Source organism: Phacochoerus africanus, chromosome 8, assembly GCF_016906955.1.
Source record: "Phacochoerus africanus isolate WHEZ1 chromosome 8, ROS_Pafr_v1, whole genome shotgun sequence".
In the NCBI taxonomy this organism is placed as follows: Eukaryota; Metazoa; Chordata; class Mammalia; order Artiodactyla; family Suidae; genus Phacochoerus; species Phacochoerus africanus.
This window is the reverse complement of record NC_062551.1, coordinates 115237418-115381596: the sequence shown is the minus strand read 5'-3', so window position 1 is coordinate 115381596 and position 144179 is coordinate 115237418. Positions and strand designations below refer to the sequence as shown.

General features: G+C 37.2%; 1 protein-coding gene across 3 annotated transcripts; it reads left to right on the top strand.

Moving 5' to 3' along the window:
• Nucleotides 1-43374: 43374 nt before the first annotated feature.
• TRAPPC8 (trafficking protein particle complex subunit 8) lies at nt 43375-133347 on the top strand. Of its 3 annotated transcripts, none has more exons than XM_047794059.1 (29): nt 43375-43888; nt 50877-51071; nt 61501-61590; nt 62409-62583; nt 64713-64866; nt 67270-67363; nt 68248-68504; nt 68856-68971; nt 69670-69820; nt 74733-74833; nt 77310-77415; nt 82880-83011; nt 85023-85247; nt 86143-86251; nt 87672-87866; nt 88559-88689; nt 92194-92268; nt 92763-92889; nt 95739-95893; nt 103494-103936; nt 109434-109581; nt 112561-112657; nt 113883-113951; nt 114044-114102; nt 116948-117121; nt 121109-121210; nt 124827-124972; nt 131429-131518; nt 132303-133347. In XM_047794059.1, the coding sequence occupies exons 1-29, from the start codon at nt 43732-43734 to the stop codon at nt 132535-132537; spliced, it is 4308 nt and encodes a 1435-aa protein (XP_047650015.1). In that variant the 5' UTR covers nt 43375-43731; the 3' UTR covers nt 132538-133347. The 3 variants fall into 3 exon arrangements, with proteins under 3 accessions (XP_047650015.1, XP_047650016.1, XP_047650017.1); XM_047794060.1 differs by having other exon boundaries at nt 43376-43888; nt 68251-68504; XM_047794061.1 differs by lacking the exon at nt 43375-43888 and adding an exon at nt 47806-47877.
• Nucleotides 133348-144179: the final 10832 nt, after the last annotated feature.

Below are 144179 nucleotides of genomic sequence, written 5' to 3'. Positions count from 1 at the left end.
CCAGACACAGATTGCCTTGACCTGAGAACACTGTCCTTTGCCCTCCTGGCTGGACTTCTGTTGTCAGCTGAGTCAGACCCTCCCACCCTTCCTAGGGGAGTGAGTTTGGCCAAGTCTCAAGACTAGCGCCTGTTTTACTCTGAGAAAAGAGTCATGCTTCCTTTGATAGGGAAGGTGCTGCTGTTAATCCAATTAACTGGTTAAAGTACAAACAGTCCTCAAATAGGGGCAAATAGACACAATGAGCTTTGCACTGACTGGTCTCTGCCAATTCTGCTTGTGCTGTAATCTACAGCACTCCCAGCTCTGCACAAAGTAGGTCATTGGGTCAGAGTGCTTTGGGGAGTTCCAGCAACCACAGTGTCACCTTGGCTGTGACTCCCAAGCACCTACCCTCCTCTCCAGCTTTCCTCCGGTGGTCTCTCCATCTCCCTGCTAAGTCAAGGACTTGAGTTTCTCTTTCTTAAGGTTTTAGGCACCACTTGACACTAAAATACTTTCCAAGACACTGTTGTCTATCATTATAATTTCTCCTTTAATTAAAAGCACTTTCCTTGAGGCAGAGCTTCCGTGCCTGCCCACTTGCACCTCTCACAAGCGTCCTATCTTAATAAATCTATTTATTGCCTATCACTTTGTCTCTTGCTGAATTCCTTCTGCAAGGAGACATGAAGACCTGAACCTCAGTGAGTCAAGACACAGGGTGCTATGCTTTATTCCCAGCTTGCAGCCAGACCAACTCTCACCCATCGTGGATGCTGCTGGGGGCACCTTCTGTTGGCAATTTCTCAGGCACTAATACCTAGTTGGAAGACTACCTTGGAAGGGATAACATCTAAAATAGTAAGTGCAAATTTTGACAAAATTGCGTTGTAGATTTTGACCTAAGAGTGGAATTTGGATAATATAGGAGTTAGAGAAATCACCTTGGGGTTGGGTCTGAAATGGATTTGGCTGCACCAACACCAACCACCCTTGAGGTGGGAGCCCCTCCTCCAGCCGAGGCTATTGACAGAGATGGGGATGAAAAGAGGTTCCTCACACATTTGGAAACCTTTTCTTTATATCAGGAATTGCCCAAGAGGCCCATACTTAGCCCAGCTAGCACTCGCAGTGGTTTAAATTACCAATCTACTGCCCCTATGGTTTTGCCTGAGAGAAGTTCCTTCAGGAAATCAGGGAACTATTAGAATCCATGTACCTTTCTCAATGTCTAATGTAAGTATGGCAGAGGAACAGGTTAGAAAGTTTTTCTGCGGATACTGAATGCTTTACAAAGGGGTTTACCTGACTAGTGAGATCTTTTGCTCTCAGATGGGGGAATTTTCAGATCTTACTCTCCCACTGCTGCACCCCTGAGAAAAAAACAGTGTATAATACTGGTGGCCAGAGCCCATGCAGACCAACTGGTACCCTGGGCCCGACAGGGCCATGCAGTACACTGCGTGGGGAATGATGCTGTTCCTGAGGCAGATCCATAATTGAACTACCACGCGAGTTCTATTGATAGAGAGAGATGGGATCATATGATTAACTGTTTAATAGAGGCTATGAAGAAACTTACATTAAAACCTGTAAATTATGAGAAGTTGAGAGAGGTCCAACAGAGACAGGATGAAAATCCTGCAGTCTTCCAAGGGAGACTAGTAGAGGCTTTTAGGAAGTATACAAATGTGGATCCCTCCTCCCCCGAGGGACAGGCCCTTTTGGCTATGCATTGCATAGCCTGGTCTGCCTCAGACATGAGGTGCAGACTTTAGAAAGCAACTGCTGGTCCTCAGACTCCAATGAACAATTTGTTCCAATTGGCTTCTTTGGTTTTCAATAATAGGAATGTGGCCAAAAAGTCTGAAAGCACCCAGAGAAATATGCAAAAGGTTCAAATGATTGCAGTAGCTTTGTCTGCTCAGAGACCACCAATGGCGAGACTGGCTTTTCCAGGCCTATCTGGGCCTGGCAGATATTAGGTCCACAGGTACCCAGACAGGACCAGTGTACCCTGTGTGGACAAAAGGGGCACTGGAGAAAAGATTGCGATGGATGTGCCTTCTGCAAGCACCCAGGGCATTGGAAGAGGGAATGCCCCAGATGCCAGAGTGACAGGGGCCCCTCAGCCATCAATGGTTTTGCAATCAGAAGATCCAGGGGGCCTGAAGCCAAAAATGGCTCTGCCTAGACATACCATCTACATAACAAATGCCGAGACTGGAGACTTGGGTGGTCATTGATTTGGCAGGCCACTTAATAGAATTTCTTATAGATACTGGTGCAAACTTCTTGGTCTTAACCCAAAGGACTGGAAATCTTAGTAATCATAAGGAGTAAGTAATGGGGCTGTGAGGGAAGAGGCAAGGGCAACATCAATGACCAGCTGGCTTTACATTCCTTTCTGTTTGTACCTGATTGTCCCATCCCTTTAATAAGAAGAGATTTATTAACTAAGTTAGAGGTCACTCTGTTTCTTGCCGAACAAGGGAACCACCCTCATCACCAAATGGTTCTAACAGAAAACAGAGAGGATCCAATTGAATCTGAAGCTGAGGTAGAAGCCTTAGTGGACCCTGGCGTGTAGAATATTGAAGTTCCACACTTGGCCAAAAATATCCAGTTGAGACCTGGGCAGGAATATCCCTGCGAAAAGCAGTATCCCTTAAAATCAGAGGCAGAGGAGAATACTATTAAGACCCTAACTCATTTACGGAGAGAGGGTTCCCCGAAGGCAAGGTGCAACCCACAGACCAGGAAACCATGGGAGTCGAGGGAGCCAAAGAAGACAATGGTGCACCTGGTCTCCAAGGTTTCCAAGGCCCCCCTGGAAAGGCTCAGGTTCCACAGGTCCCCATGGTCTCCCTGATCCCCTTGGCAAGAACGGTAAAGTTGGAAAGCCTGGTAGCCCTGGTGAAAATGGAGCTCCTGGTCAGATGGGCCCCCATTGTCTGCCTAGTGAGAGAGGTCACACGGGACCCCCTGGTCCTTCTGGTGCTTGTGGAAATGATGATGCTACTAGTGCTGCTAGACCCCCTAGTCCCATGGGCCCTGGTGGTCCTTCTAGCCTCCCTGGTGCTGTTAGTGCTAAAGGTGAAGCTGGTTCCCGAGGAGCCTCTCTGGACCTCGGGCACCAGTGGCAACTCCTGGTCCCAGGGGCAACAGCAGTGAACTTGGTGCTCCTGGCAGCAAAGGAGAGCCTGGCTCCACTGGTATTCGAGGTCCCCCTGGCCCTGCTGGAGAAGAAGACAAGTGAGGAGTCCAAGGTGAACCCAGATCTGTTGGCCTGCCTGGACCCCTTGGCAATTGTTGTGGACCAGGTGCTGCTGGAGAGCCTGGCAAAGCTGGAAATTGAGGTGTTCCCAGACCCCCTGGCACTGTTGGTCCTGCTGGCAAAGATGGAAAAGCTGGAGGCCAAGGACCTCCTGGACTTATTAGCCCTACTGTAGGCAAATCCAGTGAACAGGGTATTCCTGGAGACCTTGGTGCTCCCGGCCCCTCTGGAGCAAGAGGTGAGAGAGGTTTCCCCAGTGAGCGTGATCCCCTAGCACTGCTGGCTTCGCTGCCCCCCCTGGTGCTGACGGCCAAGCTGGTGCTAAAGGTGATGCTGGTCCCTCAGCCCCACTGGTCATATTGGTGCTCCTGGATCCAAAGGTGCTCAGAGAAGTACTGGTCCTCCTCCTGGTGCCGCTGGTTTCACCATACGCTCTTTAATCTCTAAGGTGGCTGGGAAAATAATGTTAACCAGAGTGACGTTGGCTTATAGTCCTCCCAACAGAAAAGGGACAGTTAGCCAGGTGTTTTACTCCTTCCCTAGGCAGGCCTACGCTCTATCTCAGCAGAAAGTAGTTACTGAATGGTCTTTGCCCAATATACCCTTTAAGCATAAAGGGGTAAAACACTTGGAGGGGAGAATGATAGGGATGGAGTAGGCACAGGTAGTTGTAGAAGTCCTGATAAAGGACCATATTTAAAGACGGAAATTTAGGGGATATGGGGACATCACTGTAAAGTTAATAAATAGCTCAAAAAAGTCATCAGAATGAGGCAGGCTTGCTTGCCTAGTGAAGGTGTGAGACATTGGGTGGGGCATGGGATGGGGCCTGCATTCAGATTCAGACCAAGGGCAGGAGTTCAAGGACCACCCTTCTGCTGATGTGAAAACATACCTTATTGGATACTAAGGAGGTGATACTGTTCCAAGAAAGAGGAAAAGGTGGTCTTTTCAAACCTCCCCACTCTCTTCAGATAATAAAACCGTAGCGCCCCCAGATCCTTGGGGCAGAGCTTCCCTGCCTGCCCACTTGCACCTCTTACAACAAGCATTCAATCTTAATAAATCTATTTCTTGCCTATCACTTTGTCTCTCACTTAATTCCTTCTGCACAGAGACATGAAGAACCTGAACCTCAGTGAGTCCAGACACAGGAGAAAAGGTTAAGGAACTATAACCTCGAAGACAACCAGAAACCATCACTGGACTGACTGATGCCAGATTTGATGACTCTGGAATGATCTATGGATGAAGAATAATATAGGCACCTTAATCAATAACCCTGTCTTCAACAACCTAAGTCCATTGACAGATGAATGGATTAAGAAAATGTGGTACATATACACAATGGAATACTACTCAGCCATTAAACAGAACAAAATAATGCCATTTGCAGCAACATGGGTGGAACTAGAGACTCTCATACGAAGTGAAGGAAGTCGGAAAGAGAAAGACAAATGCCATGTGATATCACTTATATCTGGAATCTAATATATGGTACACATGAAGCTTTCCATAGAAAAGAAACTCATGGACTTGGAGAACAGACTCGTGCTTGCCAAGGGGGAGGGGGAAGAAGTGGGATGTACTGGGAATTTGGGGTTAATAGATGCAAACTATTGCCTTTGGAATGGATGAGCAATGAGATCCTACTGGGAACTATATCTAGTCACTTATGATGGATCATGATGAAGGATAATGTGAGAAAAAGAATGTATACGTGTATGTGTGACTGGATCACCTTGCTGTACAGTAGAAAATTGACAGAACACTGTAAACCAGCTACTATGGAAAAAATAAAAATCTTTTTTTAAAAAAAGCACTTTCTTTGGAAAGGCACATTGGGAGTTCCCTTTTGGCGCAGTGGATTAAGGATCTTGAGTTGTCACTGCAGTGGATGGGGTTCAATCCCCGGCCCAGGAACTTTCATATGTTGTGAGTGAGGCCAAAAAAAAAATGCACACTGACTTGAAGGGAAGGAATGCTGATTAGACACATAGGATGGCATTGCTTTTGGGTTATTGGATACTTCAAAAGGCAAAGCTTTTAAGGTGGGGGGGTGTCTCTGGACATAATTCACCAAAGAGTTATCAGTATAATTTTAATTCCTTGAAGGTATTTTGGGGAAGTAAAAGGATAGGAGTAGAAAAGTCCAGTTAAAAACATCTTCCATGGGAGCTTCTGTTGTGGCTCAGTGGGTTATAAACCCAACTAGTATCCATGAGGATGTGGGTTTGATCCCTGGCCTCACTCAGTGGGTTAAGGACCTGGCATTGGCATAATTGTGGTGCAGGTCGACAACATGGCTTGGATCTGGCATTGCTGTGGCTGTGGCATAGGCCAGCAGCTGCAGCTCCTATTTGACTCCTAGCCTGGGAACTTCCATGTGCCTCAGGTGTGGCCCTAAAAATCGAAAAACAAAAACAAAAACAAAACTTCCATAAAGTAATTTTAGTCTCCTTTTACTGTCTGTATCTTTCTTTGGTGATCTCTCTACTTCTGGAAATTCAAGTAAATTCAGTTCAACAAGTATTTATTTAGACCAAGTTTAGGTATGATATGATGCCAAGAAGAATAAAATAGTTCTGGCCTTTAAGAAACTCAAAACCTGATGGGCCACTCAAGAAAAAATTATGTATCCCATAGAACTTCTATCTGGCCCACGCAGTCAAAATTTCAGCTCCCACGTGTTGTTTTGATTACATTTCAAAATTATTTGCACACATATTGTTAGAAAAGCAAAAGAATTGCACTGAAAATGATCCACCACCCAAATATACCTTCTGAAAAAGAATAAATCATACATGCCTCTTTCAAGGAAAAATTTCCAGTAGGTTGCAAGGGCGTTCTAATTCCCTCTGATTTCTAGAGATTTTCTTGGATATTGAGTCTATGTATAAAGTAAGCTTAAATACAACTAGGTGCACATTTATAGTAAATCCCAATGCATAATTCCTCCCACTTCTTTCAGGAGCCAGAGCAAAGACAAAGAGAGCTGGGGAGAGTATCACAGCCGTGTAAATAAAACAGAAAAACTGCCACCTGCATGAGAGATGAAGTCACTCCATTTTTCTTCAAAGGGCACATGAGTCTAGGTAACATCAATGGGCCCATTTAGAAGGAACATAAAGAAAAGCCTTCTAATTATCAAGTTTCTTAAAAATAGAATGAGCTGCCTTGACAGGTAAGTGAGTTCTTCACTAGCTTTATATAAAGCCAAAGCTAGACAACCTCTGGAAAGGGGTGATGTAAAGATGAAGATACCTGCATGTTTTCAAAATCACCTGCGGCCCGTGCTCAGAAGGGGAGGGACCCCTGAAAGGCACTGGGCCAATTGAACGGCATGGAAAGTTTTAAAGGCCTTCTTTTTGCTGGTCACTAAAATACCCAATATGGAATTTTTTATTTTTTTATTTTTTAGGGCCACTCCTGTGGCATGTGAAAGTTCCCAGGCTAGGGGGTTGAATCAGAGCCGCAGCTGCTGGCCTATGCCACAGCCACAGAATTGCAGCATCTGAGCTGTGTCTGCAACCTACACCATAGCTCAAGACAACGCCAGATCCTTAACCCACAGAGCAAGGCCAGGGTTTGAACCTGTGCCCTCATGGATGCTAGTCAGATGTGTTAACCACTGAGCCACGATGGAAACTCCCTGAATATGGAATATTTACTTAATGAATCTCTTTGAGTGCAAGGCATTCAATAACACATGATGTTATCTACATGATTACCCAGGTTTGGAAACTCTCAAGGAGGTGTTAACACTGGGATTGCAGATCGGGTTCATGGGCCTTGCCAACAGGAAGCTCACATTTGTCTGAGTAACTCACATTTGGCTAAAAAGGCTGTTGCTTTAAAAAAGGAGACAGAATCTGGGACATTATTCAAGCATTTAGAACAAAGTTTAAAGCCACACTGGGACCAGTGCCTGGGTATTCATCAACTTCATAAATGAAAACAAAATAAAATTGAAAACAATCTGGTGAGATGAAGTAAGGAAAAGAGTCAAAGGTAGATTTACATGTTTGTGAAGTTGTACTTTTAATAACGTTGTTGCTTATAGTGTGCCATTGATGACAATTTGGATATACGTTATAAACCAACTAGACATTTTCTTCACAGCTGTTTTATCTTTTTAATTTTTAATTTTTTTTTTTTTGGCTGCGTCTGAAGCGTACAAAAGTTTGGGGGCCAGGGATGGTACACAAGTCACAGAAGTGACAACACTGGGTCCTTAACTGCTAGGCCACCAGGGAACTTCTTTTACAACTATTTTAGACAGGACTGGATCATTACTTTCAAACACTGTCTGGATACTGAAAAGACTATCAAGCATTTACTTGACTCACTGGCTGGAAAACTAACATTCTCAGACCTAGAACTCTAAGTTATGAAGAAATATCATAATATGAGATCTTGCAACCCATCCCTGCATCATCTATGGAGTTGGTTCACCTACACGACAACTTTTCTTTGACATATCCTTAAAAACTTATAACAAATAGCTTACACTTTAAACTTATATTCTGTGCCAGGCATTGTTTTTACATGTACCTATAACTAGTTTAAGAACATCTGCTTTAGAGTTTAAAAATAGACCTTTTTCTTATATAATCAGGCCTTGTGTCAGCAATATGCATAGCAGAAATGATCTTTGGTTTTTTATTTTTGTTTTGTCTTGGTTTTATGTGTTTGTTTCCCACAGGATTTTCACATTTCACTTTAAATGAGCCTTCTCCCAGAAGCTTCAGAAAAGAGAATTTATCTATTCCAAGACTCCCTTGTAATAGAATCTCTAAGAGTTCTTGCTGTGGCACAGTGAGTTAAGAAACTGATTGCAGCCTCTAGGCGCAGGTTTAATCCCCAGCCTGGCACAGGTCACAGCTGTGGCTCTGATTCAATCCCTGGCCTGAACTTCCATATGCCATGGGTGTGGCTGTTAAAAACAAACAAACAAACAAAAAAACTCTGGAAGTAAGATACAGGAAGCTAAACTTTTTTTTTTCCTTTTTTTTTCTAGGGCCGCTCCCAAAGCATATGGAGGTTCCCAGGCTAGGGGTCTAATTGGAGCTACAGCTGCCGTCCTGTGCCACAGCAACGCCAGATCCAAGCTGCCTCTGCAACATATACCACAGCTCACAGCAACACTCTGTCCTTAACCCACTGAGTGAGGCCAGGGATTGAACCTGCAACCTCATGCTTCCTAGTTGGATTCGTTTCTGCTGCGCCATGACAGGAACTCCAGGAGGCTAAACTTTTAATGAGCACCCCTGGTGATTCTGATGGATATTAAAGTTTGAAAGTCGCTGCTGCTATCCCTCTTGAATCACCCAAAGTAGCCATAGCCCCCTTTTGCCTTCTCTTCTCAGAGCCCTGCCCCTCTCAGGACATTGCTCTTGTTCAGTTTCTCTTTTATCCTCTGCCATTGGTGGCTTCTCCTCAACCACAGGTAAAGCAGAAAAACCTGCACCATCCCAAGAAAACATATTTGGAGCCCTCTTCCTGTATTTAAAAAAAAAAATCCAAAAAAAAAAGGATATTGGGGAGAGGGGGAATAAAGAATGCACATCCTAGGCAGAGACAGTTCTTGTTAATAAGGTCAAGAGTACAATGAGGAGTTCCCGTTGCAGCTCAGTGGGTTAAGAACCCAACTAGTATCCACAAGGATGCAGGTTAGATCCTTGGCCTTGCTCAGCGGGTTAAAGGGTCCTGTGTTCCTTCAAGCTGTCTGTAGGGTGCAGATGCTGCTTGGATCTGGCATGGCTGGTGTAGGCTGGTGGCTGCAGCTCTGATTCAACCCCTAGCCTGAGAACTTCCATATGCCACACGTGTGGCCCTAAAAAGACAGAAAAAAAAAAAAAGTACAATGAATGAAGTGGAATATCTACCAATCACTATGGCACATACATACATCTTCAAGATTTGGACCTACACCTTTCCTTTTAATTATTGGAGATTATCAACACTAGCAGTGACTTACAAAAGTGAACCCTGGAAGTTTCCTTGTTTTTCAGATTTTCCCACCTCTCATAAAATATGCTCCTTTATCCATCAAATAACATATTATTTTTGAAAAATATGTATATGTTAAAACATGTATTTATGTGGTTTTAATATGTACATATTAAACAATATATAATGAAATCCAGTGGGGAAAAAAGTCCCTTCCACAATAACCTCAACTGATGACACACCACTGTGACCAGTTTATACTCCAGAGATACTCTATGCATACCAAACATATATAAAGGTATGTATAATCCCCCCTTTGGTACACAAATCAAAGCATACTGTATACAACATTATACATCTTGCTTTATTCAATGAAAAAATGATCTTAAGAATTGTTGTAAATCAGTACCTCATTCTTAGCAACAGTATATCCACTATGTTAGAATATAATGTTGTGATTCCCCTTCTTTCATTTCATGGGTCAAAAGATGTCTTGCAGGAAGTTCCATTGTAGCTCAGCGGTATGGAGCTCAACTAGTACCCATGAGGACCAGAGTTCGATCCCTGGCCTTGCTCAGTGGGTTAAGGATCTGGCGTTGCCGTGAGCTGTGGTGTAGGCTGGCAGCTACAGCTACAGTTCAATCCCTAGCCTGGGAACCTTGAGCTCAGAGGGAGCAGCGCTAAAAAGACAAAAGATGGAAAAAAAAAAAAGAAGCAAAGAGAGGAAATTATTTGATTGGCTATAGCTTAAAGCCTAGGTTACTGTTTGTAAATGCTTGTCCCTAGGTTTCAATTTCCTAACTTTGAGGCATTTACAGGTTTAGACTGCAGTTTGCTTAGTAGACGGACGCGGCATTAGAACCACCAATTCAAGGGCCTCCATGTTTAATTAACTTAACAATGGTCAAATAAGTTTGGCAAAGTCTGAGAACTAATTTGAGATTCAGAGCTCATATTAGTGCACTTAAAATTCCATAAAAGTCTTTCAATGAGGAAATCTGTTTAAACATTTTTCGAAGTTTGGTTGCAGATTTTTTTTTTTTTTTTTGTATTCAGGGATAACACCAATTAACTTCCACCAGCACTGGTGTTGGGAGAAGCAAGCTTTCATTTATGCTGTCGTGGTCTCTGATTTCTACTGGCAAGTGGTTGTCTGTGAGAGCTATAATTCCTGTCCCCGAGTTTGATCTATTTCAGTCTAACTCAGATTATCACAAAGAGGGGACTACGGTGTGTGTGTGGAGAGGAGGGTGGCCATGGCCGTAAGGAAATTACAGCACACGTTGATTTGCTCAGTCTCAGTGTGGTATTCAGGATCATCACGATACTCTACCATGTCTTGCTTTTGATTACTCACTTAAATTCCATGGTTTCTTCCAAGTCTGTAGCTAAGACCTCCTCTCAAGCTTCCTCCAAACTGGGCATGCTTAGGGAACTAATCTGGGGCCAGAGTGGGAGATCTCAGGGTCTTCCCTTGATTATTTCTTGTGCAGCTTTACCACTACTACAGAAGGAGCTCTGAATTAAGTTAGGAGTCCTATCTAGGAATGAGTAACCAACTAGACTGAGATATTGTAAGCTTGGACAAGGACAAGTTAATTTTTTTTTTTTTTTTTTTTTTTTTTACTTTTCAGGGCTGAACCTGCAGCATATGGAAGTTCCCAGGCTAGGGGTGGAATTGGAGCTACAGCTGCCGGCCTATGTCACAGCCACGCAGGGTCCAAGCCACATCTACAACCTACAGCACAGCTCGTGGCAATGCTGGATCCTTAATCCACTGAGTGAGGCCAGGGATAGAACCCACATCCTCTTGGATACTAGTCAGATTTGTTTCCATTGCACCACAGTGGGAACTCCCTAGTCAAGTTACTTAACTCTTCTGTGTCTCCGGTTGACATTGCTAAAATAAGGAGACAATGGACATTGATTTCGGAGATTCCATCCTGCACCAATATTTGCCTTTTAATCTGATATTTTCTTCCTCCCCTCCTCCTTTTTTGTCTTATTTTCCAAGTGTTCTGGGGGGCTTGCTTTTCACCAAGCATTGTATCAACAGCTGGAGATAAGATAGTAAATAAATAATTTTTACATCCTGTTCCCAGAAACCACCTGGTTGGACAAAACGGTGATTCCTAACTTTGACCTCGGCCCAAGTGCATTTTGATAAGAGCATTGATTACTACCATTGCTACAGAAAACAGTTTCTTCATTTCACAGAAACATCTACTCTGCTCAAAAAAAGAAATACATGACTCACATTTACGTTAGAAAATAGATCATGCCAGTTTCCTGTTTGGGAGCTTCCCCAAATAACACCCCTCTTTGTTCCTCTGGAGAAGAACCATATAAATAAATGCTGCCACCTTACAGCAACAGCTGGCCAAGAACTCTATTCATGCTCTAAGTCACGGCCAAAGGAAATCTATTCAGGCAAAACACTCCTGAGCAGCTGATGACGGATTCAAAATGGTTACTGAAGCTAATGCAATTGTTCCTTACCTTAAAAAATGTAGAATATCCTTATTAGCCTGACTATGCAGTATATTGAGAAAGTAGATACAAAATTAAATGTCCAATAAAACTTCAACTCTGTATTGTACAAGTTTCCTTAACACACACAAATGGGGCTATGGTGAAGTGGGTTAAGGATCGGACATTGTCTCTGCAGTGGCTTGGATTGTTACTGTGGCGAGGGTTCAATCCCCAGCCCCACACAGTACGTTAAGGTTCTAGCATTGCAGCAGCTGTGGTGTAGGTTGCAGCTCTGGCTCAAATTTGATCCCTGGCCCTGGAACTTCCATTTGCCTAGGATGTGGCCAAAACACAAACAAACAAAAAAACCCAAACCAAAACCAAAAACACACACAAACAAAAAACAAAGAAAAAACCCCAACAAGCAAAACATGCTGGCTTTTCATTAAGAACATTTAGATGTACTTTTGGAGTGCCTGCTACATACAAGGCAGTCACTGTAAAACTTTTTTTTTTTTAATTCTTATTTGTTAGATGACTTTAAAAAAAGTATACTCTCTCCATGATGGAAGATAATAGCTGCATTGTACTTTGTACTGGTCAGATCACATCTGGGACACTGTGTTCAATTCTAAGCACTGCATTTTTAGAGAAACATAGACAAGTGGAAGTATTCTCAGAGAAGTGAGGGAAAAATGGAGAAGGAACTTAAAACCATAGATGAATGGAATTGCTAAAGAGGGTGTGCATTTTTGGACCAGAGAAGAACAGATGATAATGGTGCACAATAGCCAGAGAGTTCTCTTCAAACCTGTAAAACGAGGTAGCATTTGTATTATATATTTCTCTGGAAAGCAAAACGCAGACAAAGTGTAGGCATCAGAGGAAGCATGTTTCAACTCAATCTAACGTGTAGACTAGATTTTTGCTTTCGTATTTGATCAGCAGAGGCAACCAAACAGAGGCTACACTATCCGGCTAGATTATTGTAGTTTTTCATTCTTTTTTGAATATGAGAATTTATGTCCCTTCTTGCCCTTTGGTTAATGTGAAAACTCAGAATCTGATGAAGGAATTAGGCCACATCGTACAATTCTGTAATACATTTGAAAAGCTTTTCCTGGTACAATTTGATACAGAACCTAGGTCTTCCAGAATCAAGGTCTTTTTTGGAACCATGTTTCTCACAGCTCTAAACTAACTGCAAAGTTGTGCCTGATCTCATTCATATTCTTGATATATATTTCCCAGCATAAGTAGTATAAAATATCTCCTATTATGACCTCAAGGACATAATTTGAAGATATGTATAACTTGCAGAGCCAGAAATGTAATGTTGCAGCTTTTTAAAAAATTGAAACTTCAAGGGCATTTTCTTGAAATAGATTGAGCTCGACTTGCCCTGCAATTTTCTAGAGAAAACCTGTTATCAATTTTCAGAGAATCATTCCAGGATGACTTTCAGAAGTAGGAAGAAAATCACCTCCCGTGGGCATCACATCCTGTGTGGGGGCAGATTCCTCTATAAAGCAGCAGTCATGGATGCACTGCTCTGAGTGGGGGGTTGGGGGTGTGAGTGACAGAAGAGTCAATGAATGCAGGCGGGTGGGGGGGGGTGATGGGAGGGTGGAGCTCTGCAGAAGGGGAGAAGGAGGGCTTACAATGCCACTACAAGCAGTGGTTACAGCTTTCTGTGGAGTGGTTGAGATTATGCATAGATGCGAGTAAGGCGGTTGTGAAAAGATTGAGTGGCCTTTCCTTTCCGGAAGGGCATTTAGATGGATTAAAGAACATGTAGAAGGAGAACTGTATACTCTCAGATTTTAATCCACTGGTGTTGAAGACTAGAGAAGCCTGCAGATTCTGATCATGGTAAAAATACTACTTTATATTTGAGTACTGTTTTATATTTTTCAAAGTTCTTTCACATTTTATGGGACCAAATATAACACTGTAGAAACTTTAAAATATTCTTGAAATTTTTGGATTCCTACATCTGCATAATGGCTGCCAAATTGAACGTATCAAATGTTTTTAAAAGGTCAATAAATTTAGTGGGTATCACTGATGACCTTGGTATTTTATTTTTTCAGTAACTGATACAAAGACCATGTCTGCAACTCCACATTCTGGCCCACTGTGTAGTTTGGAAGTTAGAGTTAGTTTTGTGGTGCAGGATGTTGTCCAGAAAGAAATTTGGCCAGGACATTGACTTCATTGCTTAAAAGCATGAACAGGAGGTCCAGGATGCATTTTATAAGTTTGTTCTGGTTTATTACTTTTTTTTTTTTAAATGGCCACACCTGAAGCATATGAAAGAACGCCAGGTCCTTCAACCCACTGTGTGGGGCTGGGGATCTAACCTGTACCTCCACAGCAACCTGAGCTGCTGCAGTCAGATTCTTAACCTTACGGCTCTACAGTGGGAACTCCTAATGAACCCTATGGTCATATGGTTTTAAGATTTGTGCCAGTGATTCCAAAAATGAAAGCAGAAATGTTAAGTATTATTTTTCAAATCAATATTCTTCATAACTTGCAGCTTTTCTCAAAAAAATCAACTCTATTATTTCTCAAACACAATATCAAGTATTCTATTCAGACTCGTTTATCAAGTATTTATCAAGGACAAATTCAAAATACAAGTTATGCCATTATAAAGAGTCATGGCAACAGAAAGGGTGTAGCATATGATAGGGATAATAGAGTATGGAGTCACAGCCTGCCAAGTGTTTATATTCTAACTCTACCACTTACTACATGGGGTTTCTTGGACGAGTCAGTTAATTTCTCTTGTGCCTTGTTTTTCTCAGTTGTGTAGTGGAAATAATAACAGGACTTACTTCTTGGAAAAGTTGTGAATTTTCAGTGAATTAATACACATAGAACACTCTGAACAGTGCCTAGCCTTTGGTAAAGGCTCTGTGAGTGGTAGCTATCATTATACAAGGATTTCCACTTGGATTTTAAGAAGTCAAGCAAAAGTTTTCTTAATTTTACCATATATTTTGAAGGATAGTGAAATAATTCTAGATCTTTGATCTTTTTAGAAATTATACTTACTATTTCAGAATCTCTCTTCAGTGGACAAATGTAAATATAATAATGTTTAGATATGCAAAGTGAAATCTCTCTCTTTAAAAAGTGAGAGAATTTAAGTATGTGTAAAAATGAGAGAATTTAGGTATATGTAGATTAAGGGGTTTGCCTGAGATATGAAAGAGGAAGATTATATCAGGAATTCTGTCTTCTGATAATCTCAAGAAGCATTGCTTAAGCATGTAAAGCATAATCTGCAAACAAAAGTAAATAAATACCCAGAGCCAACTTTGGGTCGACATTTTTGTACACATTAGTGTTTTTATAAACTTGGCTTTAAATGCAAGGTGAGTTAAAGTCCAAAGTGAGTTTGTTTAAATAAGTTAGCTGAGTCACCTTACCTTTTGGAAAATGTATTCAATTGCTTTTCCATGACAGCAACCTTGAGACAGTATGTATTCACAGGCAAGGTAGAATGATTAACTGGGGAAACAAACCATATAATTCAAACTAAATGATACCCTTTGGTTTGAACTGTCCAAATAACTATGACTAAATTGGTTGGTTTATTGTTTGTTTGTTTGTTTTTTATTTTAGGGCCTTTCCTGTGGCATATGGAAGTTCCTGCACCGGGGATTGAATCTGAGCCACCGCTGCAGCAATGCCAGATCTGAGCCATATCTGCGACCTACACCTCAGCTCACAGCAATGCCAGATCCTTAACCCAGTGATCAAACCTGCATTCTCATGGATTCTAGTTGATTTCTTAACCAGCTTAGCCACAACAGGAACTCCTTTGTTTTATTATTTTGTTTGCTTCATTTTGGAAATTGGGGGATCAGCAGGAAAGGTGAATGAAGAAAGATCTAAATTATGCAAATAATTGTTTCAACTTTCCAGGTTGACCCTTAAAATTAAAGTGCTGTGAAAGTGTTTTGCCCCAAAATAGGAAACATAGCTCCTGTCACTTCTCTGTTGTAGCATAACTTCTATTTAAGTCTTATGTTTTAAAAACATTGTCATTATTAGGTTTAATTTAAGCTGATATTATCCAAAACCTATATTTGCAGTGTCACTACTGCCTGTCAGCAAAAAGCAAGGCTAGTGTATTTATTTCTAAATGCTTGTCCAGGAGGAGAAAAAGGGCTCAAACCTGAGATGTGAGAGAGGACCCAATATTCCAATATGCATGACTTGGATTCAGTCTAAAATGTCAACTCAAGAATCATCAATCAGTATGAAACTAAGTGAGTTCTTACACATACATGGGAAAATAACTAGAACAAAATCAATTGTTTTTTGTTACTACCTAAGAATACTAGAAACCTCTTAAAAATATTTGTCACCATGGTTAATGTGAACTAAACCATCAGCTATGTTAAATGATACTGGCAGAACTTGACACCTAATAACTATGTATTTGTTCTCTTCAATTGCACCTTTCAAATTTTCAAATTCCTTTTCGAATTCATGTTGATTAATGAATAGTGACCAAAAGATATTGACTAATTTCTAAAAATCTAATGAAAAAATCATAATCAGGTAGAATATGTTATCTGTCTACAAGAGGATTAAATTAAGGAATCGTAAAAAAGGCATCTTGAAGTATTAGGCTACTGAAGCTGCTGTAACAAAACATCACAGCCGAGGTGGCTCAAACAACATAAATTTATTTTCTGATAGTTTTGGAGGCTGGAAGTCTAAGATCAAGTGCTTTCTTCCTGCCTTGTAGACAGCCACCTTTTTGCTGCATTTTCATGTGGTGTTTCCTTGGTGGGTACATAGAGGGGGAGGAGGAGTGACGGAAAGACAGTGTACTCTGATGTTTTCTTTTATAAGGACACCAATTCCCATAAGACTCTTATGCTATTATTTAACCTTAATTTCTTTCTTAGAGGTTCCATCTTCAAATACAGCTACACTGGTATGTTAGGACTTCGATATATGAATTTTAGGGAACACAAATATTCAGTCCATAACAACTGGAAAATCTCAAATTTTAGAAGTTAAAAACTAAGTAATCCATAGATTAAATAAGAAATAACAGGAGAAATTGGAAAAGATTTCAAAATGAAATGACAATGAAAATACAAGATACCCATATTGGGAGTTTTCGTTGTGGCTCAGTGCGTTAAGAAACCGGCATAGCGTCCATGAGGATTCTAGTTCCATCCCTAGCCTTGCTCAGTGGGTTAAGGATCTAATGTTGCTACAAGCTGAGGCATAGGGTGCAGATGTGGCTTGGATCTGGTACTGCTGTGGCTGTGGTGTAGGCCTGCAGCTGCAGCTCTGATTTGACCCCAAGCCCAGGAACTTCCACATGCTGCAAGTGTGACTATTAAGAAAACAAAAAAAAAAGGAGGAAAAAAAAAGATATCTATTTGGGGGGGCGGAATTCAACTAAGGCAATGCTCAGATAAAATTTGTAGCTTTAAATTCTTTTTTTTCCATTGTTGTTTATTTTTTATTTTTTCATTTAGTGTTTGTTTTGTTTGTCTTTTTAGGGCCACACCCTCAACTTATGGAAGTTCCCAGGCTAGGGGTCGAATCAGAGCTGTAGCTGCCGGCCTATGGCACAGCTGTGGCAACATGGGATCCGAGCTGCATGTACGACCTACACTGCAGCTTGCAGCAATGACGGATCCTTAACCCACTGAGTGAGGCCAGAGATCAAACCCACATCCTCACAGATACCAGTCAGGTTCTTAACCCACTGAGCCACAATGGGAACTCTGCCGCTTTTTTCTTTGGTTGTGCTCGTGGCATGTGCAAGTTCCTGGGCCAGGGACAGAACCAACACCACAGGAGCAAGCCAAAGTACTACAGCAACAAAGTTGGATATTTAACCTGCTGCTCCACGAGAGAATTCTAAGGATACTCTTTTTATTACTTCTTGTAATGGAGGTCTTAGTCCTAGCAATAAAAAATAAATAAATAAATAAATAGAAAGCATTGAAATCAGAAAGGAGTAATGCTATCTCTATTTGCAGATGATGTTGCCGCTTACTTATAAAATGCTAGAAAACAACTGCTAGAAATAATGAATTTAAAAGCAAGATCAAAATGTATAAGGTCAGAGTTCCCATCGGGGCACAGTGGAAATGAATCTGACCAGGGACCATGAAGTTGCAGGTTCAAACCCTGACCTCGCTCAGTGGGTTAACGATCTGATGTTGCCATAAGCTGTGGTGTAGGTCGGCAGCTGTAGCTCTGATTGGACCCCTAACCTGGGAACCTCCATATGCCATGGGTATGGCCCTAAAAACCAAAAAAAAAAAAAGTATAAATCAATATACAAAAGTTGATTATATTTTTATGTGTGGTAGCAAACAATGTGAAATTGAAAAAAAAAGGATTCCATTTACAATATTACTATGAAGTGTTAAATACCTAGGAACAAATTTAATAAAATATATGCAGACCTCTTCTCTAAAAAGTGCAGAACATATCTGAGAGAAAAGAAAGACCAAAATAAACGGTGAAATACACTGTGTCATGGATTAGAATATTCAATATTGGTAATATCTCAGTTATCCCCAAATAGACAATCGCAATCATCATTCTAGTGGGGGTGATTTTTGTAGAAATTGTTAAGCCGATTCTAAAGTTTATTTTAAAATGTGACCTAGAGTAGCTAAGTAATTTTCAAAACAGTGTTCATTCAAGAAATATTTATTGATAGACGATATAAGACAAAGCAATTTTAAAACAAGAACAAAGTTGGAGGACTTGACCTGATTTCAAGACCTACTATAACACTATAGTAATCAAGATGGTGCAGTGCTGGCACAAGGATAGACACAGATTAATGGAACAGAATAAAGAATCCTGAAATTGACCTTCAGGTATATAGTAAATTGATTTTCTACAAAGGTGCCAAGGCAATTCAATGGGAATGAAAGTCCTTTTAATAAATGATGCTATAATAACTTGATATCTGTATGAAAAAAATTAATACCGACTCTGCCTCAAACCACTTACAAAATTAATTTGAAATGGATTAGAAATCTAAATACAAAAGCTAAAACCCATAAAACTTCTAGGGAAAAATAGGGGAAAAAATCTATGTCACCTTGAGGTTTTGTAGGAAGTAATTTAAAAAATTAAAGTATAAAATATCAAGGAAAGTGAACAAATTTAAATTTACAGATCAATGAACTTTTACAAATGAATGCATCCATGCAACCACTCCCGAGATCAAGATCTGGAGTGTTACCAACACCATAGAACCTATCTCATGACCCTTTCCATTTAATATTCCTCCACCAAAGTTAACCACTATTCTGACATCTGTCCTTATAGCTGCGACCTATGCCATAGATGCAACAATGCCAGATACTTAACCCATTGCACCAAAGCAGGAACTCCTTGACTTTGCTTATTCTATTTCTTTACATGGAATCGTATAGTGTATCTTTGCACGTGTAGCATTAGTTTATTCTTTTTGCATAGTATTCTATTATATGAAAACATCCTAATTTATTTCTTGTCAATAGACATTCTAAGTTTTTCTGGTTTAGAGACAGCATCAATAAGTTGCTATGAACTCTCTAGTATAAATCTTTTGGGGCATATATATGCAAATGTGTTAAATATGTATTTGAGTGGATTACTGGATACATAAAAGTACGTTTGGCTTTATTTGATAACTGAGATGTGCTTTGTTGGTGTTCCTGAAAGGATCTTAGTCTAGGTAAGCAGGCTAGCAATGGACTTATTCCCAGAATGCTAAGTGTAAAGACAGCTGAAGCCAATGTTACTGAATTAACTTGGGGAGTATGAGAGTTCCAGTTGCTATATATTTTTGCCAACACTGAGTATCAGCAGTGGCATAAATTAAGGCATTACTGTGGGTGATAAATGATGTGGCACACCCTTTCATGTGTTTATTGGCCATTTGGATGTCCTCTTTTACTACTACACATCCTTTGCCTATTTAAAAATTGCAGGAATTCCTGTTGTGGCTCAGCAGCTTAAGAACCTGACTAGCACTCATGAGGTTGCAGGTTCTACCCCTGACTTCCCTCAGTCAGTCAAGGATCTGGTGTTGCTGGTGAGCTGCGGTGTAGGTCACAGACTTGACTCGGATCTGGCGTTGATGTGGCTGTGGCTATAGCTCTGATTTGTCCCCTAGCCTGGGAACTGCCATATGCCTCAGGCATGGCCCTCAAAAGATGAAAAAAAATGCATAGTCTGTCTTTTTCTTATTGATTTGTAGAAGTTACAAATATATTCTGGATGTAAATTTTTTGGTCATATATGTATATTGCAAATATCATCTCCTACTCCATGACTAGCTTTTTCATTGTCTTAATAGCATATTTGTTGAATAAAAATTTATTTTTAAAAAGTTATTTATTTAGGAGTTCCCATCGTGGCGCAGTGGTTAATGAATCCGACTAGGAACCATGAGGTTGTGGGTTCGATCCCTGGCCTTGCTCAGTGGGTTAAGGATCTGGCATTGCCATGAGCTGTGGTAGGTTGCAGACATGGCTCGGATCCCGCGTTGCTGTGGCTCTGGCGTAGGCCATTGGCTACAGCTCCGATTTGACCCCTAGCCTGGGAACCTCCATATGCCTCGGGAGCGGCCCCAGAAAAGGCAAAAAGACAAAAAAAAATTATTTATTTAGTCTTTTTAGGGCCTCACCCACAGCATATGGAGGTTCCCAGGCTAGGGGTCGAATCAGAGGTGTTGCTGCTGGCCTACACTACAACCATACCAACATAGGATCTGAGCCACGTCTGAGACCTATGCCACAGCTCACAGCAATGCTGGATCTTTAACCCACTGAGCAAGTCCAGGAATCAAACCTGAATTCTCATGGATACTAGTCAGGTTCGTTAACCACTGAGCCATGACAGGAACTCTGAGTTGAATAAAAATTTAAATTTTAGTCAAGTCCAATTTAGCAATCTCTTTCATTATGTGTCTTGAAATTCAAATCTTTGAATATCCTAAAGTCTTGGACATGTTCTATATTTTAAAAGTCTTTTTTTTTTCACACTAAAGTCTATGAGCATCTGGCATAAATTTTAGTGTCTGTTTTTGAAATTTGTATCCTGTTCCACTGATCCATTTATCTGCACTTGAATTAATAACACACTTTTTATACCTTATTTAGAAATATTTTGATATCTGATAGTATAAATTCTCAACTTTGGTCTTTTTTAATGTTAATTTTTTTATTCTTGGTCCTTTACATTTTGACATAAATTTTAGAATTGTTTTCACTAAATTCTTAATTTCCACAAAAAAGATTCTTCAATATGGGAATAATCATCATCTTTAAAACACTGAGTCCTCAAATCCATGAAGATGGCACACACCTTGATTTTCTTGGGTCTCCTCTAATCCTTCTCAGTGCTTTATTTTTGCTTTCTGAGTATAGGTCTTGTATATCTTTCATTAATATTTTTCCTTAAGTATCTGATGTCTTTTTTTTTTTTTCCTAAGGGCCATACCTGGAGCATATGGAAGTTAGGGGTAGAATCAGAGCTGCAGCTGCAGGCATATGACCCATTGAGCAGGGCCAGGGATTGAACCCTTGTCCTCATGGATACTAGTCAGGTTTGCTACCACCGAGCCACAATGGGAACTCCTCCGATGTCTTTTAATGCTATTATAAGTTATATTGTTTTAACATTTTATCTATTTTTTCTAGTATATGGACATACAAGTGATTTTTTTAAGATCCTGATTTGCTTACATTTTATTTATAATTTTTGCATCTATGCTTATGAGTAAAGTATAATGTTCCTGTCTTTGTAATGTATTTGTCAGGTTTTTTTTTTTTTTTCTTCTTCTCTTTTTAGGGCTGCAGGTGCAGCATATGGAAGTTCCTGGGCTATGGGTGGAATTGGAGCTGCAGCTCTGGCCTTTGCTGCAATCACAGCAATGCAGAGCCTGAGCCACATCTGTGACCTAAGCCAAAGCTCACGGCAATGCCAGATCCTTATCCTGCTGAGCCACAATGGGAACTCCCTATTTATCAGGTTTTAATATCAGTGTTATGGCGGCTAGGTAAAATAAGTTGTGAAGTGTTTCCTCTTTCCCATTTATCTGGAAGAATTCAGATACATTTCTTTTTTACATATTTGACAGAATTTACTGAAGATGCCACTTGGAACTGGAATTTACCTGGCGAGAAATTTTTGTTTCTTAAATTACAGACGCAGTCTTTCATAATATAGTCTTATTCACATGTTCTATTATTTTATTTTATTTTTTTCAATTTTCTGCTTTTTTAGGGCCGCACTCGTGGCATATGGAGAGTCCCAGGCTGGGGGTTGAATTGGAGCTACAGCTACCAGCCTACACCACAGCCATAGCAATGCCAGAGCTGAGCCGTGTCTTCGAACTACACCACACTCACCACAACGCCAGATCCTTAACCCACTGAGCAAGGCCAGGGATTGAACCCACAACCTCATGGTTCCTAGTCAGATTTGTTTCCGCTGTGCCGCAATGGGAACTCCATATTCTATTAGTTTCCATTTTGCAAGGGGTTTGGTAGTTTCATCTAAATATTCAAATATATTGACGTAAAGTAGTTCATTCTCTTATTATCCTTTTAATGTCTCTAGCACCGTTTCTCTTTTTTTGTGTGCCCGTATTTATACATTCTGCTTTTTTTCTTGTTAAATCTTGCTAAGGATTATTGTCTGAAATTTCCAAGAATAAATATTTTGCTTTGTTAAATTATCTCTATTGTATATTTATTTTCTATTTCTTTGATTTCTTATTCTATCTGTATTACTTTCTTCCAGTTTTCTTTAGATTTGCTAATTTTCTTTTAATTTCTTTAAGTGAATGCATAAGTAGTTGATTTTCAGTATTTCTTTTTATTCATAAATATTTATTTCCGTCTATAAACTTCCCTCTAAGCACTAATTTAGCTGAGTCCCACAATTTCAAAGTGATATATTTTCATTAGCATTCAGTTCAGAATTTTTCAAACTTCATTCCGATTCTTTATTTGGCCAAGAGTTATTCAGAAGTATGATGCTTAATTTCCATGCATTTGTAAATTCTCTAGTTACTTTTCTGTTATTTATTTCTAGCTCAATTCCTTCCTTTGCAGTCAGAGGGCATATACTCTATAGTCTTTGATGAATGGTTAGTCTTGATTTATGGGCTACCATATGATTGATTTGAATAATTGTTCCATGTGCATTTGAAAATAAGGTGTATTTTTTAGTTGTTGGATGTACACTTTGTGTAACAATTAGATCAATTTTGTTAATTGTAATATTCAAATATGAAATATCCTTATTGACTCTATCATTTCTGCTAGTTTTATCAATTATTAAAAAGATTTCCTTGTTTTTAAAAATTCTTCTAGTTATAGCTTTGAGGTTATAATGTTAGGCAACTTTATTTTTATTTAATTTTAAAATTAAATTAAATCTTAAAGGACACTTAAGATGTTCACATGAGATATACCCTCTTAGTAAATTTTTAAATGTACAATATATTATTGATGACTATATGTACAACATTGTACAGCAGATCTCCAGAGCATAGTCATCTTGTATGACTGAAACTTTGTGCCCATTGATTAGTAACTCCCCATTTTCTCCTCCCTTAGCATCTGTTAACCACTATTCCACTCTTCAATTATATGAATTTTTAGATACCTCATGTTGGTGGAATCAGGCAGGGTCTGTCTTTCTTTCTATGATTGGCTTATTTCACTTAGCATAATGTCCTCAAGATTCAGCCATGTTTTTGCATATTGTAGAATTTCCTTTTTCTTAAGGCTGAATTACAGTCCACTGTATGTATGCACCACATTTTCTTTATCCATTCACCTGTCAATGGACATTTAGGTTGTTTGCATATCTTGGCCATTGTGAATAGTGCTGTAGTAAACACTGAAATGCTAATACTTCTTTGAGGTCTTGATTTTAATTCTTTTGGATGAATTTCCAGAAGTGGGATTGTTGGAGCATATGGTGGTTCTATTTTTAATTTTTTTTGAGGAACTTCCATACTGTTTTCCATAGTAGCTGCACCATTTTGCATAGCCATGAACAGTGTACAAGGGTTTCAGTTTCTGCATACCCTTTCCAACATTTGTCTTTTGTTTTTCCGATAATAACCATCCTAATAGGTGTGAGGTGTATCTCATTGCAATTCTGATTTGCATTTCCCTGATGATTTGTGACATTGAGTATTTTTCTTATATTTGTTGATCATTTGTATTTGGGGAAGAGAAATGTCCATTCAAGTCTTTAGCCTGTTTTATTATCATTAGTTTATTTGAGATTGAGTTGTAGAAATTCCTCACTTATTTTGAAAGATTAATCCTTTATCAAACATGTGGTTTGCAAATACATATATATATATGCAATACAATATATACACACACACACACACAGAATATATATATATATATATATTCTGTGTGTGTGTTTTTAGGGCTGCACCCATGGCATATGGAGGTTCCCAGGCTAGGGGTCTAATCGGAGCTGTAGCTGCCGGCCTACACCACAGCCACAGCAATGCCAGATCCAAGCCGTGTCTGTGACCTACACCACAGCTCATGGCAATGCCAGATCCTTAACCCACTGAGCGAGGCCAGGGATCAAACCCACAACCTCATGGTTCCTAGTCAGCTTCGTTTCTGCTGCGCCACGATGGGAACTCCTGGTTTGTAAATATTTTACCCCATGACTTATGTTCCCTTTTCATTCTGTGGATTGTTTCTTTTGCTGTGGAACTTTGCAGCTGAAACTATTTGAAAATCATCTTAAATCTTTTTCTGCCTGACTCTTTAAGTGACTATGCTTTTGTAATGATATTTCTTCCTCTCTCTTCCACATTTTTCTCTTATTATCCTCCCTTCTCTACTCTGCTTCACAATTCTGGTATAAGATTACATAGGAGATATTACTGAACTAGACTTGTGTCTTGATGGGCAAGTATGGTTCAGAACCATGGAGAGCAACCCACACAGGTGAAACTTGTAGCAGTCATGATATGATTATGGCAGGTCTTTGTTGGCCTTGCTCTAAACTCTAGAGTTTAGATCAGTGCCTAATCTATAAAAAGTCATCAACAAACATTTGTTAAATGAAGTGAAATGAATTCTCCATAGAGCAGGAGTAAAAACATTTTTACAGCTTTTGATACTTGCCACCAAATTGCTTTTCATAAATTGGACATTAATTTACAAAACCACCAAGTAAAAGTTTTATGATTTGTTTCTTTATATCCATCACCCATTTATCTTACATGGTGATGAAATGAGTGCCTACTGTGTATGTGCTCTCTAAAATTCAAAATTTAGATGAGAACAGAAGAGAAAACAAATGATTATAATGAAATAGATTCTATATTAAGGTATGCTATGAGACACATATAGGGACAACTTATGGTTAAACTTGAAGGTCAGAAAATTCTATGTCATAAAAGGTGAAATTTGAGCTTAATGTTCAAAGAATAAGAATTAATAAAGTGAAAAGAGGATGATGCAGAAGTGGTGGTGGGATTAAAGAGAAGTTTTATATGTTTCTTGCCTGCTATCCTAGCAATACTTCTTTTTAAATTTTATGGCAACACCTGCAGCATATGGAGGTTCCTGAGCCAGGGATTGAATCCAAGTCACAGCTGCGACCTGTGCCATAGCTGTGGCAATGCCTGATCCTTTTAACCCACTGCACCAGGCCAGAGATAGAACCCACGCATCCACAGTAACAAAAGCTGCTGCAGTTGGATTATTAATCCATTATGCCACAGTGGGAACTCCCCTAATACTTTTTATAGACATGACTCTTGTCACTGATCATGGCTAAGTTGAAGCAAGGATGGATACCTAAAAGCAACCAAACTTTTTATCTGTTTTTTTTTTTTCCTTTTCTTTTTAGGGCCCCACTAGTGGCAGGTGGAGGTTCCCAGGCTAGGAGTCTAATTGGAGCTACAGCTGCCAGCCTACACCACAGTCACAATGCCAGATCCCAGCCACATCTGCAACCCACACCACAGCTCACAGCAATGCCAGATCCTTAACCCACTGAGCGAGGCCAGTCATCAAACCCACAACCTCATGGTTCCTAGTCAGGTTCATTTCCCCCCACTGAGCAACGACGGGAACTCTCCTTCTATCTGTTTTAATAAATTGAACAGGGAAACAGAGGGAATACTTTATTATATCATGTAGAATTGGGGTTTGGATAACCATATTAAGTATGGTGCAAAATGAATAAAGAAAAAGAGGTAGAGGTGTGTCTCTGTGTGTGTGTAAGAGACAGAGGAAGAAAGAGGAGGGAGAGGAGGAAGAGAATGAGGAGGAGGGGGAGGAAGAGAAGAAGAGGAAAGAGAGAGGAGCTAAGGAAAAAGCACAAATTCCATAAGAGAAAGAGGCTGAGATAAAAAAGGACATTAAGAACTCTGACTGGGGAAGGAGCTCTGGCTCTAACGTTCCTATTTCTATTTGTATCAAGCCCAGTTGTATTTTAGTTCCTGCCCTTGCAAAAGTCTACACTGTAATAATTCACTTTCCTTCACATTGTACTTGAGTTACTTTGAGTGGGTCTCAGTTTTTCTATAACTAAAGGCTTAAGGAAATTCTATTAAAATTCTACTGTAATTAAAGAAAGTTGATAGATTTAAGAAAATTCAAGTGTTTCAAATATCGTTAACTTTTTGCATTTGAGGAGCAAAGACTTGGGGGGAGGACAAGGGCCAGGTCAAGATATATCCTAATATGTGCTAGGATTTAGGCTATGGAGGGTCATTGAAATTTTTTATGGAAGTGAGTAACACTTTCTTTTACATATATATTTTAGGGAGTTTACTCTGAAGAGCGAACTGGAACTGGGCAAGATTTGAAGTTGGAAGAGCAATTAATATTTATGTATATATCATAGTATATATAATTATTGAAAAATTGAGGTGGCCATTGAAAAATTGAGGTGAGGTATAATGAAGCATTAAGGTAAGACAATAACTGAGGATGAGAAGAAGAAATGGGACTGATTTGAGAGACGCATAAGGACAAAAAGAGAGGAAGATTTCTCACATATACATAAAAAAAGCAAGTATGTTTCTCATTAAAGTCTTTATTAGACACTCTTTATATGAAAAACATGTTTGGTTTTTGTCATGTATGAGAAATCTTTCCTCCTATCTCTCTGTTTTCTGAATTTTATTACCTTTTTTTTAGAATCTGAGCCACAGCAATGACAGTACCCAATCCTTAACTGCTAGGCCACCAGGGAACTCCTGAATTTTATTACTTTTTTGGTCAAATAATAGTTAACTTTTTTTTTTGTCTTTTGTCTTTATAGGGCTGTACACACGGCATATGGAGGTTCCTGGGCTAGGGGTCTAATTGGAGCTACAGCTGCCAGCCTATACCAGAGCCACAGCAATGCCAGATCTGAGTCGCATCTGTGATCTACACCACGGCTTACGGCAATGCTGGATCCTTAACCCACTGAACAAGGCCAGCGATCAAACCCACAACTTCATGGTTCCTAGTTGGATTAATTTCCACTGCGCCAAGATGGGAACTCCTAGTTTTAAATTTTGAATCAGTAAAGCACATTTCTTCTTTTGTGATTTCTCATGTTCTTTTTAATTTTATTTATTTTTTTATTTTTCGTTTTTTTTTTTTGGCTTTTCAGGGCCAGACTAGTGGCATGCAAAGGTTCCCAGTCTAGGGATCGAATCAGAATTGTAGCCACTGGCCTAGTCACAGCCACAGCAATGCCAGATCTGAGCTGTATCTGCAACCTACACCACAGATCATGGCAATGCTGGATCCTTAACCCCCTGAGTGAGGCCAAGGATTGAACCTGCATCCTCATGAATACCAGTCAGATTCCTTTTCGCTGAACCATGATGGGAACTCTGATTTCTCATACTCTTAACTTTAGTATTGAATTGACAGATTAATTTGAGTTGAATTAGAGATTAAAGATGACAGTGAAGAACTGTCATCTTTATAATGCTGAGTTCATGAACAGAGTATATCTATCTACTTAAGTGTCCTCATTATTATTATTATTACTGGCCGTTTTTTTTTTTTTTTTTTTTGGTTTTTGGCCATGGTGTGCAGTGGTTTGATGTGGGATCTTGGTTCTCAGACTAAGGATTTAAGGACTCAACCCAGGCCACAGTGGTGAAGATACTGAGTTCTAGCCACTAGATCACCAGGGAATTCTGTTAGGTATACTTTTTTGTTGTTGTTGTTGTTTTGCCATTTCTAGGGCCGCTCCATCGGCATATGGAGGTTCCCAGGCTACCAGTCTAATCGGAGCTGTAGCCACCAGCCTACGCCAGGGCCACAGCAACGAGGGATCTGAGCCGTGTCTGCAACCTACACCACAGCCCACGGCAAGGCCGGATCATTAACCCACTGAGCAAGGCCAGGGATCGAACCGGCAACCTCATGGTTCCTAGTCGGATTCGTTAACCAATGTGCCACGACGGGAATTCCATCTCTTAGGTATATTTTAAATTCCTAAGTTTTTCAATAAAGTCTTGTAGTTTTCCTCACATAGTACTTTCATGCTTTAAAAATAATTACATATATTATTACATATGAATATTACATCAGTAGTCTCAAATATTTGTTATTGAAAAATATACCTTTTAAAATGTCTGTTTTCTAATTTCTAATTGTGCTGATATGTGATAACACAATTGATCTTTTTGTATGTTGATCTTTTATCTAGTAAACTTATTTATTTATTTATTTATATAATGATTTTTGTTTTTTGCCATAATAACTGGTTTACAGTGCTCTGTCAATTTTCTACTGTATAGCATGGTGACCCAGTTATCTAGTAAACTTTTAGAACTCTCTCTGCTGTAAATAATTTTTCTGTGATAACAAAATAAATTTTCTATGCAGAACATATTCTGCCAAATGACAAGAGATTTATTTATTTTTCTTTCTCATCCATAAATAATGTATTTCTTTTTCTTAGCTTATTATGTTAGCGAGGGCCTCCAGTATTAGGCTGAATGGGAGTAGTCACAGACATTTTTAACTAAGGGAATCAATTCATCAAAGTAATTTAGCAATATTAAAAGTTAATGAACCTAATAAAGAACTTCAAATTACATGCAGCAAAAACCGATAGAATTGAAGTAAGAAACAGACAAATCCACATTATAGTCAGAGATTTCTATACTTCTGTCTGAGTAATTAATAGCAATACACCAGAGGAGTTCCCATCATGGCTCAGTGATTAATGAATCCGACTAGGAACCATGCGGTTGCGGGTTCAATCCCTCGCCTTGCTCAGTGGGTTAAGGATTTGGCATTGCCGGGTCCTTGTAAGGAAAGAGAGATTTTGAAGACACAGACATAGGGAAGCAGCCCAAGTGACAACAAGCAGAGATTGGAGTTGCTACAAGCCAAGGAATGCCAAAGATTGTCAGTATCCACCACAAGCTAGAAGAAGGAAGAGGATCTTTTCCTTTGAGCCTTCTAAGGGAGCATGGTCCTGCTGATATTCTGATTTTGGACTCTTGGAATCCAAAACTATGGGAGTTCTCTAGTGGTGCAGAGAGTTACGGAGATCTGGCATTGTCACTGCAGCGGCTCGGGTGGCTGTTTTGGCACAACTTTGATCCCTAACCTGGGAACTTCCATATGTTTCAGTTGCAGCTAAAAAACAAAAATCACGTAACAAAACTATGAGAAAATAAATTTCTGCCGTTTTAAAGCCACTCAGTTTGTGGCACTTTGTTAGAGGAGCTCTAAGAAACTAATACAGATATAAATAGAAAAATACAAGGTAAAGATAAGGAAGACTTGAGGAACTTCATCAATCAATATTACATAATTAGTATTTAGAAAACGTAACTGAGCAGGACCCTATGAGGCTTTCCCAGGACAGACCCCTCCCCTATATTCTATGCTGTTGCTCCTCCCTGAAGTACCTAGATAAGAGTATCTAGTGCACATTTGCTGAGTTGTTTTACAGATATGAAAACCCCTCACCAAATGGAAGATGTTTACTACTTGATGATCGAAAGCACATAGCTCCCAGACCTAGGGAGCCTAAGGACTGATAACATTAACCCCTGTGACACTGCCATGTTACCTCACCATGAACCAACCAAAGAATTGTGCCTGAGTTGATCACACACCCTAGGATCCCCTCCCTCACCTTCCCTTTAAAAAAATGCTTTGCTGAAATCCTTCAGAGGAGTAAGGGGGTTTTGAGTGCATGCCACCTCATCTCCTTGTATTGGTACCTTACAATAAAGCTGCACTTTGCCTCACCACAACCACACGTCAGTAGACTGGCTTTACTGCATGTGGGCGAGAGGATCCAAGATTGGCTCAGTAACAGGAACATTCTTCCAACAACCACAGAACCCATCATTTTCTGTTTACCAAGATAGACCATAGTCTAAGCCTTAAACCAACACTCAAGAAATTTAAAATTACTCAATCATACAAAGCACCTTTTGAAATGGAATTAAATTATAAATAAATCATAGAAACATATCTGAAAAATCCCAACTATTTGAAAAATAAATAACACACTTCTAAATAATCCATAGGTGAAAAAGAAATAGCAAAAGGAATTAGGAAAGTATTTTGAAGAGAACAAAAATGAAAACCAAACATACCAAATTTTGTGGGATGCATCTAAAATAGTGCTTATTTAGAATTTGACCATTAACTGTGATCTTACCTGTTGTTATAGCATTTTAAGAGGAATGTTTAAGGAGTTTTGTTTTGTTTTTGTCATATATGGATATTGACGTTTTCATTGCTTGAGATAACCTTCTCATGCAGGAATATGGATTTGAATGTGGTATCTTAAAATTTTTTTTTCTAATTGAATTATTCTTATTTATTGCTATTGATTTTATGAATATAGGATCCTTTATTGAATACTATTTTTTTTTGTCTTGTTGCCTTTGCTAGGGCCCCTCCTGTGGCATATGGAGGTTCCCAGGCTAGGAGTCTAATTGGAGCTGTAGCCGCCAGCCTACGCCAGAGCCACAGCAATGCGGGATCCGAGCCACATCTGCAACCCACACCACAGCTCATGGCAACACCGAATCCTTAACCTACTGAGCAAGGCCAGGGATCAAACCCATAACCTCATGGTTCCAAGTCGGATTCGTTAACCACTGAGCCACGACAGGAACTCCTGAATACTTTTATTAATTATGTTTTTTTTTCCTGTAAATTTGTCTGGCATTTCTGAGTATATAATAATCTTTTTTTCTTTTCCAAGATTTATACTTTTTTTTTGACCATGCCCACAGCACGTGGAAGTTCCCCAGCCAGGGATCAAACCCGTGCCATAGAAGCAACCCAAGATGCTATAAGTGAAAATGCCAGATCCTCAACCGACTGTTCCACAAGGGAACTCCTCCAAAATTTATACTTATTTTTATTTTATTAGCTCCAAGTTTCAGAACAATATTAAATATTAATAGTAATTAATTGCCTCATTCCTGATTTTCACCAGAACGCTTCTGATGTTTATCAATTTCTCAAAAGATCTGTGCTTCTAAAAGCTAGGAACCATTGTTTAGAATCATGAGTTACCAGCATTCACACAATTCTTAATCTATAGGTGATGATTCTTGAGATCAAAGAGGTTAAGTGACTAGTTCCAAGGTTTTACAACTGAGCAGTGGAGAAATCATGACTAGATTTTTCTTTCGATTTGCGGTTTTGTTACCAAATTTGTGGCTTACAACACAAACTGTAATAGTTTTCCTCAACTCTGACTTTTTTAAACTGCAAAACATTGCATTGTACATTTTTGGGTAACAGCTTTGTTGAGATATAATTCACATACCATACAATTCACCCTTTAAAATTCTACAGTTCAATGGCTTTTAGTGCATTCACTGGATTACACATCATCATCACAATCAGTTTAGAATGTTGTCATTATTCCAAAAAGAAACAGGGTACCCCTTAGCCATAACCTTCCAATTTTCAGGCAAGCACTAATCTGTTTTCTGTCTCTATAGATGTAGCTATTCTAAATGTTTTATATAAATGGAATCATATGTGGCCCTTTGTTACTGGCTTCTTCCACTTAGCATTTTTTCAAGGTTCATCCAAGTTGTAGCATGTATCAGTACTTCATTTCTTGTTATTGCCAAATAATATTATATTGCACAGCTGTATCACATTTTACTTATTCATTTATTTGTTGATGAACATTTGGATTGATTCCACACTTTGGCTGTCAGGAATATACTCATGAACATTCAGGCACAAGTTTTTGTGTAGGCATATGTTTTCATTTCTCTTAGGAGTAAAACTGCTGGATCTTATGGTAACTCTATGTTTAACAGCTTGAGAAACTCTATGTTTAACAGTTTGGAAAACAGCTTGTCTTCCAAACCAGCTGTACCACTTTACATTCCCGCCAGCAGTACATGAAGGTTCAAATTTCTCCACATTCTTGTCACAATTGTTATTGTCTTTTGGATTAGAGCCATCCTAGTGGGTGTGAAATGGTATTTTATTATGGTTTTGATTTTCATTTTCATCATGGTTAATAATGGTGAGTATCTTTTCATGTGTTTATTGCCTATTTGTAAATCATTTTTTTTGGACAACCATCTATTTATCACCTTTGCTCATTTTTTAAAAAAATTTCAGAATATTTACATGCTTATTGATAACATTTTCTCTTGTGTAACTTTCTGTCACTTGTATCCTATGTGTTGTATCTTGTCACATGTATAGCATCAATTGCATTGCTTACCTTTTTTCTTATTAATTGTAGTTCTTTAGGGTGTATCTATACCTTTGTACATTTGTAGCTGTTATTTTCACTACTTTGTGATCTTCTGATAAAAAGATCTTAAATGTAATGTAATCCAATTATCAAACTTTTGTTATGCTTTGCACTCTTTGATTCTTATTTAAGAAATCTGTTCCTATTTTCTTCACAAAAGGGAGGTAATGTAGTATAGGGGTTTAAAACAGAGACTCAAGAGGCAGATTACCTGAGTACAAATCACAGCTCATTTACTTAGTGGTTCTGTGACCTGGGACAATTTAATTAATCTCTCTTGCCTCTGTTTCCTCACCTATGAAATAGGAATGATGTTAGTAGTACTACTTCACAGGGTTGTTATGAGGACCAAATGAATTGGGACACATAAAATGCTTAAAACCATCCTAGGCACATAATAAGCAGGAAGTAAGTGTTTGTTATTATTGTTTCCATCTTTACTCTACCTGATCGGAGTTTTTTGTATGCTGTGACATAGAAAACTAAATGGATTTTTGTTCCATAGAGATAACCAATTATTGAAGCACCATTTATTGAATAATCTGTCCTTTCTGCATTGCTTTGTTCATATTCTAAGTTGGTCTGTCCCACAGCTCTCCATTCTATTCCACTAGCCTGTTTGTCTACTGTTGTCTTAATAACCATATTATAAATTTAATATATCTTGCTTGCTTCCGTCTACCTTTTTCTTCATCTTCAAAATTATCTTAACTATTCTTTAGATCTTTGCTCTTAAGAGTGGATTTTAGGATGAGTTTGTCAAATTCCATAAAATCTCTGGATATTTTGACTGCAATTGCATTGAACCTCTGGACTGATTTTGGTGGAATAGACAGCTTTATGGTGCCTCTGTCACTATCAATGCGAGCATAAAAGAAAGCTCTCCAAATACATGTTTCCTCACATAATTTCCTTTCAAATAGGATTCTTGTACATATATGTCTAGCTGACAAAACACAAGTCAAATGATGATGTCTCAGCTATAAGAGAAGCTGAAAATATGAGTTCTGCCTCCTACTTTTGGGAGAGCAACTGAAGAGAAGATAAAGGTGCACTATATATTTAGCTCACTATATTATTTCTAAATAAGTATAGGCTTTTTTTCCTTCCTTTTGAAATCCTAAAAATTTCATTTTTCTTTTCCAGATGCTTCTTTTTATCTTTTTTTTTTTCTTTTTAGGTCCACACCCACAGCATATGGAGGTTCCCAGGCTAGGAGTTGAATAGAAGGAGCTGCAGCTGCCGGTCTGGGCCACAGTCACAGCAACTCAGGATCTGAGCTCACACCACAGCTTACACCACAGCTCACAGCAATGCTGGATCCTTTACCCACTGAGCAAGGCCAGGGATTGAACCCACATCCTCATGGTTACTAGTCAGGTTTGTTACTGCTGAGCCCACTATGGGAACTCCCCAACTGCTTCTATAACGAAGCTAGAAAAGTGTTGAAACAGTGATAATGGACACTCTTGTCTCATTTTGACTTTAAAGGAAATGATTCTTACATTTACCCTTTAGGTATAATATTATGAATCTTTGCTACATAATAAAGATATATAGTTAAGGATTTCCTTTTATTTTTATTGAACTATCATTGACGTATAATAGCACACTACTTTCAAGTGTACAAGGTGATGCTTCAGTATTTGTATATATTGTGAAATGGTCACCATAATAAATCTAGTACATTTGAAAGTTGCTAAGACAGTATATCTAAAAAGTTCTCATCACAAGAAAAAACAATTTTGGTTTTTGTTTTTTTTGGTGGTGCCTGTGACATGCAGAAGTTCCTGGCCAGGGATCGAACCAGTGCCACATCAGTGGCTTGAGCCACAGCAGCGACAATGCTGGATCCTTAACTGAGCCACCAGGAAACTCCATAAAAACAATTTGTAACTATGTATGGTGACAGATGTTAACTAGATGTTGCACATTTTTGACAGGGTAATTTGTCTTTTTTTATTACTGAGTTGTAATAGTTCTTTATATATACTAGATTTTTTCCCCTTCTATTTCTACATTTTTGGTACCCATATTTAGTTTTTGGCAGTATTTACTTTATCAGATTTTTATCAAATCATATTAGATATATGATTTGCAGAAAACTTCCTCCATCCTGTGGGTTGTCTTTTCACTTTTTTAATATTATTTTTATTCATGTTAGAATTTCTATCAATGTTTGAACATTAATATTTATAGAATTTGTACATTTTTGCCTTCTGAGGTTTAAAATGAGAACCGTGCTAGGTCACAAATGGTAACTAATACACATTTCTCAACTGCATGAATATTCACTCAATCTCACTTTCTTAATACTGCTTAATATTTTCTTTTCCTTGTTATACTTTACAATGGAAAGTGTGCCTCACTCATGTCTCAGCAAAGTTGCAGACATTATGGATTCATCACAAAGAAATTCTTTAAAAATATACTCTGTCAAGAGACTTGATGACTACTATGTATACAACAAAAATAAATTTTCATATCACTTTCTTAATAGTATGCTTTGAAGCACAGTTTTTAAAATATGATGATGTTCAGTTTATCTCTTTGCTGTTGTTGTTTGTGACTTTGCTATTATATCTAAGAAACTATTGCCTAGTTCCAGGTTATGATGATTCAAGCCTATGTTTTCTTCTAACAGTTTTATAATTTTAGATTTAACATTTAGGTCTTTTGAGTTAATTTTTTCGTATATGGGGTAAGGTAGGGGGCTCAGCTTCATTCTTTCACATGTAAATAATGAGATGACCTAGCACTGTTTGCTGAAAGGACTATTTTATTTTCCTCTAAAATGGTCTCGGTAGCCTTTGAAAAATCAATTGCCCTTAAATGTGAGGGTTTATTTTGGTACCCTCATTTCTATTCCCATTAATATATGTGTCTGTCCTGTCAGTATCACACTACTTTGATTACTGCAGCTTTTTTTTTTTTCCTATGCCCCTGAACCATAGGGAAGTTCCTAGGCCAGGGATCAAAACATGCGCCACAGCAGCAACTCGAGCCACAGAAGTGACACCAAATCCTTAACCCCCTGGCCATCAGGGAATTCTGCTGTAGCTTTGCACTAAGTTTGTTTATTTTGCTTTTTTTAGGGCCACACCTGTGGCATGTTCCCAGGCTATGGGTCAAATCAAAGCTGTAGCTGCCAGCCTATGCCACAGCCACAGCCACTTGAGATCCGAGCATACTCCACAGCTCACGGCAGCTCTATGACCTACACCCAGTTTACGGCAACGCTGGATGCTTAACCCACTGAGTGAGGCCAGGGATGGCCAGGGATGGCCAGGGTTGGCCAGGGATGGAACCCACATCCTCGTGAATATCAGTCTGGTTTGTAACCCACTGAGCCACAAGGGGAACTCCTATAGTAAGCTTGCAATTAGATAGGTGGTTGAGTCCTCCAAACTTGATGTGAATCTGTAGATCAATTTGTGAAGTGTTGCCATCTTAATGGTATTAAGTCTTCCAATCCATGAAAGTGAGATGTTATTCCATGTGTTTAGGTAGGTCTTTAATTTCTTTCAAAGTGCATATATTTTTTTAACTTGTCTAGCAAGTTAACTAACAAAGTACATGGCTTTTGGGGACTGCTTAGCAGCTATAACTCTTCTTTTTTTAAAAATAGATAAATTCATTTTAATGAGTCAGAAATTAAAAGCATTTATAAATAAGTATGCATTAAAACAATATATGTGGCATTATTTCTGAAATAAGGAGGGGCAAATAAATAAAAACCAATTTTAATTAATATGTAAACAGAGGAAGTACAATAAAAAGTGCTTGAGACTGAAAGTCAAGAAACTGTGGAGCTTTTTCTGGCTCTGTGCCTAACTAGGGATATAACCTTGGGGAAATTATTTCTCTAGGACGGTTTCTTCACATTTAAAACGATATTGTAGCATTCTGAAAACTATAAGACACTGATGAAAGAAATCAAAGATGACACAAATAGATGGAAAGATATATCATGCTCATGGATTGGAAGATTTAATATTATCAAAATGACTATACTACCTAAGGCAATCTACAGATTCAATGCAATCCCTATCAAACTACCAAGGACATTTTTCACAGAACTCAAACAAAACATTTTAAAGTTTGTTTGGAAGCACAAAAGACCCAGAATAGCCAAAGACATCCTGAAAAAGAAAAATGGAGCTGGAGGAATCAGGCTCCAGAACTTCAGACTCTACTACAAAGCAACAATCATCAAAACCACCTGGCACTGGCACCAAGACAGAAATAGAGATCAGTGGAACAGGATAGAAAGCCCAGAATTCAACCCACGCACCTATAGCCAACTCATCTATGACAAAGGAGGCAAGGATATACAATGGAGAAAGGACAGCTGGCTCAATAAGTGGTGCTGGGAAAACTGGACAGCCACATGGAAAAGAATGAAATGAGAACACTCCCTAACACCATACACAAAAATAAACTCCAAATGGATTAAAGACCTAGATAGAAGACCAGACACTATAAAACTCTTAGAGGAAAACATAGGCCAAACACTCTCTGACATAAATGACAGCAACATCTTCTCAGATCCACCTCTCTGAGTATTGACAACAAAAACAAAAATAAACAAATGGGACCTAATCGAACTTAAAAGTGTCTGCACAGCAAAGGAAACCCTAAACAACACGAAAAGACAACCCACAGAACGGGAGAAAATCGATGCAAATGAATCAACTGACAAGGGATTAATCTCCAAAATTTATGAACAACTTCTGCAGCTCCATACCAACAAAACAAACAACCCCATCACAAAATGGGCAGAAGATCTAAACAGACACTTCTCCAAAGAAGACTTACAGATGACCGAGAAACACATGAAAAGATGTTCAACATCACTCATGATTAGAGAGATGCAAATCAAAACCACGATGAGGTACCACCTTACACCAGCCAGAATGACCATCTTCCAAAAGTCTACAAACAATAAGTGTGGGAGAGGGTGTGGAGAAAAAGGAACCTTATTACACTGTTGGTGAGATTGTACATTGGTGCAACCACTGTGGAAAACAGTATGGAGATTCCTCAGAAAACTAAACATAGAACTACCATTTGATCCAGCAATCCCACTCCTGGGCATCTATCCAGAGGAAACCATGACTCTCAAAGACACATATACTCCAATGTTCATTGCAGCACTCTTTTCAATAGCCAAGATATGGAAACAAACCTAAATGTCCATCGACAGAGGAATGGATCAAGAAGAGGTGGTACAGGAGTTCCCGTCGTGGCTCAGTGGTTAATGAATCTGACTATTAACTATGAGGTTGTGGGTTCGATCCCTGGCCTTGCTCAGTGGGTTAAGGATCTGGCATTGCTGTGACCTGTGGTGTAGGTTGCAGACGTGGCTCGACCCCACATTGCTATGGTTCTGGCATAGGCTGGTGGCTACAGCTCCGATTTGACTCCTAGCCTGGAAACCTCCATATGCCGAGGGAGTGGCCCAAGAAATGGCAAAAAGACAAAAAAAAAAAAGACAAACAAAGAAGAGGTGGTACATATACAAAATGGAATATTACTCTGCCATTAAAAGGAACGAAATACAAGCATTCTTAGGAATATGGATGGACCTCGAATTATCATGCTAAGTGAAGTCAGCCATACAATAAGACACCGACATCAAATGCTTTCTCTGATGTGGAATCTGAAAATAGGACAGATTGAACTTCTTTGCAGAACAGATGCTGACTCACAGACATTGAAAAACTTATGGTCTCTGGAGGAGACAGTTTGAAGGGTGGGAGGATGTGCTTGGGTTGTGGGATGGAAATCCTGTGAAATTGGATTGTTATGATCATTATACAAAAACAGATGTGATAAATTCATTTGAGTAACAATTAAAAAAACAGAAATAAAGCAAAAGAAACAAAAAACAAAAAACAAAATGATATTGTAGCTTTTCCTAAATGGAAAGTCATGGGTCTATGCAACCAATCTACAATATGGCATAGAACTATGTATTTATTTTTAGTCTGAATCTTGGGGATTAATGATTATAGAATGGTTTGGAGTTGAGGTCTTTAGTATTCCCACTCACTGCTCCCCCATCCATATTTTTCTTGTCCAAATCTGGTTCTTTTTGTTCTATTCTTTTTGAAAGTATTTACATATGATTTAAAACCAAGCAGTAATATTATTCCCTATCTTAGAAGCATAAAGGAGAAAATAGGTATAAAAGATTTTTACTTGCTGCCGATTAAATTAGACAAAGATTTATATGGGGCTTAAATATTTATTGTAAGTATAAAATAGAATCATGAGCTTTTAAGTGCAAAACTGTGGCTATGATTCATTCCTAAAATAACCAGGAAATGGATACCATCTGTTTTAGTCAGAATTTTAATGATAATAAGTTGATTTAAAACATCCAGTACAGTAAATAAAGTAAAAAGTGTAGGTCAATATGTAGATTATATATTTAAATCTTTCTTTTTTAGTGTTTTAAAGTAGTAGGCTATAAAATCTTTGAACATAAGAAACATTTGGGAGTTCCATCATGGCTCAGTGGTTAGCAAACCTGACTAGGCATCCATGAGGACGCGGGTTGGATCCCTGGCCTTGCTCAGTGGGTTGAGGACCTGGCGTTACCATGAGCTGTGCTGTAGGTCGCAGATGCAGCTTGGATCCCAAGTTGCTGTGGCTGTGGTGTAGGCCACTGGCTACAGCTCAGATTAGACCCCTAGCCTGGGAACCTCCAGAAGCTGTGGGTACAACCCTAAAAAAAGACAAAAAGACCAAGAACAACAACAAAAAAAAACCCAAAAAACAAAACACCAAAACCCACAAATAAAAATAAAAAAGAAACTTTTGACAAATTTAAGTATGGCTGTACATAATATTGCGTTAGTTTCAGGCATACAGCCTAGTGATTCAGGATTTTTGCACATTATATTCCATTGTAGGTTATTTTAAGATATTGGGTAGGTTTCCCTATGAAACAGTACATCTTTGTTGCTTATCCGTTTTATGTATAGTGGTCTGTATCTGTTAATCCCATACCCCTAATTTGTCCCTCCTCCCTTACCTCTCCCCCCTTGGTAACTATTAGTTTGTTTTCTATGCCTGTGAGTCTGTTTCTGTTTTGTATATACATTCATGTTTTTTAGATTCCACATAAGCTTGTACATAAACTTTTAATGAACAAAATTTCTCAGCACCCCTAACCTCCAATGCTCTGATGTACAGTTAGGTTATCTTCTATGTGAGATCCATGTACTTCATGTTTTGTTTTGTTTTGTTTTGTTTTTTTGCTTTTGCAGCCAATACCCAATAGCACCATCTACTGTTAACACAGTAAAATTTAATAATAATGGAAATAAGAGCAGACTCTCAGATCTTCGCATTAAATTAAAATGAATACCGGAAATCTTAGTTCCAAGTTCATAAACTTACAGATAAAGAATGTGAGGCACCTCTGATTTCCGTGTCTGTGTTCTTTAAATTTGACCACACCAGACAGCAGAAGAGACTGGCAATGTCATACATGCAAAATAAAAAAAACCATGATCATTTGGTAACACAGTGTTTCAAAGTATAAGGCTATTGGCATAGCATACATTTTACAGGATTCTTTGATTTTGGGGAGAGAAGGAAGCTGGGGCTCATCTTTACTACTTCGAAAATAGGTTCTTATTTGCTTGTGTTATTGTTATTATTTTGTCCAGCAAGCTTCCTCTCTTTTAGTGACGGGCCCTGTCCTCTTGGCCTTGAGGGTGGGCACAAGGCCAAGGCCTGGCCAATCACAGCACTTCATTTTTCCTGGACAGAGTAAATGGTTGAGAGGACATGTGATGCAAAAAAGGTCAATGTCCAGAGGAGTCAGAGAAATGAGAGATGTGATATCTTAGACCCTAGGTAAAATTATCCTGCAGGGTATCTCATTCCTAAAAAAGCAGGGTGGAGACCCTTGACCGTCATCCCGTATTCATTCTCCTCTTCGTTTAGCAACAGAACTCTCAAGCCTATATTTTCCAGTCTCCTTAGGAGATAGCTGTGACCATGAGACTCGGGGGGGGGGGGGGGGGGGGCCAGTGGAATGTGAGTGAAATTGTTGAATGCTATTTCTACAATCTGATCTTAAACCATTAGTCACATACTTTTTCATTCTCTTTCCCCATTCCTGTAGGCTGCAAAGCAAATGTGGCAGTGATTCCAGTTTAATCTTTAGGGGAGGACACTTTATTTATTTATTTATTTATTTGTCTTTTTGTCTTTTAGGGACTCTCCTGAGGCATATGGAGGTTCCCAGGCTAGGGGTCGAATCAGAGCTGTAGCTGCCAGCCTACGCCACAGCCACAGAAACGCGGGATCTGAGCAGAGTCTGTGACCTACACCACAGCTCACGGCAATGCCAGATCCTTAACCCACTGAGCAAGGCCAGGGATTGAACCCACAACCTCATAGTTCCTAGTCAGATTCGTTAACCACTGTGCCACGACGGGAACTCCTAGGGGAGGACACTTCAGAAGATGAACACTTTAGATCATTTAGGATAGATTAGGAAAGAAATGGATTTTTACAGGGAAGTCATTCATTGGAAACACTGTATAGATGTGGTGTGAGATGGTAAAGTCAACGCATAGGACAAAAATTCATTTAGGCTCAGTTGTAAAAAGGAATGAAGTACTGATTCATGCTATGATATGGATAAACTATGAACATGATGCTAAGTGAAGGAAATCAGACACAAAGGTCACATATTGAATGATTCTTATTTATATGAAATATCCAGAATAGGTAAATCCACAGAGATAGAAAGTAGATTAGTGATTGTCAGGGCCTAGAAGGGGTATTAGGATGAAGAGTGACTGTTAGTATGCACCAGGCTTCTTTTTGGGGTGATGAAAATGTTCTGGAACTAGTAGTAATGGTTGTGCAACTTTCTGAATAAACTTAAAACCACTGAACTGTACATTTTGTTTATTTATTTATTTTTTGTCTTTTTGCTATTTCTTTGGGCCACTCCCACGGCATATGGAGGTTCCCAGGCTAGGGGTCTAATCGGAGCTGTAGCCACCGGCCTACGCCAGAGCCACAGCAACGCAGGATCCGAGCCGCGTCTGCGACCTACACCACAGCTCACGGCAACGCCGGATCGTTAACCCACTGAGCAAGGGCAGGGACCGAACCCGCAACCTCATGGTTCCTAGTCGGATTCGTTAACCACTGCGCCACGACGGGAACTCCTGAACTGTACATTTTAAAGGAGCGAATTTTATGGTATGTGAATTATATCTCCAAAAATCCATTCAGGCTAAATTACCCTTGGAGAGTCTTTCTCAAAGAGTCTAATATAGCTAGTTTTACATTCACTGTAAAAAATACATTGCCTTTTTAAGTTTTGAGTTGCATAATAAATAAAGTAGTATGCTTGCATTGGGGAACCCTGTTACCAAAAAAATATATCTTATAACTTGAGTTATACTCTGTTGCAGGAGATTCTCACATTAGAAAGGGTAAGGGGTGGAGTTCCCTTGTGGCACATCGGGTTAAGGGTCTGGTGTTGTTACTTCAGTGGCTTGGGTTGCTACTGTTGTGTGAGTTCCACCCCTGGCCCAGGGCCCAGGCCAAAAATAAATAAATAAATAAATAAATAAATAAAAATAAAAAATAAAAAAGGTAAGGGATATATCTGAGGTATTCAAAAGGGAATATGTATACCCCGGAGGATAAGAAAAGAATTTCCAAGAGGTCCTCAGGCACAGATAAGTTTTAAGGAACTGATTTTCCAGATCTTCAACTTGCACATGTTATCTTTTGTAGACTGATCTGTGGCTAAGGTGTCATGTCAGTATATCCTACTGTCCTTTCCTACGTCCCATTTTTTGATTTATAGGAAAAAGGCATACTTATCTGCCATAAATTCTTACCATGGTAGAATATTCAAGGTGCCAAACAATCCGACAATCTGTGATATAGTTGTTGGGGAAGCGTCCTTTAAATCAAGAGCCATAAAACCTTGACAGAGTTCCATTTTTCCTTGCCTTATATTTTTAGCGTATAATTCTGAAGGAATCCAATCAGTTGAATAATATAGTAAACTTCCTTTCAATCACTTATACATATTTTGAGGGAAAAAAATCTATAAAAATGAAAGCTAGCAAGAAGCCAGTCAAGCTTTCGCTTGGCACGTAATTACTGGCTTTCCACTTTCATCACTATAAAGTAGTATTTCAGTAGAGTGTAAAAAGAAAGCTGCTGCGGAGGATTAGGTCGTATGTCCCCAGGCACACACGTTCTCTGAGACCAGCAAGACTGCAGTAGCGCAGGAGTTTCTCTTACACTCGGGTTAACTGCGACGCCCACAACAGCACACATTTCTGCTCACTGCTTGAGTCCCCATTCGTGGTAACCTTTTCTAAATGCTTTCTAAAAAGCATGGCTGTGTTCAAAAGATACGTCGGCCTCTTCAGGCCGGATCCAGAGAAACCCCCAAGAACTGGGAGGACATGGGGACCTCTTCCCTGAGCAGGTGCCCCTAGTCGCTCCACTATGAGCGTGGGAAGGGCGGGGCCAGTGGGCAGGAAGCAGCGCGAACAGCCACATCACTTGCCCACTGTTTCCAGGGGAGGCCGACTGGGCGTGGAAGGCTTACGAGCGCCTCCACCACTGTATCATCACGGATCACAAGCGTCTACCTACTGACTCCCGGTCGCACCTGGAGCGGCTTTGCCAAGCCAGACCTAACGCTGCGTGCCTGTCTGCCTAGCCCCGCCCACTGCACTCGTAGTCCCCGCCCTAGCCCTGCCTAGTAAGGGACCCACCCGTCCCACTTCCGGCGCCGGCCTCCCTACAGGCCTCGGTTGCTCTTTTACTTCCCTCTCCCCGCTCTCTTCCTCCGCCCCTATCGCCTCCTTTGACACTGTCACGTGAGGGGCGAGCGCGGGGGATGCTGGGATAAGTACGCCGGTGGGTCAGGGTTCGGCCTCAATATGGCGATACCGGTGGGACAGTGACCAAGGCTTTGCCGTCGGGAGGATTAACTGGCGATTGTCGGCGTCTCCACTTATCTGGGTGGAATGCGAGGACGCCGGGGCGAGTGCTGAGGAGCGGCGGTGACGGGGAGGGGTCAGTGGCTGGTGCCCCGGGAACCGAGGAAGCATCTGTTCCTTCTATTGGTCTCAAGGCTTTAGTGCCGGGCCCCGCCCGGCCGGGCCAGGCTGGCGGGCGGCGGCAGTAGCTGCTGCAGCCGCTGGATCAGCCTCTGAGTGGGCCGAAAGGCGGACGCCGCCGCCTCTGCCGTGGTGATGGCCCAGTGTGTACAGTCGGTGCAGGAGCTCATCCCGGACTCCTTCGTACCCTGTGTCGCCGCGCTATGCAGCGACGAAGCCGAGCGGCTCACTCGTCTCAATCACCTTAGCTTCGCGGAGTTGCTTAAGCCCTTCTCTCGCCTCACTTCCGAGGGTATGTGGTCTCCCTTTTTCACTGAGCTCCTGCAAAACCGCGGCCGGGAGAGGGAAGTTGGGCGCGGGTGGGGAAGAGAACGGCGATGTTTACATCCAGGAGCCGGTAGAGTGGCGTCGGGCTGGGGCCCCTCTGTCTCTCCGGCGGCCGCTGGAGGAGGGGCCAGGGGAGAGGTTGTCAAGACAGCGTGGTCCTAACCTCCAGCTTTTCTAGGCACTTCCCAGACAAGTTAGGCTGTTAGGTAATTCGTGTAAAAAAAGAGTGGGCCCAGGGAAGGGCAGTGAGACTGTTTCAGCGGCCATAGGGAGGGAATTAGGAAGTTGCAGAGCAGGTGAGGGTAAGATCTGCCTGTTAGACGTTTGAGGTCTTAGTAAAGAAGACGAATCATCTTCCCCTGGGAGTTAAACTGGGCTTTCAAAGTTGTCTTGAGTAGTATTACATTCTTTAGTAGTGAGGCTCATCCTTTTCTAGACTTATGTTTAGTTATTTTACTTTTTTCAACATTTAAATGTGTCCTTAGGTATAAAGTATTATAACTTCTCAAGAAAATGAAAAGTATTATAAAAGTAATGAAACTTGGAACAGCCTTTTTTTTTGCCTGATGAACTAGGAAGTAAGGACAAGTTGTAGTTAATTTAATCGAGATAGTTAGAGTTATCTACATTTATAGGAATGGAAAAGGCCTGACATTTGTTTTTTCCAGATAAGCGTTTAATCACTGGGAGAAATGTCTTATTGAAGAGCTACCTGGTTTTCTCCAGCTTTGGATTCTTTATTAGGGAAAAGTAAGCGTAATATTAACTCCCAAATGTGGTTTAACCAGTATCTTTACCTCCACTTTGCAAAGAGGACATAGCAAAGTTTAGGTGAAGTTCTTTGTAAGAACTTTAAAATAAAAAGTTTCTATAATAAAATAAACGGGCCTATAATAAAGCTGTGTTGAGCCAACGACCATGATTTTTTTTGGTTATGGTGACTTCTCCGCAAAAAAAAATGCTGTGCCATAAATTTATGTATTTACATGCCACAGGTGTATATTCTTTTGTATTTAAAGGAGAAAGGGAGCTATTAAAAAAGAAAACAAAACCCCACAACGCTTTGAAGAGTTCCTGTCTTGGCACAGTGGAAACGAATCCAAGTAGGAACCATGAGGTTGCGGGTTGGATCCCTGGCCTCGCTCAGTGTGTTAAGGATCCCACGTTGCCATGAGCTGTGGTGTAGGTCGCAGACGCAGCTCGGATCCCACATTCCTGTGGTTGTGGTGTAGTCCCGAAGCTGAAGCTCCGATTGGACCCCTAGCCCGGGAACCTCCATATGCCCTGGGTGCGGCCCTAAGAAGGGAAAAACAAAAACAAAACAGTTTGAGAACTCTTGATTTTCTTCAGCCTGTACGTTAATCATCAGTCTCATCTCCTCTAGTATTAAGTCAAAAACAATAAAGTCCTCTCTCTACATTCTTAAATTCTTAAAAAACAAAATGGGGAGCACCAATTTGACTTTGTTCTATATGCTTTTTTCTACTTTGTTAATAAAGAATAATACCACTTGATATTGCTTATGTAGCTTTTGTCTCTTAGTCCTCCTTGAGTTAAAGGTGCTGTCATTAGATACTGTCACTACCACCCTAAATTTGACGACATTGAGGCGTAGAGATGTTAATTTGTCCAGTCTTAGGGGTGGGAAAGTTTTCAAAGCAGGTAGTGTGACTCAAGAGAAGGTGTTCTGGAGTTCCCTTCTTGGTGCAGCGGAAACGAATCCAATTAGTATCCATGAGGATGCAGGTTCAATTCCCGGCCTTGCTCGGTGGTCAAGGATCGGGCATTGCCGTGAGCTGTGGTGTAAGTGGCAGACGCAGCTAGGATCTCGAGTTGCCGTGACTGTGGTGTAGGCCGGCGGCTACAGCTCTTATTTGACCCCTAGCCTGGGACCCTCCATGTGCGGCAGATACGGCTCTAAAAAGAAAAAAAAAAAAAAAAAAAGAGAAGGTGTTCTCAATCAGGTCTTCTTATCTGCTGGCAATACTTATTCACACGAAGGAGCAGTGCTGTCCAATAGTAAAATGATGTGAGTCTCATGTGTAACTTTAAGTTATTTAGTAGGTACGTTGTAAAAGCTAAGAGAAGTGGGTGAAAGTAGTTTAAATAATTTATTTTGGAGTTCTCTTGTGCAGTAGGTTAAGGATCCTGCATTGTCATTGCAGTAGCTCGGGTTGCTGCTGTGTTGTGAGTTTGATCCCTGGCCTGGGAACTACCACATGCAGGGGGGTATGGCCAAAAAAAAAAAAAAAAATCTGTCTCTATGTATTTACATACATATCAGTTCCTGGTGTGGTGCAGTGGGTTAAGAATCCCACTGTAGCTGCTTGGGTGGCTTCCAAGGCAAGGTTTTGATCCCCAGCTGGGCAGAGTGGATTAAATGATTTGGCCTTGCCGAAAGTGCAGTGTAGGTTGCAGCTGCAGCTCAGATTTCAGTGCCTGGCCTGGGAATTTTCACATGCCATGAATGGCAGACATAAAAAAAGAAAAAATCTTTGGACTTTTGGTGCGTACAACCAAACTGCATGGCATTGTCACGGGTATGGCTCTGGTTTGATCCCTGGCCCTGGAACTTCTGTATGTCGCAGATGCAGCCAGCCAATTTAGTTTCTGCTGTGGCACAGTGGGTTAAGGATCCTGTGTTGTGTCTATGGTGTTAAGGGTTCAATCCCTGGCCCAGCTCAGTGGGTTAAGGATCCAGTGTTGTTGCAGCTGTGTCATAGGTTGCAGCTGTGGCCTGGATCTTTGGCCTGGGAACTTCCATATGCTATGGGTGTGCCATATCTAACAAGATATATCTATATAGAGAGATATAGCTCTGTATGTATCTTATTTAAGTCACTGTTTCTAAAGTGTTACCATTTCAACATGTAATATAAAAAAATCATAACAGGATATTTTACATTTTTTAAAATTGCTAAGTCTTTGAAACTTGGTGTGCATTTTACACATAGCACATCTCACTTTGGACTAGAAATGTTTTAGGTGCTTAGTGGACACGTGGCTGGTGCCTCCTATGCTGGACAGTGCAGTGAATAGAGGAGAAAAAATGAAGAGGCTAAAATCAGTACTCTGCTTTCCCTGTGTACTCTTGCTTTCCGTATATCGACCGCAAGCGATTTAGCGAAGGAGCATAGTCAGTTGAGTGTAATAGGTAGAGAGTGGTGGAAGTGGAGAGGGTGGACATTCCCTGTTGAGGACAGAGATGAGGTTAGAATGGTATTGGCAAAAGGTATAAATTATGATTGGTTGGGGATTAGTGGGAAAGCTCACTGTTGGTGTACAGAGTAGTAAGGGAAAATGCTAGATAAGGAAGGATCTTGAATTTTAGAAAAGAAATTTTCCTTTTTTTTTTTTTTTTTTTTAGCTCTTCTCGCAGCATATGAAAGTTCCCAGTCCAGGGATTTAACATATGCCACAGCAGTGACCCAAGCCACTGCAGTGACAACGCCGGATCTTTCTCCTGCTGTGCCACAAAAGAACTCCTAGGGAAGAAATTTTTGATTTCATATCTAATGGTAAATGTGTGGCAGTCATAGATTTCTTGAGTAAGGGTATAAAATTTTGGGAGAGTTGTGTGGTTTAAACCAGTTGAAGTTTTTTTAATACAGTAGAGTTTTATGTGCTACATAAAAATGAAAGATTTAAATATATATATATTCCATAGGACACCAGTTGTATTATATGTTCACTGAAAAAATTTTGTGGTCAAATAAGTTTGCTTAATATAGCATGTGTTTGGGAGAATTACAGTGTCGTTTAGCATATAATTACTCTGGAACACCTGCTATAAAGAGATCTTTTAAAAACTTAATCCAATATTTCCCAAATTTATTTGAACATGGAATTGATTTTTCAGAAACATCTATCTTGAGCAACCAGTATTCCATGGGCAGCCCATACTGGGAAATGTTACTTCCCAGCATTCAAGAAATTATATGGCAACCTATAAAAGTAAGATAATGGTAGAGCTGAATTTCATTTTGAAATTGAGATGTTATATGATGTATAAAGTCACCTTTTGTGATATTATAATCTTAATGAGGCCGTAGTATAATTGTTTAATTTGGAACCTTTTGGACTTTTTGTGTTATTTAATAGCATTTCTGTTAAAAAAATGATTATTTTTAGCTCTTGACTTTCTCTTTATTAGGTTGGTTTTGTGATCCTCCAGTGTAATACTTATATATTGTTGTGTAACAAATTACCTCAAAATTTAGCACCTTAAAACAAAGGCATTTATTGTTTGTTTCTCAGGAATCTGGGAGTGGCTTACCTGGATGGTTCTGGCTCAGGGTCTCTTTTGAGGTTGCGGTGGAGCTGTTTGTCAGCAGTGATCTGGGGCTGGAGGGTCTGCTTCCAGGCTCACTCATTTGCTGTTGGCAAGTCTCACTTCCTCACTAGATGTTGGCCTGAAACCTCAGTTCTCTGCTTTGTGGGCCTCTTCATAGGTTCCCTGAGTGTCTCTATGACATGGCAGTTAGCTTCTCTCAGAGGGAGTGATCAGAGAGAAAACCCAGGATGGAAGCCATACTCTATACCACTGTTTTTGCTATGTTCCATTGCTTACACACACCAATCTTGGAAGGTGGGAAGGGACGAAACAAGTGTGTATGCCAGGAAATACCAGGATCGTTGAGTGCCATTTCAGAAGCTGTCTGCCTCCCATTAACTCATTTCTGGATTATTAGGATTACCCAATAATAATAACCTGATAACTGATAAACCTATTCTGAATATAGGGTACAACTAGAATAACCATTTTTGTGTTAACACTTAAGAATACTAAAGCCAATTTAAAATTTTGAGAGAGGGTTGATACACACATGGCTATTTGAGTTATTTGACAATTATGGATCACCTTCAAGGAAACTACTTGTACAATGTGTTCCTAAAAATATCAGAAATGTACCATAGTATTTTAATGTTTTTTAGTTTTTTTCTTATATAGATCACCTGAGAAGTTTAATTAGGGAGAGAGGCCTGTTTATGTTTGTTTAAATAATTTAGAAAACATTCGCAATTACAGATGAAGAGTATACAAGAAACATCCAGCTCCCTACTACCCAGAGCCAACGAATCTTGTCATACTTGCTTTGTATCTTCCTTTTCTTTAAAAAGAAGTATTATAGATACAGTTGATTTCACCTTCTACCCTTAGCCCCATTTCTTCCCTTCCTTCATCATAGGTAACCATTATAATGGAATTTGCATGTATACTTTCTGTATGTATAGTATATTTAGTTTTTTTTTAACGCAAGTGCACATATTCATGTCACATGTAGTATTTTTATTTATTTATTTATTTATTTATTTTTTGTCTTTTGTCTTTTTAGGGCTGCACCTGCAGCATAAGGCTAGGGGTCTAATCGGAGCTGTAGCTGCTGGTCTGTGCCACAGCCACAGCAACGAGGGATCTGAGCCACGTCTGAGATCTGCACCACAGCTCATGGCAACGCCGGATCCTTAACCCACTGAGCAAGGCCAGGGATTGAACCCGAAACCTCATGGTTCCTAGTCGGATTTGTTAACCATTGAGCCACGACGGGAACTCCTGTAGTATTTTAAAAAAGATTTTTGTCTTAGGTTTTTTAATTAAAAATTTAGAAGTCAGCAGAGAGGACACACAGGAAATTTAGGAAGACAGTTTTTAATGGCTGTAACTTTATTTAAAACATAGGCAGGCCGGAACTTAAAAGTTTGGTTTAAAACATTTTCCATTGGGGAAAAAATATCTTTTATTAGTGGATAGGTACTGAAAGTCAGTTTTCCAAAATTGGCTAGTATTTGTATATGATGATCCATGATGTACTTAAAATTGAGTATGTTGTACATGCTGCCTCCATCACTTCTTGAGCACTTTATGTTATGTGTCAGGTACAGGCTGAGAGCTTTATACTTACTGTATCTTCTAACAGTATCTCACCTAAATCCTTAAAATAACTGTGTGAAGTAGGTTATTTTCTTCACATCTTACAGAGGAAGAAATTGAAGCACAGAAGAGTTTAAAAGTTGTTTAGGATAGCCCTGTTAATAACTGGTGGGTTGGGATTTCAAATAAAGTCAAACTCCAAAAGTTGGGGAGTCAGTACAATGGACTGCTTACAATACTACTATGGGGCGTAATCATCTCATCTGCTTATATTTATAAGAAAAAAATATATGCTCGCATTTCCTACTCTGCACTTGGGCACTGTCTTGGTACAGTCGCCTGAGAACCTGTTCTCTGGACTTAAAGCTCTGAACCACTGGTTATAGATCCCATAGATTTGAGACAAAGCCTATTGTAGGGAGGAGGCAGGAGGTATTGGGTTAGGAGAAGGGATCTGGGCAATGATTTTTTTTTTTTTCTTTGTAATAGACTTTTTTTTTTTTTTTTAAAAGAGCAGATTAAATTCATAGGAAAATTGAGAAGAAAAGTACAGAGAGTTCTCGTATGCCCACTGTTCTAACGTGGACCCAGCCAAAGTAGGCATTGATTTTTATGATAGTAGAATGGGGGCTGAAGATGTAGCCTCATGATTGGGGAAGCTGGGAAGTCTGCATGCAGCATTTAATTCCCCTTTCTTCCCTTTTACTGTGTTCATTGTTGATGCCATGGACCCTGAAATGCCCTCAACCAACCTTAGGGTGAGGTGAGAGAGATTTGATATGGATGGTCATTGGTTCCTGGCAGCTCCAAACATAAGAGGAAGGAAAGGATGTAGAGTAGAGCAGTTGTGAGCAGTAGTGTTGCGGGAGAGGAATTTTAGACTGTCTCACTAGCCCTTTTGGTATATAAGGAAATGTTGTCAGTTGTATTCTGGAAGACTGTACCACTTGGAATTTCTGGTTTCTGAATTAGGCATTCTTTTTGCTTGTAAACCATTAACCCAATTTTTAAATTGTTATAATAGTTGGCTTGTTATGCTTTGTATAGAATTAATTTCAAGTTTTTTTTCTTTTTTTTTAAGTTCATATGAGAGATCCCAATAATCAGCTTCATGTAATTAAAAATTTGAAGATAGCAGTAAGCAACATTATTACCCAACCACCTCAACCTGGAGCCATTCGGAAGCTTTTGAATGATGTTGTTTCTAGCAGTCAGCCTGCAGAAGGATTAGTAGCTAATGTGATTACAGCAGGAGATTATGACCTCAACATCAGTGGTATGTAATAAGATTTATTATTATTTTTTAAATGAAGTTTTCTTTTGTTAGAAAAGGTAATTATGTAACTTGGAAATTACTCAGCAAACATTCAAGCTCTCTTACTGAGAGCTAGAGCCTGGGAATACAGTGTTGAAAAAGAACAGTCTTTGCCTTTAAGGGGTTATAATCAAGTAAGTTGGCAGCCATTCAAATAACTGAATTAAATGATTTCATTTTTTTTTGAATGCACTGTTGAAAAAAAGTCTTTGTTTTTAAGAGGTTATAATCAAGTAAGCAGGCAGCCATTCAAATAACTGTGAATTACATGATTTCATTTTACTTTTTCATAGTGGAAAAAATTTGTTTTATAGTTCTAATTGTAAAATTAATATAAGCTTCATGAGGGCAGGAACTTTGGCTGTTTATTTTATCCCCAGTATCTGAAGTAATTCCTAGAACATATGCATAAAAATATTTCTCAAATGAAAGAACAGTAGGTAAAAAACAACTACTCTTTTGTGATAATACTATGATTATATAAAAACATTAAATTTATTGTATTTTTTATCTTAGTGTTAAGTGGAGGAAATGTTTATAGTATGTAAATATTTAATCTTAATCTGATTTGAATGGTAAATGGTTTTTCATAATAAGATTGGTAGGTAGAATTACTAGTAATATGTAAAATGAGTTAGCAGTATTTGGTGTGATTCTTTTCCAGTATGGAAAAGACTTAATGGGACTGGGATAGATTTTCAGAGAGGAAAGATTAAAAATGCATCATCTAATTAGGATATTTCAGCAGCTTAATAAAGTAATCTTTAGATCAGAATGATATATTATTTATGTTATCACCCCCTAATTGCATAAAGATTTTCCCAACCATACAAAGAGAATTTAAGTGGTATACTTTAGATCATGAAATTAGTTGGTTGCACTTGTGTAAAATAGATTTATTTTGTTTAAATGTTCATAATTTTTTTCCTTTTTATGTTATTTTAATTTCAGCAAGATAAGTTAACATTATAATATTAAGTATAGAATATTATGGTATCTTTACAAATAAAAAGAATCCATTTCAGGATTTTTTTTTTTCTATTTTGGCTTCCCCATGCATATGGAGTTTCCGGGCCAGGGATCAGATCCAAGTCACAGTTTCGACCTAAGCTGCAGCTGTGGCAACACTGGATCCGTAACCCACTGTGCCAGGCCAGGGACTGATCCTATGTTCCAGTCCTCCCAAGATACTGCTAATTCTGCTGTGCAAGAGTGGAAACTCTAGGATATGTATTTTAAGCAGTTCCTGGCATAGCTTATTGTTTTCAGTGTGAGGCAAAATTTGCATATTTTTGGGAAAAAGTGATGGAATTTGAACTATTTTGGTCATCAGTGGAAAATTCATGTTGAAGTGTGAAGGTCAGTGACTCAAATGCCAGAGTGTCAAGGTTTTTATACTACCATAATTATTAAGTAATTGGATAACTTGAATAAGTCACTTACTCAGAATGAGTTTTATTCTCTGAAAACGGGATTGGCTAGATTATTTATTAAGGCCTTTTCTATACCTTTAATCTTGTGATTATGTTTTACATTTTTGTTACTCCTGCTAAAGTGTTTATTGATTTCATACTATATGTTTTGTGTTGAGATATAGAGATGATTAAGACATACTATATATAAAACTTCATAGTTATAACAGCTAATAATTATAATATATTCTAACTTCTAGTATCTTAAAGTCACAATACATCATACTAGAGATATGGCATAAGGGTTATGCCAAAGTGCTGAGGGGCATAGAGAGAGGGATTAACTATCATACTAAAATTTTTTTTTTTCTTATATTGCAGATGTCTTTCACTTACTGTATTAAATAGCTCCTTTTGATAATCTGGTCGTATACTCACTTTATTCTTGAGAATTTTTTTTTTTTACTGTTAGACTATCAATTTTCTTTTTCTTTCTAATCTCATTTTTTAAATTTAATTTACTTTTTAATTTTTTAAATAGTTATTTCCCCAATACAGTTTTTTTTTCTACTGTACAGCATGGTGACCCAGTTACACATACATGTACACATTCTGTTATCACACATTATCATGCTCCATCATAAGTGACTAGACATATTTCCCAGTGCTACACAGCAGGATCTCATTGCTAATCCATTCCAAAGGCAATAGTTTGTTAACTCCAAGCTCCCCAATAATCTCATTTATTTATTAGAGTTGATTTATAATATTTTGCCCATTTCTGCTGTACAGCATAGTGACCCAGTCCCTCTCTCTCTCTCTTTCTCTCTCTCTCTCACACACACAACACACACATGTTCTTTTTCTCATACTATATTCCATCATGATCTATCCCAAGAGATTTGATACAGTTCCTTGTGCTGTACAGTAGGACCTCATTGCTTATCCATTCTAAATGTAGTAGTTTGCATCTACCAACCCCAGACCCCCAGTCCATCCCACCTCCCTACCCTCTCCCCCTTGGCAGCTACAAGTCTGTTTCTATGTCTGTGAGTCTGATTCTGTTTTCTAGATAGGTTCATTTGTGCCATATTTTAGCTTCCACATATAAGTGATATCATATGGTATTTGTCTTTCTCTTTCTGACTGACTTCACTTAGTATGGGAATCTCTAGTTGCATTCAGAGAAATTTTCTTATATTGTTAACATCTTCTCTGTTTTTTTCTGTGTTCTTTCTAGAACTATTGTTGGTTAGATAGAGAACTTCCTGAGTTACTTTTCCTATGTTCTTATCTTTTTTCTAATATTGTACATCTCTGTCTTTTTGTTTCACATCCTGGGGGATATCAGTGATTTCATCTTTCAGCCCAGCTGTTGAATTTCAAATGTTCACTGTCTTTTTTTTTTTTTTTTTTTAAACTTTCTTTGCTTTCTGGATTTCCCTTTTGGTACCGTGATGTTTCATGTTGTGGTATCTTAACTCTGAGGATGTTAGTAAATTGTTGTTGACTTCTTTTGGTTTTTAGGTTTTCTTTTATCCTGTGCTTTTTCTTTCATTTGTATTATTTTTCAGTCTGTTTTGATTTCTTTTTCATATTGGAAACTTCCCTTATATGCCTGCTGAGCCCTTGGCATTATTTTCTGTTTCAAATTGAGGCATTAAAATCCTGATTGGGCATAAAAAAGTTCGTTAGCTTGTGGACTTCTTTATTAAGTCGTGAGGCTGTGAATAGGCTTGAGGGTTGCCCAGTTTTTATTAATCATAATTCTTTTATTTGGGGCCACTTAATAGCTCTAGAGAAAGATTCTTAAATCTGATGTCTGGTTGTCTGTATACTTGGGGTGGGCTTATTTATCCTTTTAGAGTCTATTAAAGTGGTTTGTTATAGTTTACAGGAACAATGTGGTCATGAGTTGGTTGTGAGAAGTTTTATATAATTATATTACTTAATATCCTCAGGTCCCTACTCTCAATAGGGACATCTCAATATAGGGAAAGATTCAGTACTATTTACCTTTAAAAGTGGGTGGAGGCACTGCTATAGGTACTACTAATCTCGTAGGCAGATTTTCAAAAAGAACCACAAGTGGTTAGGATAAACTGTAGAAGAAAACAGTTGCTTCAGCTTCTTTCCCTGCTACCTTAAGGCACCTCTCTTTAGTTTTACTGTTATGTTGTTATCGTTATGTTGTTCCTGAAGACCGGGAGTGTGACATGATGAAGATGAAGTATTGAATTCATTTTAACAAAATTCTATTGTAACAGAATAATACTTTGGAGATTTAAGAGTGGCTTTATCCATTTTAAGTAAGATTAACTCTCTATTTGTCAGAAATACACTTCTGGCTTTTACCATTAATGTGAGTCATCATACTTTTCACCCATTCTATTTATGAAAATCAGGTTAGATATTTACCTCATAGGCTTAGCTTAACAGTGCCATGTTTTCTTTCTTCTTTTTTTCTTTTTTTTGTCTTTTTAGGGCTGCACCTGAGGCATATGGAGGTTCCCAGGCTTGTGGTCGAGTAGGAGCTGCAGCTGCAGGCCTATCCCTAGCCACAGCACCGCCAGATCCGAGCTGCATGTGCGACCTACACCACAGCTTACGGCAACCCCGGATCCTTAACCCACTGAGCGAGGCCAGGGATTGATCCTGCGTCTTCATGGATACTTTTCAGATTCGTTTCCACTGAGCCACAATGGGAACTCCAACAGTTTCATGTTTTCTTCATCAGATTGGTCAACTAAAGCTATTGTTCTTGGTACAATAATTGGTAAGACACACTGATGGAATAGGAAGAATCCTCATTGTATATAGACATTTCCTGTGGTGGTCTCTGTTTTCCAGATCTTTCACACTCTACTCCTTGCATATTTTTTTTTCCTACTCAGCTACTACTTTTTTGTATGTGCTTCAGTTAACATATCTGTCTGAATTTTCTAAAGTGGTGATAACTTTTGTTATCTATTCTATCATCTGTTGTCTATTATGTTCACCCTTGATTTGTAGGATTACTTGCTAAATCCAGGCATTGTGCTCAAATTGTATAATTTGGTCTGCACCTTGTTGTGATAGGAAAGAACATATTTTCTCCCCTTTAAATATGTAGTATACTTTTTCTGATTGCCTTTTTATTGATTGCTGTTATTCTGAAAGATACCATGAAACTTCAGTGAATAGTCATGTGTAAAAAAGTATTTTAAAAGATTTTGTTTAGGAGTTCCCGTCGTGGCGCAGTGGTTAACGAATCCGACTAGGAACCATGAGATCGCTGGTTCGATCCCTGCCCTTGCTCAGTGGGTTAACAATCCGGCGTTGCCGTGAGCTGTGGTGTAGGTTGCAGACAAGGCTCGGATCCCGCGTTGCTGTGGCTCTGGCGTAGGCCGGGGGCTGCAGCTCCGATTCAACCCCTAGCCTGGGAACCTCCATATGCCACAGGAGCGGCCCAAAGAAATAGCAAAAAAGACAAAAAAAAAAAAGATTTTGTTTAAATATTCTTTAGTATTTTTCCCTAGATTTTTACTTAAAAGCAAAACTCACAAAGAACCCTTTTAAAAAGTGACATTTATTTAAAATGCAGGTAGTGCAAGATAGGAACTTAGTGCCTTTTTTTTTCTAGTATCTTGGTATATTTTTCTATTTTTCATTCTAGGAATTATTTATCATTTACTAATTACTTTGAACTATGAGAAAGTGGAAGAATGATGAAATTGCCTGGGATGATGTAGTAGTGAAATAAATCATCACTACTGCGTCGTCCTTCAGTTTTAAATTTTGTATTGCATCTTTTTTCAGGAAGTTATGAAAGAAGTCTGGAGATACCATCTTTATAGTCAACATCTTTTTCTTCTTTGTTTTTCATTAAACATAGTTGAGAATTGATCATTTTTAGCCCATTTTGGCAAAGAAAATGGACAATGAAAGACACAGTTGGTCATAATTATTAGATAATCAGAAGATGAATCCAGTGAAATACAGCATTTTAGACTAACACTATCTAGTAGAAATATGTAAGCCATTTACATTATTTTCAGTGTTCTATAGATGCATTAAAAAATAAAAAGAAACAGGTGAAATGAATATTAATATATTAATTTTTAATTAATAATAAATATATTATTAATTATGTATGTGTGTAATTTCAACATAGAATCAATGGAAAATTTTATTTTTTTTGTATTGTCTTTGAAATTGTGTATTTTATACCTACAACACACCTCATTTCAGACAAGCCACATTTCAAGTGCCTAATAGCCACATGTGGCTAGTGACCACCCCTTATTGGACTCTGATGACAGTGGTGAAATTGATAATATATGGAAATCATAGTCTCTGTGTGTCCAGATGATGATATCTAGAAAGTTTTTCTCAAATTCAAGAATTGATGAGTGAGCAGTGTATTGCTGAGAACAAAAAGAGAATATAATATTTTCATCCAGATAATCACTAATTTAGTGGGAAGGACTTCATACAATATTTTGAGACAATAACCCAGACCATTCTATTTTGTTAAAGGACATTTGACTGTATTCTTTCATTTTTTATGATGTTTATGTTACAGACTTGTAAGTAGACAAATGGTGAAAGCAGATATATATAAGAAAGTAATTGGAAGGAATTAGATGATGTAGAAATGAAAAATTCATTGGCTTGCCATTCTGTTTGCTATTTAGAAGTCTAAAAAATGAAGATATTTTGCAGTGATGGAGCAAACAAAAATGACCTTTTTTTTCAGCAAAATTATGATCCAACATGTTTTCCTAAAATGTTTCACCTTGGCTATTCAAGTGCAGGAAGAACCAGAAGTAGTGATAAACTAGAAGTTGTTAGAGATGTATTTGAATCTGAAATTGGTATTTACATGATGGTCATTTTCTAGGTTTATGCATGATAATTGATGAACAATTAGTTGCATTCAAGGAATGTTCCTAATTGTGACATATATCTTTAAAACCAGGAAAATATGGAATACAGTTAGAGTTTGCTATGTTTAAATTCTTTTTTTTTTTTTTTGTCTTTTTGCCTTTTCTAGGGCCACACCCATGGCATATGGAGGTTCCCAGGCTAGGGCTCTAATTGGAGCCACAGCAATGCCGGATCCTTAACTCAATGAGCGAGGCCAGGGATCAACCTGAAACCTCATGGTTCCATGTCACATTCATTAACCACTGAGCCACAATGGAACTCCTGCTATGTTTAACAAACAAACAAAAAAAGATTAAAAAAAAATACAGGGTTAGAGTTTCTTATTCATATTATTTAATATTATTTATGATTTGCAAAATGCTCATAAATTTTATATGAGTTCTGGTTTCAGTTTGTTGTGGTTTTTGTAGCCTTAAGATCCTCTGAATTAAACCATATATTCTGAAAATCACTATGTTTAGTGTTAAGTATTTTTGACCTTGAGACTGTTTGTTTATTGAATTAAATAATTATATGACATCTAATTATCTGATTTTTTTTCCCTTGAATATTTTCATTCTGGAGTATGTTAAGTTTTGGTATATCTGCTACTCTTTATCTAAAGTTATAGATTGAATGCCAACATTATGTGGAATTTGCAGGGTTTTTTTTAAATTTTTTTTTTAGTCTGAATATTGGCATTCTGGTACTTTCAATTTTTGTGAATAAAAATATGTGATTTACCTGTAATATTTATATTTAGGATCTCTACTCTTTCTCACTTACGGAGTTAGGGTTACAAATGATAATATTTGGTTTCAATAGAAGGAGGATCAGAGTTGTTCTAGCTCTAGCTCACTGCAGGCAGCCCTTGTTAGATATGTACTGGAATACTCATAACTGTGTCCCAAGTTCCTAGCACTAAGAAGGGAACAAAGGAGGAATTGGAGAGAGAGAGAGGGTTGCATTTTGTGAATGTGGGTAGTGGACAGAGCATTATGTTGTTTTTAAGCTCTTGCTGACTTCCTTACCCTTCCTTGACAATGCAAAGTACATTCTGCATAGAGAAACTTTACCTAGTAGAATAGCATGGTCACTGTTTCAGTTCCAAAGAACATGTAGAGATGGAAAGGAATATGAGCAAAATACTGATTTCATCCCAAAATAAGTACAAGAGAACTTTAAGGGAAGAGAATTGTTACTAAATGTTAGTCTTTTGTTAATCTAAAAAATTTAAACTCATTTTTTTTCTACTTTCTGCAAAAGTGTCACTTGAAAAGGCAAAAAGAGAAGGATTTCCTAGACGTATTGGCTAGTAAACAGAGAGGTCTTCTTAATTAGCCCTTCAGGGAAACATGTGGATGAAGAAAAAACTTAACCTCATCAACCTGGTGTGTGACCTACCTGAGGATAAAACCCACTTCTGCCATATATATTTAGAAAATGTTCCTTTGCTTCTTATATACTTTAAGTAACTAGTGTTTTCTTGTACCAGTATTTAGAAAGTATTATTTCAGTTTAAGAACTGCTATATGCATGAATTTGCTTTTTTGTTTTATTTAATTTAATTTTTCATTATGTGGATGTTTATATTGTTCCAAAGTAAAACCATAAGACAAAGTACATTCACAGAACTCTAACTTCTGTTCCAGACCTTTCCCTTTCTCATTTCTTCTTTTTCTTACATATGGTGGCATTTGTTAGATTTGTCCTTCTGTTATTTTTCTTTGAGAATATAAGCTAATTCATGTGTGACTTTTTATATTGTCTTCCCTTTCTTTCACAAAAATGCATACTTTCTGCTGTTCCTTTTTTTCACTCAGTATATCCTGGGAACACTTTATAGTGATATATGGAGATTTTCCCCTTTCCCTTAAAGGTGCATAGTGTATCTGTTTATTGTATGTATCATGGTTTATTTAACCAGTCCTCTCCTGATGGACATGTGTGGTTTCTAGTCTTTTATTACAGATAGTGTCGCAATGAATAGCTATTTTGAAAAGAAATAATATGTTTATTCAGAAATCCCCAACCCATCATGAAACAAGTCCCTTTTCATATGTCTGCAATGTACCTGTTATTCGTTAAATTTAAGCATCATTGGAGCAACATAGTAAATAGAAAAATAGAATCTATAAAGTCATTTCCTCCATCTGTGAAGATTTCTTCTTATTTAACCAAAATTTTCATCAATTTTTGTATTTTCTTTTCTTGTCACTCATACACTAATTTTCAAGATAAGGATTAATTTTGACTGATTTGGAGGGAAGATTTATTTACTGCTTGGTAAGAAAATTGGTTTCCTGTTCTAACAGAGCCTCTCATTTATTCTCCAGTTTTTGCTACTTTTATATATATATATATAAAATATATATATAGTAATATTTCTGAGAATGTTTTTCCTCTTCTAGAGCAATGAACATGAGATTTCGTAGTAATAGCCCTCCTAAACAATATATGGGTTATTCTCATAAGGCATTTGTTGGAATTAAAGGTTTTTTTGTATATATGGCACCAGGTTTGATATACTATTGAGTATCTAGATGAATAGATTTTTTTTTTTCCCTAACCTTCCCAGTTGTTTAATATAGTATGATAACATGAACGGAAAATATATTTGCTGTGTTTTCAGCGATTCCAAGAGTAAAACCAAAAGTACATAAGATTTTGTAGTCAGCATAAGTAACTAGGAATGGAGTATCCTTTTAGTAAAACTGTGATTTAGATAATTTGTTTAAAACTTAGTGAAATGACTAAGTTTAACTAAATTTAAATTTTTAAAAAGTTAGAATAGGGTATTCTCATTGTGGGTCAGTAGTAACGAACTTGACTGGTATCCATGAGGATGCGGGTTTGATCCCTGGTCTTGCTTAGTGGGTTAAGGATTTGGCATTGCCGTGAGCTGTGGTGTAGGTCACAGACGTGGCTCAGATCTCACTCACATTGCTGTGGCTGTGGCATAGGCTGTCAGCTGCAGCTCTGATTCAGCCTCTAGACTGGGAACTTCCATGTGCCACATGTGTGGCCCTAAAAAGCAAAATATAATATATGTATTTATGTATATGTGTATATATGTATATAGAATTATTGTATTGTAAAATGCTTAGCATGGAGCAAGAGAGATTTGACATTTTAAGCATCACATTAGGAGTTACTGTGGTGGTGCATTGGTTAAGAAACTAACTGCAGTGGTTTGAATTGCTGCGGAGGCCTGGTTTGATCCCTATCCTGGCACAGGATCTGCTGTTGTTGCAGCTGCTTTGAGCTTGCAGCTGCAGCTCAGAACAACCCCTGGCCTGGGAACTTCCATATGCCATAGGTGCGGCAATTAAAAAAAAAACAAAATCTCACATTGTATACATGTATAAAAAAAGTGAAAATACAGGTCTTCGTATTTGATTATAAGATAAAGTATGAAAAGGTTTAGTTGCTGTCATACTCAAGTAACCAAATTATAAAGTAGGATTTGTCAGCCTCATCGCTATTGACATTTTGAGCCAGATAATTCTTGGGAGCTGGGGAGAGGGCTGTCTTGTTTGCTTCACTGTATTATGTTTTGCATCATTCCTGGCCTATTTCCCTAGATGCCAGTATCACCCCTGTCTTTATCCCTAGTTGTGACAACCCAAAGTATCTCCGGACATAGCCAAATGTTTCCTGGGGGTCACAGTCACTCTTGGTTGAAAACCACTGTTCTGAAGTGATACCGTTTATGAAAAAGAACTACTTATGGCCACATGGCTAGTGGCAGAGAGAAAGAAATTCAGTTCTAAAATCTGGTTATTCACATAAGTAATATTGAAAGCATTAATATGTAAATTGTGGGATTGTGGTGTAGGTTTGGGTGTAGGTCACTTATTTTTGCAGGTATATATACTGTCATGTATGAATATATTTGTTTTTATGGCTTATCCACCTATGTCACATATACATCTCAAAGCACAAATGAAAAATGATTGTTTATTGCTGGAAGTTATCTTTCATACCTTTTAGGAATATGGATTTGTGTTTTGTCTTTTGTAAACTGATTCAACTGAGGAATTTTAACTTTTATTTATTGTTAATTTTAGCTACCACTCCATGGTTTGAATCTTACAGAGAGACCTTTCTTCAGTCGATGCCAGCATCAGATCATGAATTTCTGAACCACTATTTAGCATGTATCCTTTGACTCTTAATGTTCTCTTAAAATCAAATGCTTTGAAAGTTATTAATCTTAGAAACAGTTTATACGAAGACCAAATTACTGAGAGGATGTAGAGATGAAAAAATTACTTTTATTGATGATGCTTCAAGTTTTATTGTTGTTTTTGTTACATGACATCCTACATACAGGACTGGTGTAAATAATTTTTGATTAAAAATAAGAATACTAAGGGCTTGCTTATTTTTCTTTATCCTCCAACTTGGAGTATTTCACGCTTAATACATTTTAAGCTATTTTAGAAAGAAAAATGTAAACTGTCAGTGTTAACAGCTTTTGCTGATTGCCTCAAAATTAATTGCTTATGCACAAGCTCATTTAAAAACAGTTTTCCACTTTTTAAGTAACCTATTTTATAGCTATTAATCTCCTTTGATAGTTATGACTTTTTTGTTTTCTTAATGAGATTGCAGAGAAAAGTTGAGGTGGACTAGAGTGTGAAATTGCAATGAGACGGAATGGAGAGGAGCACAACTCAGCAAAGTTGTTCATTATGGTCATAGTTGCACAATTTTCATATTACTTGTTCTCATTTTCATGCATTTTCTTATCGTGTATGTAAATGATCTAAGAAAAATTGCCAGCAAAAAAATCTTTAAGATTTAGAATCTTGAATTACTTAGAAATATTAAGGAATTTATTTTGTGCTTGCAGGAAAACCTGTAAAATCAGACTTTGCTTTTAGCGTAGAAAATATTTCCCTGAAGTTTTTTTTAATAGGATAATATTTATTACTTAGTGTTAAGTGATAATTACCTTAATATGATTTACAAGGCATGTTGGTGGCATCGTCTAGTGAAGCTGAACCTGTGGAACAGTTTTCAAAGTTGTCACAAGAACAGCATCGAATTCAACACAGCAATGACTATTCCTACCCCAAGTGGTTTATACCAAATACACTTAAATATTATGTACTTTTACATGATGTAAGTGCAGGAGATGAACAGAGGTAAGCTTTATTTTTTAAATTTTAAATTATTTCCTGTTAAATGAGTTAATTAATTTGGACATGGCTTAAGTTTTAGATATATTTTTCATCCAAGAAAATAAAAGTTTGTATCTCTTTATTTGGAGTTATGTTCAACAATTACATCATTTTATGTTAGGTTTCATGTGCTTACCCAAACTTTTCTTTCAATATATATTGCTGTTTGTTCAAAAGTACTTGCCGTTTTATATGTATAGGTCTTAGCGGTTATTTCCTACTTTATATAATATCATTTCTCATTTTTTTTTCCCTCTTTTCTCTTTCCCAGTTTTCCTCTAACTTTCATTTCCTGGCTTATAGGCACTTCTTTTTTCACTCTTCACTTTCTCATCACTTTATGTTTTTAGCCTTGATGTTTTTCACAGTCTCAAAAACATCCAAACACTTCTTTCTTATGTTCCCTCTAATACTAGTTATTAGTGATTTGCCATAGTCCTTTTATCTTTATGAATAAGTTCTTTAAGAATAAGTTCTTGAGGAGTTCCCTGATGGCCTACTGGTTAAGAATTTGGCATTGTCACTGCTGTGGCTCATGTTCTATTCCTGACCTGGGAACTTAATGTATGCCAGAGGCGCAGCCAGAAAAATAAAAAGAAAGGTTTTTGAAAAATAAGATGATATTGAAAGTGGTTTTACTTTTGTGGCTTTGCAGATTTTTTTGACCTTTGGTTCAGGATGTGGATGAAGTTAATCGTTTGTTTCCAACTGTTACTCTCATATCTCAGAGCTGTTTAGGATATACAATTAAATCATTTCTCACCTTTGTTCTGAGCAGAGGCCATCATATTTTAAATAAATTTTCCTCTGTAAGACCAAAGAATTGTTCTGAGGGTTACCAATTTTCAGGATTTTTTTGACATCATAAACAATCTATAGCCTATTGGATAACGTATATTATATAAATAGAAATAATTTGAACTGGCTATTAAAATTAGTTTCCAGCATTTGGATGTGGTATATATCTTCCATATTGAATGGTTGTAACTAGGATACTTAAGCGGTAATTAAAGTATTAGTTCAGTGGTTCTTATACTTAGCAGTGTCATTTGTAAAGTGAGTAGATGTTTAGTTTATTGTACTTAAGTGTATCTACATACCCATATACTTAAATGTCAATTTATGCAAATTTATAACTATTTTACTTATCCAGGCTTAATTCCATAGTGTGGAATATAACTTGTTTGTTAGGCTTGTTATTTATATAGTATTAGCATCTATATTTGAATATGATATAGAATTATCTGTGTGTGTTTTTGGTATCAGATGAGTGATTGATTAAAAAAACAAACCCTATTTAAATTAGGTTAGCCCTATGTACCAAAATTTCATTTTCCATCAGAATGTCCTGTTTGATTCTTAGGCTGATTTATCACTTGAGTTATCTGTCTCCTACCAACTAGCAAGTTTAATGAACTTTAAGTAGATCAAAATTTTTTTTTACATCTGGGATTAGCTCATGGATCCAGCTATTACAAATTTTGCAAGGGAAGGTGGATTTTTATGTAATAAGTACTTCGGGTGCTTTTCTTGCTTCTCTCTTTGCTTTCTCTGAACTGTATCCCTTTGGAGATGGCTAAGAGAAGGGTAAACTGTAGCACTGAAAGATGGCTTCTGAAGGGGGGTACTGCACTTTTCTATTTCAACATTTATATTTTTTGATAAATGTTTGTTCTCTAAGAGTTCCCCCAAATCTTACTTTCTGAAGACACTAGTCCACATAGTTGAAAGAGTTTCTGATCTGTAAGTTTGAAGTTGCTCTTTAGAAATTCATAGTGCACATTACAAATGGAATGCTCTGAGATGTCTGCTGCAGAGAAACTGGTTGGCTTTGTTTACTGTAGTTTCCCAAACTGGTTTGACCCCCAGAACTTTCTCTTTGGATAACATAGGATTATCTTGCAAAATTTTATCCTATGAGGCTAGCTAAATTTTGCTTAGGATCATGCTCTTTGTTTTAATTTTTTAAATTATCTTACTTTTCTTCGTTTTGTCTTTTTTGGGGACTACTTAGATGGTTTTTGTATTTTAAAAACTTATTGCCTAAGGTCTGCTTCCCATTGACTGGAAATTTTTCCATTTTTTAATTTTAGAGCTGAATCAATTTATGAAGAAATGAAACAGAAATATGGAACTCAGGGTTGCTATTTACTTAAAATTAATTCTCGAACATCTAATCGAGCCTCAGATGAGCAGATACCAGATCCTTGGAGTCAGTATCTCCAGAAAAATAGTATTCAAAACCAGGTATATGTAAAAAACAATGAAGCAAACCACAAAAGCTGTATTTCAGTTTTGTAACATAATGGTATCACCGTAGAATTTTTAATGTCTTGGTTGAACTAGTAGAATTACTAGTAGTTATTTTGTGGAATTTGGCTAGTTTTAATCCATCAGCATGTGAACAGTAGGTCAGAAGCTGTTTTATTTTATTTATTTTTTTGGTCATTTTCTAGGGCCGCTTCCGTGGCATATGGAGGTTCCCAGGCTAGGGGTCGAATCAGAGCTGTGGCTGCCAGCCTACACCACAACCACAGCAACGCGGGATCCGAGCCGCGTCTGCAACCTACACCACAGCTCACGGCAACGCCAGATCCTTAACCCACTGAGCAAGGCCAGGGACCGAACCCGCAACCTCATGGTTCCTAGTCAGATTTGTTAACCACTGAGCCACGACGGGAACTCCAGAGAAGCTGTTTTAAATTAAACTGTAATAATCACGTGTATGTATTCCTTTCGGGTATATCAGGGTTAATTAGTCTCTTAAAAGAAGAAAAGTGAATAACACATTAAGAATTGAATTAGATTGGCTAGACATGTAGAGAATAGAATTTTTGTCTTGTACGTTTAATTCATTATGAATGCTTACAGTCAATTGTTTATTATCCACACGCTCTGGGGTTGTCTTCCTTCATTTTCAACAGGCTGTTCTCTATGACCACCTTTTAGAGCTTATACTTTTTGGGTGGATGGGCTTTTTTCCCTGACTTTCCAGATTTCCCTTTCTTTTGATTTTCCAAGAAGTTTTATTTCTTCCTAATCTACTCTTCTTATCTAGAGTTTTACACTAATGTTAATTGTTTTCTGTTGGCTGATGTGTGTTGGTGTAAGTTTTCACATTCTGTCCAACTTTTGAGATAGAACTTTAGTAGTCAAGATGCCAAGTTCCTATGATTAGTTCAGATAATCAAGAGTTGACTGTTTTTGGTCTAGAAGGATTTCTTAAGTAAATGGAAAATATATTTATATTTTGTACAATTAAACTACATTATACTTTATGTGGTATTTTAAGAAATATGAAGTATAAAGTTCATGTAATTTTTGATATTCTAATAAATATTGCTTAATAATTTGTTTATTTGCCTTATTTTTCTATTTTCTATTTGGAATTTTTAATCCAGGTACAGTGCTTTACTGATAATTTAACTCACTTTAATACTGAGATAATTGTCGACCTTTAAGATAATGCTGGGGAAAAGTGTCTGAGAGAAGAAGAACCAGTTAGATGTGGAGGAGCGTAATTTTTTAAAATAGTGTTTCAGGGCCACACTCAGAATAGGAACAATATTGAAATATTCAATTTAGAACCCAGCCACCTCCAGTTAGAAAGAGGAACATAAGTCAGATTGTCCAGTTGGAGAACTTTTAACAGAAGACAGAGTTATCAGAAATTCTACAGCTTAGAATCCAAGAAGTCCAGAATTAGAGGATAGTTTAAAGGCTGTCAAACCCAACCGTTATTCTGATGCTTTAATTTGCTTTAAAACTGAATGACCTCATCTATGAAAGTACGCACTGTCTTCTCAAGTGACTTCTTCCACATCTGAGCAGTTTTAGAATCAACCAGAAATTTTCTTCCTTTGCTTATACTCAGTCCTGTGGGGACTATATTAGTTTTCCATCAAGACAACTTTCAAATTGTAGAAGATAGATCTCATGTCCCTTTTTAATATTTTTCTAGGCTAAATGTATCGATTTTTTTCAACTCAATTTTTTTTAAAGACTTTTTTCTTCTGATCACTTTCCTCTTATTAAGTTCTAGTTTATGTATTTTCTTCAAAGTGTAGTACTCAGAATAATACCTCATATTTTTAGGTCTCATGGAGTAGTCTGGGTATTTTTAATTTAATTTTTTTGTTGTTGTTGGCTGAACCAGTGCCCTTTATGCAAGTAAATGTTGCATTGGCTATTTTTCCAAAACACTCCTATATATTCAGAATGCACTCCAACCTATTAACACTGCTTCCATGATTCAGGAGATTCCATACCATCCTTTTTTTTTGTCTGTTTTTAAACTTTTGCTTGACTCTGGTAGTCTGTCTGTATTGCCATTATTCTTTCCATAGATGCATATACAGGTATTCGTATAGGCATATGCATATCACATATAAACAGAGAAACTGAGAAGTAACTTGAATTCAGAAGAAGTAGGATAGATTGAGTATGGGACAAAATTTAAGAATATAGTAGATATGGATTAAAGTGATTGAATATCATGCATGGAAAAAGTTAAGAATTTGGTTTGGAGGAAAAAGTTGTAGCAAAGAAAAATGAGGTTTACAGTTAGTAACCATAGTTGTTGATGAATTTGATGGTATTTTAAACATGATTAAATATAACTGTTAATGCTTTTTTATTTTATTTTGATAGGAATCATATGAAGATGGCCCTTGTACTATAACTTCAAATAAGAATTCTGATAGTAACTTGCTTTCATTGGATGGATTAGATAACGAAGTCAAAGGTCTTGATATACTTTCTCTCAGTTTCTCTTTTGATTGAAAATATGCACTGTTGTTAAAGCATGCTAATCTTTATACATAAAAGATAGGGGAAATTTTGTAATGAAAAAAGATAATAGCTTTTCCTCTGAAGATTTTGAGTTATTTGAGTTTGATGGTTTTTGACATTTAAAAATTTATTTTATAGGAGTAATAAATCAGACTTCTTTAAAAATTTTTTTTGTGGAAAGCAAGGGAAGATTTGATATGTAGCAATAATTATTCCCCCAATTTAGATGATTTTGAAGGCTTTATTTTTGTATTTCAAGTTATAGTCTGGGAGTTCCCTTGGTGGTGCAGTGGTTAATGAATCTGACTAGAAACCGTGAGGTTGCAGGTTCAATCTTAGCCTCGCTCAGTGGGTTAAGGATCCGGTGTTGCCGTGAGCTGAGATGTGGGTCACAGATGCAGCTCGAATCCCTTGTTGCTGTGGCTCTGGCGTAGGCCGGGCTACAGCTCCGAGTCGACCCCTAGCCTGGGAACCTCCATATGCCACGGGTGCGGCCCTAGAAAAGAAAAAAAAAAAAAATTATAGTCTGGATAGTGATAGCTCTAAAATTTTTTGTTATAATTTTTCTTCTTGGTTAGTTGTGCTATTTAAAAATAATTATTTATATTTTAACACTTTTTCTTCATTTTTTATATGAATTAAAAAATTTTTATTGTAAATAATAAATATTAACCCATGTCCTCAAATTCTAGGGGGGGATACATTAATAATGTTAGACTTCTAAGACATATGGAAAGATAAAGGGTTCCAACATTCTTTTTTTCTTTTAGCAATCTGGTAGTAATAACACAATTTTCTGTTGGCTTTCTGAGAGTAAATGAAAGATCTCTTTTTCAGTAGATGGCTTACCAAATAACTTTAGAGCTCACCCACTCCAATTGGACCCATCCAGTGACTCTTCTAACAGCATTGATGGCCCAGATCATGTAAAATCTGCTTCTTTACATGAAACAAAGAAAGCAAATACTGGCATTATTCATGGTGCATGTTTAACCCTTACTGATCATGATAGAATTCGACAGTTTATACAAGAGTTCACGTTTCGGGGCCTTTTGCCACATATAGAGAAAACAATTCGGCAATTAAATGATCAGGTAAGATTTACTTTTTTGCATTAGTATTTTTTAAAATGTCAGTAAGTAGTAAATATGAGAATATAATAGTGTAAGTTATTTCAGGTATTTAATTTTTTTCTTGTAGAAATAGACAAATATGAGAATTTATTAACATTACTATCAGTGATAAAATTCTATTAAATCCTAGATGAGGTTTATTTGTTTTCTCTAGGAATTTTGTCAGCATTTTGGATAGTTTTCTTTAAATCAATGCTATTAAAAAGAATGTTTGCTCACTCTTAAAACTTTTTAGTTAGAGTTTCTTCTTCTGTATGAAAAGAAGAATATTAAATTCTTATATTTGTCAACATATTTAATCTTTTTTCTTAGCTAATATCAAGAAAAGGTTTGAGTCGATCTCTATTTTCTGCAACTAAAAAATGGTTTAGTGGCAGTAAAGTTCCAGAAAAGAGCATTAATGAGCTAAAAAATACATCTGGATTACTGTGAGTAAATATTATTTTTGGCTTTTCTATGTTTAACTCTGGTTATTGTTTGACTCTTTGATGTTCTGCAAAAAAAAATATTTCTTTAGTTTTTTAGTTTCATGTTGGTTAGAATGCACGTAGATAAGAATAATGACTGTAAGTAAATTATATTTTAAATTAGAACTGTAGGTAATTGAATATCTAAAAATAAATAAAAGATAACAAGGGAGGTCACTTTATTTTGAGTTTGTTTTCCTATTTCTGAAAAGATGGAGTTAGATATTCTTTACCAACTTTTCTATATTAAAATGTTATGATCTAGTAATTTTTAGATCTGGCATATATTTAGAAATTTAATATAAAATCTCATTTTAAGAGAAAATAAAAATTATTTTGTATTTTAATTTCTTTCATGTTGTATATAAGTTTTACCTAGAATTGATCATTTACTTTATAATTTGACCAGGGAGACAATGCTTGCCTACTTTTGAGAATTTCTCAGTACAGGGATATAAATTATATAGATATAGATGTAACTATTTGTTTCTGAATTATCTTGAGAAAATTTACTCTCTCCTTGGAGGTAGAATTCTTGTAAAATAGGATTAGTTTTTCTCATGTTCTAGACAGTTGGGCATCTTTTTAGCCGTTTTATAATATTTAATGGTTTAGTAGTCATAAATTATAAATTCCTTTCACTTATTTTGTATTTACAGATATCCACCAGAAGCACCAGAACTTCAAATCAGAAAAATGGCTGACTTATGTTTTTTGGTGCAGCATTATGATTTGGCTTACAGTTGCTATCATACTGCAAAGAAGGATTTTCTTAATGATCAAGCAATGCTTTATGCAGCTGGTGCCTTGGTTGGTATTCTATAGTATTATAATTTCTTATTTCTGCTACCATAAATGCCTTATAAATTTTTCTTTATGAAATGGCAGGCAAGATACCTAGGGATAAAGTTGTACCGAAATAACATATAATGCTTTATATGTTTTGAATTAATTCATGATAACTTGATGGATTTGTCTTAAATTAGTGCATTCAAACATGGTCATATATGAGGACTGGTTTTTTTAGATTTGATTAGTACTTTATTTAATTTGAATTACAGTTTTTACTATATTTACAGTATAAAAACCTTTTATAGAAGATCTTTTTGATCTCTTGAAAAATGATTTAAAATTGTTTGAAATTTTTTCTTCTCATCTAAGACTATATATTGGTTAAGAATATGTACTTTAGTGTAAGACAAACTTTCATCTAAGGCAAATTATTGAACGTCTCTAAGCCTCAGTTTTCTCATCTGTAAAATGTAAATCCTAATAGTACAGGGTAGATAAGGTATAAGATATGTAAAGTGCCTAACATTACCTTGTATACAATAAGCTGTCAGTAAGCATTAGCAGTGTTTTTATAATTGGTATAAAATCTGGATGTTTCAGAAAGAATCTTATTTGTTGCCTTATAATCTTTTAATGTCTTTGAAAAGATGTCATAAACATTTATAATCTGCTTTCTATGCTTAGAAAAGAGTAAACTAGCACTGTTACTGTCTGTGTAGTCTTTTTAAAAACATATAGCCCCGGAGTTCCCGTTGTGGCGCAGTGGAAACCAATCTGACCAGAAACCACGAGATTGCAGGTTTCATCCCTGGCTTCGCTCAGTGGGTTAAGGATCTGGTGTTGCTGTGGCGTAGGCTGGCAGCTACAGCTCCGATTGGACCCCTAGCCTGGGAACCTCCATATGCCATGGGTGCGGTCCTAAAAAGACAACAGACAAAAAAAAAAACGAATACAAAAACACGTAGGCTGAAAGTTACCTTGTGGCACAGCAGGTTAAGGATCCAGCGTTGCCACAGCTGTTCCCCATGCTGCAGCTGCAGCACAGGTTCAGCCCCTGGCCTGGGAACTTTGGCCTCATGCCGTGGGTGCAACCAAAAAAGCCCCCAAAACGTGTAAGCCATAAACAAAAGTGTAAAGAATAAAGACATTCAAGAACTCTACTTCATCAGTAATTATCATGTAGATACTTATCTAGTAACTGCTGTCTATTTTGCATTTATTTTGATATATGCATAAAACTAAAATGGATAATTTTTAAATGTAAAGCAAAATTACATTACTATTTTTTATTTCCTAGTGTTTTAATTTGAAAAACTAACTTTTAAAAAACCTTCAGGAACTGAAAATACAGTGTCTTAATAAATAGAAGTACTTGAAAAATTATGTGAATTGTCCTTGGCTAGATATTTTCTGGTCTTTTTATTATGGTCATCTAATATAAGCTAATATGAAATCAGAAATACTGAAATGTTATTTCATTAGTACTTCATAACAAGTTTATAATTATAAAATTGTACATATTTATCTGCAAATTGAACGTTTGTGTATAGGTAAAATAAAAGTGTGGCAAAAAATTTGTGTGATTTTATGGTAATTAAGCTTTTTCATTTCTATCTACAATCTGATCCATACTAGATTTAAACCATTTAGATAAAGGTATGTTAAGTAGCAGCTATATGAGCAAAAGTAGTTTAACACTGGAAAATAAAGGCATAGTTGCAGTAGCATATTATACGCATACCTAAATATCTTCGTAGTCTACAAAAGCTACCCTAAAAATAATAGGACTGTAGAGAATAATAGGGCGTGGTGGGGAGGTCCTCTTAAAACCTATCCATCTTTGTAAGCAGAGCATAAAATATTTGTATGAGACAACTTAACATGGCTGGAGACTCTCAAGGAATAAAAAAGTACACAGAACCAGGGGAGTTTCTGTTGTGGCTCAGTGGGTTAAGAGTTCTACTAGTGTCTATGAAGATGTGGATTTGATCTCTGGCCTTGCTCAGTGGGTTAAAGGATCCGGCGTTGCCATGAGCTTGGTGTAGGTTGCAGACACTGCTTGGATCTGGTGTTGCTGTGGCTGTGGTGTAGGCCTGTAGCTGCAGCTCCGATTTGACCCTCAGCCTGGGGGCTCTTTAGGTGCGGCCCTAAAAAGACCAAAAGTACACAAAATCAATATGTGAACACTGGGGTGGGGAAAAGGAGCATGTAGCTAGTGGATTTGCCATGAACATGAGCATGGAAGGAGGTGCAGTCTGCCTTGAGCCAAGAGCTGTGCAAGGCTGGGAGCAGATGTCTCTGTAGAGAGCAAACCCCTGCCACAAAGTATAGGCATTCATTTTACACTTTCTTAAAGTACAGATTTAAAAAACTGCTTGCACAACAGCTATGTTCAGAGCTTTTTCCCTTTCCTGTTGAAGGTTATAATTGTGTATTTGCTATTTTTGATCTCCTTGCCTAAAAAAATTATTTATGAATGAATAAGAATTTTATTTGTACTGATATCACTTTCTTATTTACCATACACATGGTAGCTAATTGATAACAGACTATACTACCTGCCTTTTTTGATGAAACTTATAGAAGATGGTAACTATGAAGTTAAAATATTTATCATAGAAAAACCAATAATAGGAATTTTTGGAGAAATTTTTTTTTGTAGTTTGATTTGTCATCATAACTAGTTAGAGGTTCAGTACATTACTCCAGTTCTTGATGGAAGTTTTTGTCAAAGGTACTAATCTGTTTTTGTAGGCTATAAGGAATGATTTAATGGTTGATTATTGAAGATCATGCAGTAACTTGGGGTGATCATTCTGAATGTTCTCACTATGTCTCTAGGAATTTTCAGTTTGTATATTGATTTGTAACTTCTTATAGAATTACATTAGAAAATAACTTAAAATTTGGGACATTTTTCTTACAGGATTTATTCTTGATACTTTTTTTGATGTATATATATGCAACATATTAGGTCATATAGCAAATATAATGCATTTTTATACAGTATTATACCATGCAATATATATTAGAGTTTTGTGTAATAAAGAATTCTGTATGTATTCATTATGTACATTAGTTGAAATATAAACTAGTTAAGACAACATGGTGTTTCAGAGTTCTAGAAACATGCTCTGTGACACATGGAAATGATATATTTTCATTCAGTTTCTTAAGTAAATTTTGGAGCCAGGCACTGCTGAGTGCTTAAGATGCAGAGGTAATCTGAAACAGATACAGTTGATATTGTCATGGAACTTACAGTCTGTGAGGTTAAAGGCTTTAGTCATATCCTAGTTGTTTTTTTTTTTTTGTCTTTTTGCTATTTCTTTGGGCCGCTCCCGCGGCATATGGAGGTTCCCAGGCTAGGGGTTGAATCGAAGCTGTAGCCACCGGCCTACGCCAGAGCCACAGCAACGTGGGATCCGAGCCGCGTCTGCAACCTACACAGCTCATAGCAACGCCGGATCGTTAACCCACTGAGCAAGGGCAGGGACCGAACCCACAACCTCATGGTTCCTAGTCGGATTCGTTAACCACTGTGCCACGACGGGAACTCCATATCCTAGTTTTTAAATAATTAAATTATTTGTTTTTTATATTTTAAAAACTGTTACAGAAAAATGTCCTAAAAGTGGATTGGCATTAACAGGTTTTTCCCCAGTTTATGAAAGTTTTATTTATGTCTAGTGAAATTGTTATAAAAACTTCTGGCCTATTTGAGACCACAAGTATGGATGTAATAGAATATTTTACCATTTTACTGAGGTCCACACCTTTATTTTCATCTTTTTTTTTTTGGTCTTTTTAGGGGCACACCTGTGGCATATGGAGGTTCCCAGGTTAGGGGTCTAATTGGAGCTGCAGCTGCCGGCCTATACCACAGCCACAGCAACATCAAATCCGAGCTGTGTCTGTGACCACACCACAGCTCGTGGCAACGCCAGATCGTTAACCCACTGAGCAAGCCAGGGATCCAACCTGCAACCTCATGGTTCCTAGTCAGATTTGTTTCCGCTGTGCCATGATGGGAGCTCCTAGAACACTTTTTTATTCGTTTGTTGTTTTTAATGGCTGCACCTGTGGTATATGGACGTTCTGGGCCAGGGATTGAATCCAAGCTGCAGCTGTGACCTAAGCTGCGGCAATGTTGGATCCTTTAACCCATTGCACTGGGCTGGGGATTGAACCTGTGCCTCCACAGCAACCCGAGCTGCTGCAGTCAGATTCTTAACCTATTGTGCCACAGGGGGAACACCATAGAATGGGTTTTTAAAATGAAATAAGAAGCCCTAGAAAACTGACATAATATAGGTCTCAGAATAGTCTTTGTGCCTTCTGTATAAGATGTAAAATATAGTGTTTTACACTATATTTTACATCTTATACAGAAGAGATGTAACTGAGAAGATATATAGTACAAACTGTTGTGAGCTCTGTTTTAAAAAACTGAGAAGATATATAGTACAAACTGTTGTGAGCTCTGTTTTAAAAATTCGAAGCCAGTAAATTGGAAAGAGACGTACTTTACTATATCTGCCTGTGGTTCTATCCTTGATCTGTTCTTTACTTATTAAGGAATAGGGAGTAATAAGGAGGAGGTGGTAGCAGAAATCTTAAGCTAGGCTCAGTTGGTAGTTAGATACACTATACTGAAAGTGTTTGCTCAGTTGGTAGTTTGATACACTATACTGAAAGTCTTGAAAAGTCTCATTTAAATCTTGAAAAGCAGACTGTGGGATTTGACTAGAGAATTTTTAAAACTAAAAGCATATAAATATATTTTTCAGTTCTTCATTAGACTATCAAATTTATATATGTGGATACATTAAAAAAAACTTAACAAACTTCATTCCAATTTTAGGCTTCCTGAATGCTAAACTACAAGAATATTCTCCTTTTGAATTATAAATAATGTCCTTTCCTCTAGGAAATGGCAGCAGTGTCAGCTTTTCTTCAGCCAGGAGCTCCTAGGCCATACCCTGCACATTATATGGATACAGCAATCCAGACATACAGGGATATCTGCAAGTAGGTGATTAGACTCTTTATGTTCTGTCAATTTAGAGGTAAATTTGACATTTATATTGCTATTAGATATAAATGGTTTTTTGTTTTTTATGCTCTAAACCTAAATAAGCTCTTAAAACAAGTTAATATAGATAAGATGAGATGATCATTTAAAATTAGTGTTTTGATACATTCTCATTTCCTATGTTGTTTGGGTTTGTGGTTAGGAATTTGTTACTAACCTACTAATTTGTAGGTAATGTTGAGGTTATGTGTTCTATTAGGAATGATTTGTATTTTGGGGCAATCTAACTACTGTTAAGCCAGGGGTTAGCTAGTTTGAACTTCCTTTGTTAAATAGGCAAACACAAATAGTTAGATAATGTCCAGGAAAGAAAATGAGAAGTGTTTTGTACACATAATGAGTTCTTTTGGAACTCTCTGGGAATTAGGACTCACAGTCTATAAAGGAGACTGTGAATGGGTCCAGAAGTGGTTAGAGGAGGTGTCATGGTATGTTTGAGGAGTAGACCTTGAAAGGAAGGTGGTTGGGATTTGATAGTCATGAAGACATTTCAGGAGTTACTCCTGGCTGGAACAGTGTTTTGGATTCAGCATTACTGGTGAGAAGGAATCTCTGTTCCTTGGCTAGGTTAGAGGTTTTGTGGATATGGAAAGGTATTTTCAGAGAAATCAATGTGAAGGAGCACTAACTCTTATTTACTATTATTTTTAAGCTGTAGTTAGATTTTTATAGTAGTAAGTGGTGAGTTACTGAATATTTGAGTAGAACCTTGACATAATGAGTTATTTTCCAAAAAGATTGTGATTTTTTCCTTTGTAGAATGGATGGGTTAGAAGACAGAGACACAGAGGCAGTTTTGTTTTCTATATTGTTGAAGTAGAAGTAGTAGTCATAGCAATTTGTTTTTAAAACAATACTAGTAGTAATAACATTTATTTAGTGCTTAGGATTTACCACTATGCCAAAGTAATTTATACACTCATTTAATCTTTACAACAAGCCTATGAAATAGTGGGTACTATTATTCCATTTTACAGACACAGAGATTGAAATGTAAAGAGTTTAACTTGCCTAAGGGCACACAGCTAATAAATGGTAGAACCAGTATTAAATCCTGCCCTTTTTACTTTATGTAATCTATTTGAGAATATATTTGGAGACTCTGGCAGGAGAAACAGCTTTCTGGGAAAGAGAAACTTGTTGCATTTTTTAAATTGAAAGTATAGTCGTTTTACAGTGTGTTGATATCTACTGTACAGCAAAGTGATCAATTTAAACACAGACGTACATTCTTTTTAATATTCTTTTCCATTATGGTTTATCACAAGAAGTTGAATATATTTCCCTGTGCTATATAGTAGGACCTTGTTGTTTATCCAGTCTATATATAATAGTTCGTATCTGTTAACCCCAAACTCCCAATACATTCCTCCTTCCCCCTTCTGCCTTGGCAACCACAAGTCTGTTCAAAAAAAGGAAACTTTTGAGAGATTTAAAAGGTAGAAAGACTATAAGAGTGAGGCATTAAGGAAGCCAGAGCAGTAAATTCTTTTCTCTGAAAAGATTTTCCTTGTTTTCTTGAAACACAGAGCTTTTGGATAAATGCACATAGAATGATGCAAAAGGAAAGTGCTAATACCTCTTGACTCAGCTAAATAAGCTGTGGCTATCTAGTTTTCTCTCTTGTTCACAACAGACTGTATATTTTTCTTCTAAATACACTTACTGTCGTGCATTTACCTTATAACCTCCATTCTAAGTTACCATAACTGGTAAGATTTTGCTCAGGAATCAGTCAGGCAGCATTGGCTCCATGCTGTCTCCAGGTAAAATATTGCAATAGTACTACCAGAGAGAAGATGCCTAATTATTCCTAAAAGCAATCAGTAAAATGAAATACAACCAGAGTTTACAATAAGGAAGAAAAAAGAAATCTGGGTGAAATGTTTATGTTCCTTTATGTTTGAAAACAAGTTTTATTAACTGCTGATTTAGAGATATAAGCTAGGGTCTAGCTTTTTTCATATAGGAAATGTGACTTTGTATTGTATTCTTACTACAAAATTATGCAGTGATAAAGCATTTTGATGAGTTATGAGATTCTTTAAAGTTTTTAAAAACCTTTTTAGTAAGTAGAAAACAAGGACTTGTATTTCTTTTTACATGAAAACTGGAAGTGGAAACTTTTCTTGAACACATGGTTACTATGACGTACTAAAGTACCAGCTATTGCTTTTTTTTTTTTTTTTTTTTCCTGCACCCATGGCATATACAGGTTCCTGGGCCAGAGATTGAATCTGAGCTACAGCTGTGGCAACACCAGAGCCTGTAACTCACCATACCAGACACCTCCACAGTGATCCGAGTCGCTGCATTCAGATTCTTAACCCACTGTGCCATGGTGGGAACGCCATGTGATGTACGGAAATATTATCGTAGTGCTAATTGTATTTTTCTTCTCTTTTTCTTTAGGAATATGATGTTGGCTGAAAGATGTGTATTACTTAGTGCTGAAATCTTAAAAAGCCAAAGCAAATATTCAGAGGCTGCAGCTCTCCTAATACGGTTAACTAGTGAGGTACTGAAACTGTATAGTTTTTGTTTAAATTAGTATTATTTCATATATTTTTAAAAGTATTTCTTTTTTCTTGAGAGGGTATGCAAAACAAAATCAGAGGGAAACCTCTCTTTGGAAATTTATTGATTTGTTGAACTGTTTTAAAGTGCAGTATTTTGTAAACTGAATTTATTTTTTTACAGATTTTAAGTCTATAGTATTATTAAACACAAACATGCATTGTGTGTCTTCTGTGTATTAGATTTTGACTTAAGGATAACAGTATTTAAAGCGACATACATATGCATCATTCCTAGTATAAGATTGATATTTTAAAAAAGTAATTACTCAAGAATTTTTAATTTTATTTTCACTCATGAACTTGTTAAAAAATCATCTTAAGCATTTAAAAAATCTGTATTATGAATATTTCAAAAGGGAGAAAAATTCATTTATAGTCACTGTTTAAGGTTTTCAACAGACATTTAGTTGCATTGACTATATAGGCTTGTAAAGAATGGCAGTCATTCTTTCTAAGTATGGTTAAAGACATATTTTTTTAGATAAATGCTCAAGAATGGAAAAAGCAAAATCAAACACCTTCGTTTGTCCTTCAAATAATGTATCCTAAGGTTTTAACCCTTGAACCACTGTACTTTTTTGATTCTCTACCTGTTTTGAGTGATCTGTTTATAGTCATGATTTTCACTCTCAAATCTTCTCCAACCCTGACTGCTCCTTGAGCTTTAGATTTGGATTGGCCAACTGTTGTTTAGACTTACCTTCTTGGGTGTTTCCAGTGCACCTTTAGAGTCGACTATCAGTGACCAAACTTCTTTCTCACTTTAGTTCATGATCTTAAATTATAACCAGCCAGGTGCTCATTTGCTCAAGGCAGAAACTGCTTGAGATGCTCCTTTATTCTTCTGTACTGTCAGTGACACAAATAGGGATTTTTTTTTTTTTTTTTTACTTCCAAGCATGCTGCTTTTTATATCTTCAAATATTTTACTTAAACCACCCCTCCTTCCCATATCTCCCCCACTGATGCCCTGGCCCATGTTCTTAATGTCCTTTTGGACTTAGTATGGCCTTTTTCCTCTTTCTTAACCTAATTTGATAGTACTGATATCAGTCATGTCCAGATAATCATCTGTAGTACCTAGGTTGTCCTAAGTGTCTCTGTCCTGCCCTCATATCTGCTGACTTGCCATATTATATTGGAAATTATATTTAAGCTCTCAGCTTCTTGAGCATAAGGAACTGTGTTGCCTTTACATTTTTATCCCTAGTGCCTACCACTTGACAATGGTATATGATTTACAAATGTTTGTTGAACTGAACCATAATTATTCTGAAAGGATTTCTGTAAGATATAGCTAAGTAGGCTAAGGGATGATATTAAAACTGTTTAATAATTGTTATTCTGTGGACACTGCCCAGTATGAACAGTTATTGGACATAAACTGTTTGGCAGAGCTGAATGTAGGCTTTTGAGTGTGTTGATTTCTGTACTATAATAGTCTTAACTTAGGTTTGAATGTGTTGTATGTTTTTCAAGCCAGAGATTATCAGTGAATGTAAAAGAAGTACATGGTTTGGGAGCTTGAATAAAATTTCTTTAGAGCAAATTCTTCTGTCTGCATCATTATACTCTTTATACTCTTTCCAACTCTTTGTTTCACCTATTTCAAACCTGGATGATTGACTTTGTCATGAAATTCTAGGGAATTTATCATTGTCATTTATTGCCTTGAGGTGATGAATGGGGGTAAATGTGATGTATTTCCCTAGAAATTGTGATTTTTCAGTGGCCTTTTCTAGTATGCCTTTCAGGTATTTCTTTAAGATACTTGAAAATAGAGACTGCTAGGGATAATGTGTCTAAGATTGTTAAATTTTGTAATTTTGCTGACCAGAAAGGCTGAATAAAATGAAAAGTGCACTTGTCTTGAGGCTAGGGAACTGAGTTACATAGTCTTGATACTCAGTAATTGCTTTTCCTAAATTTTTGTTAATACCATTATAGTAAAAGACAGCTATGAGGCCTGGATAAAACAAGTTGTGTTTTGACTTCCTTTTTTTGCACTGTTAGTTTATGGGCAAGAGGATCTTATTCTTGTGTACGCCCTGGGGTTTTCAGCAAGGCAGACCAAACCCAGCTTATTGATAAAACATGCCAAATTTACCAGCACATAGGTAGTATGACTAAATTTTGGTACGTAAGACATGATACTTTCCTTTTATTTGTGTCTGTGTTTCTGTGTTGAATGTTTATTTTGGTCTTATGACCCTTTTTGTCTGTCACTCCTTTTAAATACATCAGTTTCTCAGGGATGGTAATAGCAGCAGGTTTTTCTTAAGTGTCTCCAGCTGGGGAGGAACTGTACCTGCTGTAAGTTGATCAGCTGTTAGCACCTTTTTTGCTAATTTTGCAAGTATGCAAAGAAGAGATTTCTTAGTGTCATACCGTCCTTGAGATTTGATTCAATTAAGTTTGTGCAACTGGTGCCTTTATAACTGTTTTTATGGATGTGCTCATTGAAGCCTCTAACACAAATGATTTTTTTCCCCTATGTTTACCCTCTCTCACACACACATGTGTGTGTATATATATATATATATATATACACACACAAGTATATGTATACATGTATATACACATACAATATACACACACACACACACACATATGTAGCTGCAACCGTGGCAGATATAAGTGTCCAGGCCAAGGGTTGAATCCAAGCTGTGACCTATAGCAGATCCTTTAACCCACTGCACTGGGCTGGGGATTGAACTGGTGCCTCTATAGCAACCTGAGCCAGTACTGTTGGATTCTTAACTTATGGGCAGGAACTCCCTATCCTCATATTTAAGTTAATGTTGCCTCTTCAGCTTTTTAAAAAATTATGTCTTGGTTGTGGGCAGAGTTCGTAGGCTGGCGTTCTTGTCGAGGTGGTATCACAGGCTTTTTTTCTTAGTTCCTTATAGAGCATATATAATAGATTTGTCATAGCATGGACATGAACTACAACTAAAATAAAATTTTATTTGGCTACAGCTCCAATTAATCCCCTAGCCTGGGAACCTCCATATACCGTAGGTGTGGCCCTAGAAAAAGACAAAAAGACAAAGGAAAAAAAAAATAAGAGTAGCTGTTAATTATATTAGTGGGGAATGTGAGGTTATTCACTGAATAGTATTGTGACATCCAAATAGTTGATTGCTGTCCTATTCATTAGATGGTAATATAGCTTGATTAAGTTATAATATGAAAAAATAAAACCTACAAGAAAATATGGGAGAGCATTTTTAAAAATTAAGAATGATAACATTCTTTTCTAATTTGATACAATATTTTGAAGCCATAAAAACAAAGATAGTATGTATAACTATTAAAGAGTAGACTCTTTCATGTCAAAACTTGGAAGTACTATTTGCGAATGAGACAAAGGCCTAATATTGATTAAGTGTGCAGAGGGCTCTTACAAACCAGATAATCACAAAAACCCATTTTTTAAGTTTTTAAAAAATTATTTTTGGTTGGGTAGAGCAGAAAACAAACTCTCATTCTCTGTTAATGGAATTATTATTGGTATAACTTTTATTTGTACCAATTTGGCCATATCAATTAGAACTTGAAGTATACATAGCTTTTATTAACTCAGCACTTCTGCTTCCAAAAACTTGTCTAATAAAAATATTTGTATAATTTCTCAAAAATCTATTTATAAAGACTTTTATTGGAGCATTTTTTGTAGTAATAAAAATATGTAGCAGTATTAAATCGATCAGTTGGAGACTGTGTTAATAAATTATGGTACATTTATATAATGGGATACATTGTGGCTTTAGAAGAAATGAGAATAAAAAATAAAAGAAATGAAAGATGTAGATGTCTTGGAAAGATGTCCATGATATTAAGCTAAAAAGCAAGATAAAGAATACTCTGTATAATACCATTTATGTATAAGAAAGTAAGAGTATTAAAAAATGTTGTACTTAATGTATAAGTATACTTAGAAACACACACATAAATTAAATATGGAGAGAGAAATGACACAAATGAACACTATGTTGGTAATGGTAGTTGCCTCTGGCAAATTGGATGAGGCATGAGGTGGGAAAGAGAGAGCTATTCATTTTTTTCTTCAAACATTTATTCTTTAAAGAGAAAGAGGCTGTATTAATAATTTTCAAGAAAATATTTTCCTAAAAAATAAAAAAGTAAGCTCCCTACCTCCCCCAAGTAGTTTTTATGCAAACCCTTGGTTAAGAACTGCCTGCTAATGTATAGTCCTGATTTTCCCACTCATTAACCTTTGGATCTAATTTACTAGAAAGGTCATCTGATCATTTGGTTTTTGTTATGAAGGGATTGAAATAGATAGTACCATCTACCATTTGTTGAATGCTTTCTAGATGGTTTTCCTCAGATCTCTTTCTGCCATAATATAATTTTATGATTGCTGCAGAGATAGTTATAGTAATCAATGGTCTATGAACACTTTTTGATGTAACTATTATTTGTTGAAATTATTTCATTTAAAGTCAATGTTTTCTATTTTCAACTTTCCCTGGGGAAAATAATGGCAGCAGAACACATGGAAGGGCATGGTAAGTTCAGCTTGAGAATAGCTGAAAACCTAGAGAAAGTTTGGTGAAAATGTTGTTGATACCTGATCAGCAACCTTCAGTACTTTCTCAGTTTTTGTAAAGTGATGATGGCTCTTTGAGTTGAAAGGCTGTCCTTATGGGTGAGGCCATAAGTGCAGTATGTGATTTTGTAGACACTGTTGTAAGTCAGTTGAAGTGGAATTTGAGTTGTATCATTTACTAATATACTGATAATCTTTGAAGGGGAAGCCTTCCAGACTTGTTAATGAAAAGCAGTCATTTTGGCCCTCTTGAACTAGAGCAAAAACTGGGAATTCCTTTTAAGTACAGTAAAACTTTACAGAGGATGAAGTAGTAGATTAGATTATTTCATCAACTGTACATATTTTGTTTTATCTTTCCTTTTTTCTTGGATGGATGGAAGTATGCTATTGTATGTCACAAATCAGTTTTCAGGAGAAATTAGATTGGAGTGAATCTGTTTCTTTCTGTACTCCATTTTGTGGTATATCTTTAAATCTGTATACCTGTATTAAATTCCTGGTTTATATTCTTTTTTACCATTCGAGGAGGGATTACATTTCTTTGCAGATTTATTACATGTGCTTATCATAACCAGACATTTGGCTCTGTGAAAAGCAAAAGAAAATATTTCATGATAGAGAATTTTTTGAACATTAAAAATTTTTTTGTGTGTGCTCATTGGAAGAAAGAATCGTCAAGACTGGATTGTTTCTTGACCTTTGCCCTCAGATATGCCTAAGTTAAACATTATATATGCTGTATGTTATTTTTAAAAAGTAAATGTATTTTCAGTAACTATCTTTTAGTTTTGTGAAACTAACCTTTTTCTTTAAACATTCAATAGGACTCTGATCTTCGAAGTGCACTTCTTTTGGAACAGGCAGCACATTGCTTTATAAACATGAAGAGTCCCATGGTCAGAAAATATGCTTTTCACATGATATTGGCAGGCCATCGGTTTAGTAAGGCAGGACAGGTGAGTGCATTTTCTTCAAAGAGAAAATAATTTGTTGTTTTAATTTTAATTTGTTATAATTTGTTTATTTTATAAATGTACATTATTTGTCAATTTTTTATGATTTAAAATTCTAAAAATGGAATTAAATTTTTTTCTGAGGTAATGTGTTATATTAGTAAGGAAATGAGATTTGGATTTAGGCAAATCTGAGTTTCAATCTTGATCTTCTGGGTCACAACTTGACGTTGTTAAGTTACTTCTTTGAGCCTCCATTTTTTCATTTATAAATCTGGAATTTTCCCCAAGTTTTTGTGAGGTTAAACTAAATCATACACGAGAAGGCCTGGTGTACTGCACTTAAGTAATTTAAATTCTTCTTAAAGATGATTGAACTCTCCTTACTTCAACTCTGGTCTTGTCTCTCAGAGTGTCTTTTAATGGTGTTTACTAAATATTTAATGGATAAAAATCTTCTGTCTCTTGTCCCTGGGAGCACTTAGGGACAAGAGATCTTTTTTAATTTAGAGGTACTTTTCTGGCCCTAATTGTTCTTTGAAGCATTAGTTAGAACTTTCTAGAAGCAGAGAGTGGTAACAACAGTGAGGCATGATGGTTTACTTGAAATATGGATAGATGTGTGGATGAATAATCATCTCTGTATTCGTAGGAGCCATGCTTACACCAATAAAACTAATATGGTCTTATCTCTTAAGGAACTTTTTAATCTGGTAGAAGAGTATGAGGGTTGTTAAAAAATTTAGTTTATATGAATTTTTATGTACATTCTTACAGTTTTCAAAATCTGTGATAACCAAAACATGCCAGTGTTGTAAATTGTATGTTATTTCAAAGGTACAAATAAATAAAGATGTTTAAAAATTATTCTTGGAGTTCCCGTTGTGGCTCAGTGGAAACAAATCTGACTAGGTTCCGTGAGCACGCGGTTCGATCCCGGGCCTCACTTGGTAGGTTAAGGATCCGGGGTTTCCATGAGCTGTGGTGTAGGTTGCAGATTCGGCTTGGATTTGGCATTGCTGTGGTGTAGGCCAGTGGCTACAGCTTTGATTGACCCCTAGCCTGGGAACCTCCATATTCTGTGGGTGCAGCCCTAAAAAAAAAAAAGACAAAAAACATTATTCTCAATTTCATTTAAGAATGGATTATAAAAGCCAACTTTGCAAGATTGGGTTCCTTCCTCTATTTTTGGAAACTGGCAAGGTAGAAAATATGTGAACTTGCTTTATATTAAATACAAAACTGTAAAAATATTTATAAAATTAAAGGTCTTTGTAATAATTGATGCACTTTATGAATTAGAATTTCTCAGGTTCTGAAGTGGGGAAAAATTTTAAAACTCTCTCTCTCTCTTTTTTTTTTTTTTAAATTTTTTTGTTCTTTTTATGGTCAGACTTTGGCATATGTAAGTTCCCAGGCTAGAGGTTGAATCCACGCTGCAGATGAGGCCTACATCACAGCTTGCGGCAATGTTAGATCCTTAACCGACTGAGCGAGGGCCAGGGATCAAACCTACATCCTCACAGAGACAATGTTGGATCCTTAACACGCTGAGCCACAATGCGAACTCCCAAACCCTGTCATTAGTCACAGCCCTTTTTTCATAATAATTATAAATGCATCTGAAACATCCCATTGTTTATCTTTGCTTAAAAGTGTTCTATTCAAAAATCTACAAAATACATTAAGTATGTGGAATGGTCCTGTGTCTCTCATTACAAATAATTCATCCTTTCCCACATTTTGTCCACTTCTGTGTAAGGCATTACTTGTTAGGCATTTCCTAAAAGCAATATGCTGTGTAATTTCAGAAGCTAAATAGAAGATCTAAAGACATAATAATCACAAATGAAACCATTCACATTCCTAAGGGGGTTTATAATATTCCTTCTAAGGAAAGGAAACCACATGCTAACCACCAGTTACTTGATTTTGTGTGTGTGTGTGCACTCATATTTTTTCAGTCCAAGAGAAAGTTGGATTGTAATACTTTGCTTTTTATATTTTCTTGCAGAAAAAACATGCTTTACGCTGCTATTGTCAGGCCATGCAAGTTTACAAAGGAAAAGGCTGGTCTCTTGCAGAGGATCACATTAACTTCACCATTGGGCGTCAGTCCTATACTCTTAGGCAACTGGACAATGCTGTGGCTGCTTTTAGGCATATTTTAATCAATGAAAGTAAACAATCTGCTGCTCAACAAGGGGCCTTCCTCAGAGAATATCTTTATGTTTACAAGGTGAATATTTATTTTCAGGAGTAGATATTAAAATTATATTTGCAATTTTTAGCAAAAAGCATGCTCTAATAGGAGTCTTATAAATGATTTTATTGGACTGTGTATAATTATCTGTCATCTTAAAGTGTGGCAGGGTAGGCTTTTTTTGGTCCTAGATCTGAGTTGCGTTGCCCTTCCGTAGTTCTCATAAAGGAGAATTTTAATATTCCAGTGAACATTTAATTTGTGCCTGTACTTGGAATCTTAAAAAAAAAGATGCCTTGGGCTTTCTGGACTCTTTCTTCAGTATATATTTTTGAATTGTTACTGATTTTATGATGTATTGGGTCATCTCACCATTCTTTGGGAAAGTACATTCTTCTCTTTTTCCTATGAAAGATGGGGAGGTATGGATCTGTAGACTATTATGATGTAATGCAGAAAAATTTATAGGAAGGAAAAATACTTCACTGAGATAGGAGGATGGTAAATTTGAAGCATTGTTTTGTGGAAAAAATGGAAAGCTATGATTTTTTTCTCAGATTTTTTTTCCTCAAGGCCCACGAATAGTGACTATTTTACACATATTGAGTATTTTATCTGTCTTGCAAAATATACTTTTTAATTTGAAGTCACATGGGTTAGAATTTTGCCAGATAGATGCTATAACAAGTCACAGGAAGTAAAATACAGTTTGGAGGTTTAAGATCCAGAGAGAGCTAACTAGCTGAGCAACTTTACAGAGAGTCTCTTGGACCAGAATAAATGATACCTAGAGTTCTTTCCAGTTATAAAACTTTATGGCTCTCACATATGAAGTAAAACTAGTAATTCTTAATATTCTTGCTTGTATATTAAAAAAAATGAGATAATGGAGTTTTCTCAAAAATTCTTTTTTCTTTCATATTTCTCTTAGAATGTAAGTCAGTTATCACCAGATGGTCCTTTACCACAGCTTCCTTTACCATATATTAACAGTTCAGCCACACGGGTTTTCTTTGGCCATGACAGACGACCAGCAGATGGTTAGTAAAGTTTTATTTGGCTTTGTTACCAAGTGACTATTTTTTTAAACTTTTTCATCTTTCTCCGTTTAAAAAATAATGTTTAGTTGTTAAAGAATATTTGAAAATAAATAACTATACTATATATCATCCTGACACCTGAACTTCAGTGTTTTTCCTTGCAGCCTTAAAAACTAAAACAATAACAAAATTGCTGTTATTATAAAATGGCTTTTCTTATATATAAAGAATGTTTATGTAGAGTGTTCATGTTATTACATAATCTTGGTAAACACTTTCAATAGTTGTAAGATACTCCATTCAGTGCATGTAAAGTATTTTAACATTTGCTTATTATATAGTTAGACTGTTTCCCTCTTTTTGCTTATATAAAATCAAGTTGTAATGGGCATCTTTGTGGATAAAACTCATATTAACTTTTTATTATGGAAAACTTCAAATGTAAACAGAAGAAGAGAATAGTTGCCAATATTCTGCTGTTCTTGTTATAAGAGTTTTAGAATTATCTTCCTTAGCATCGAGTCTTAGAATAGCAGTACTGTATATTAAGGCTCTTGATGCATGTTAAACTTTGTAATTCTAAGCATTCTTAATTGGAGCTTAATATATGCCTCCTTGGGATCTAATTTAGTATTATATTAAAAATATTAGGATGCTTGTAGCAGCATTGTTTTTAATAGCAGAAAAAAAAAAGCAGGGAATGAATTCATACATTTTGGTATATTCATACAATGGTTTCATGCTGGTAGGACATGAGTGAACAAGTTCTACATGTTTCAGTGTGGATAATTACTCACAACATAAAGTTGAGTAAAAAATGTTGCAGAATGATGAATCAGATTAATTCCATTTATATAGATTTCAGACATAAAATGTATACACTCATATTTGGAAAGAAAAAGTGGATGTGCATTCACAGCTATATTTCAACTTTGGAATAGCTCTGGGAAGAAGTAGTGCCAGGGAGGAGATAAAGGAGAGATAGGATTGGGGAGGATGATGTAGAGGACATCTACTCTCTCTGTAACACTTTGGTAAAAATATTTGGGATCATATACAAAGTTGACATTTGTTAAATTTTCTTATACTAGTGTTTATTAAATTATTCTCCATGCTTTCTCTGTATATTTGAAGTATTTCATATAAAATTGTGGAAGATTAGGAAAATGTATTCTTTCAGAGCCAAGAGGGAAAGAACATTGATATTATAAGGTCCAATCTTATAATATCAAGATTATATTGATATATATAATCAAGGCTAGAAATAATAAGAGGATGTGTTTCTCTCAGATAATTGGAAATAGGCAAGAACATGTATATGTATTTATTTGGATACCATAGGTTTTTATTTGAAATATATTTCATCTGAAGGCAGGTGTTAATAAATATGTTTTTAATAGTGACACTTTTTTTTTTGAAGGTGAAAAGCAAGCAGCTACTCATGTAAGTCTTGATCAAGAATATGACTCTGAATCCTCACAACAGTGGCGAGAACTTGAGGAACAAGTTGTGGCTGTGGTTAACAGAGGAGTAATTCCATCCAATTTCCACCCCACACAATACTGTTTGAATAGTTATTCAGATAACTCAAGATTTCCGCTTGCAGTTGTAGAAGGTGATATACTTTAATTATTATGCATGGTTTTTTTGTTTATTTTGCTTACAGTGTATTCAAGATAATTTTTTGCATGCCAGGTATGACTGGAAGCTGGGAACTGAAAGTAAATTGATTACTCATAGTTTAGTGAGCTGCATTTATAAGACCAAGCAATGAGGGCTTTAATACAGGAATATGCAATGTGCTTTTTGGAGTATAGAAGAGAGAATAGCATTCTTTTTTTTTTTTTTTGGGCTTTTTGCTATTTCTTTGGGCCGCTCCCGCGGCATATGGAGGTTCCCAGATTAGGGGTCGAATCGGAGCTGTAGCCACCAGCCTACGCCAGAGCCACAGCAACGCAGGATCCGAGCCGTGTCTGCGACCTACACCACAGCTCACGGCAACGCCAGATTGTTAACCCACTGAGCAAGGGCAGAGACCGAACCCGCAACCTCATGGTTCCTAGTCGGATTCGTTAACCACTGTGCCACGACGGGAACTCCAGAATAGCATTCTTTAGTACAAAGAAATTGGGGAAGTTGTCTAGAGAAGGTGATCTAAAAACTGGATCCTGAATAAATGGACATGTACAAGGTGATAAAAGATAGTCTGTGCAGAACTGCAGAACTATGAAAGCAAGGTGGTTCGGAGAATTGAAGCATACTGCGATGTGTGGTGTTTAATTATTAACTTAGGCCTTTCTTTTATAGAACCAGTAACAGTGGAAGTGGCTTTTAGAAACCCTTTGAAGGTTCCACTTTTGTTGACTGATTTGTCATTGCTCTGGAAGTTTCAGCCCAGAGGTGTCAGTGGAGAGGATAATGAAGAAGTTAAAGAACTAGTAAGTTGTTAAAAGGTATTTGTAATAAGCATGTTTCAGTAATAGAATAATACCATTTCAGCTGCTTCTGTTCAGTGAGCTGAACTTAGTCTTTTTTATGCTTATTTTCCCTAGTTTCAAAAAGTATGATATATGCTAATTGTTGAAAATTGAGATTACAGAAGAATATAAGGAATAGAAGTAAAACTGTCTTCTCAGTATTTATTTCTTCCAGTTTTATTGAGAAATCACTGACATACAGCATTGTGTAAGTTTATATGGCATAATGATTTGATCTACATACCTGACAAAATGGTTATCATAGTTTTGGTGAGAATCTATCATCTCATAGATACAAGATTAAAGGAATAGAAAAAATATTTTTCCTTGTGATGAGCACTCTTAGGATTTTCTCTTAATAACTTTCATGTAACATACAGCAGAATCATATTTATTATGCTGTGCATTACATTTGTAGTACTTATTTATCTTTTAACTGAAAATTTTTACCTTTTGACTGCTTTCATCCAGTTCCCCCTTCCTCCCACCCCTCTGCCTCTGATAATCACTCATTTCATATTTTTTTCTGTGAGTTTTGTTCATTTGTTTTTTTGTTTTGTTTTTGAAGTATAATTGACCTAAAACACTGTGTGAGTTCCTGACGTACAACGTAGTGATTTGCTATTTCTGTACATTTCAAGAATGATCACTACGAAGAAGTCTAGCTGTCATTTATCAACATACAAAGATGTTACATAGTTATTGACTATATTACCCACATTGTGCATCTTGTGACTCATTTACTTTGCAGCTGGAAGTTTGTACCTTTTAATCTCCCTCACCTGTTTCTTTCTTCCTCCATCTTCCTCCCCTCTGGCAGCCACCTGTTTGTTCTCTGTATCTGTTAACTATTAATGTTTTTTTATGTTTGTGCATTTGTTTCTTAGATTCCATTCTTCTCAGTATTTAGAAATAATTAACACTTACTTTATGTCTTTCTAATCATTTCCATTTGTATGTTTTCCCCTCATGTATGGAATTCTCTTATATTATGTATGTTGTTTTTTCCATTCTGTGTTAATTTATATGCACATTTTGATATTAAAGTACATTAATATTTTATTTTTGCGTAATATTCCGTTACATGAATGATCTGTAGGCTGTAGTCTTATCTCTCCATTGGTAGTTGTTTTGGAAGTTTTCATTTGTTTACTATTGTAATTCAGTGGTGAAAATTTGAGTACATAGTTTTTATCCTGATTACTTCTGTAGGAGAAATTCCTAGGCATGAAATTAGAACATTTTAGGGAATGAATATTTTAATACTCTTGATTTCCTAAAAATCATACCAACAAGCTTTGCACTAGCATCATATGGGGTAGGTAACTCATCTTTGCAAGATTAAGTATTCTTTTTTTTTTCCATTTTTTCTTTTTAGAGCCTCACCCATGGCATATGAAGGTTCCCAGGCTAGGGGTCGGTCGAATCACAGCTGTAGCAGCTAGCCTAGGCCTCGGCCACAGCAAGGATCCGAGCTGCGTCTGCAACCTCCATCACAGCATGGGCAATGCTGGATCCTTAACCCACTGAGCAAAGCCAGGGATCAAACCCACATCCTCATGAATACTAGTCGGGTTCGTTAACCACTGAGCCATGGTGGGAACTCCAAGTATTCTTATTTATAAAAAAAAAATTTTTGATTTTATAGGTTGAAAAATGCCATCTTACTATTTTATTTTCCATCTCATTGATTTCTAGTAAAGTCAAAGTTCTTATATTTATATTTCTTCCTTTGTCAATAGTCTGTGTATATATTTATCTTTTTCTCTTCTTATTCATGCCTTTAATAAGTGCTCTGTATATTAAAGATAGTTATTTTTGAAACAGGAGTTTTTGTTATCAAGCTGAATGTAACCAGAAATAACTTGAACAAATACAGTTTTTTTTACTTGTTTATTCATCAGTATCTATTAATGTAACTTTAACTTCTTTATATTACCTTGCTATATGCTTTAATAATGTAGTAAAAATTATTTTTAAAGTGGGAAATATCCCAACATTTTGGTACTGATTTATGAAGGGAGAACTTGAAAAGAGATGTCTGTTACACAAACTTTAAATTATTTCTCTACAGAGTTCCCGTCGTGGTGCAGTGGTTAACGAATCTGACTAGGAACCATGAGGTTGTGGGTTCGATCCCTGCCATTGCTCAGTGGGTTAACGATCCGGCGTTGCCGTGAGCTGTGGTGTAGGCCGAAGATGCGGCTTGGATCCCAAGTTGTTGTGGCTCTGGCGTAGGCCAGCAGCTACAGCTCCGATTTAACCCCGAGCCTGGGAACCTCCATATGCCGTGGGAGCGGCCCAAGAAATAGCAAAAAAAAAAAAAGACAAAAAAATATATATATATTTATTTATATATAAATAAATAAACTATTTCTCTTGAAGCACTTCCATTTTTTTTGAAAGATTGCCTTATTAAGTTTTAAGTCTTACTGTTCAAATTCATTGGAAACATATTTTGATTATTTATACTCATTGGGAATACTTTTGAAAGGTTGAGGTTTCTCAGGCTCTATTCTGACTTGAATTTTAGCAATCTCAGTAATTTTTCTAATGTTTTCTGGATACCTGGAATGCAAATTAGAAAAGGGTATGAATTGTTCACTCTTGGAAAAGCTTTTTTAAAAGATCTATTAATTTTTTAAAGTGTATTAGTCTGTAAAAGATACCAGGTTTTAAAGGAGGTCTATGAAGGTTAAGTGAAAATTTTCATAGCATATAACGAAGTTGCACTTTTTTCTATGAATTTCAAACTCTTTGGCTTTCTTCATGAGTTTCTACTGGTGATGGACTAAGATGCTGAACTGGAATTTAGAGAAACGTAATTTTTATTTTTTGTGTCAAATAACTAATTTCACGGTTGAAGTTCCTCTTAAACGGAATTTATGTGGATCAGGTTTACCTAAGTGTGAGCCAATTAGTTCTGCTTTGTTAAATGACCAGAGACCACAGTCTCTTACATCATTGATTTGGAAGAGACAGGACTTTTTTGCTCTGTCCCACTGCCCTTATTGTCCACCAGTCTTAAGTATTCAGCTTAAGTGGTCATTACTTTTTCTATGTATGATTAGCCAATTTGGAAAAAGAGCTGAATAGAATAAAAGATAAAAAAATTGCTCTTATTGAAAGATTAAGTTAAATGGCCATTTTGGCCATTTTTGACAATGAGCAAGTGAACTTTATTGAAGTTTTATTATCTGGGTGGCTGCGATTTTGAGTAGATCATTTATCCTCTGAAGTTGAGCTGTACTGAATGAAATGAAAATAAAATATATCAAGTGCCTATTACTGCATAACTTTACTCCAGGTGTGACACAAAGTGCTTTGCATGTTGCTTAGCATATAGTAAAAACCTAATAAATGATAACTATAATTATTGTTCTTAAGTAATGATATATAGAAATGTTCATACACTGGTACTTTATTCATTAGAATGTATATTTTACAAAATAATTTACTTTTCAGGTAAAAGGTGAATCTGAAATGATTGGAACTGAAGTTATTGCAGAATTCTTAATTAATAGTGAAGAATCTAAAGTGGTAATTACTTTATATTTTTCTGTTATACCTTTCTAAAAGTAAGATGAAACATTTTGAAAATCAATTTATTCAGTTTGTTTTATCATCCAATTTTCTTAAAAACTAAAATTTAGAAGATTAGGTAACTGTAATTGCATAAGAGGAAATTAGTTGGGAAAGTAGGTTTGCAGTACTCTTTGGTTTACTAATTTCCTAAAAAAGCCTGTGAAAAGTTTTTGCTTTCTTCTTGGGATCAGTGTGGTAATTTCATATGATACTTGGTTGACCAGAATATATTATTTTTATTAACAAAAATAATATATTTATTTAGGCTTGTAATTGTTGAATTTAGAAAATTCCTTTTGAAGAAAATACTTCTCGAAAGAGAAATAAGTTGATAATTTAAAAGTTTGGGTCATTAGTTTATATTTCTGCAACATTACAGAATTGTAGGTATTGCATTATTTAAGATATTATGCAAAGGATTAATAAGAGTGGCTTAAATATCTCCACAGGCGAGACTAAAGCTCTTTCCCCATCACATAGGGGAGCTGCATATTCTGGGAGTTGTTTATAATCTTGGCACAATTCAGGGCTCCGTGACAGTGGATGGCATTGGTGCTCTTCCTGGATGTCACACAGGTAAAGCTATAGCATTGCTAAACAATTAGAAACATTTAATAATTAAATCTCCATAGAGTAAAACGAATGAAAATAAAGTATTTAAAAATAGGTTTAATATACTTTTAATAAGGCCTTTAATCAGATGAAAGAATGAATAATATGGATTATTTTTAGCTCCTGCCAGTGCTTCAGAAATAAACAACTTTATTCCCTTCTAATGTATTTTCTTTTGGTAATTCTTAGGTTCTACATATATATTTTTCTTTTTTTTAATTTAACCAAATTTAGTAAATTCCAGCTAGTATATTCTAACCATTCATCAGTCAATCTCAAGATGTCTACTGCCAATACAAAAACTGTCTCAGTATATTCAATATTTTGAATATTGTCTGTTTATAAAAACGTAGAGCAAATAAAGACCAGTGTTTTCACATCATTGAATGTGAAACACCTTAAATTTTGGCATCTATTTTGTGAAGAGAATAGGATTGAGCTTTAGTGTTAACCTGATATTCTTGGTTCCCCAAATGATATGATTTATGTTTTTGAAGAGTACAAGTACCAGATATATGTTTAACATGGTTTACCTTTTTTTTCCCCTTTAAATTCAGGGAACTTTTCTAGAACTAGCATTATCTTGTAATTGTTATATGTGGTTATTTGAGTTTAACTTGACAAGATGTTAGGGAGAGAGTTGACTATATAATCGCTCATTTCCATCTCTTCATTTTAGTAGCTAAGTCCTTATTTTTAAAAAAACAAATTGATAGTCATTGGCATATTCGAATTTAGCATTTATAAAAGCTGATTATTAATATTGGGAAATCTTTAGGGAACACCTGGAAAATTTGTTGGTTCTTTTTTTTTTTTTTTTTTTCCTTTTTAGGGCCACACCTGCAGCATATGGAAGTTCCCAGGCTAGGGGTCAAATCTGAGCTGTGGCCCTACGCCATAGCCACAGCCACAGTAATCTCAGATCCAAGCTGTGTCTGTGACCTACACCACAGCTCATGGCAACTCCAGATCCTTAACCCACTGAACAAGGCCATGGATTGAACCCACGTCCTTGTGGATACTAGTCGGGTTTATTGCTGCTGAATCACCATGGGAACGCCATGTTGGTCCTTTAACCTTCAGTTATTTCTACTTGCCTGTGTATCTAGGATAATTTCAGTGAAACATTTTTAAAATAGTATACAGAAGTAGAATGAATCCATAAGAATTCAAAAATTATAAAGAAAAAATTGACATTAAAATTGAGTATGGTATTCTGCATTTTATTTATTTATTTATTTATTTATTTAGTCTTTTGTGTTTTTTTTAGGGCCAAACCCTCGACATACGGAGGTTCCCGGTCTGATCGGAACTACAACTGCTGGCCTACACCACAGCCACAGCAACGCCAGATACTTAACCCGCTGAGCAAGGCCAGGGATCGAACCTGCCTGCAACCTCATGGTTCCTAGTCAGATTCGTTTCCGCTGAACCACAATGGGAACTCTGGTATTCTGCATTTTAATACTGTGTGTGTAAATCTTGGTTCATTGATGAGCAATGGACAAGTTTCTTTTATATATATCTTGCTAATTTTTGAATATTTTAAGTACGTTAACTGAGTATTGAGAATTTTTTGCAACTCTTTTCTTATCCTACTTGTACCTACCTAGGATGTTAGTTTAGGTAAAAGTTATGGTTGTCAATAAAATATAGCTAATTGCTTCATTTAGCGTCCATATATAGGTATGACATAATAAATTATGTACTTTATGACATTAGTGGCAGGAGAACCTGAATTAATTATTAAAACAAATTACATCTTATAAGCAGAATTTTTATGAAGTTTTAGTGTAGTTCATTATTATGTAAAATGCTAATAAGCATCTGGATGAATTGAAGTATGTCTGATCTGGGACTGTCACGGTGCCTTCAGCACACTAACGGGATACTTATTCCTGCAAGAAGTGTAGTGTGGAGTTCCCATCGTGGCGCAGCAGAAACAAATCTGACTAGGAACTGTGAGGTTGCAGGTTCGATCCCTGGCCTCGCTCAGTGGGTTAAGGATCTGGTGTTGCCGTGAGCTGTGGTGTAGGTCGCAGGCGTGGCTCAGATCTGGCATTGCTGTGGCTGTGGTGTAGGCTGGCAGCTGTAGCTCTGATTAGACCCCTAGCCTGGGAAGCTCCATATGTCACCGGTGCGGCCCTGAAAAGTGAAAAAAAGCAAAAAAAGAAATGTAGTTGTATACCCTAGGTTTTTTCACACCTGCATGTACTGCTTAGAAGCCTTTGGAAAAAATCTCGCATGAATATTAAATGAGTTTTAAGTTTGAGATTAAAAATCTTTAATTTTCTTTGTGCAATCTATTGAGAAGATGCAGTTATTTGTAATCCAGAAATAATTCAAATTCGTGTGTGTGTATATATATATAAAGTTTATATATATATATGAATATGAGTAAAAGTGAAAAGTTGACCTATTCAACATTGTAGAATATTTTTTCTTCTGAAAATAGGTCTTTTCTTAGTCTGAATCAAATTATAGGTCCCACCAAAGCTATTCTCTCAGATCTTTTTGGTTAATCATCTCATTATGGTTAAATACCAGTTTCAAAAAACTTCCTATTTAGTGATGTGTAGTCCTACTGCAAGGTAAGTAAATCCTTATAAAATGAGAACTTAAGCAGTATACAATAGAGGTGATTAAACATGAAAATAAAATATGCTAAATTATTTGATTAACCATGCTAATCAGTAATTGTCTAAAATTTTTCTACAAATAATCTGAAACCTATAGAATGCATATATTCAAGCTAAATTGATATCAGTTAACATACCAAATTATTTTAGGGCATCAATTGTTTTTTATTTCAGGAAAACATTCCTTGAGTATGTCAGTCCGAGGGAGACAGGATTTAGAAATTCAAGGTCCTCGACTTAACAACACAAAAGAAGAGAAAACATCTATTAAATATGGTCCTGATCGACGTTTAGATCCCATAATCACTGAGGAAATGCCACTATTGGAGGTATTTCACTTTTTAAAATTTCATGGACTTAATAATTGATCTATAAGGTGAGATGATACTTTGGTAAATTAATTTTAGACTTTGAGATAATTGATATATTGAACCGAACTTTTAAATTATTGTTAAGCTAGTGTTAAATAGATACAATTCACAAAGATAAGGTTATCATGCAAATTGGCATTTAGTCACAGACAAGTTATAAGATATAATCCTCAAAATATTTCTGGAAGTTGGGAGAACACTTCTGAAAGAACACTTTGGTTGTTATTAAAATCAATGGTTCTTTTTCAGTAATATGTAAAAATAATATAAGAAATAATTCTTGTAAAAATTTAAGCAATATGAAAAATTTAGCAGTATAGATAAGCATATGAATAAAAGCAATATTCCCTTCACTTTCTTTGTATCCCACCCTGTCCTACTTTTCATGCCATATGTATTAAATGTCTTTTAGTTGCAAAAGATAGAAACCGATGCTAGGTAGCATATGCCCCAAAACAGAAAATAGTATTATTTAGTTTGAAGGACTTTGGAATATCTCATGGAAACTGAAGTATCATAGAACATCTTGTCCCAAAAAAGAATTAAGGACTTAGCAGCTCCAGGGAATTTGGCAGCAAACATTTGTAAAGCCTTTAGAAAGCATTGCCTTTAGCATGATCTTAGTTTAACAACTTCTGGTCTTTATGGGAGTTCCTGTCATGGCTCAGTGGTTAATGAATCCGACTAGGAACCATGAGGTTGGGGGTTCCATCCCTGGCCTTGCTCATTGGGTTAAGGATCTGGCGTTGCCGTGAGCTGTGGTGTAGGTTGCAGACGCGGCTCGGATCCCTTGTTGCTGTGGCTCTGGCGTAGGCGGTTGGCTACAGTTTTGATTACAGATTGGACCTCTAGCCTGGGAACCTCCATATGCCAAGGGAGCGGGCCTAGGAAAGGCAAAAAAAAAAAGACAATAAACAAACAAACAAACAAACAACTTCTGGTCTTTATGCTGCATCACTACAAATTTCTAGTTTCTAAGAGAGAGATCTGACCTACCCTGAATTAGGTATCTATCTGACGCCAATGACAAGGCCTTGTAGTTTAAGTGTGAACCCTGGAAGAATGTTTTTCCTCCTCCATCCTTAAATTTCCCGAGTAGGCACCTTCAGAAAGTGACAATGAGAGCAAATTGATGTTTCTCCTTTCAGACCTTTTATTATACACTTGTCTTTTTAGTATTAATTCTGCACATTTTATCCAGTGACTTGCTTTTTGTCCTTAACAATATAACTTGGTCTTTGTTTTCATTCAGTACAAATTCTTTTTTAACAGCTACATATGGTATTCCTTTATTTAGATATGTTGTAATGTATTTTAATCACTTAGGTATGATAGGTGTGGTTCTAGTTTCTTATCATTACTAATAGTTTTGTAGTAAAAATCATTATGTATATATTTTGTCCATGTTCTAGTTTAGACTTTTAGAAATGGAATTATTGGGTCAATTTTGCAATATGCTACAAAATTATCCTAAGTAGGGCTGTAGTAATTGGCACTTTTCTTCAGAATTAAAGTGCCCATTATTTCACATCTATGAAATACTGGATATTATCAGTTTGTTTTTTTAACATTTGTAAATCAGGCTGGTGAAAAATGGCATTTCTCTGATAACTGATAAGATTGGTCAGCCTTGGTATTTTTTTTGTCCATATGATTTTTTCTTTCATATATCCAAATGATTCCTTTTAGTTGGGTGTATTTCCTTTTTCTCATTGGGTGATTTTTATGTGTACTAATCATATACCTGTAGTGGTGGAGTAGGGAACATTCTCATGAAAATGGTGATGTGTGTGTTTGTTGAGAGAAAGGTATTGTTGAGAAAGGTACTGCCTGGGTTCTGCCCAGACTTTATACTTGCTTAATTATGTTGTGTTTAAGGAGTTGTGTAGGGCAAATAAAAGACTTAAATAGACTGACTTCAGTGCTAGTTTATGGTTGATAAATATTTGTACGTATTTTAATTTGAATTGGTATCGTTCACCATTTTAAGGTTTTTAACTTGCATGAAATCATGTCTGATAGTCTTCTACTTGGTTTCTTCTAGGTTTTGTATTACAGAGACTTACATAGTCAAAACTTTTATATTTTATTTTTTAATGTCTTTTTTTAAATACAAATGAAAATACGCTTCTGATTGTCGAAGGGTACAGGTCAAACTTTGCTTCTAGTCCTAATTACCATTAATATTGGCAACTCATGATGGCTCTTTCTAATATACTGATAGGCTAAAAGTATCCATACCTGTTAAATTTCTGCATGATGCCTATTCTCCTGGACATTTTCTTTTCTCTTTTGGTGTCAGTACCATACTCTTGCTTTATCATCTTTTTTTTTTTTTTTTTAATCTAGCAAGCCAAGGCCTTACAATTTTTAATTTTTTTTCTTATGCTTACACCACTTTTGACCAGGTTTGTCAGGTTCCCACAATAAGGCATTGGAGTTTTATTAGGATTGCATTGCCATAGGTAGGATTTTTGAGGCAGAAGATGAATTGGTATCCAATGTTATTTTAGGGCTATTCAATACCATTGTAGTTTTTTGGGGGGCGGGGGGAGGGGGCTGCACCCGTGGCATATGGAAATTCCCAGGCTTAAGGGTTGAATCAGAGCTGCAGCAGCTGGCCTATGCCCTAGCCACATCAATGCCAGATTCAAGCTGCGTCTGTGATATACAACACAGCTCATGGCAATGCCGGATCCTTAACCCACTGAGCAGGGCCAGGGATTGAACCTACATCCACATGGATACCAGTTGAGTTTATTACCACAGAGCTACAACAGGAACTCTGACACCATTTTAATTTAGAAGTCATTAACTAATAAACATTTTGCTTATGATTATATAAATGGGAATTTGTTAGAGCTTACTTGCAAAAGGGGAGATTCTGATCTCTGGTTAAAGTTGCAAGATAAATCAGTAGAGAATACCAAAATACTCATTTTTGTAGGTTCTACTAGCTTATGATTTTTATTTTACTATGTCAGTTAAATGTTTTCAGTTATTAAGATTGTTAAATGTACCAGTGGTTTTTAAGTGCCGTGCTTCTCAGGCACATATTGTTAATGGATAGAGTTCAGCATTTTGGCCTCTGTCTAAGCCCAGCTCTAATTAACTGATCTTAGAAAGTTTGTTCACTTATATAATGAAATAAGTTGAACCAGATGGTGGTTTTTATTTGTTTGTTTTTTAGAGTTTGTAATTCTTTTTTAAAAATTTAACTTTACATTGGAGTATAGTTATTTACAATGTTTTCGTTTCAGGTGTATAGCAGAGTGGTTCAGTTATATGTATACATATCCCTTCTTTTTTCATATCCTTTTCCCATGTAGGTTATTATTGAATACTGAGTGGAGTTCCATGTGCTGTACAGTAGCTCCTTGTTGATTATCTATTTTTATTAGTTTAAGTATAGTTAATTTATAATGTGTCAATATCTGCTGTATAGCAAAGTGACTCAGTCCTACGTATATCTGTACACATTCTTTTTTAATGTTATTTTCCATCATGGTTTATGCCAGGAGACTGGATATAATTCCCTGTGTTACACAGTAGGACCTTGTTATCTATCCATTCTAAATGTAATAGGTCGAGATAACTAACCCTAACATCCCAGTCCATCCCACTCTCTCCCCTCTCCCCCTTGGCAATTCACAGTCTGTTCTCTATGTCTGTGAGTCTGTTTCTGTTTTGTAGATAGGTTCTTTTGTGCTGTATTTTAGATGCCACATGTAAATGATATCATATGGTATTTGTCCTTCTCTTTCTGACTTACTTCAGTTAGTATGATAATCTCTGGTTGTCTGTGTTGCTGCTAATAGCATTATTTCATTCTTTTTTACGGCTGATAATTTTATATGTAGTAGTGTGTATATGTTAATCCCAAACTCCCAGTGCATCCCCTCCCTCTGCCCCTTTCCCTTTTGGTAACCATAAGTTTGTTTTGAAGTCTGTGAGTCTGTTTCTGTTTTGTAAATAAGTTCATTTCTATCTTTTTTTTTTTTTAGATTTGACATAGAAATGTTATCATATCATATTTGTCTTTTTCTGTCTGCCTTACTGCACTCAGCATGATAATCTCTGAGTCCATCCGTGTTGCCACAGATGGCATTATATCATTCTTTTTTAAATATTCCATTGTATATATTTACCACATCTTCTTTATCTTCCCTCTTTTGATGGACATTTAGGTTGCTTCCATGTCTTGGCTGTTGTAGATAGTGCTGTAGTGAACTTTGGGGTGTATGTATCTTTTTGAATTATGATTTTCTCTGGATAGATGCTCAGGAGTGGAACTTCTAGGTCATATGGTAGTTCTGTTTTTAGTTTTTCAAGGAACATCCATACTGTTTTCCATAGTGGTTGTACCAGTTTATCTTCCCACTAGTAGTATAGGAGAGTGAACCAGATGATACTTGACTTTTAAGTTCTCTTTAACAGTCTTTAAATTTACATTCATCTTGTTTTTGATACTGCTGGTTCTATACTTTGCTTCTTGAATACTATAGTGTTTTATTTTTAAAATTTTATTGTTATAGATGCCATTCTCCCTTAAGAGGGTATTTTAAAGCAGAGGACTTCCTATTCTACATAACAACTGTACATTCACTTTTTTTTTCAAAATCACCAAGAAAAAATATTTTGATTTAATTTAACTTAATTATATAATAAGATTTTAACAAGCAAATCTCTTGTATGGCAAAACATGCATGAACAAAGAAAAAAGATAAATGAAAACCTGGAAAATAATCACAAAGAGTTGATATAGTGCAGATTTAGTTAGAGGCCTTTTCTATGAGTTCTTTGTGTTGTTTGGTTTCCTAATATGAGTTTCATTTCATCTTTCATGTATTCAGGCACATCCATAAGTTGACACTTTAAGTTTCGAGTTTTTGTTTCTTCAGTGTGGGAATCTAAAGAAAATCATCAAGTAGTCTAAGTATAATATATGTCCAGATTTTATCTATTGGTAGTAGCTGGACTTCAAGGTATAGATGGAAGCAGTTTATGCAATATTTAATTTGTTCCTTAAACACTTTAAATTCCGTACGATATATCTGCATAAAATATTAGCAATGGGAATATTCTATGAATTTTTTTTGATGAACAATAGTAGACATCAATATTAGTAAAAAAAGAAATCCTAATGTCTGCAGATGGATTCTTAACCCACAGGAATTCCTTTTTTTTTTTTTTTTTAACTTTTTGTTAGGAAAACTTTTTATAAAAAAACAGAAGATCAAGCTCCTTCAGGTTTCCACTGCATAGGCAGTGTGTTGTGTATATGTAGTTTATTCAGCCAGACTTTTGTGATAGACAGGTGTCTAATCACTTGCTGTTACAGCTAAAACCACAGTGACTAACCTTACGCATACCATGCATCATGTATATGCATATCACACATGCCTCTTTAGGATAAATTAGAAGTATGATTCCTGGTTCCTGGCCTTATTTTTCATTTAAATTGGAAGCGGTCCCAAAACATCAGCTGTTTCAAAGGACATTTAGTAACAATGCGTTTGAAGTAAAGGCTCCATATACTGATTCTCTTTAAAGAGTCAACATTGTATATTTAGTAAAATGTTTATTCTGAAGATAAATTGGATAATGTCCTACAAATGGTGTATCACTGGTCTTTTACTTATTCCATTACTCACCTCATTTTACAAGTATTGCAGCCTTCTTTATAGTATCCAGGTGTCTGGGTGTGTTTTAGTGTGTGTTTACAGTACTCTATTTCACTTGTTACTCAGACAGCTGTTTTTGATGTAACAAATCAAAATTCCTCACAAATTTTAGCTTATTTGACTAAGCTCATCAGCACCAGCTAATCAGTATACTGGTAGTGTCTTCAATGTAATACTAAGTTTATTTTTTCCTTTTTTTTTGGCCACACCCATGGCATGTGGAAGTTCCCGGGCCAGGGATTTAACCCACACCACAGCAATGACCTGAGCTGTTGCAGTGACAACACTAAATCCTTAACCTGCTGTGCCACGGGAGAACGCCTCCTGTCTTCTTAATCTCTTAAATTAAGAAGTTTTGGGTATCTATGTCAATCCCTTGTTGTCTTACATCCATTTTTAAAGCCTTGGGTTTCTTCCAGTTTTATCTAATTTCTTAAGAATATGGCCATAATAAAGTCCCATTCAAGCTTAGATTAAAAGACGCAGATATTTCTGCTGGCCTTTAATAACTTCTTTGGGACAGCCAGCTATAACTTCATTCCTTATACTGTTGCCTTTATATTCCTCCTTTTTTAAATGTTGTCAGTGTATATCTGACATTTACACTTGTGGGTCTTTTAAATAAAAATGACCTAATTGATGATTTTGTTAGCCCATATTTGTAACTCTTTGGTACAGGTCCATAATCCCTTATCTGAAATTCTTAAGCCAAGCTGATTTTTAGTCAGTTCTTTAAAAACTTTTTTAGAAATTGTGCATGTGTATGTGTGTGTTTACATCTAAAGTGTTATCTGGCTCGTTAGGTTTGTGGCAGCGCCTTGTCATCAAGCACATTAATGTGGCTTTGTGAACCATATGAATATCACACTAAATGAGAAAGGCTATAAAGAGCCTCCATTAGTCCGGTCAGGTTTTTTTGAGGGGGTGCTACACCCATAGCATTGGAAGGGTGGGCCAGGGATTGAATCCATGCCGCAGTTGTGACCTGCACATAGCTGTGGCAATGCCAGATCCTTAACAAGCTGCACCACAGGGGAAGATAAGGTTTTACAAGATCAGTTTATGCTTCCACATGGGTTACTGAAAGCCTGAAGATGTTCAGAGCAATTGGGTTTTAAAACTATGGATATGGAATCATGCATTTGTACATTTTTCCCTTTTAAAACATATTGTATGTCTTTTTTCTTTCTTTCTTTCTTTTTTGTCTTTTTGTTTCCTTTCTAGGGCTGCACCTGAGGCATATGGAGGTTCCTAGGTTAGGGGTCTAATTGGAGCTGTAGCCACTGGCCTATGCCAGAGCCACAGCAATGAGGGATCCAAGCTGCGTCTTGGATCTACACCACACCTCATGGTAATGCCAGATCCTTAACCCACTGAGCAAGGCAACCCATTGAATCTGCAACCTCATGGTTCCTAGTCGGATTTGTTAACCGCTGAGCCATGACGGGAAGTCCGCGTGTCTTTTCGTTTTAATAATGTATAAATAGATAGTTGATATGTTTTTTAAGTTGAAAATATTAAGGGGTTTTCAACTGTTAATTGTTTAATTCATTTGACCATGTTAAATTACCTGCAGCTTCTCTTGTCTGTAATCTACACAGTTGTGAAAGTTTTGCCGATAGCTCTCTAGATAATGACCTTGTTCCTTCAATTCAGAACTTTGAAATCTGCTGCTGAGTAACACTGGTCTCTCTCATCTTTTTTTAAAAAAGTGAAATTCTTAATTGCCACATAATTGCCACATAACTCAGGGAGATATCAAAGAGAATTAATAAAATACTTGTAAACCTGTAGTAGAGAATTAAAGTGTTATTCGTTAGAGGTTCAGAATTCTTAACAGACAATATAATGATATTTTTTTCCCTCCAATGCAGGTGTTCTTTATACATTTTCCTACAGGGCTCCTCTGTGGGGAAATCCGAAAAGCATATGTAGAATTTGTCAACGTCAGCAAATGTCCTCTTACTGGATTGAGGGTTGTTTCTAAACGTCCAGAGTTCTTTACTTTCGGTGGTAACACAGCTGCTCTAACACCGCTAAGTCCCTCAGCCTCTGAGAACTGTAGTGCTTACAAGACTGTTGTGACAGATCCTACCTCTGTGTGTACAGCACTCACATCATCAGCTTCTTCTGTAGACTTTGGCATTGGCACAGGAAGTCAGCCAGAGGTGATTCCTGTTCCCCTTCCTGACACTGTTCTTCTGCCTGGAGCTTCAGTTCAGCTGCCGATGTGGTTGCGTGGGCCAGATGAAGAAGGTGTCCATGAAATTAACTTTTTGTTTTACTATGAAAGTGTTAAAAAGCAGCCCAAAATACGGTGAGTGTTAAAGAAAAAAAAAACCTTTGACTTAATCTCTGCATTTAATATTCATCTATATTCCATTGTTTATTGACGAATTACCCCCTTCCAAATTATGCGTGAAGTTTATATCTGAGATTGTCCCTAATCTAAGTTTTAAGTAGCCAAAAGTGGGGAAAAAATTAAGCTACATTAAATGTTTTTCGTGCTTCTGTCTATAAACTTCATGATTCTTTGACACAGTTAAGTATTGTGGATAAAATTATCACATAATAGTGAAATTCACAAGTAGCATGTATTAACATAGGGTGTTATTTAGCGTGAAGTCAACCTGCCTACAGTCATCCTTTTTAAAGAAAATTATTTTATTTTGATTTTCTTTTTTCCTCTTGCCTCCTCTCTCCACTCCCTGTCTTACCTCACAAAATATGTGTATTTGCAGAAGAGATGATTTGGGTGGTGTTGGGGGGGTCTCTGAAGAAATCAAACCTAACCAACATGCACAAGCATCTGTTGCCTCTGTATTGCACAGCAGAATAGTTTGTAATAATGCCATTTTCATTTTTACAAAATTAACAAGAAATAACTATGTCGGGAGTTCCTGCTGCGGTGCAGTGGGTTAAGAATCTGCAATGGCTAGTAGCAATACTCATATCAGACAAAATAGACTTTAAAATGAATAATATTTTAAGGGACAAAGAAGGGCATTACATAATGATCAAAGGATCAGTCCAAGAAGAAGATATAACAATTTTAAATATCTACGCACCCAACATAGGTTCACTGCAGTATATAAGGCAACTGCTAACAACCTTAAAAGGATAAATCGACAATAACATAGTCATAGTGGGGGACTTTAACACCTCACATACAGCAATAGACAGATCAACCAGACAGAAAATCAATAAGGAAACACAGGACCTGAATGATGTATTAAACCAGATGGACTTAATAGATATTTACAGACATTTCATCCAAAAGCAGAAGAATACACATTCTTCTCAAGTGCACATGGAACATTCTCTAAGATCGATTATATCCTGGGCTACAAATCCAACCTTGGTAACTTTAAGAAAATTGAAATCATATCAAGCATCTTTTCCGACCACAATGCTATACGACTAGAAATCAACAACAAGAAAAAAAACTGCAAAAAACACAAACATGTGGAGACTCAACAACATGCTACTAAACAACCAATGGAACACTGAAGAAATCAAAGAGGAAATTAAAAAATACCTGGAAGCAAATGACAATGAAGATACGACACTCCAAAACCTATGGGATGCAGCAAAAGCCATTCTAAGAGGAAAGTTTATAGCAATACAAGCCCACCTCAGGAAACAAGAAAAAGCTCAAATAAACAAGCTAACTTTACACTTCAAGCAGCTTGAGAGAGAACAGACAAGACCTAAAGTGAGTAGAAGGAAAGAAATCATAAAGATCAGAGCAGAAATCAATGAAATAGAAATGACAAAAGCAATAGAAAAGATCAATGAAATGAAAAGCTGGTTCTTTGGAAAGATCAACAAAATTGATAAACCCTTAGCCAGACTTATCAAGCAAAAAAGAGAGAGGACTCAAATCAACAAAATTAGAAATGAAAAAGGAGAAGTAACAGCAGACATCACAGAAATACAAAGGATCATAAGAGACTACTATATGCAACTACATGCCAATAAAATGGAAAACCTAGAAGAAATGGACAAATTCTTAGAAAAATACAATCTTCCAAGACTAAACCAAGATGAAATAGAAAAGAGGGATGGACCAATCACAAGAACTGAAATTGAAACTGTGGTTAAAAAACTTCCAACAGGAGTTCCCGTCATGGCTCAGTGGTTAATGAATCCGACAAGGAACCATGAGGTTGTGGGTTCGATCCCTGGCCTTGCTCAGTGGCTTAAGGATCTGGCATTGCCATGAGCTGTAGCTGTAGCAGCAGCTACAGCTCTGATTCAACCCCTAGCCTGGGAACATCCATATGCCGCAGAAGCAGCCCTAGGAAAGGAAAAAAAAAAAAAACAAAAAAAAAAACTTCCAACAAACACAAGTCCAGGACCAGATGGATTCACAGGCGAATTCTATCAAACATTTAGAGAAGAGCTAACACCAATCCTTCTGAAACTATTTCAAAAAATTGCAGAGGAAGCCACCAATTCTATGAGGCCACCATCACCCTGGTACCAAAACCAAAGATACCACAAAAAAAGAAAACTACAGGCCAGTTTCATTGATGAACATCGATGCAAAAATCCTCAACCAAATACTAGCAAACCGCATCCAACAATACATTCAAAGGATTGTACATCATGATCAAGTGGGATTTATCCGAGGCATGCAAGGGTTCTTCAATATCCACAAATCCATTAGTGTGATACACCACATTAACAAACTGAAGAATAAAAACCATATGATCCTCTCAATAGATGCAGAAAAAGCCTTTGACAAAATCCAACACCCATTTCTGATAAAAACCCTTCAGAAAGTGGGCATAACGGGAACCTACCTCCACATGATAAAGGCCATATGTGACAAACCCACAGCTAACATCATTCTCAATGGTGAAAAGCTGAAAGAATTCCCGCCGAGATCAGGAACCAGACAAGGATGTCTGCTCTCGCCACTACTCTTCAACATAATTCTGGAAGTCCTAGCCACAGCAATCAGAGAAGTAAAAGAGAAAAAAGGAATGAATCCAAATTGGAAAGGAAGAAGTAAAACTATCACTATTTGCAGATGACATGATACTATACCTAGAGAATCCTAAAGACTCTACCAGAAAACTGTTAGAGCTCATCCATGAATTTGGCAAAGTTGCAGGATACAAAATTAATACACAAAAATCGATGGCATTTCTATATACTAAAAATGAAAGATCAGAAAGAGAAATTAGGGAAGCAGTCCCGTTTACCATTGCATCCAAAAGAATAAAATACCTAGGAGTAAACCTACGTAAAGAGACAAAGGACCTGTACTCTGAAAACTATAAGCCACTGATGAAAGAAATCAAAGATGACACCAATAGAAGGAAAGACATACCATGCTTATGGATTGGAAGAGTTAATATTATCAAAATGACTATACTACCTAAGGCAATCTACAGATTCAATGCAATCCCTATCAAATCACAAAGGACATTTTTCACAGAACTCAAACAAAACATTTTAAAGTTTGTTTGGAAGCACAAAAGACCCAGAATAGCCAAAGACATCCTGAAAAAGAAAAATGGAGCTGGAGGAATCAGGCTCCAGAACTTCAGACTCTACTACAAAGCAACAATCATCAAAACCACCTGGCACTGGCACCAAGACAGAAATAGAGAACAGTGGAACAGGATAGAAAGCCCAGAATTCAACCCACGCACCTATAGCCAACTCATCTATGACAAAGGAGGCAAGGATATACAATGGAGAAAGGACAGCTGGCTCAATAAGTGGTGCTGGGAAAACTGGACAGCCACATGGAAAAGAATGAAATGAGAACACTCCCTAACACCATACACAAAAATCAACTCCAAATGGATTAAAGACCTAGATAGAAGACCAGACGCTATAAAACTCTTTAGAGGAAAACAGGCCAAACACTCTCTGACATAAATGACAGCAACATCTTCTCAGATCCACCTCTCAGAGTATTGACAACAAAAACAAAAATAAACAGATGGGACCTAATCGAACTTAAAAGTGTCTGCACAGCAAAGGAAACCCTAAACAAAACAAAAAGACAACCCACAGAACGGGAGAAAATCTATGCAAATGAATCAACTGACAAGGGATTAATCTCCAAAATTTATGAACAACTTCTGCAGCTCCATACCAACAAAACAAACAACCCCATCACAAAATGGGCAGAAGATCTAAACAGACACTTCTCCAAAGAAGATATACAGATGGCCGAGAAACATATGAAAAGATGTTCAACATCACTCATGATTAGAGAGATGCAAATCAAAACCACGATGAGGTATCACCTTACACCAGCCGGAATGGCCATCTTCCAAAAGTCTACAAACAATAAGTGTGGGAGAGGGTGTGGAGAAAAAGGAACCTTATTACACTGTTGGTGAGATTGTACATTGGTGCAACCACTGTGGAAAACAGTATGGAGATTCCTCAGAAAACTAAACATAGAACTACCATTTGATCTAGCAATCCCACTCCTGGGCATCTATCCAGAGGAAACCATGACTCTCAAAGACACATGTACTCCGATGTTCATTGCAGCACTATTTACAATAGCCAAGACCTAGAAACAACCTAAATGTCCATCGACAGAGGAGTGGATCAAGAAGAGGTGGTACATATACACAATGGAATATTACTCAGCCATTAAAAAGAACGAAATACCAGCATTTTTTGCAATATGGATGTACCTAGAAACTATCATGCTAAGTGAAGTCAGCCATAATGAGACACCAACATCAAATGCTTTCACTGACATGTGGAATCTGAAAAAAGGCCAGACTGAACTTCTTTGCAGAACAGATACTGACTCACAGACATTGAAAAACTTATGGTCGCTAGAGGAGACAGTTTGAGGGGGTGGGGGGATGTGCTTGGGCTGTGGGATGGAAATCCTATGAAATCAGATTGTTGTGATCATTATACAACTACAGATGTGATAAATTCATTTGAGTAATTAAAAAAAAAAAAAGAATCTGCAATGGCTTGGGTTGCCAAAGAAGTACCAATTCCTTCCCTGGCCTGGAAATTTCCATATGTTGTGGGTGTGGCCATTAAAAAAGAAAAAAAGAAAAAAAAGAAATAGCTATGCTACATTGTAATGTTTAATGGAATGTTCAAAATATTTTGTGAAAGTTACTATGAGAACAAAATGATATAATTTTAAGAACAAGTACATTTTAGGTCCTTAATAAATGTTAATTCCCCTTAAGAAAATGATAGAAAAGCAGGGCAGTCCAGAAAGCCTTTGTGAAAGATAGTGGTTAAACAAGTTCCCAAGGAAAGTAAAGATTTCAGAATGTGAATATCAAGGGGGACAGGCAGTAGAGTAGTGAGCATTCCAAGTAACTGTATATATTGAATGAAAACATTCAAGTTAGGAAATATAAACTGAGTACACTTAGCTTGGCTGCAGTGTAAAACATATGTGAAAGGGGAATAAACATTAAATTGTAAAGCTCCATTGTGGTGAGCCTTAAATGCTAGGTGAAAGTTTAGAATTTACTTGGTAGGCATTCATTAACTTTAGAACTGCTGTCAGAGAAGAGGCATAATCAAGACATGACTATATGACGATTATTTTCATGGATGGAGCAGAGAAAAAGCTTAAGAGTCAGAGAGACTAATAGTTTCCTTCCAAATTAATTAATTAATTATGAATAAAGAAGTGAATTAAAGTTAGGCTAACTAGATAATTTTACCTTATTGTGTTTGTTTTTTTATAGTGTAGATGGTCCTGAGAGTGATGAGATTTTAAAAGCTTTATTTGGAATTAGAGAATCATAACACAGAGTGGTTCTTAGGTTAAATTTGTAATTTTTACTCTTTAGTCACAGAATATTGAGACACACAGCAGTCATTTGTACCAGTCGATCTCTGAATGTACGAGCCACCGTCTGCAGAAGTAATTCTCTTGAAGATGAGGAGGGCAGAGGAGGCAATATGCTAGTCTTTGTGGATGTGGAAAATACCAATACTGTAAGTTGGTTTAAAACTAAATGTTGTTTTTAATTATAAGTATATCCTTTGTTTTTAATGATGGATTTTTTTTTTCCTTCACAGGACAGCAAAAGCTAGGAATTTAGAATTGTTCACATAGAACAGAATGTGAAAACATGTTAATTCTTGATTTGCTTTGTAATTTTTTTTTTTTTTTGGTCTTTTTGCCTTTTCTAGGGCCACTGCCATGGCATATGGAGGTTCCCAGGCTAGGGGTCTAATCGTAGCTGTAGCTGCCAGCCTTTGCCAGAGCCACAGCAGAATGGGATCCAGTCCGCGTCTGTGACCTACACCACAGCTCATGGCAATGCCAGATCCTTAACCCACTGAGCAAGGCCAGGGATCGAACTCACAACCTCATGGTTCCTAGTCGGATTCATTAACCACTGAGCCATGACGAGAACTCCTTGATTTGCTTTGTAATTTTATCCCTCAGTCTTTCAAATAAAAGAACATGGCGGCACTAACATATTATGTAATCATATGGAATATAGCCATATACACCAGTAATTCAACCCAAAAGAGACGTCATATAGTGCTTTCTACTCTCACCGTTGAGAATAGGTCTTTTGATGTAATTAAATTAAAAAAAATTTTTTTTAATTTTAAGTTTTTATTTTTTTTAAAGTTTCTTTGTCTTTTTAGGGCTACACCTGTGACATATAGAAGTTCCTGGGCTAGTGGTTGAATCAGCTGCAGCTGCTGGCCTATGCTATAGCCGCAGCAATGTGAGATCTGAGCCTCATCTCTGCCCTACACCACAGCTCATGGCAATGCCAGATCCTTAACCCACTGAGCGAGGCCAGGGATCGAACCCAAGTCCTCATGGATCCTAATTGGGTTCGTTACGTCTGAGCCACAATGGGAACTCCCATACATTATTAAATTCGGAAGTTCTATTAGGATTTCACATTGAGTGCTAACTCGATAACCCTTTACTTATACTTTTCTCACCGTACCATTTCCTTTATATTAAAGTATTTCAAACATTTTATCATTCTTGTTTTTGTCCTGTTAGTATCAGAATGAATATTCTTGAAGAAGGGAATAATATGATTAAATAGGGTTTTAGTTGAAATTCTCTGGCAGCTTGAGGGTTAACGATTCAGCGTTGTTATAGCTGTGGTGTGGACTTAATTCCTGGCCCATGAACTTCTGCATGGCACAACTGCAGCCAAAAATAAATAAATAAAGTTAAAAAATAAAACGAGATCATAGCTTCAGATTGACCTAGTTTAGATACCTACTTGAAATATTACTTATTAATTCTGTGATGTCCTTTTCTTTTAGGTTCATAAATTTGTAAGAATACCTCTTTTTAGGATGTTTAAGATCAGCATCAGTGTGCTGATGCTTTTGTGATCTATCCCAAAAATCAGTATTTGTAAGAATTAGAAATTTTTAATTATTTCAAATAGCTCTTTAAAAAAAAAAAATTTTACGAGTTCCCATCGTGGCTCAGCGGAAACAGATCCAACTAGGAACCATAAGGTTGTGGGTTCGATCCCTGGCCTTGCTCAGTGGGTTAAAGATCCGGGATTGCCGTGAGCTGTGGTGTAGGTCGCAGACTCGGCTCGGATCTGGTGTTGCTGTGGCTCTGGTGTAGGCCAGCAGCAATAGCTCCGATTACACCTCTAGCCTGGGAACTTCCATATGCTGCTAGTGTGGCCCTAAAAGGACAAAAACCAAAACAAAACAAATTTTTATTAGAATGTAGTTGATTTATAGTGTTTTTTCTCTACAGCAAGTGATCCAATCGTACACAGTTCCCTGTGCTGTACAGTAGGGCCCCATTGCCCATCCAACCCAAATATAACAGTTTTTATCCAAAAACCCCAAACTACCCATCCATCCCACTTCCTCCCCCTTCCTCACTGGGAACCACAAATCTCCCTTCCTTGGCTGTGATCTGTTGTTTTGTAGATAAGATCATCTGTGCCATATTTTAGATCCCTCAAATAAGTGAATATCATATGGTATTTGTCTTTTTCTTTCTGGCTTCCTTCACTTAGTATGAGAATCTCTAGTTCCAGCCATGTTGCTGCAAATAGCATTAGTTTGTTTTTTTTAAGGCCGAGTAGTATACTATTGTATGTATATACCATATCTTCTTAATCTGCTCATCTGTCAGTGGTCATTCAGGTTGTTTCCATGTCTTGGCTGTTTTGAATAGTGCTGCAGTGAATGTAGGGGGCGCACGTATCTTTTGGGGGGAGGGTGGGTTTATAATGATTTTTATTTTTCACATTATAGATGGTTTACAGTGTTCTGTTTTCTATGGTACAGCAAGGTGATCTAGTGCATGTGTCTTTTTCAAGGAAAGTTTTGTCTGGATATATGCCCAGGAGTGGGATTGCTGGATCATATGATAGTTCTGTGTTTAGTTTTCTGATGTACCTCCATACAGTCTTCCATAGTGGTTGTACCAATTTATATTCCCACCAACAGTGAAGGAGGGTACTTCAAATTAGCTCTTATTCAGGAGAATAAAACATATGCAATTTAAATAACTTTATGTATATTGGCTGTGTATTGGGATTCTTACTGTTTGGATTTTGCCATGTTGGGATGGTGATAAAAAGATCAAAAGAAGTAAAAAGGAAATGCTACAGTTTTGATTACAAATTGACAACAGATAATTTTCGATATTTTAGATACTGCCAATAGCTCATTATAATAGATCCTAATAATTGAATGCCTTTCAGTATTTAAAAATTTGCCACTGGGAGTGCATTATAGTTAAATATATTTCTGGATAAGATGACAACTGTTTTAAGAAAGTTTATAGAGGGATTTAAGTAACTTAGATTTCTAAAATATATATTGTTGATTTACAAATAAAAATTTCATCTTATGTTAATTGATAGTTACTTTGGTAGCATTGTCTGAATATTGATCTCTTGAATATTCAAGGTTAGTACTCCTGAATCCTAAATGATACTTATTTCTTTTGGATAGAGTGAAGCAGGTGTTAAGGAATTCCACATAGTACAAGTATCAAGTAGTAGCAAACACTGGAAGTTACAGAAGTCTGTAAATCTCTCTGAAAACAAAGGTTTGTGCCTTTTTCCTTTTTCATAATAAATTCTGATATTGTCATTGGTTATTTTTTTTTTTTTTACAGCATAGTACCAGAATATCATAAGATTGTTGATGCCTTATAACGAACTTTTTAAAGCATTAAATTGTGCTTTCATTACGTGACTACGTGACTGTACATACCCATCTTAATCGATTCTTTCCCATCTTTTTATTCCATGTCTTTTCTATTCATATATTGTTTTTTCTTTAAAAAAATTTAATTGTAAAACTCGTGCCTGAATACATGGTGATCACTGTAAAAATTTCAAACAGTACAGACACATATATTAGAATTGAAAGTTTCTCTTTGTTTCCTTTGCTATTGGTAGGCTGGTTTTTCTATGTACAGCCATACTTATATATTGACTGGCTTTTCTGTTTATTTCTATACTCATATAACATTCAAACAAAAGAATATGCACACTTGTAATACATATTGTCAAATTATTTTCCAAAATATTTCTATCAGTTTATCATCCTGCCAGTAATTATGAGAATGCCTAGTGCTTGTAATAGTGGATTGAAGCTGGCAAAATGATATTTGCTCTTTCTGGAAAGAATTATACAATGTATTTCAAAAGATAAAGAAAAATGTTTAACATCTTACCTAGCCTCACAATAATCTTTATTTTTTGAAATTTATACAAAGGAATTAATTCAAAATATGAGAAGATCCATATATTCAAAGCAGTTTATTGCAAGATTACGTGTAATAGAGAAAAATTGAGTGTACAGTTAAGCTACAGCTCAGATTATTTTGTGGTCATCGAGATATATTATCTTTCAAAATGTGCAATAGTGAAAAAATGCATCATACATAGCAAAGTTTGTTTATATAATAATATTGGTATAATCATATGAAAAAATACTGAAGGGAAGTAAAAAAATGATAGATTGGTGGAATTGTGGATTTTCTGGCTCCCAAGTTCTAGTTTTTCAAACTTTCTATTTATCTGTAATGTCATATGTATATGAATATGTATGTACATATGAATATATATTTCAAGAAAACTTAGTCTTATCCTTTTTAAGAGCTGAATGAGATTTGCTTTATTGAGATGAAAATGAAGTTTTTTTATTAAACATTTCTAATTGTGAATAAATTTCCAATTTGATGGAGGATGTCTGAATAATGAATTATATTTTACCATGCTATAAACTGAGAAACATCTTTGAAATTTTCTTTTTTCTCTTTCTAGATGCCAAACTTGCCAGTAGGGAGAAGGGAAAATTTTGTTTCAAGGCAATACGATGTAAGGAGGAAGAAGGTAAATCCATTTTACTTTCACACTTTCTTAAATGGTCATTTTATGTCTCACGTCAATGATATGATTAGTTTGTTTTTCCCTGTTTTTTTTAGTTGCCACACAGTCCCCAGAAAAGTACACCTTTGCAGATATCATCTTTGGAAATGAACAGGTATGCAAATAAGCACAGTAGCATCTGATTTTAAAAGTCACAGTTCTGTAATATCTTTTCTGTTTTGGCAAAAGATTCCTTAGTAATCTCCACGTTCTTTACTGGGTGAACATATCAGCTTTGTTGGGATTTGCAACTTGCCTTCATGCTCCAGAGCAAAGAGAAATACTACACGGAGTATACTATTTAAATTAGTTATTTACAGTAGTTTCTGGAGTTCCCCTCATGGCTCACTGGTAACGAACCTGCCTAGTATTCAAAAGGACGTGGGTTTGATCCCTGGCCTCGTTCAGTGGGTTAAGGATCTGTCATTGCCATAAGCTGTGGTGTATGTCGCAGATGCTACTTGGATCTGGCATTTCTGTTGCGGTGGCATAGGCTGGTACCTTCTCAGCTGCGGCTCCAGTTGGACCCCTAGCCTGGGAACTTCCATATGCCACATGAGATAAGTATAGTGCTTAGGGTTAAAAAGAAATAGAATCATATGAGGGAACCTCTTTATTTGGGAAAGTGGTCACAGTGGAACATGTAGATGATAATCCTCTGGATTTTGGAATATCATATGGTTCTGAGAACCAAATAATATGCTGGTTTGTAATTTTAAATGTATTGTTGTCTAGGGCAGTGTTACTCCCAACTTAATTATATGTTAGAATCACATAGAGAATGGTTTTCACACTTGGAAATAATATGCATATGAAGTCATCTGGGAATCTTGTTAAAATAAATGCAAATTCTCAATCAGTGGGACTGAATGAGACCTGGGGTTCTAAATTGCTAAAGCTCCTAGGTGGTATTGGGGTTATCAATCTGCACACCCTATTTTTTACATTGAGAATTTTTGTAAAAATGAAAGCTTTGCCTCCCCACTTCTAAAGTTCTGGTTCAGGAGTTCCCATTATGTAGCAGAAACGAATCTGACTAATATCCATGAGGATGCTGGTTCGATCCTTGGCCTCACTCAGTAGGTCAGGGATCTGGCGTTGCTGTGCGCTGTGGTGTAGGTTGTAGATACCACTCGGATCCCGCATTGTGGCTCTGGCATAGGCTGGCAGCTGTAGCTCCAATTCCACCCTGGGAACTTCCGTATGCCGCAGGTGTGGCCCTAAAAAGCAAAAATCAAACAAACAAAAAAATGAAGCCCTGGTTCATAATACTTTGGGTGGAATTAGGGAGTACACATTTTCATTCAGCCCTGCAAATAATATGAAGAGATGATCTGGGGACCTGCTTTGATAAATACTGGACCAAATTCCCTGTAGTTGTGTGCTGTTACTGGTATTATTTCTTCTTTGTGCTCTTCTCCTTGATATTTCCAAACGTACTTACACTTTTGTATTTCTGTTACTATTTGCCTTTGTCTGACTCACTCTTTGGACTCTCTTTTGATCATTTGAGGAAGCAGCTATTTAAAAATATCCCAGAGCACCAAAAATCCAATAATTCCAAAGCAAGTATGACTTTTGGAGATACTGTGCTTCCTGAATGGGTGAAGTTTAGCTTTTAGGACTTCAGTTGTTTTTTTGTTGTTGTTGTTGTTCATGTCTTTCTGAAAAAATTTAAAATCCCTAGAAATATCATCATGACCTTTAAATTATATTAAGGTTGTAACTTTTATTGTATTTGCTGTTAATTTTGAATAAGCACTCTGAAGAAGACATAAACAAAGACCTTTTCCCTTTTGATGAATCAGAGTAAACAGAACTTACTAAACACTACTGGTTAATGAGATAACTATGTGGACAATGGTTTCCCAGAAAAAGGTCACATCTAAGGGGGAAAATCTATATATTTATTAATATTTAATAATTAACTTGAAGCTTAATATCTACATAATATAGTTTATAATGCAGGAAATTATTAAGTGTAGACATTTTACTATGAAACACATTATTCCGTTAATAAAGTGAAGTCCTGTCCTCCATTTAAAAATCTTTTCTCTTGATCTCTCCCTTCAATTATAAAAGCCAAGTTAATGCCAGTAACTCCATTTGCATTTATTCATTGAATATCACCTAGTGTTACAAATATTTGAAGTACTTATTTTTTGTCTTAATTTAAAATTTTTTTATGGCTTCATCTGTGACATATGGAAGTTCCCAGGCCAGAGATTGATCCAAGCTGCAGCTGCAACCTATGCCACAGCTATGGCACAGCTGTGGCAACACCCTCTGTAGTGACCCAAGCTGCTGTAATTGGATTCTTAACCAAGTACTACAGTGGGAACTCCACTTAGGTTATTTTAGTAGTAAAAAAATAATAATTTCTTTTCAACAATTTACTTTTTATTCATTTCCTTCTTTCCTTCCTCCCTTCCTCCCCCTCTCTCTCTTTTTATAGTTGCATCTGCACCATATAGGAATTCTCAGGTTAGGGGTTGAGTTGGAGCTCTAGCACAGCCATAGCAACACCAGATCCAAGCTGCATCTGTGACCTATGCTGCAGCTTGCTGCAATGCTGGATACTTAACCCATTGAGTGAGGCCAGGGATTGAACCTGCACCCTCACAGAGACTACGTTATGTTCTTAACCCACTGACCCACAACGGGAACGCTCCATTCTCTTAGTGATACCCATTCATCCTACCTGGATACTCAGAAGGTCAACACTAATGTCATAGCAATGTAGATTATGATTTTGAAGTTTGAGCTTTTAAGATTGAGGGTAATTCATACCACATATTTTAGGGGTTCAAGTCTTAGGATGGCCTCCTTGTATTCAACCAAACTGATAAAAAAATTATTGAATAAGCATTTTGGGTGTATGTAACTTGTAGAAATATACATTTTGACAGGGTATATCTAATTGAAAACACTTACATAGACAAATGATTATCTTTTAACAGATAGTAAGTTCGGCAAGCCCATGTGCAGACTTCTTTTATCGAAGTTTATCCTCTGAATTGAAGAAACCACAAGCTCAGTCTTCTCTGCATACAGAAAAACAGTCAATAGAGGATGCTGTGAGATTAATTCAGAAGTGCAATGAAGTAGATTTGAATATTGTTGTATTGTGGAAGGTATGTGTTATTAAATTATTTCAGCAAGCCTCACTTGTACTTGATTCTTAAGCTGAAGATTAAATGTAAGCTCTTGCTTATATTTTTTCTACTTAAAATTTCCAGTTTCAGTATTAAAGTTACTTTGTGACTTCTTTAACAGTTTAAATTCATTCAAATTAGGTGACTTTCTTCTGTCTTATTATTACTTCTGAATGCTATTGAGAATATTGTAGATGTGATAAGTGCTATTTTTACTTTTTGGGGAGCCACACTCATGTCATGTGGAAGTTCCTGGGCCAGAGATCAAATCTGAGCTGCAGCTCCAGCAACGCCAGATCCCCAAGCCACTGTGCTGGGCCAGGGATTAAACCGGGGCCACCGCAGAGACAAGCCAGGTCATTTAATCTACTGCGCCATAGTGGGAACTCCTTAAAGTGCTATTAAACTCTTTATTGTGGGCATTTTCAAGCTCTGAAAAAGGAAAAATAGCACTAGGAACCTCTGGGTATCTATTATTCAGGAGGCTTCAGTAGCCACTAATTTGTTGCTGTTCATATTTCATCTTTTCCTTTTAGCTCCTTTCTTTTATTTCTGCCTTCCTTTATACTTTGTTGTATTTTTTAATGATATAATATTTCATATGTAAATACTTTTATATGTACTTCTAGCAGATGAGGACTGTAACCCCACCATATTATTATCTCACCCAATTAAGAGTAATTTTTAATTATCTACTTGTTGGTCTTTAATTTTTCTAGATTATTTGAAAATGTCATTTTAATTTTTTTTTTGTCTTTTTGCCTTTTCTAGAGCTGCTTCCCGTGGCATATGGAGGTTCCCAGGCTGGGGATCCAATTGGAGCTGTAGCTGCTGGCCTACGCCAGAGCCACAGCAATGCGGGATCTGAACTGCATCTGCAGCCCACACCACAGAGCCACAGCAACGCCAGATCCTTAACCCACTGAGCAAGGGCAGGGATAGAATCCGCAACCTCATGGTTCCTAGTTGGATTCGTTAACCACTGAGCCACGATGGGAACTCCTCATTTTAATTTTTTTAAAAAAATTCAAATACGATCCACACATAGCATGCTAGAATGAGTTTGTTTAAGCATTGGTTTTCTCTAAAGTTAACTATAATACAGAGGAGATTTATTTTTCCCAGCATGCCCATTTGTAGCTTAGTTTGTATCATTTGTTTATTTTTCAGAAAATAATTTTACAGTGAAATTTAGGATCTTCCTCAGTGATATTCACATGAACTATGACAAGTTTGGTTTTGTGTTGTCTGATATAAGACCTAACACACAGACGTACTCATAGTAGATGAACAGAACATGCACTTTAAATTGACTCAGATGTTCCAGATTGTTCTTTTTACTAAACTGCACATTTTTAAATAAGCTCTTTTGAGAACAAGCTGGCTTTGTGAGTTCTAATAAAACTGCTTAAGCAAATTGGTACTTTTGTTGATTATAGAGGTGAAGACATTTAATGTTCAAAAGATGAGTATACATTATTAGCTTGATAATCCGATGTTCTTGAAGCAGAGAATCAAGAGGATCCTATTTTCAGGCTCAGTAGCATTGTCCCCCTTAATGTAAACCAACCATCCACTAAATAAATGTATGATAGACATTTGGCATTTGTAACTGTCACTCCACAAATTCCTGCTACATAACCATTTTTAGTGTTTCTGAGACAAGATTTTGAGTAATGTATGCTTTATTCTGTACTCATTGTTGAGCCCACCGTAACCTTGGGGTGGGGGCAATTAGGTGAAAGAGTTAATCTCTTGAAAAAAAATCACCCTGAATAAAAACCCATTACTAGTATTGCTGATCATATGAAGAAGAAAACTACCCAAGGTTGTGATTCTCCTTGGTTAGGAAATGGAAATTTGAATAGATTATAGAATAGTGTATTAAGTTTGGTAGTGGCTAGGAACTATGATAAGTTTATTATTCAACTCATTTGAGAAAGTGATCAGTAGATTTTCTTTAGTGAAGTCTGTAGGTAATGCACAAAGGACCCTATTGAATGAAAATTTGACAAGTCATTTAAGTTGTGGAGTGGGATGCATATGAAGTGTAGTACTCTAATAAAATATGATACAGGAGAAAACTATGAGCTTGGACAACATTCTTGTAAAATGTAGTTGGAAAGAGGATATAGTACAACTCCTAACCAATCTTAACCAAAAATAAATGTTGGGGAGTTCCTGTTGTGGCTCAGCAGTCACAAACCCGACTAGGATCCATGAGGATTCAGGTTCCATCCCTGGCCTCGCTCAGTGGGTTAAGGATCCTGCATTCCTGTGGCCATGGTGTGTGTAGGCCGGTGGCTGCAGCTCCGATTCGACCTGGGACTTTTTATATGCCACAAGTGAAGCCCTAAAAAGACCAAAACAAACAAAAACACTAGGTTCATAGTGAAAAACCAAGCCTTTGTGCAGGGAACACAGTGCTTTATAGGATTATTAATGACAGTGGGTGACTTTTGCTCAGTCTTGTGAGACCACTGGAAAAGATAATTGACCTGTCTCAGGACCTTACCTATTAGCTATAATCCAAAGGTCACCCCATCAGGTATTTAACTTGTACATTTCTGGGTTGTGTATGGATGGTTGCTGAGCTGGCCCTGGGCTGTGCTGTGCCTTAGTGCAGCCCCTCTCCAAGTGTGATCCATTGTCATTCATCATGAGAAGTATTGAAAATAAACTTTTATGAACTTTCGTAAGGATTTTGGCTATTTTCTGTTTGTTAAATCTGATAGTAAAAAAAAATTGAGCTTGTTAAAAAAATGTAAGCATTCATATTTGCACAATGTGACAATAACCATATATTAGAGCCATAAGAATTTATTTTCTCCAGGACAGAAGTTCAAGGAGTTGGATGCTGGCATAAGTGGTGTTTTTTTTTTTTTTTTGTCTTTTTTAGGGCTGCACCCACAGCATATGGAGGTTCCCAGGCTAGGGGTCGAATAGGAGCTGTAGCTGCCAGCCACAGCCACAGCAATGCCAGATCCAGGCTGCGTCTGCGACCTACACCACAGCTCACAGCAATGCTGAATCCTTAACCCACTGAATGAGGCCAGGGATTGAACTTGAAACCTCATGGTTCCTAGTCGGATTTGTTTCCGCTGTGCCATGACGGGACCTCCCATAAGTGTTTTAATATAGGTGAAATCAGTTCACTCTATAGAAAGGGAAGAGCCCTCCGGCCCCCCAACTATATGCACTTAAATTTAAGATAGCCAAAGACATGGCTTTTCCACTTACAGGATTTATGATTATATTCACTGATTTTGCTCTACTACGTGATTAAACCATGGTTGCATTTCAGAAACAAGACCATAAGAAAAAGCCGTTTACCTGTATATTGGCAGTCCAGTAAAGAAAAGAGCTTGCATTATGTAATGGCACTATTCTTTTGGACTGGTTTCTTAAGCAATCTAGAGAAAATTGGAAAAGATTTCAAAACGTCTCTTGGATATCCAGGCCAACTCTTTTCGTTTGTTTATTTGTTTGGTTGGTTTTTGGCTATGCCTGCAACATGTCAAAGTTCCCAAGCCAGGAATCAAACCTTTGCCACAGCAGCGACCTGAACCGACAATTCTGGATCCTTAACCTGCTGCACCACAGGGAACTCCCAGACCAATTGTTTTATATTGAGGCAGAGCAGATTTTGACAGATGCTTTATTGATTGAATAAAAGAATAAAAGTAGAAATGCTGGAGTTCCCTTGTGTCTCAGTGGATTAAAGATCCTATGTTCTCACTGCTGCAGTTCTGGTCATTGCCGTGGCATAAGTTTGATCCTTGGCCCAGGAACTTCCACTTGTGGTGAGTGCTGCCAAAAAAAGGAGGAAATGCTGACACAGCTATGAGTATTGATGATTAATAGATATTAGCCATAATACCTTTACTTTCCCTCAAATATTGCATTGGTTATTTTTGAGTTTACTGCCAGGTAGGATAACATTTTTTTGTGCTTTTTACCTCTTAGGCATACGTAGTGGAGGACAATAAGCAGCTTATTTTGGAAGGTCAGCATCATGTTGTTCTTCACACTATAGGAAAAGAAGCTTTTTCCTATCCTCAGAAACAGGTAATGACCGAATTTGCTGTGGGGATTTCCTGCGAGCTTGTGCAGTTTTTTGTTTGATTGTTTTTTGTGTTTTTGAAGCTTTCTGTTTGTGCGAGCTTTTATATTGGGATTTGAGTTGGTGTTGGTGGCAGAAGGCTGATTCAAATTAGAAATGAACATAAATTGATTTTAAAATTCACTAGTGCATTTTGTAAGAGTATTAAGATGCTTTTGTGATCTTGGAGTTTCCTAAGATCTTTATTGAATTTAGAATTCATAGTTATTAAAAGAATTGATTTGCTTGAGAGAAAGGGAACCATATGCTCTATGTTACCTTGTTTATAGTTTAACAGGCCCACATACCATTTCAGAACTGTAGGGGTCCTATCATACAATGTAAAGGATGGCTTCTGGAGTTGTGCAACAGCTGGTAATACCGTTTATTTTCTTATTTTTCCTCAAATACTGTTTAATCCTACTAAAAGTTGTTAGAGTATATATAAATAAAATTTAAGGACATTTAGTCCTGTGATTCAAACAGTGACCTTGTATTGTGTTTATAAATAATGGGTTTTAATTTTCAAGCTTTTCTCCCTATTATTTTTGATGACTTTTATTTTGAAATAATTTTCAAACTTAAAGAAAAGCTGCAAAAATAATATTAAGGACTCTGTTATACCTTTCACTCAGGTTTACCGTTGGTTAACATTTTGCCTTACTTGCTTTACTATTCTTTCTCTGTTCATGTACATATTAATTTTTTTCTAAATCATTCTCAAGTAATTACTCCCAAGTAAATTGCAGGCACCTTGCTTTTCTGCCCCTAAATACTTCATTGAGTATTCCTAAGGACAAAGACAATGTCTTACATCATCACAAAAACCATTAGTAAAGTCCAGAAGTTTAACATTGGTACAGTACTCTTATATACAGTCCATATTCAAATGTCATCAAAGGCCTTGGCTGTAAGACTTTGTTTTTTCCCATCAAGAATTCAGTCCAGGATCACGCATTGCATTTACCTATCTTGTCTCTAATCTGGAACAGTTTCTGAACCTTTGTCAGTTATAACATTGACATTTTTGAAGAGCACTAGCCAGTCGTTTTAATGTAGAATAATACATCTTTGGATTTACCTTATGTTTCCTCATGATTAGATTAAGATTATACGTTTTTGGCTGAAATACTACCTAGGTGATGCTATGTCTTCATTGCTATATTACATCAGAAGGAACATGATATTAACTTATCCTATTATTAGTGATGGATCATTTGATTAAGGAGGTGTCTGCCTTTTCTTCTCAATAAAGTTACTGTTTTTTCTTTTTATAATAATAAGTAATAAGGTGGGGAGATAATTTGGAACTATGTAAATATCTGATGTCTCATTAAAGTTAGGTCAGTAGTTTTAGCTTCCTTTGGTAATTCTGTAATTTGAATCAAAGTTTACTTTAGTGATTACTAATGGTAATTTTCTGTTAGGTTTGATGAAGATATCAAATTTAACCCCAAGTCTATTTCTTATTTTTAAGAAAATTCTTTTTCTCAAACTGGTTTAATACAAGAATCCCTAGTTTTAGTTGTAAATTGTCATATTTTGATCATTTAGAATATGTCAAAAAGGCAGGATTAGCATTTAGAAAATGAAACAGTGTTTTCTATTAAATTTACTCTTTTTTCTTTTTATGGCTACACCTGGGGCATATGGAGTTCCTAGGCCAAGAGTCGAATTGGAGTCACGTCTCGGGCCTGCACCACAGCCACGGCAACACAGAATCTGAGCTGAATCTATGACTTAGACTGCTGCTTGAGGCAACGCTGGATCCTTAACCCACTGAGCGAGACCAGAGATCAAACCTGCATCCTCACGGAGACAAAGTTGGGTCTTTAGCCTGCTGAGACACAATGGGAACTCCAAAATTTACCCTTGTTATAGTCCCATTTTACTAAAACAATGTAGGGCATATCCTTTTTTTGTGTGTGTGGGGGAGCATATCCTTTTTTATTTCTCTGTATTTCACCTTTGAAGTATTTTATGTTCTGTTCATATGATTTACTGGGTTGGGAGATATAGCAGGTTCATCATACTAAGAGTAATATATTGGACCCAGAGGCTTTCAGATTGATGATGTAGTTAGTGCAAATTACTCTCATAACTTGATAAACTTTAGCTTTCTTATAAACCAGCGGTAATAGTATTACATACCTTGGTTCTCTTTTGGTGGAACTGTCTGTCATAAGGTTGAGTCAAGTACTTATTGTGAAACTACTGTACCAATTGTCCAGTGTTGATTGTGAAAATACTTGTTGCTGCTTTTAAGCTGAAAGAGAGGGAAACTCTTCATTGTGTGTTTTTCTCATGGTAAGTGGTATATAGAGCTTTATTTAGTATAATTAGAAGTCCCCCAAAATAGCTTGTTTTTCTTATATGATTTTAAACAATAGTACATTCTTTGAACTTTTTATTAAAGTGTAGACTAGCTTATCAACTTTCACAAATTGAAGAGCACTCCAGCATAACTAGGACCCAATCAAGAAAGAGAACATGACCAGCACTCCAAAAGTTCTGCTCTTGCTCTCTTCCTGGCATGAATCTTCCCTCCTTCAGAGTGAACCTCTAGTTACTTGTCTCGCACTCATAAGTCAAAAGCACATTTAATTCTTGCTTTTGCAACTATAAATCAAGGGTCCGGAAACCTTTTCTCAGGAAATCCAGATAGTGAATATTTTAGAATTTGCTGGTCAGAAGGTCTTTGTCAGAAATCTCTTGTTTGGAGTCCAGAAGCAACCGTAGCCAGTGTGTAAACAATGTGTGGATGTGGCTGTGTTTCCATAAAACTTTCTTTATAAAAAAAGGAGGCAGGATGGATTTGGCCCATGGGGTGTAGTTTGCCAATCCTGTGTATAGATCAGAATCTAACTAGGCTAGCAGAAAATTAAAAATCAAAATATTCTAGATGGTGAAGGAAAACAGAGAAAAAAATAACCAAGAAAGAAACTAATAATAATAGAAATGGGACGTTATTCTCTATTTTTATTTAGATGGCAGTGATATTTATTGAAATGTTTACAGTGTGCCTAACACTAGCTATATTAAGACTTTTACATACATGTTAACCTTCAGTTAATGTAGTTGAGGCACAGTAATCTGTGAAACTCAGCAATCCATTTTCAGAAATGAAATTCTAAAGCAGTTTTGGTCCTTTAACTGTTAAAACAGATGCTATGCAATTGAATGTCTGTAGCCTAAGTAGCAAGCAATTTTATTAGATGAGAACCATAGCAACTTTTGAAATTACTATTATCGTGAACCCCTTTTTACACATGAGGAAATTAAGTCTTAAAAGTATTAAATAACACAGCCAGGATTAAAGAGCTAATATGTGAAGTTGCTGGATTTCAAGTCTAACCCCATCACATAATAGAGAATGAATAGTAAGTGATTATGGATCCTAGTGTCTTTATCCTTGATTGTATTGCATATGATTCTAACTGGTTGTTTAAATAACAGCAGGAAAAGTATTTTTCATGCTTTACCTTTATCTCTACTAATTTTAACTTTGTTTGTACATGCTATTCTTGATTTTAACAAGGCAGTGTTTTTATTGTCATGTATTTTTTTCTTTTCTTTTCTCAGGAGCCACCAGAAATGGAACTATTAAAATTTTTCAGGCCAGAAAACACTACAGTTTCTTCAAGACCATCAGTAGAGCAGCTTTCTAATCTCATTAAAATGAGTCTTCACTATCCAGAATCCTTTAATCATCCCTTTCATCAAAAAAGGTTTGAGATATATTTTTGTTAAAAGTTTTAAACAGCAGGAGTTCCCATTGTGGCTCAGTGGTTATTGAACCCGACTAGCATCCATGAGAATGTGGGTTTGATCCCCGGCCTCGCTCAGTGGGTTGAGGATCTGGCACTGCTGTGAGCTGTGGTGTAGGTTGCAGACATGGCTCAGATCCCTAGTTGCTGTGGCTGTGGCTGTGGCGTAGGCTTGTGGCTATAGTTCTGATTGGAACCATAGTCTGGGAACCTCCATATGCCGTGGCTGCAGCCCTAAAAGACAAAAAGACCAAAAAAAAAAGTTTTCCACAATACACAAACCTGTGTGTACATGCACACAGAGACACACAGACTTATTTTGACAATGGCAGTAACCTAAATATTGAAGAAGATCCACTCTAGATGGATTTTTAGATTATTTTTATATTTCAACTATTTTGAATTCTTCCCTGAGTTTTGTATGTATCTCCTGATGCATGTATGTTGCCTTATCTAGGAGTTTACTGATTTATGCATCCCATAAGTAGTATGTGGGAGTTCCCTCTACTCATACCTTCACCAACACATTGTATTGTCAGACTTTAAAATTTTAGCCTTTTTAAGTTATTCTGAAATACGTTTGGTCTTAAATCTTTATCCAGGTCTTAATTGTTCTGTACTTATCCTGTGCACTTTTGACTCACAGATGCACACTGGGATCCCTGGGAAATTGAAGAACTACAGATGCTTTGGTCCTGCTCCCAGAGGGTCTGATTTGATTGGTTGAGGGTGGAGGCTGGCCATCCAGATTTCCTAAAGTTCTCCAGATGATTCTGATGTGCAGCCAAAGTTGAGAGAAAAATTGTTTTATTCCTAGTGAACCTGTCTTGACTTCACATCCTTCCATAGACAGGCTTTTTTTTTTTTTTTTTTTGGTCTTTTATCTTTTTTAGGGCTGCACCCAAGGCATATGGAGGTTCCCTGGCTAAGGGTCGAATTGGAGCTGTTGCAGCCACCCTACGCCACAGCCACAGTAACACGAGATCTGAGCTGCATCTGCAACTGATATCACAGTTCACAACAATGCCAGATTCTTAACCCACTGAGTGAGGCCAGGAATCGAACCAGCGTCCTCACGGATACTAGTCAGATTTGTTTCCACTGAGCCATGACAGGAACTCTGTAGACAGTTTTTGTTCATTTGTTTGTTTGTTTAGGGCTGCACCTGTGGCATATGGAAGTTCCCAGGCTAGGGATCAAATTGGAGCTGTAGCTACTGGCCTTCACCACAGCTCACAGCAACACTGGATACTTAACCTACTGACCGATGCCAGGGATCGAACCCACATCTTCATGGATACTAGTGACTTTTCCACATGATTCTCTTATGGTAAAAAGTGTCATAGAATTTAGGCAGTGCAGAGAAGTATGTGAAAGTGGACAGGTTTGATCAAACTGAAGCAGAGTAGTGGGTTACAATAGAGCATCACAGAATCAAAATTATGCATGGAAGTATGAAAATAAGGCTGGTTTGAGAAGGACAAGATATGGCAGTTTTTTCCAACTTTGGCTGCACAATAGAATCCCCTGAAGAGTTTTTGAAAATCATGATGCTCCAGCCAAAGTCTCTGGGAGTAGGACCCATGGCATGTGGAACTTCCCAGGCTATGAATTGAACCTGAGCCACAGCAGTGACAACTTTGAATCCTTAACCACTAAGCCACCAGGGAACTCCTGGGTGTCTGTATATTTTAAATAAATCCTCAGGTGATACCAGATTGAATCTGTATCAGTTACTATTGCCATGATAATGCTTTGTGGTAAACCCCTCCAGAATTCACTAGCTTACAAGGCACTTATTCCCACACTCATGGGTCTGCAGGCCAACTATGATTTGGCTGAAGCTCTGCTTCAGGCTGTGGGTTGGTTAGATTCATGTCTTTGACACATATGTTTTGGGGTCAGTCCACACGGGCAGCAGCTACCTAGGATGTGTTCTTCTCATGGCATATCTCTGGAGTACAAAAAGTGAGCTGTATCGCAATAGTACATTTAAGGCTTCTGTTTGCATCAAAATCATTTATAATTCCATTGGCCAGATAGCCTCTCCTTCACAGTCAACAGTAAAATCCACAATCCCACAGTAGGAAGGTAAGGGGAGTGAGTAACTGCCAACGTAATTACAGTTACCACAGTAACCAGGATTGAGAATCAGTGAAATAGAGAGTTGAGTGAGTGGGCATCCTTATAAAACTAAAGATCAGAAGTGTAATTGAGTGAGACAGCTGGAGAGTTGGAGATAGTTGTCAGAGAGTAAAGTAGTATTTCAGAGGCAGTTATTTAAGGTGACTAAAAAAGATTTGCAGTTTCATCATGGAAGTTACATGGCTGAGTTTTGAATAGTACTGGTGGTTGTGGAGGTGACAGGTCAGGGTTTGAGAAGGAATTGAATGAGTCATCCAACTTGGGAGGGAAGTTCTCCAAAATAAAGACAGAGATCAGGGTTGAAGGAAAGAAAGCAAACTCATGCAGAAGCTTTTTATAGGTGAAACTGAGAAGATATGGAAAAGAAGCCTTGAGCAGTTGTCCTGTCTAAGTGGTATGCCTGCTTGGCAGACATATTAGAGGAAGCAGAGGGTTGTGAGTGTGTGTGTGTGTGTGCGCGCGCGTGCGCGTGCATGTGAAGCATCTTTACCTCATCCCTCCCCGAATCTCTGCTGTACTGATTTACTACCACTGGTTTTAGTTTGTCAATATGGGGATAGATAAAAAGAATAAAAACCTTGGAGTAGTTTATAACAAGGATGGAGGTGTTTTTTCTGGGTGTGATAGGAGTGAAAAAAATGAAGAAGTGGTATTAGCTTCATTAACAAGACATTCTGACCTGAGATGTGGAAGATGTTGGAAGAAAAGCAGCATCTGCTATTGAGAGGACTGTAGAGGAAACTGTGTACTCAGCCAGATCTCAGTGGAAGCAAGATGTAGAAACATGAAGAGGTTGAGGATTAGTGGCATGTTCTTAGTAATGGAGATGTGGGAGGAATGGGACAGGAGGAGGTTTGGTCATGGCAGTGGAACACATGGCAGCAGAGGAATGAGATTATAGGAAACAGTAGGTGACCAGAGATAATGAATCATACTGGGTTTAGCTGCTGTGGCATGTGAAAGTTCCTGGGCCAGGGATCATACCCTCACCACAGCAGTGACCCAAGCCACTGCAGTGACAACGCCAAGTCCTTAACCCGCTGTACCACAGAAGAACTCCCTGCCACAGCTCCTTAAAGTCAGAAGCCATATTAGTTAATGTTTGTGGAACTCTTGAACTTGTGTTAGGCACTGTTCTCAGCACTCAGCGTATTTGATCTTACTGAGTCACCACAACAAACCAAAGAGGTAGATATAGCTATTTTTCTCAGTTTACAGTTGAGAACACTGAGGTACAGAATTATTGAGCTGACGTTTAAATGAACCCTTGCATCTGACTCTGGAACTCATGCCTTTAATAATGCCACAATTTAGCGGCAGTGCGTCAGATTAGCATTTTTACAAAGGCTTTTGTATTAAGCAGTGGTTTTCAAAATGTATTCCCAAACCAGCAGCAGGGGAGCTTGGGCTTATCAGACACAATTTAGAATAGATTTACAAGGAGATCCTGCTGAATAGCATTGAGAACTTTGTCTAGATACTCATGTTGCAACAGAACAAAGGGTGGGGGAAAAAAATGTAATTGTAATGTATACATGTAAGGATAACTTGATCCCCTTGCTGTACAGTGGGGGAAAAAAAAATTCTTCTTCTTTCTTTTCTTTTCTTTTTTCTTTTTCTTTTTCTTTTTGGTCTTTTTAGGGCTGCACTTGTACGGCATATGGAGGTTCCCAGGCTAGGGTTTGAATTGGAGCTGTAGCTGCTGTCCTACACCACAGCCATAGCAATGTGGGATCTGAGCCGCATCTGCGACCTACACTACAGCTCTTGGCAATGCCGGATCCTTAAACCACTGAGCGAGGCCAGGGATAAAACTTTCATCCTTATGGGTGCTAGTCAGATTCGTTTCCTCTAAGCCATGACAGGAATTCCAGAAATGTAAATTCTTGAATCAGAAACCCAGGGTGTTGGGCCCAGCAGTCTTTTTTTGAACAAGCTCTCAGGTGCATGGTGTGAGGACCACGAGTCAGGTATGAGAAACACCCTGTATAAAGATTGGATTGGAACTATATCTAGTCACTTATGATGGAGCATGATGGAGGATAATGTGAGAAAAATAGTGTATGTATATATATGTGTGACTGGGTCACTTTGCTGTACAGTAGAAAATTGGCAGAACACTGTAAACCAGCGATAATGGGAAAAAATCATTTAAAAAATAAAAATAAGATTGGATTATATCAGAGTGAGAGTCTAGAAGTTGTTAGCATAAAGCAGGAGATGTGATGACTTGAATTTGTAAGGAAAGTGAAGATTGAGTGAAAGACCAGGTTCCAGAGCTATGTGGGAGACAGAATTGACAGGAATTTGTGAAAAATAGTAGAAAATTGGGAATGGGGAGAGGCAGGCCGTAGCCCCCACTCCTACTTAAATACTTGGTATGATGCCTAAGGCTTGCTGGGGAGAGGGGTGAGCTCTTCACTGAAACAGTGCATGGAGGAAACAGAAATGAAGGGCTAGGAAACATCCAGATGTTCTCATTTCTTCTCAGACTAGAAGCATCTAGATGAAGCATGGAGAATTTGAGGCCAAATGGGAACAGAATAGCAAAGGTCCTGAGGTTTTGCTTTTGGTTACAAATGATGTGATTGGAGTTTAACTTAATGAGGTACTCTAGACTGGAAACCTATTTGGTAGTCCTTGTTGCCGTCCTTTCCTTGTGAGAAATTTGTGGGGGAAGTAAGGGCATATCATCAGTACAACCTAAGGATAAGTTTTTTGAAGTTATTTTAGTTTTTGTTTATGGAAATCTGTTATTTGCAGTATGGTTTGGAAAGTATTTCTTAGCAAGAGGATATAAAATTTCTGAAAGCATAAAATACATTATCTGGGCAGAATTAATAGTTATTTAGTGTGAGCTTATAAGATTGTTTTTCTTTTTTTAGTTATCTCTTTATTCTTTGTGTTAATAGAGTAAAATATTTTAAATAATAGTATGTAACCAGGCTTCATTTGTGCATAGATGATGTTCATTTATTATGTCCTCTATCTGAAATCTGCACCAATCTGTTCATGAGTTCTCTTCACGGCCTGTCCTTCTCCTATGCTTTAGTGATTTATTAATTACAAAGTGAGATGGGAAATTAGGTTAATTGAGCAAATCTGTTTACTTGAAAGGACTTTCCTTATAACTTGCTTTGCAGAAATAACTCTCATATTCTTCCAAACATGATGGCTTTTATGCAAATTTGACAGAAGAGCAAATGTCAGTTTAGGCCAGGTGCTCAAAGTAATTTTCAAGAAACATAGAGAAGACCAGTTGGCGTTTTCATGATTTTTTTTCTCCATTGATCTTAGTTGCAATTATTTACTTCAGGTTTTTATTTTAGGAAATAACCACTTAGAAACATTTTGGTTATTGTTAAGGTGGCGGGGAGGAAGGAGGAAGAGGCTGGAGCAGTGAGATCGAAAGCAGGGTTTATAGACCAACAGAGTGGCCAGGAGCCCTGAGCAAGTAAAAAACTCAGGTTCCCTGCCTTTGGGAGAGAATCAGGTTTTATAGGCAGGGGGTGAGTGTGCTGAGTTCTACAGGTCTGAGATGGCAGTTGGAATCATGGTATACAATTTAACTTTGTCCTTGGGGCTGTCTTTGTCTTTGGAAAGTCAGCCACTTTGTGGGCCTGGTTGTTTTGCCTGTGGAGGTCTGATAAGGTAGAGAGACTGCAGGTGGGTCAGTGAGTCATGCAGACATTCTTTTTTAGGCCTTTATTTTAGTTTCCACCTAAGAGTTATTTTTTAAGATTACCTGTAATAAATGGAAATAAAATAGTTTGTGGATGTGTATATTTTGGTATTTAGTATTCAGGCATTGTATTAATATGTCTTACTTCTTGTTTATATGAATAATTTTGTCTTGAATGATTTTATAACTCAATTTTTTTCCTTTCTTGAATCTAATTGTTTTTGAGGAGCTATGTTGTTAGGTACTCTTTAAGTTTTATTTTCAATGGAGTTTCCTTTGTGGCTCAGCAGTTAATGAATCTGACTGTCATCTGTGAGGATGCAGGTTTGATCCCTGGACTCGCTCAGTGGATTAAGGTTCCACCGTTGCTGTGAGCTGTGGTGTAGGTTGAAGACGCTGCTCGGATCCTGTGTTGCTATGGCTGTGGTGTAGGCTGGCAGCTACAGCGATGATTTGACCCATAGCCTGGGAACCTCCATATGCTGTGGGTGTGGCCCTAAAAAGCAAAAAAAAGAAAAAAGTTATATTTTCGAGAAGGTTTTTTTTCCTTTTTAATACCCTGCTAACCATTGTTTGTTTTTTTCCCATAGCCTTTGTTTAGTACCAGTGACCCTTTTACTTTCCAATTGTTCAAAGGCTGACGTTGATGTAATAGTTGATCTTCGGCATAAAACAACAAGGTAAAGATTTATTTAGGGCAAGTTTGTTTTGTAGTTAAAGATTGATTAGGAGGCAGTTTATATTTTGAAATTATGCAAATAATTACTTACTATGGATAGAGAAAATTTACTCAGGCATACCCTGATTTTTTTTGTTTGGTATTACAGAAGTATTAGAGAAGAGTTACAGAGGATTGTCTTAGCATTTCAGTAGTGACAAAATGGAAAGCAATGTCCAAAAGCAGCAAATTATTTTGGCCTGACACAAAACTTTTATGAAAGTGTATTGGTAATAAAGAATTCTAAAATTAAATATCAGCAAGTTTGTGATAGAAGGGTTTTTTGTCTTGTTTTATGATTTATAAAATAACAAAAAGATATATAGGTCCATGCCTTCACATCTGGTACTCCAAGAGCTGAATGCTTTTTGGAATTCAGAAATTTTTGGATTTTTTTAGAAAAGCAATGTGAAGTGTATACTGATTGTTATTGTATTACGTATGGATAACCAAGTGACTAAGAGCTCAGGTTTGAAGTCAGGTTCCATCATTTACTAGCTGCTCTTATGAGGGTGAAATAAGATAATTCATCCTTAGCATCATGCCTAGAACATAGTAACTGTTAATAAATGTTAGTTATTATATAATAATAGCTATTGCCATTACTGTTATTATTAATAAACAGCTGACATCATAAAATAATTTCTAGAAATAGAATTGCTAGATGAAAGGGATGTGTTATTGAGACTCTGGGGAAAATGTATGAAGCAAAACATCTTCCAACTTACATTTTCCTCCTCCTTTAGCCCAGAAGCATTGGAAATCCATGGATCATTTACGTGGCTTGGACAAACACAATATAAACTTCAGCTTAAAAGCCAGGAGATTCACAGTTTGCAGCTGAAAGCATGTTTTGTCCATACTGGTGTTTATAACCTTGGAACTCCCAGGGTATTTGCCAAGTTATCGGACCAAGTCACAGTGTTTGAAACAAGTCAGCAGAACTCCATGCCTGCCCTAATCATCATCAATAATGTGTGACAACTTACAAATTTGTACCGAGATCCACAGGAATCAGTTTTATTTTACTGAATGGGTTTTACAGCAGTATTTGAAATATCTAACTTGTTTGAGAGGTTGGTATTGGATCACTGCAAAATACCTTTGACTTGTCAATGTGTTGATGGTGCAAAGCACGTTGGACTGATAATACTTAAATTCTTTTTTTGTATTTCTTTAAACCCTGGTAATAATTTACATGCTCATAAACAGAATTTCAACATATCCATGCACCTTATTATGCCCCATGTTAAAACCAATGTCTAAATCTGCTGTTACAACTGAATGATGGTATATGAACCTTAGGGGATGATTTTGAGGAAGAAAAGGCCTTGTTGGCAATACTCCTGTTAAGCCATTAGTCTATAAATTCCAGCTTTACTGTGAAGTTCTATAGAGTGTTAAATACAAATTTTCCTGTCTTGCTTCACACAATTCTCTAAAATCAGTTTTGAACTTTGGTTATAGAGTCTTCATACTTCAGTATCTGGTGGTTCCTATGGCTTATACATAACTTTGTAAAAAGAAAAAAATTTTTTTCTCCTTCGAATATAGTTTTGGGAGGAGTTTGACTCCCCCCTCCCCGCCCTCATTCATCTCAGCATAGAGTGCACTATTTCACAATATGGGATTTTTGTCGTTTAAATTATCATATTCTTTATTATGTAACTTTAACAATTGAGTTGATCTGTTTAAAGTATAAATCTACTCAAGTTAATTAAGCTTTTCAAAAATGTATTATATTTATAACAAATGTACTGTAAATAGAATAAAGACATGCTATTCACTGTATAGATTTATTAGATGCCTTTTAAAAAAAGTCTGAGAACTTGATATTTTATTTATTTATTTATTTATTTATTTATTTTGCTTTTTAGGGCCACACCCACAGCACATGGAAGTTCCAAGGCTAGGGGTCGAATCGGAGCTACAGCTGCAGGCCTACACCACAGCCACAGCAATGCTGGATCTGAGCTGTGTCTGCGATATGCACTATAGCTTATGGCAATGCCAGATCCCCAACCCACTGAGTGAGGCCAGGGCTGGAACCCGCATCCTCATGGATACTAGTCAGATTCATTTCCACTGCACCATATTCTTTATTTAAAATATACACCCAACCATATTATTATAGCAGGTATTAGAGAACCAAAATCCAGGAGAAGAAGGTCTAGAGAGATGAGATTTTCATCTTGGACGGTTTGCCCACTTAGAAGAAGCAGCTGAGAGGCCAAGACTGCATTTGATAGGTATAGGTCAGAAGAAATAACTGCAGCTGAAGCAAGGAGACAACAAGGGTGGAAAGGAGACCAAGAAAGTTTATAGAAAAATACATATTTCAGTGAAAAAGTTTCGTGTATTTATGTGGAGTCCTAGAAAGAGAAGATAGAACAGAACACTGTAGAATCTGAGAATTTTCCAAGATGGACATCATGTTATAGATCCAAGGAGTTCAGTAAATCCCAAACAACATAAATAAAAAGGAACCTATACTCAGATGCATCGTCATGAAACTGCTGGAAATTAAAGACAAAGGGAGAAACAGTCTTGAGTACTGAAGACAAAACTAACTTGAGCCATAGCAACAATTCAACCAATAGACTTCTCAACAAAAATAACAGAAGCCAGAAGATAGTTTCTTTCAACCCTTTGAAGATAACCCTACAAACGGCTAAGCCTGAATTCTAAACCGCAAGAATACTTTCAAGGTTGGAAGTGAAACAAAGAGATTTTCAGACAAATGAAACCAGACTGTTTATTGCCAGGTGTCTGTAGGATAATAGTGTCTGGCTAAATCTAAATCTTTCATTCTCCAAATGAGAATACAAATCAATAAGAAGAGCAGGTGGAAACCATACCTAGCTCGTGCTTGTAGCATAACTAGACAAAGAATACTACACATTACGTGCACATGGAAAAATTTAGCCTGAAATTCCACCTGCCTCTCTCAAGCATCTATGACAAGCTGTTGAAGAGAGTGGAGGTGGGGAAGATAGGAATCCAGAAAGACACTCTGGAAAGGAGTAAGAGGAATGGGGCGTAAGAGTGGACTGCACTTACTCTAAAGAAAGAGAAAGTCATCCTAACTGTAAAAGTACAAGACATCGGATAGATGAGAACTCTGATGACAAGCAAGGCACTTGAGGCTTTGCAGTGGAGCCTTGTAAAAGCAGCAAGGAACAGGGCCCATTTATCACACAGCTAAGGAAATGCCTCCTAAAAGGAATTACCTTATCAGTAGGCTACTTAGAAGAGGGTTGAGTATTTTGAAACTTGTGCAGCCCAAATAACTTTCAGTTTCAAGTGAAATTCTTCCATTAGAGATTCATATCCTTAGGCCTGACTTCCAGAAGACTCCATTAAAATGCAGGTGCCTGTAGGTACCCTAATAGGGTACCCTCATCCATCTGTAAAATATAAGATTTTTCAGGAAGGCTAAGAGTGAGGCAAGACTAAATGGGACACAGAGTGGTGTTTAGGAGGCAGGTGAGGCACGCTGGTGGAGGGGCAGGGATTGGTGATTCCGAAAGAGGAGGGGGTAGGATGGTGAAGAAGAACTTGACCCATTTCATAATTTTGCTTAGGGTCAACCCTAGAATTATCGGGCTGTAGCTTTTCACCTCAGCACCTCAGAGGAACGGTTTGCATATCATGTGTCGTCTGTCCCCACCTCTCATGATTTTGTTTTGATTTTTAAACTGATAGACTCAGCTTTCCTAAAACTTGAAACAGTTCTTTCTCCTCAGATGCGGAGGCAGCGCATGAATTAATTCTGCGGTACATGGTGGCAGGAAAGGACACATCTGATAACTGGATGTTTGTGAAGGGCCAAAAAAAAGTGGTATTTTTCTTGCACGTGAATGAATGGTCTGTCTGAATAAACATTCCACCAGGATGTAGTATAAAACAATTTGAATCTTTTGAAGACTATTGCTAATCTGTTTCTTAGAAAGTCTGCTCTCAAAATAACTTGAACTAGAGAAGGGATATTTGGGGGCAAGAGAGAACAATAGGGAATTTTAATGCAAAGCACAGACAGAGGAAGGGAGGTTTCCATCCTGGAAAGTGAAGGGCTGCCACCGGAAGCTGCCATGGTTTTTAAAGTCCACATCCCATCAACCCTCCCAGGAAACTGCACAAAAGTGAGAAGAGATCAGTGAACCCCACTTTTCAGGTTCAGAAAGACTGCGGATTCAAAACCTGGGCACAGAACAACTCTTGAGAGCAGGTTGCTGGTCTATGCCTCTGCTACCGCTGCTCGTGCAGCAGGTCTCACGTGGGTCTTGGCGCCTCCGTTCCTTCCGCCCTGTGTTTTGGAATGTTTGCGGCAAGGTGGAGAAGGTGGTCACATCTGGGCATGAGTATTTTCCTCTTGGAAGTTTAGGGCCATGGGTTTATAAAAATGTCCTGCAAAGAGAGCAAATTTGAGAGGGAGAGGGAGGCATAGTTATAGTGTGTCCTGAAACATGTTTACAACACAGTTGAGAGCCAGTTATTAATATTCAGGAATTCTGTGAACACAAACCCTGCTGAAGAATCCAATTACATAAACTTACAGCTAAATACAGTATATTCAAAATGAAAGTACTACTGAAAGTTCCTTGCTTGCTAAATATTTTGCTGTAACTTATGTTACCAGAAGGGGGACCCCTTCCAGGGCCGAGAGTGGCTCTTGTGTAACACCCAGAAATGAACTGCCGGAGGAGATACCTGTACTGACAAAGCCAAAGACCTTATTGGGAAAGGCCACTGGGGGTGCAGAGCAGCAGGTAAGAGAACGGGAGGATGGCTCTGCTGCAGATTCCGGGATTATGGCGTTGGGTGGGTTTAGTCTTCTGGGTTGTCTCTGGCCAGTCATCTTGCTTGTGCCCATATTTGGTCCAACTTGGCCCTTCGTGCTGCCCCGAACATCCCTCAGTCAGGATGGATTCTGGGGTGAAGGTTTCTGTGAGGTTGGCAGGACATATCATGGGCTGGGGTCTTCTCCTTCCTCTTGGACCCTCCCAAATTCTTCCTCTTGGTGGCAGCTAGTTAGTTCCATGTTTCTTATCGAGACCTCCTGTTGTGAGACATCTCAAGCAAGCATTATTGTGCCTGGTCACAGCTGGTGGTTTTGGTCAATGGTTCCCTAACACACTGTGGTTTGTGTCTATTGTGTCTGGGATGGGGGGGCGGGGCATGGGTGGAAAGGGTTACTACCTAGTGGGATGCTGCCACTCATCTCCCAACTTTGCATTCAGTCCTATCTCTTCTCAACTCCGCGTTGTCTGGCTCTGGTAGACTGAAACTGGCCATAATGAGAACTTTGGCTGCATATCCGGGTTTGCTGTATTGATTTTTGCTTACTCTCAAACTAAGAAAATGATGGAGAAATGTTAATAATGTAGATTAAACTTTAACACATTGCCTGCCTGTAGCTGTCACATGAGTAGCACCAATAATTAAGGAAATATTCCTCTCAAAGCAGTTGTTCATGTGTATTGATGAACAGGAGTGGACGTGCTGTCTCACTTTTCCTCTTCCTCCTTAGAGAAACAAAAATATCAACCAGCATCATACTGGAATTACTTTTATCTGTGAATCTTAGCTCAGGTTGGTTATCCAAGAGCTCATTGAGAATCAGTGGGCTATGTGGAATTTACCATAAAGAATATTGCATTTTTATTATTGTCTCGTGTGTGCTTCAAAGACTTTATATCAGTTTAAAAACTTTTTTTTTTTTTCCTGGAGAGTAATTTGATAAAACCTTTATCACAGAAAGTTCCCATTGAGGCTCAGTGGTAATGAACCTGACTAGTATCCAAGAGGATGCAGGTTTGATCCCTGGCCTCACTCAGTGGGTTAAGTATCTGGAGTTGCCGTGACCTGTGGTGTAGGACACAGACACGGCTCAGATCCTGTGTAGCTGTGGCTGAGGCGTAGGCTGCCAGCTGTAGCTCCAATTTGACCCCTAGCTTGGGAACTTTCATATGCCACAGGTTTAGCCCTAACAAGCAAAAAGTAAAAACAAGCAAACAAACAGAAAAACATTTATCACACCTCAGGGTATGGGCATAGACCATGAAAAAGTTAGTGTTCTGACATCCACATTGCACTTAGGCAAGAGCTAAGGTGTCTCATAGAATCTTTCAGCCTTTGGAACTCCATAAAGCAGTGGTTCTCAAAATGCATGGGCATGATCACTGGGGTAGCTACTAAAAATGCAATTCCAGAGGCTTCCTCCCCAACAATTTGGTCTACCTGCCCTGACCAGTTTTGTTGGTCTGGTTGAGAGTGGGTTGTCTCTGGCCAGTCATCTTATTTGTGTTGTTGGGTTTTGGTTTCGTTGTTTGTTTTAAATCTTGGGATTTTAACAAGCCCTGACTCTAAGGGACTTGACACCACACTAGGAAATGTTGCACGACAGAGTCTGAGGAGCACTGTGTTCAGCTGCAGATTTTTTTTTTTTGATCTTTTATTTTTTTTTGTTTTTTTTTTTTCATTAGAGCTGGTTTATACTGTTCTACTGTTCAATTTTCTACTATACAGCATGGTGACCCAGTTACACATACATGTATACACTCTTTTTTTCTCACATTATCATGCTCCAACATAAGTGACTAGATATAGCTCCCAGTGCTGCACAGCAGGATCTCATTGCTTATCTATTCCAAAGACAATAGTCTGCATTTATTAACCCCAAGTTCCTAATCCATCCTGCTCCATCCCCCTCCCCTTTGGCAACCATGAGTCTATTCTCCAAGTCCATGATTTTCTTTTATATGCCGTTTGTTTCTATCAAGTTTTCAGGAACATCATGGAAATGTTAATTACCCTTTAAAAGTTCTAGGAGGCTAGGCCAATATTTTGAAATATGCCCCTAAAAATGTGACGGATTGCTCAAAGATTATTCTACTTAAGGACATCAAAATAAAAATTAAGTTTATGATAGCTCATTTGCTCAATTAAATACAAAATAATGACACTCAAATCTCAGCTTGCCTGTCAATTTTATTTTTTGACCATTGGTCATTAAAAACTAACTCTTACTAGTCTTTGCTGTGGTCAGTTTTGCCATTCACGGTAGGCTCTTTTGGACAGATTATTTGTAGTCTTTACTAGATAGATGAGAGTGAGAACTAGGATGACTGCTTAAATTTTCACCCCAAATGAGGCATTTTTGAGAGTGAAAGGGGGTGTTTTAATAATTACAATGAGACAACAGGCATAAACTAGACATGTTTCAGGCACACGGGGATGTGTGTTCATATTAGCCTTAGTTCTCCTCCCTCTCAGGCTCTCTGCTGGCCGGTACGTTACGATAAACTCTGCTAAACATACAAATACCGCACGTTCACAAAGCAGGCATTTGGCTTATTCTTAGATGCCTGGGGAAGTCCTAGTTCCTGGCCTTTTTGGCAGAAATATTCACTCAATTCAGATATGATAATGAGTGGCAAGATTCAGCTAACCTGCAGGTTGGAATCAGGTGGCAGAATCCTCTGCTTACTTAGTGACTGGAAATAGGACTGAATTTAGCCTTAGGCTCAGAATACCACTCAAATGGGTAAAGGCTACTGGCCTAACTGGATTTCTGAGTTCTTTTCATGCTTGGAGGAGCTTGTACAATGTTTCTAGCTAGTATGCATACCTTGAACACAACTTACCTCTCCTTTATGTTGATTACAAATTTATTAGTGTTAAAATCTGCTGAGATAGCAATATTTGAAAGGTTTTTGGTAGCCACCTCTGGATTATAGACTGACAAGAATTAATCAAAGGCTAAATAATCACCTGTAACTCAGGTACCTCAAAAGCCTTTTAACTACCCCTAGGTGGTTAAAGCTAACTTAACTTACATATATGTCACACTGCTCTTGGTGAACTATTTTAAATTATACTCTATATTATTTGATTCCAATGGCATAATGTTGCAAGACAGAATTTTCTCTTAGGCGTTCCAGTTGTAGCTCAGTGGAAATGAAACTGAGTAGCATCCATGAGGACCCAGGTTTGATCCCTGGCCTCGCTCAGTGGGTTAATGATCCAGCATTGCCGTGAGCTGTGGTGTAGGTTGCAGACACGGCTTGGAGCTGGCTGTGCTGTGGCTGTGGCACAGGCCAGCAGCTACAGCTCTGATAAAACCCCTAGCCTGGGAACCTCCATATGCTGTGGGTGCGGCCCTAAAAAGACCAATAATAATAATAATAATAATAATAATAATTCCTCTTAGATTGATAGGAAGTATAATAACACGAGTCTTGTTTGTTTCTTTTACATTTTTGAAAATTAAAGTATAGTTGATTTAGAATGCTGTGCCAATTTCAGCTGTATAGCAAAGTGACCCGTACATACACACACACACACACACTGACACACACACACACACACACACAAACACACACACATACATATATTCCTTTTCTTACACTGTCTTCCCAAGGTCCTCAAAGATTGGATACAGTTCCCTGTGCTATACAGTAGGACATTAATTCTTATCTATTCTAAATGTAATAATTTGCATCTTCTAACCCAAACTCCCAGTCTATCCCACTCCCTTTCCCCTCCCCCTTGGCAACGACGAATGAGTCTGTTCTCTATGTCTGTGAGTCTGTTTCTCTTCTGAAGATAGGTTCATTGTGCCACCTGTTTTAGATTCCACATATAAGTGACATCATATGGTATTTGTCTTTCTGACTTACTTCACTCAGTAGATGAATGGATTAAGATATGGTACATATATACATATACATATACATATATATTCAGCCATAAAAATGAACGAAATAATACCATAAGACTTAAGTCTTAAATGTAAGAATAATACTATAGCATTTCCCAAAATATGTCCCACTGAACAAGACCTTAATAGCTATTAGGTGAGAAAGGAGGTCCTTGATTAAACAAATTAGGGAAATATGGAATCAAATAAAATGAAAGAGGCTTCCTTATTGCCCATGTACATTTCATGGTGGGCGGTGGAGGCTTTCCAAACATGTTGATAGGGACAAGCCAGCTCTTCCTGGCCCAAGCATTTTCAGAACTGGTGCTAATGCTGACAGACTAGAGGTTAGCAGACTTTCTGCAAGGAGGCAGATAGCAGTTTAGGCCCATTGTAGTACAAAACCTGCCAAACACAATATGTGAATGCATGGGTGTGACCATTTTTAACCTATTTTTGTAAACAGAGTTATATTAGCTTTAACACTGAGTGATGTCGTCAGGAGATCTTGGGAACCTGGATTATGATTAAAGAAGGAGAAAGGAGAGAGGACTGATTTTAGGGAGCCGGGATTCCTTTCTATGGCTGGTTTCACATTAAAACCTAGCAAGTGATTTCTGAAACCAACTGTATCCACTAGAGGGCACCAGAAGTGCCATCCTGACTATTTGCCTTTAAAAAGTCTCAATTAGCATTTTATCAGGTAGCACTTAATGGAGCTGGGTTTCTCATTACACATTTTTTTCTTCTGCTACAGAGAACCGGAATCAGACAAAATGATAATTTACCAGCCTAAAGTAGTCACGGTATTAACCCAGGGAATACAATCATAATTAAAACTGTCGCTGAACTTTTTAGTAGTGTTTACTTCATCCAGAGACTCAAGATAGAAGGATTTTTCTTGAAACTTGATATTTTAAGACATTGTAAAGTTTTATTGATCAGAAAGTCATTTAATTTGTCTTAGTGCAATCTAAAATGGAGGCTAAAATGGAACATTGTTAAATCAATGAAACCTTTGATAAAATATGTGGGTAAGACTTCTATTCCTGCTCATTGGTTATGGACAAACCTTTTAACCTCTTTGTTGTCTTATAACACAGGATACTCTTGTGGTTTATTTAAGTGAAATAATGGGTTTTAAAGTTCTTAGAACATGGTTGGTGTCCAGTACTAGCTAAGTCAATGTACCTGAGAATTCCTCCCAGTGGGATATGACATTATAGAGCAAGACGACTCAGACCAGAAGAGCCCTCAGGCATGGTGGAGAACAGGAAAGCTACCAGTTTGTTTCAGTCATTTGAGCAGGTTTTATCTATCTATCTATCTATCTATCATTTTTTTGGGCCGTACCTGCAGCATATGGAGGTTCCCAGGCTAGGGGTTGAATCAGAGCTGTAGCTGCCAGCCTATGCCAGAGCCACAGCAAATGGGATCTGAGCCACATCTGAGAACTACACCTCAGCTCACGGCAACATGGATCCTTAACCCACTGAGCGAGGCCAGGGATTGAACCCGAGTCCTCATGGATGCTAGTCAGGTTTGTTACCACTAAGCCACAATGGGAACTCCTGGGCAGCTTTTAAAAAGTATCCCACAGTTACCCCAAAGTCACAACCTGGGACTGTTAAGGAGAAGTGGGCATGAATCATCCTTCAAATTTTGAAACAGAAGTTATAGTTTTATAAACTAAAACAGTGACTTCAAAATAAATACCAAGATTGAGAAGGCAAGTGTAAAACTGAAATATTTTAGATATTTAAAGGGAGGTTGTAATATTTTCTAAACAAAAAAGTAAGGGTCTGTGATTTGGGGCATATGAGTTTACCTGTGGATGGATAATGGACCATCATGTCTGCAAACAAGACAGCCTTGTATGAGCTAGAACCAGTGGCTCCTAAGTCTCCATGGGTTTGAATCCATGGCTTTACTTCTTACCAAATATGAGACTTCGCAAAAGTAAAAGTAACTTAACTACCCACCTTAGTTTTCTCATCTATATAAGGTGACAATGATAGTTCCCATCTCACTGGGTCACTGTGAGGGATCAAATGACTAAATCCCATACATTTCTTGGTTCAGTGACTGACTGGTAGTGAACACTCAAGGTCTATTTTAAACATGATTTACTTAAATCCCATTTGAAAAATGCCCTTTGTAAGCTCCTCTAATAGATGCAGTTTCAAATGGTTGTATGAACTGTAAACCCATAATAAATTCTATCTATAGCAACCAATGCACTATTTTAAGTTTCCAATTTTGTACAAGATTATAGGCTTTATTTTGATTGCAGGCTTGGGCCCCATGCACATCAACTATGAGATCTGCTCCCTTCATATCATCCCTTATTACTTAATACTTGTGGGGTTTGGGGAGACCTCTCCATCTCTGGAGATCTCATCTAAATTTCCCCAAATGTGGCTGACACCTCCTTGGGGGGCTGTTTATGGCTGTCTCTCTCTGGCTCCCAATTCCCTCTAGATGAATTCCCACCCCCCTTATTTTCCAGCTGCACCTGCAGCATTTGGAAGTTCTTGGACTAGGGTTGAATCAGAGCTGCAACTGCTGGCCTACGCCACAGCCAAAGCAATGCCAGATCCCTAACCCACTGATGAGGCCAGGGATCAAATTCACATCCTCATGGATATTAGTTGGGTTTGAAACATGCTGAGCGGCAACAGGAACTTCCAACACCAGTAACACCGGATCCTCTAACCTACTGCACTTCCGGGGATCGAACCCATATCTCTGGGGCAGCCTGAGCTGCTGCAGTAGAATTCTTAACCCACTGTGCAGTAGAAACTCCTGCTTTTCCACTTTTTAATGTCATTCTCACCATGTTGTCTTTGTATCTCTCTGCCTTGTGCTCTTGTTATGCAGTGGGGTTTGGTTCATTAAGGTTGTTTTTTTTGTTTTTTTTTTGTTTTTTGTTTTTTTTGATGGGTATATCTTTGGTCACATATTCTGTTTCCTTTATGTCAACATTATTCAGATAATTTTTCTTGTTCTCAGTTTTCCCTTGGAGTATTTTTAAATGTATATCCCAGTCTGGTTTCTAAACTCATCTTTTAAAGAAAGGTGTTCCTTGACCTATTGTTCCTATTTACAAGAAGTCCATGGAGAGAGGGTTATGTATGTTTGATAATGTTGTGCCCCGGTAATTTTTGTTATGATTGAGGGTTTCACACATACCAATAGTTTTAGCCTTTGCTATATTTTAGCTAAGATTAATAATAGCCCTAGAAGTTGCTGCTGGATATTTTGCATTAACTCTACTTCATTGCAAGATTTTTTTTTTCTCAAAAAAATGGCTTGTCAGTGTAATTTCTTGCTCAACCCTGCCTTCTCTGTTTTTCTTCAGATTCAAACTCAAACAAGAAAGACTGTCATCTTGACTTTCATGACAGAGCACCTGTCTGGTTTTCTTCCAACACCTCTGATGATCCTTTTGAGTCTCCTTTTTTACTCTCCTTTTCCTCCCTTCAACCACCAACAATTAGGCCTAATTTTTTCTTAAAGAGTGGGCTGGTTTCAGCACAGAGTGAGGTTTCCATTAAAAGGCAGGCTTGATTCTACTTCTATTTTTCATTTCCACACATCCTTGGGATTGGGGGTTAGTAAGCATTGAAAAATAATAGGGAAAGTGACTTTTCTCCTGAACTTTTACAGTGTGTAATTAAGTATTTAAAAATTAACAGTGTGGAGTTCCCACTGTGACACAGTGGAAACAAATCTGACTAGGATCCATGAGGATGTAGGTTCGATTCCTGCCCTCATTGGGTCAGGGGTCTGGTGTTGCCATGAGCTATGGTGGTGTAGGTAGCATACACTACTTGGATCCCGAGTTGCCAAGCCTATGGTGTAGGCTGGCAGCTGTAGCTCCAATTCGACGCCTAGCCTGGGTGTGTCCATATGCCAAGGG

What these genes read in the sequence shown, in the direction of transcription:
- TRAPPC8 (XM_047794059.1), top strand. Translation starts at nt 43,732, where the DNA reads ATGGCCCAGTGTGTACAGTCGGTGCAGGAGCTCATCCCGGACTCCTTC. An exon ending in ATAGTGAAGAATCTAAAGTG is followed by an intron (nt 92,269 to 92,762) that starts GTAATTACTTTA and finishes ATATCTCCACAG; the next exon opens with GCGAGACTAAAGCTCTTTCC. An exon ending in TCATCTTTGGAAATGAACAG is followed by an intron (nt 114,103 to 116,947) that starts GTATGCAAATAA and finishes ATCTTTTAACAG; the next exon opens with ATAGTAAGTTCGGCAAGCCC.